The sequence below is a fragment of the Hemicordylus capensis genome, chromosome 5 (genome assembly GCF_027244095.1).
Source record: "Hemicordylus capensis ecotype Gifberg chromosome 5, rHemCap1.1.pri, whole genome shotgun sequence".
Lineage (NCBI taxonomy): Eukaryota > Metazoa > Chordata > Lepidosauria > Squamata > Cordylidae > Hemicordylus > Hemicordylus capensis.
In genome coordinates, this window is record NC_069661.1 from 156673715 (window position 1) to 156817893 (window position 144179).

Consider the following 144179-nt stretch of genomic DNA (forward strand, 5'->3'; position numbering starts at 1 on the left):
TCCTTTTCCTTTGCACTTAACAACTGTATGCAGGCTGCTTCACCTAATTCCAGTCCATATTTCCTTCCTTCCTTAGGTTGCTGCCACTAGCCAGTCAAGGCTGCACATGGCTTTCTGCTATGAGGGACATGAAGAATTGTATCCAACATGGTAGTTTTTTTTTTTTAAAATTATATTTATAGCCAATCCTTTCTCCATAAGAAAATGGCTCCTCCCATTTTATCCTCACAACAAACCTGTGAGGTAGGTTAGGCTGAGTGTGTGTGATAGGCCCAGGATCACCCAGTGAACTTCATGGCAGAGCAAGACGTGGCCTTTCTTGTAGCACACTAAAGTGCCCTGACAGAAAGAAATCACTGGGTTAAAATCTGAATCTCTGTGAAGACACGTGAAGGACCGAAAAGAATTGTACACATTATTACCAGTTGAGAGTAATTTCTGTTCTATGTTCTCAACTCTTTCTTTAAACCAGTGAGGAAGGTGTTAGTACAGTGGTCCCTCTACTTACGAAATTAATCCGTTCCGAATGCACATTTGTAAGTCGAAAAATTCGTAAGTCGAAAAGCGGTTTCCCATAGGAATGCATTGGGAACGGATTAATGCGTTTCGGAGCCTAGAAAAAAGACCCAGACCCCCAGTAAGGCTTGCAAACTGCACAGGAACATTTCTTTTCAAGAATAAACAGGCAGTAAACAGGCAGGCAAGTCAAGGAAACCGCATGTAAAATTCGTAAGTCGAGGAAACCCCATCTAAAAATTTGTAAGTCGAGGAAACCCCATCTAAAAATTTGTAAGTCGAAAAAACCGCATCTAAAACCGGATCTAAAACTGCCGTTTGTAACTCGAAAAATACTTATGTCGAGTAGTTTGTAAGTCGAGGGACCACTGTAGTGGTCTTTGTTAGCAACTTATCTGCAATGATAGGTCTGCACAGTGACAAAATGGAGGATGTAGTTAGCTCTGTTTGTTAACAACTGGCTTGAGAAAGTGTGGAATGTTGCCCTAATAACAACATTATAAAAGGGCCATAGAGGGGCCTGGTCAACACAAATTCATGGGGAAACTGAGCTTGTTCAAAGGACACTGGGATATCATCCCTGAAGATGAGGAAATTTTTTATCTCTGGTTTTTCTTTCTTTAAAGAGACTAGAGAAGATGAGGCATTCTGAATATATTAACTTTTTAATGTTATTTTGCTTTTGTTTTATATTTGTAGAATTGAAGAGTTGTGTATGTTGCATAGACATTTTTTCTTTTTCTTTTTTGAAAACAAAACAAAGCAGTGACAGAGACTTAAAACTCTTGACTGGATCAGCTCCTACTCTTCATATTGCAAATTCAGTTATGGTAACATCATAGAATTACCAGACTTTCCCCAATAGGTGTACAAGGTCTGGAGGAAGGGATTTCAGAAAAAGGACTGACAATAGTGGATGGCTCTCTCCTTGGGGACAGAGGCAGCTAGTTGTTGTCAAGGCCTGAACTCCTAATATGGTTAAGTTTACTAGGATCCTGAGTATAAGACTTAATAGATTATACTCATTAGTCTCTTTGATCTTCTTTATTCTTAATTCTTGTGGGCAGCAATGCTACTGTGAGATATGATGCCAAGTGAGTAAAAGGTGACGAGAAGGGAGAGCTAATGATAATCTTCTCATTATTTCCTGACATGCCTGACTGGGGGCAGGCACTCTTTGAGGTCAATACCTGACCTATGGTTCAATTTTGACTTAAAAATAAGGTGGTGGTTCATGGTAAAATAGGACTACTGGTGACAGATGTAATTTACCATGCAAAATGTAAAAGAATATCAAGGGAGAGGAGGAAATCTCCTTCCTTTAAAAAAATAAAATAAAGTAAAAGCATGGAAGGCTGAGATCAGAGATACTTTGGTTTATGATATTCTGTGTTGAAGCAAGGTGGTTGGATATGTAATAAGGGTTTGGTTTACCCTGCCTTCTTTGTTTGTTTTGTTTGTTTGTTATATGTGTGTCGCAGTGGGGAAATGCTTGACTAACAAGCAGAAGGTTGCCGGTATGAATCCCCGCTGGTACTATATTGGGCAGCAGTGATATAGGAAGTTGCTGAAAGGCATCATCTCATACTCTGTGGGAGGACGCAATGGTAAACCCCTCCTGTATTCTGCCAAAGAAAACCACAGGCTCTGTGGGTGCCAGGACTTGAAATTGACTTGACAGCACACTTTATCTTACCTTACATTGCCCCAAACTTCTGTCTCTGGAAGGTTTACAGCAACATAAACGTATTAAAACAGAAATTAAAACCTTAAAACAATTTAAAATCACAAGCTCGGGTGAATAATTGTGTCATTAGAGACTTCTTAAAAGTTGTCAGAGATGGGGAGGCTCTTATTTCAGCAGTCCAAAGTCTTGGGGTGGTGACAGAGAAGACCTGTCCTTGTAGAGCCACCAGACGAGCTGGTGGCAACTGCAGATGAACCTGTCCAGATGATCTCAATGGGTGAAGGAACTCATAATGAAGAAGATGTTCACTTAAATAGCATGGGTGGGCCTAAGCTGTTTAGGGCTTTATAGGTTATAACCAGCACCTTGTATTTTGTCCAAAAACTTATTTGTAGCCAGTGTAGTTCTTTTAAACTAGGACTAATGAGATGTCTCTGAGATGACCCAGAGTCCAACCTGGCTGCCACATTCTGTACCAACTGCAGTTTCCAGACTACATACAGAACAGAAATTTCATAAATGTATATACATTCTTGAGTTCAGGGGCTGGATTTCTATCCAATTTCTGGAACAGTGTCTCATTATTCAGTGGTAGTTAGGTCTCTACTACTTTGCCATTTCAGATTTGATTAAGTCCAATGTACCAAGGACATAGGTTTAGTGGGAAACAAATCAAATTTGCATGATATTTTAACCTAATAAAGAAACAGAATGTTCAACAAGGAAGCAACACTGATTGTAAGTCAATAGGCTGCAGAACATTATTCTTATATGGGGGAATGTGTATTTAATATGCCATGGATAATTTGTATAATTAAAAAACTGAAAGCTGTATTTCTAATGTAATTAAGAATGCAATATTGAATTTGATCAGTGATATCTCATTAATATACTGTAAAATGAATGCAGTTATAAAAGCCTAGAAATTCCAGAGGGAATTTGTGGTGCATAGTTCTTGTCTCTTTTGCATCGGAGTTCCTTATCAGCTCTCTCACAAACCTTTTGGCCAACTGTAGCAAACTGCTGTTTAGCATCTTCCTTAACTGACACACAGCTCCTGAAGTTATGTACTGTTGCGGTGGCACATGGAGGGAAGGGTACCGACAACAGCCTGTGGGAAGCTTGTGGAGCAGATCTGTTCAGCAAGTTCCATATTACCTGCAGCTGCTCTGTCTTCAAGCTGCTGGGGCTTACTGCCCCAAATTATACATAATTGTGCAGTTCATAATGACAAAATGGAGGATGTAGTTAGCTCTTTTTGTTAACAATGTTGCCCTAATGAAACATTATAAAAGGGTAGCAGAGGGGCTTGCCCAGTGCAAATTCATTGGGAAATTGATCTTGTTCAAAGGACTGTACCTGCATACAGATCTGTAGCTCTGTATGGGGATGTGCATGAGCTGCTTGGCAGCCATGGATGGGGGTGGGATCGGTTCTTTTAAAAAGCCGTTGTAGGGCTAAAATGCCTTTAGATAAGAATGAGTGATATCTGGAACAGATTTTGTAATAAATAAATCCACACACAGCCCATGAGTAGATTTCTCTAGTTTCTGGAACTCATTCAGGATTCTGGTTAAAACCGTAAGCCCTATTCAGACAGTGAGAAGGGCTCCAGAACATTACACCTCATTAACTGTACCTGAATACAGATCTGTACCTCTGTATGGCGATGTGCATGAGCCACTTGGCAGCAGTGGATGGGGCAGGGATTGATTCTGAGAACACATGTACTGTTTTCAATGAACAGATGTAGAGGATGGAAGTGCCAGTTCTGCGCTTTCACCCTGAGGTGCTGAACCGGTTTGGGCACATCCCTACCCGTGTATACTGTCCCAGATTGTACAAGTGTCTTTAACATAATGTGTGAAGTGCAATGTTTTAGAATTACTACACCTTTGCCAAGGATCCTGAAAATAATTCCCATGTACAGCATACCCCTGGATGCAGTCTGTATGCAAGGAAGGATTCATGGCCCTTGCAGGATGGCAGTGAAGGCCAGATCCACTTTCTGTACTTGTTGTTATGGTCTCTATTTGTCTTTGACTTGGGATCAAAATCAGTTAATCTCCCAAAAACTGTGTGGTGAGCCCTAACATCTAAGCAGTATTCACCCTTGGTCAGAATTGGAGGAGTAAGTTCACTGTCCATAAGTAAGTAGCAGCTGCAGTTGTTCTATATCTGCTCCCACAATGTATAGAGGCCCTATCTAATTATAGAAAATGTGAAGAACAGAGTTTTAATGGCATGTTATCAGTTTGAAGCCTACTCTGAGAAGAGCAGAAAAAGATTCAGGGAGGTAAGCAAGCTTTTCTATACGAAACAACAAGCATTTTTCCTTCAACCAAATTAACAGGGGGGGGGGAGATTTTGAGGGGCTGGTTTCTCTTTAAAGGAGAAGTCCCAGTGTGTGAGTCTGTGTTTGTTGTTTGCCAGGGCTTGCTTTGGGGGCTCTGGTGCATTTAGTTGTTGTTTCTCTCTGTCTGGAGGGGTAAAGAGGGAGGAGTCAGCTAGGGCTGTAGTGAGTCACACTTGGTGGGAGGGGCCACATTCCTGTGATTCTACATTCCTGTCTCAGTTTGAAGCCTACTCTCTATATAAGAGGTGAAGGCCCAAGAGATTAGCAAACAGGTATAGCAAACCAGGGCATTGGAGTTTTGAAAGGACTTTAGCAGGGAAGTGTGCGGGGGAGCCTGAAACAAGTATCCTTGATCACAAGGAGCCCAGTGGAAAGAGAAGGTAAGAACTACTCCCTCCTTCATATTTTTGAGAAAGGACATTCGAACAGTAAATAGCTTACCAATACAGCTAAGGCTTATTTGTTTATTACATCTTTGTAATAAACAATTTCTAAATATCATAAACAGCCAACAAAACCATTTATGAAGATAGAAAGCCATCAGGGGAAGGGGCACTTCCCAATGTATTGCATAGAGTGTTGCATGTATGATTATTTGTTCCATGGGCAGAAGTCATGAGTGTGTGCTTGGTGCAAGGAGCTCCTGGTTCTCAGGGAACAAGTCTGTTCCCTCAAGACTAAGGTGGTGGATCTGGAGGAGTTCAGAGAGACAGAGAGGCATGCAGATGAAGCCTTCAGGGATGCGGTCGAGGCATCCCTCTCTAAGGCTGGTAGTTCCCCTGCTGTCAGGGAGAATAGAGGTATCAGGGAAGGAGGACATCAGCAGGGATGTGAGAACTGGTTTGGGTGGTTTGGGCAGTCGGTTTGGGGGTTCTGGGTCAAACCGAACCCTCCCTGGTTCCGTCCGGACAGGAAACAAACCCCCGCACCAGTTCGTGATCTTTTAATTTATTTTTTTAAAATAGTACTTCCTAGCCACTTTGGGGGGAGTGTTCCTAGAGGCCGTGGGGTGTGTGTGTGTCCATTAAGGTTCCCCCTTCCCTTCGCCGGCCTCGTTTATCACCTCTGCAGTCTGTAAAATAATCCTTTTTGGCCCGTTTGGGCCTCTGTTATTTGGCACTGTGGCCGTTTTGCCTGCTGCCGTGCATGCTCAAATGGCCTCTGTGAGGCCTGCGGGGGGGGGGGCTCCTTGTAGTGGGCAATTCAGTCATTAGAGGTATAGAGAGATGGGTCTGTGACCTGTGTGTAGACCTCATGCTGACTTGCCTTCCTGGTGTGATGGGCGGATATCACGTGGCATCTAGATAGGCTGTTAGGCAGTGCTGTACTGGGACCGGTGCTTTTTAATTGATTCATAAATGATCTAGAAGTTGGGTAAGCAGTGAGGTGGCTAGATTTGCAGATGATACCAAACTCTTTCGGGTAGTGAAATCCAAAATGGATTGTGAGGAACTCCAAAAGGATCTCTCCAAACTGGGTGAGTGGGCGATAAAATGGCAAATGTGGTTCAGTGTTGGCAAGTGTAAAGTGATGCACATTGGAACGAAAAAGCCCAACTTCAAGTATACATTGATGGGATCTGAGCTGTTGGTGACTGACCAGGAGAGGGATCTTGGGGTCATGATGAACAGCTCGTTGATAGTGTTGACTCGATGTGCGGCAGCTGTGAAAAAGGCCAATTCCATGCTAGGGATCATTAGGAAGGGGATTGAAAATAAAACGGCTAATATTATGCTGCTTTTATACAAAACTATGGTGCAGCCACACTTGGAGTACTGCATACAATTATGGTCATAACACTCTAATAAGAACATTGTGTAGAACTGGAAAGGTTGCAGAAGAGGGCCACCAAGATGATCAAGAGCCTAGAGCACCTTCCTTATGAGGCAAAGCTACAAAACCTGGGGCTTTTTAGTTAGAAAAAAGATGACTGCGGGGAGACATGATAGAGGTCTATAAAATCATGCATGGTGTGGAGAAAGTGGATAGAAAGAAATTCTTCTCCCTCTCACATAATACTAGAGCTACGGGTCATCCCGTGAAATTGATTGCCATGAAATTTAGGACACACACAGGGAAGTAGTTTTTCACACAATGCATAATCTACTTGTGGAATTCTCTGCCACAAGATGTGGTGACAGCCAACAACCTGTATGACTTTAAGAGGGGTCTGGATAACTTCATGGAGGAGAGGTCTATCAATAGCTACTAGCTGGAGTAGCTATAGGCCACTTCCAAGCTCAGAGGTGGGATGCCTCTGAATATCAATTGCAGGGTAGTAACAGCAGGAGAACGGGCATGCCCTCAACTCCTGCCTTTGGGCTTCCGACAGCATCTGATAGGCCACTGAATGAAACAAGAAGCTGTACTAGATGGATCTTGGGCCTGATCCAGCATGGCTGTTCTTAATGTTTTTATGTTCTTATCCCAGATATGTTTGGTCTCAGATATGTGCTTTTGTACATGTTTTTTCCATTGACCATCTCCTTTATGCATGAATATCTATCTATCTATCTATCTATCTGTTGGAAGTGAAGGACTTTGTGCTGTCTCTTGTCTCAAAGACAGTGGAGGACCGACTAGTGAGTCAGAGGGCTAGAGGGTCACTGGTCATCCCTTCTCTACTGCTCTGACACTATCCCTTTGGAATGTAGATTGCTACTCTTAGAACTAACTTCCTTCCTTCCTGCTTTGCACTTCCCCTTCCCCTTCTCTTCCTGTTCCTTCTACCTTGCAACATGCAAGCTCCTCTCCCTGCAACATGTGTGTAGAGATGCAGAATCCATCTCTATCCAGGTAGCTAGCTAGACTAGAGATCCTAACTCCTCAATTTCCTGTCTAGAATGGAGTTCTCTAATAAATACCATATATATTGACTTGAAACTAAACTGGCTCCAAGTAACTTTACTCTCAGCATACACGAAATTCCACTGTGTTGTGCCTGTGTGCACTCTGCTATAATGAAAAAGGGGTTCTCCTACCAGAGAGAATTCCCAACACTATCTATTTATCATTTGTACCCCACCCCAAACTTTAATCTCTCGGCAGTTTACAACGATAGTAAACAAGTTAAAACAGAGAAGATAAAATCCTTAAAACAATTTTAACCACAGTTAAATTAAAACACTTGGGTGAAGAGACCAGTGTTTAAGTACTTTTAAAAAGTTGTCAAAGATGAGGAGGTTCTTTTTTCAGCATGGAGCGCATTCCAGAGTCTCAGGGCAGCAACAGAGAAGGCCTGTCCCTGTGTGGCCACCAGTTGCTGGTGGCAACTGCAGATGAACCTCTCCAGATGATCTCAATGGGCGGTGGGGCTCATGGTGAAGACGACATAAAACATGAAAAGCAATGTTCCTTTTCCCACTTCCCCACTGGTGTACAATATGGGTAAATGCTTTTGCCCCCTTTTGAACTTCCTTGAAGAATGGCTGAAAATGATACATTTTATGGGAAGAGGCAAACATGTTGACGAGTGTTGCTCCTCTGTTTTGGCCAGGCCCTAGCCTTGTGCCATCCTATTTCCTCTGATGCCAAGTTATCCTAATGACATCTGCCAATTAAAGATAGACAGCTGCAGGATGTGATGAAAGTGGGCGCCCACCCTCATCTTTCTCAAGTACAAACCAAACGATGAGAGGCTTCAGCTGAACTGAGCTGAACAAAACAGAACAGTGCTTCATCATGTACAATATTCCATTGAGTGTCACTCTGAGACCTCTAAAAAGCTTTAAACCTGGAATGATCCTGAGAGTGTTTTACAATGCAATTGGCATTTAATTAGCCTTGCCAAATGCCCAAAGGGTGTATTTAAGTCATTTTTTCAAACCAGAGAGATACTATATCTCAAAGTGTGCATATTACTGTTTATATCACCATCCCACTTTAGTAGTTCATGTAGAATAATACTATATAAGGAAGACAGCTTGACGGTAATAAACTGCAAGGCACTCAGAGGTGAGTGCTCATTGAAGATGTCATTTAAGGACAGTTATTCAGAATAGCAAGAATAGACTGCCGAATATGATTCTTCCACAATGATTCTGATACTAATCATTTTGTGTTGGTACCACATTATATGAACATCTGGGGCAGAGCAGGATAAAAATTCAAGTAAAAATATTAGAAATGTCTTTTCTATGTCTATGCTGGAAATGTCACTACCTTGTTATTATTTGTGGTTTTGGTACATGAAAAATTAGAATTGGGACTATTCCTACAACTTCAGATAAGATTTTATATGAGTTACAGTATATATACACATCAGAGATCTTTGTATTGTAAGGCTTCTTTTGGACCTTTACAAACTTACAAATATGGTAAATGTTGGTCTCTTTACCAGTAAATGACAGAAATTAGGAATTCATTTCATCATTCACTGAGCTGGGCATCAGATTTTACTTGTAAATATCAGAATTTCCCATTTGCCTCCTAAAAACTTGAAGAGTTGCCAGTAAATGTCAACATTCACCATATGTCTGATATTGATATGTACAAAACATTTATCCTTTATGCTATCATTACTAACGCCAAGAATAGTTTTCTTTGTTATTCAGAAACATGTAATACAATATTCTATAAGCATAAACAATACACATATAACAAAAGATTCAATCATTTTGCCCAGCTATGTATTTCATCCTGTTATGATAGTAATGAAAGCTAAAATTATTTTGTGTGCAAATGAACTCTTCTCTAGAGCATTAATGTTTCATGTTCCAGAACGTCAATGTTGTTTCCATGTCCCAGCAATGGAGATGTGTGTGTGGAAGTGAATTTCTCCTTATGGATTGTTCTTTGTATTTTGAGTTCACATACCTGGGTTATATAAGGATAATATTTTCCATTACACCTCAGGTTTGCTTCTGAACTTCTGTTGTCTGTCGAGTCGGTGCTGTCGAGTTGTGCTGTCGAGTCGGTGTCGACTCCTGGTGACCACAGAGCCAGGTGGTTTTCTTTGGTAGAATACAGGAAGGGTATACCATTGCCGTCTCCCACGCAATCTGAGATGATGCCTTTCAGCATCTTCCTATATTTCTGCTGCCTGATATAGGTGTTTCCTGTTTATACCTATGAACAAATGATAACCATTGACCTCTCTAACAGTTCTGATCACCTATTTGAGGTGTCAGATAGCATGAACAAATCCAGCCACTTTGTTCTCTTTTCAGCATATGATCTGTATTATCAGAGCTAGCAATGTTAGTCACCTGTTTGGTGAGAGAAGTGTGGAAAGCTATCTGAGTGTATCGTTGGGTGAATTTAGTCTCAAGATTGACAATCCCAAAAAGTAGCTCATTTTTTTCTTGACTCTATTCCAAAAATTTGAAATCCCATTCTATTCCCATTGATATCACTGGAAGTGTGATGGGCCAGCATGCCCTACCGAATGACCACAAACTTCGTCTTTTTTATTATTATTATTATTATTATTATTATTATTATTATTATTTCTTGTTTACACAGTCAGACAGGTGTTATTGACTGGTTTGTTTTATCCAGACATCGAGTCCTTCCCAAGGACCTGGGATGGCTGAATTTTATTGTCAATTGTTATAGATATCGTCGCAGAATATGGGCTGTTCCCAGTAAAGCTGCTTTTTGTAATTGGCTGATGGTGATTTCTGTGGCCCCGATGGTGTTGAGGTGCTCTTCAAGGACTTTTGGAACTGCACCCAGGGCGCCAATTACCACTGGGATTATTTTGGTCTTTTTCTGCCACAGCCTTTCAATTTCAATTTGTAGATCTTTGTATTTTGTCATTTTTTCTATTTCTTTTTCTTCTATTCTGCTATCCCCTGGTATTGCTATGTCGATTATTTTGACTTTTCTTTCTTTCTTCTCGACTACAGTTATATCTGGTGTATTGTGTGGCAGATGTTTGTCTGTTTGTAGTCGGAAGTCCCATAATATTTTTACATCTTCATTTTCGACAACTTTTTCAATTTTATGGTCCCACCAATGTTTGGCTACAGGTAGCTTGTATTTTTTGCAGATGTTCCAGTGTATCATCCCTGCTACCTTGTCATGCCTTTGTTTGTAGTCAGTCTGTGCGATCTTTTCACAACAGCTGATTAGGTGGTCCACGGTTTCATCTGCTTCTTAACAAAGGCGGCACTTGCTGCTTGTGGTGGATTTTTCGACTTTTGCTCTTATTGCATTTGTTCTTAGTGCCTGTTCTTGTGCAGCCAGTATTAAAACCTCTGTTTCTTTCTTCAAGTTGCCATTCTTAAGCCATTGCCAGGTCTTGGTGATGTCTGATTTTCCACTTATATTGTGCAAATATTGACCATGCAGTGGCTTATTTTTCCATTTTTCTGCTCGGTTCTTGACTTCTTCTTTCTTGTAGGCCTGCTTTCTTTCATTGGTGTTGAATAGTTTCGCATTACTGATCATTTGAAGTGCATCTTCTTCACTGTCCTTGATATATTCTTCAAGGCCTCTTTTCTCCTCTACTGTTTGATGAACTTGCAGCATTCCTCTTCCACCTGAGCTGCAAGGGAGGTATAGCCTATCGACATCACTGCGGGGGTGCAGAGCATGATTGATGGTCATGATTTTCCTGGTCTTACGATCTAGCGTCTCTAGCTCTGCCTGGGTCCAGTCTATTATTCCTGCAGTGTATCCGATAAAAGGTATAGCCCAGGTGTTTATGGCTTGTATGGTGTTCCCGCCATTGAGTTTGGACTTGAGGATTTTTCTAACTCTCCTGATGTATTCACTCCCCATTTTTCTTTTAACTTCAGTGTGTGTGATGTTATCAGCCTGGAGAATGCCCAAGTATTTGTAAGGTTCTTTCTCTTCCAGGTTCTTGATCTTGCTTCCATTGGGCAGTTCTGTTCCTTCTGTTTTTCTTATTTTCCCTCTGTTCATTATTAATGCAGCACACTTGTCTAGTCCAAACTCCATTGCTATATCGCTACTGAATATACGGACAGTGTTTAGCAGTGATTCGATTTCTGACTGGGACTTTCCATACATCTTCTGATTGTCCATGTACAGCAGATGGTTGATTTGACTTGATGTTTTAGATGTTTGGTATCCGAGGCCGGTTTTGTTGAGTATTTGTGAAAGTGGGGTCATGGCGATTACAAATAACAGAGGGGATAGTGAGTCCCCTTGGAAAATGCCTCTTCAAATGCTAACCTGTCCAAGTGTCTCGCCATTGATTGTTAACTGTGTACTCCACATGCTCATTGCTTTTTAAATAAATATCTGAATGTTTTTGCTGACACCAGTTGTTTCTAAACATTTTAGTATCCATGTGTGAGGCAATGAATCAAAGGCTTTCTTGCATGCATCCATGCAACACTTAGACTGGTTTTTCTTCTCTTGAAATTTTCTAAAATCATTTTGTCAATCAGCAGCTGGTCTTTTGTGCCTCTGGTGTTCGGGCAACTTCTTTTCTGTTCAACTGGAAGGTGTTTGTTAGTTAATAAGTGTTGCATCACTTCATCTGCTATTATTCCAGTTAATAATTTGAACATGGTTGGCAGACAGGTTATCGGTCTATAATTACTTGGAACTGCACCTTTTGCTGGGTCTTTCATGATGAGATGAGTTTTCCCAGTTGTTAGCCATTGTTCAATATCACCGCCTTGCAAAATGTGATTGAACTGTTTTGATAGTTGTTTATGAAGGCTTGTTAGGTGTTTAAGCCAAAAGCCATGCAGTTCATCGTCGCCTGGAGCAGTCCAATTTATAATTTTCTTTGCTCTTTCACTTATTAATTCTGGTGTTGTTATTAGATCTTGCATTTGTTGGTTACATTTTTTGACCTCTTTCATCCAGCCTGCTTTTTTATTATAATCTATTGGATTGTCCCATAATTTCCCCCAGAATTGCACTGTTTCTTCTTTATTTGGTGTTTCTAGGTTTCTTGCAGTTTCTCCTTCTATGCTTTGGTAGAAACGTCTCTGATTCGACTGGAATTGGAGATTCTGCCTGTGTTGTGTAGTTCTGGCTTCATATCTGCTAATCTTCACTGCTGTTATTTGCTGCTTTATTATTTCCAGGACTTCTCTAATTTTCCTTGAATCTAGGTGGTATTTTTGGATCAGATACTGTTTGGTGTTTTCATTCTTCAGCTTCTTGTCTTTCATATCTTTCAATTTACTAGCATCTGATCTAAGCCTGGAGATTTTATTTTCTAATCTAATCTTCCATTTAGGTAATGTACTATTATCTTTTTTTGACAGGTCCATCGATCTTATATCCGAGCTCTTGTGTTGTTGTTGTTGCTGCACTGTACATTAGTTGGTTTGTTTCTTGCAAATTCTTGGTTGTTATTTCTGCAAGTGCAGCATTGACATCTTTTAATACCTGAGCAAGTTATTTTTTGGCAACTGTTTTTAGAGCTGGAAGTCAAACCCTGGTGATTGTTTGGTTCATGTGCTCAATTATTTTTTGCTTTAGTTCTTGTTGCTTTTCTGTTAAATGGCATTTGGGTTTTTGAGGTGAAGGCAAAGGGGCGGTTGCCTGGTTTTGATTTTGAAACAGTTCAGCAACAGTGGTATCCCCTATTTCCAACACCTCCTCCACCTGCGCCTGAGCAACTGCTTCAGTTGGTGGTAATTCTTCTTCCATATCTTGAGCCTGTGTTGCTCTTTGCAGTTCAACTCCAGCTCAACTCCTGTGAATACTTTATTTCTTATTATGAATCTTCTCTGGTCTGCTAGCCTTTGTTCTGTGATTTCTGTATCTGGATGCTTCTCTTTCCAAATTTGGTACATTCTTTTTAAATAACCTCTTCTTGTTGGACTAGACTTATAATAGCAGATCATTATTTCCTTGTTGGCATTTTTCGTATATTTTTTTCGGTTAAGCAACGTTTCTTCCAGTAACTTTGCTATCTTCAGCCCTGGTTGCTCAAGTGAAGATCCTGAGTCCTGTTGCCCACTTACCACCAGATGTCCAGGGACTATGGCACCTGGCGTGGTCCTTGTTGACCCGGGCAATGACCGATCCGGTACAGATTTATTAAAGTTATGTCTCACCATATTGTTGATGTGAGAGGCACTCTTTGCCTGGCTCCTCTGGTGAGACCTGTCCAGTATGGTTGGACCTCTGGCATAGCTCTTAACTTCCTCAGAGCACGCAAGCCCCACAACCACGCCAAGGTAGTGCCTCACTGGGGGTATTATTATTATTATTATTATTATTATTATTATTATTATTTTATTTTGATTTCTATACCGCCCTTCCAAAAATGGCTCAGGGCGGTTTACACAGAGAAATAACAAGCAAATAAGATGGATCCCTGTCCCCAAAGGGCTCACATTCTAAAAAGAAACATAAGATAGATACCAGCAACAGCCACTGGAAGTATTGTGCTGGGGGTGGATAGGGCCAGTTACTCTCCCCCTGCTAAATAAAGAGAATCACCACGGTAAAGGGTGCCTTTTTGCCCAGTTAGCATGAGATTCAAACTCACTCACAAGTCCCTGAGCTGTGCCACAGTGTGCCTCACAGCTCCCAAACCCAGGTAGAAGACAGTTTTTGATTATATGAATGACCTTAGTATTTCTGGATTGGGACTAATTTGATTATAGGGCTTTCAGACTCTATTCTCACACTATCAGGAATAAATTGTAGAACTTGGAAATGATACAAAAATTGCTGTATCCAGTTATGGCAGATTTAATGAATAAATGGATATTGTTCCATACTGTCAACTTTAGTCAGTTTTCTTTAGTTATTGCTTTGTGGTTATGACAACAGAATTTAGACTAAGATAAGTTATTTCTTTGATTCCCTACCCCCCATTAATTTATGGCAAATATTCATCAGAAAGAAGGACTTTGTTTTTAAATATTTAAGAGTAATATGCCATGACTTTCAACAAGAATTAAACTATGTGGGATAAAAGAGACCTGCCATCTCTGTGGTGCCTTGGTTTTGAATGATAAGGATAGTATGCCAAATTTGACTAAATTAACTAGGCACATTGCATTTCACTCTCAATGTATCATTGCAGAAACTCAGTATAGACTCATGGCATATGGAGATATTGCGAAAGTATATTTATTTATTTTTCAATTTTGTAGGTCATTTTTGTCCAAAAATGAATAACATGACTCAAGTTCCTTACATAATCATAAGAATATGTAATGATCATAATATGAGAATAAAAGGCAGTTATAATGTAAAAATAGCATAAAAGCAAGATTATCCATGTTGAAGAAAGAACCACCTATCTCATCTTTAACCAAAGGACTGATGGGTATATCTTTAGTGCCTGCTTGAAGGCTGGGAGTGATGGGGCTGCATAAATCTCTTGAGGGAGAGAACTGGAGAAGGCCCTGTTCTGCATACACACCAGCCAAACTTTAGATATTGTTAACACGAGGTACAGTGCCTTCCTCCAGTGGCCCTAAGGGATAAGAACATAAGAACATGAGAGCAGCCCTGCTGGATCAGGCCCAAGGCCCATCTAGTCCAGCATCCTGTTTCACACAGTGGCCCACCAGATGCCACTGGAAGCCACAGGCAGGAGTTGAGGGCATGACCACTCTCCTGCTCTTACTCCCCTGCAACTGGTACTCAGAGGCATCCTGCCTTTGAGGATGGAGGTGGCCTATAGCCCTCCGACTAGTAGCGGATGGCTAGCCTTGCATGCAAACAGGTGGCCCTTAAGGTATCTGGGGCCCAAGCCATTTAGGTCCTTAACTGTTATAATGAACACCCTGAATTGTGCCTGGAAACATACTGGGAGCCAATGAAATTCATACAATATAAGGATGATATATACCATCTAAAAGGCAATCTGACTGCAGCATTTTGCAGGAGTTTCTGAATATTTTCAAGGGCAGATCCGCACAGAGAGTACTGCAATAATCCAAACTACAACAAACTGACCCAGCATAGAGCATCTGCACCCTTAGTTCTTTGTGTCTCCCCCCGCCCCCTGCCACCGATCCAGCTTCCTGCTTCATCTTCATTTTGTCCCCGTGCCTTCGGCCAGTTCGGTCTCCCCCGCCCCCCGTGCCTTCGGCCAGTTCGGTCTCCCCCGCCCCCCGTGCCTTCGGCCAGTTCGGTCTCCCCCGCCCCCCGTGCCTTTGGCCAGTTCGGTCTCCCCCGCCCCCCGTGCCTTTGGCCAGTTCGGTCTCCCCCGCCCCCCGTGCCTTTGGCCAGTTCGGTCTCCCCCGCCCCCCGTGCCTTTGGCCAGTTCGGTCTCCCCCGCCCCCCGTGCCTTTGGCCAGTTCGGTCTCCCCCGCCCCCCGTGCCTTTGGCCAGTTCGGTCTCCCCCGCCCCCCGTGCCTTTGGCCAGTTCGGTCTCCCCCGCCCCCCGTGCCTTCGGCCAGTTCGGTCTCCCCCGCCCCCCGTGCCTTCGGCCAGTTCGGTCTCCCCCGCCCCCCGTGCCTTCGGCCAGTTCGGTCTCCCCCGCCCCCCGTGCCTTCGGCCAGTTCGGTCTCACCCCCATTCCTTCAGCCCTGGTTTCACCACCTGTGCTGCCACCTGCTTAGCCGTCGTCCTCGTGAGGACGAAGGTGGTTGGAGCCGACGTGCACTCTCCCACTGGCTCGCAGTGGCGGCATCTCCTCCTCCTTCTCCCCGACCTCCCTCTCTCCTCGACAGGCCTGCTCGGAGAGAGACTCCCCCTGCTGTGTTCTGCTCTGTTCTGCCCTGCAAGGAAATCTCGAGAGAGCTGCCACGCATGGGATTACCAACGGGATAATTTATCTGGCAAATAAATAAATAAATAAATAAATACTCATCACTGCCTCCAGGCAGTGGTCAGAACACCCACTATCTACCTTGGATCAGATAGATATCTGCATATGGTCACATAGCCCAAATTTCTAGACAACCTCCCCAAGCCATTTTTTTTGCAGATGTTAATATAGTAATATATATTCTATAACCAGCACAATAATTTTATGAAAGTTATTATTTACTATATTTATATCCCTCTCTTCTTAGAGAGTGGGATGTGGAGGGTTTTAGTGCCCAATGGGTGCAAGGAAGCTACCACCCATATTTCAAAGGAATTGGGCAAGGGGGTGATTTTTAAATGATTTTTTGGAGTCTTTAAGCTTTTCCCCGTAGGGAATAATGGGGGTTTCAGAAGCCTTAGTTAGAACTCCCCAGGGGGGGTGACACCATGGTGGCCCAGGGCGGGTTGTGGTGGGTGGTAGTGCCCAATGGGTGCAAGGAAGCTACCACCTAGATTTCGAAGAAATTGGGCTAAGGGCTGATTTTTAAAGCATTTTTTAAGTTGCCATGTCTTTGGGGCAGATTTGGGGCAGAAAGGGGGTTTGGGGGGCAGAAGAGTAGGTCAGGCGGTAGTGCTCCAATGGATGCCTGCTACCACCCAGATTTGAAAGGAATTGGGCTGATTTTTAAAGAATTTGTGAAGTTTGCACGTCTTTAAGCTTTCCCCCCATAGGGAATAATGGGAGTTTCAGCAGCCCCATAACTCCACTTGAGGGGCACCGAGGTGGCCCACAGTGAGTGGTGGTGTAGTGCACATAGGGTGTCAACCACCCCCATACCCACAAGCCCATGGGGTACTGGGCTTTGTAGTTTCTGAGGTGCTCTGAGTGTAGATTCTCTGGTAGCAAATGAGAGTAGATTCATTTTCAATAACAAACAATGAACCCACTCTCATTTCTACCATAGAATCTACACAAAATGGAGACTACATGGAGATCGCCACAAAATGGAGGTTCGAAATAACAAAACTTTCAGATACGAAATTCGGGCCATTTGTTTTGTGCACAAATCTTTTGGGACTTGCAATCAGGCAATTTATTTTGTGCATGAATTGCCCGAAAAGGTTTTGCGCACAAATCGCCCAAAATATTTAGCATATCCCTCCCTACATGAAATAAACCATAGGCAGGTGCAAATAGTTTGAAAACTATCTAGGTTGCATAGGTTCCTTTCCTAGCAGTTAAGATATTGTATTTATAGATGCACATTGCCATCCAGGCAGAGGGAAATGAATGGAAAAGCGAGATGAGAAAATAGCAAAGTATCAGGAACTGTGTCTTCAAGTAGAATAATCACGGAAAAGATGAAAGACAATTCTAATGATGATTGGACTACTTGGTGTCTTCTATGAAAGCGTGAATGAGCAGTTCAAGGATGTGTCTGAAGTGCAAGACATCATGATCAATAACCATCAAAAGACTGTGCTCTTAAGGCACTGTGAGACTGCTAGAAAAATCTGAAAGCAAATAAATGAAATTGAAACACATCCTGGCTGCCTTAACCTACACTACTGTTGTTGGGTTTTTTTAACCTAAAATTGTTTTCACTGTTTCTTTCATTTTTCAAAATATAGTTAATTTTATTTTTAGAAAGAAAACAATAGTTCTACTAATAATGCAAAAGAAGTTAAGCTTCCTCTGCTTATGTGAATCTTCCTAGAACTTTTCTGGTGGTCTATATCCATCTTCAAAATAAGAAAGAAGGAGCAGCCTTAGCTCCAGTTATACGTGACCCTAGACAAGGGTCTTATGACCCTTATGAGCCACTGATTCTGCCTATGCAATTGAAGGTTTGTCTCAGCTCTCTCAAATTTAATATGATGTTTGGGGCTGGTAGTTCAACTGCGTAGTTGCTGTCAGCATCAGTCGTAATGAGCTGGGCCATCCCCAGTACTGTCTTCCCTTGCTGGAGGTCTACTCCAGCCTGGAAATAAACGGAGAGAACTGACATTGTAGTGTGGCAGAGCTTAAAAAGTCCTCCCCATGATGAACTTCTGGTGGCTGCCATGTGTTTTTCTCCACATTGCGCCAGACCGATGCAACATCAGGAGTGTTGTGGGGAGAAAAAACCATGGTGGCCACTAGGAAGTAGTCTCCAGGAGGAGAGCTCTGATGCCCCTTTTACACAACAGTTTAAAAAACTGAAAAAGAAAAAGCCCATGGCTCTGCCGTGTGCTGAAAGGTAAGCCTGCACCCCTTGGCTGTGAAAATGAATGGGCCTGAGTGAACAGCATGGCCCATATGCCCTTCAGCTCATTTGGCATTTGTTTGGTTATAAATGATAATTGAACCAAATAGACCTGGTTCAGTCCAATGTTTCCTTTGTTCTTAAATTAATATACACTTATGTGAATCACATCACTTCTTGGATCTGCATAGCTTCATAACACTCCTAATTCAAGATTTTGTACCATAAACAACCCTTCCGTATGATCCCCATCACACGTTGAGGTCATCTGGAGAGGTCTATCTCTAGTTACCACCAGTACGTCTGGTGGCGGCTCAGACCAAGCCTCCTCTCCAGCACATTCCTGGCCTATGCAATGTACTCTCAGCAGATATCCACAGTTTAGACTCACTGTTGGCCTTTAAGAGAGCCCCCAAAAACGTACGTGTTTTTAATTGGTTTTAAATGCTAGAAGCCCTGCAGCATTGGGAGAGACCACCAGCTTCCCAGACAACTCCCCAGGGTGAGAGACTGGTGTGGGCTGTCTGTTGTTGCTGCTGCTGCATTGAACAACTGCCTGCAAGAAAGGGAGAGAGAGAAGGTGAGCCCACCTGTCGAACCCTGCCTTACCTGTAGAACTGTGGCCTTTGGTAGTGGCTGCTTTGCGGATCGGGGCCAGGAGTGAGTCAGCAGTTCCTGCCAGTCAGCTGTCCAGAGGGGCTCTCTCTGGCCCTATATAGGAGCGCTGCCTGTGGCAGTGGGCCCACCACCGGCAGGGTCACCACCGAAGGTGCTACACCAAAGGGGGTCACCCCTTTGGGGGAGCCAGTTTGGGGGACAGCGAGGGCAAGGGCCAGGCCTCTTGGTCCACGTATTTGTATGTGGGAGGCATTTAATAATGGGGCTTCTATTTTAACTAGTCCTGGGTGAGGATCTTTTAGAATGTGTCTGGGTTTACCTGGAGATGGGGAGACAGGGGGCGTGTCCACTGACTGTGGGGCAGACATTCCAGTGGTGGTGGGGAACAGAAGAAGTAACATTGGCAGGTCAGCAGGCCATTACAGGGGAAGGGAACATGGAAATCTACTAGCTGTTTCCCCTTCTGGCTGTCCTGCCAGTTCTTTGACCTTGGGGAGCAGTGCCGACCACCCTTGGAACCTCACCTTGCTCCTCTTTAATTCCAGGTCCAGAACAAATCAGAAACCATCCATGATTTGATTCTGCATGAAGGTGCCGACCTGGTATGTATTACAGAGACCTGGCTAGGGAAGGCTGGGGGCCCAGTGTGGTCCCAGCTTCTTCCTCCAGGGTACCCTGTTGAGGAGCAGGTGAGGGACCGCGGGCGGGGAGGTAGCGTGGCTGTGTTCTACAAGAATAATATCTCCCTTACCAGGATCCCTGTTAGAGTGTCAGACCATATTGAATGTGTGTACTTAAGTTTGGGGACCAGGGATAGACTGGGGCTTCTGTTGGTGTACTGATTGCCCCACTGCTCAACAGAGTCCCTAAATGAGCTGGTGGACTTGGTCTTGGGTTTGGTGTTGGAGTCACCCAGGCTTGTGGTGCTGGGGGACTTCAATGTTAATTTCGGGACCAATTTGTCTGGGGCGGCTCAGGAGTTCATAGTGGCGATGACAACTATGGGCCTATTTCAGGTGGTCTCGGGACAAACACACATTGCAGGTCACGTGATTGATTTGGTCTTTCATTCTGATCAGGGTGGTGTTCTGTGGGTTGGGACTCCTGTGATTTCCCCATTGACATGGACGGACCACCATCTGGTTAAGGTTGGACACACAGTCACACCCCACGTTTGTAGGGGCGAGGGACCTATTAGGATGGTCCACCCGAGAAGGTTATTGGATCCCATAGGATTTCAAGAAGCCTTGGAGGGATACAGTGTTGGTTCTGCCAGTGATCCTGTTGATGATCTGGTGGAGAATTGGAACAGCAAACTCATCGGGTCAGTAGACATGATCGCTCCTAAGCGTCCTCTCCAACCCGCTTCAAAACTGGCTCCTTGGTATACGGAAGAACTATGGGGGCTGGAGCGGCGAGGTAGACAACTGGAGCACAAGTGGAGATAGACTCGGCTTGAATCTGACAGATTGCAGCATAGAGATCATTTGAAGTCCTATGCTCAGGCGATATGTGCAGCAAATAAGCAATTCATTTCTGCATGTATTACATCCGCATGTTCACGTCCAGTGGAATTGTTAAGGGTTGTGAGAGGGCTAGTATGTGCCCCTCCTCCCATGAATCAGAATTTGGAACAATCGATTACCCACTGAGATATGTTTAATGAATTCTTTGTGGGGAAAATCTCTCATATTCGGGCCGACTTAGATTCCATCTCCACAATTACTTCAGTGTCTGATGTGGAGGTATCCAGCAACTCCTCTTATGTGGTTAGGTTGGATCAGTTCCAGTTTGTGACTCCTGAGGATGTGGACAAGCTTATTGGAATGGTGTGGCCCACCACATGTTCTCTTGACCCTTGCCCAATATGGCTTATACTATCTGGCAGAGGGGTTGCTGTAGAAGGCCTGGTAGAGATTATAAATGTGTCTCTGAGGGAAGGTAGGATATCTCCTAGTCTTAAGGAGGCAATTATTAGACCACTTCTAAAGAAGCCTACCTTGGATCCCTCAGAGCTGAGTAAATACATGCCTGTCTCCAACCTTCCGTGGTTGGGCAAGTAATTGAGAGGGTGGTGGCCTCCCAGCTCCAGACAGTTTTGGAGGAAACTGATTATCTTGACCCATTTCAAACTGGCTTTCGGGCTGGCTATGAGGTGGAGACTGCCTTGGTCAGCCTGATGGATGATCTCCAACTGGGAATTGAAAGAGGAAGTGTGACTCTGTTGGTCCTTTTGGACTTTTCAGTGGCTTTTGATACTATCGACCATAGTATCCTTCTGGAGCATCTGAGGGGGGTGGGGGTGCGAAGCACTGCTCTGCAGCGGTTCCGCTCCTACCTCTCGGGCAGGTTCCAGATGGTGTCCCTTGGAGATTGCTGTTCCTCAAAACCTAGGCTCCATATTGTCTCCAATGTTGTTTAACATCTACATGAAACCGCTGTGAGAGATCATCGCGAGATTTGGTGCAGGGTGCTATCAGTATGCCGATGACACCCAAACCTATTTCTCCATGTCAGCATCACCGGGAGAGGGCATAACCTCCCTAAATGCCTGCCTGAGGCAGTAATGGGCTTGATGAGGGATAACAAACTGAGACTGAATCCAGTACTCATTGTGCGGGGTTGAAACTCTGGAGACTATTTTGATCTGCCTGTTCTGGATGGGGTCTCACTTCCCCAGAAGGAACAGGTACACAGTCTACGGGTGCTTCAGGATCCAAGTCTCTCCATGGTGTCCCAGGTTGAGGCAGTAGACAGAAGTGCCTTTTATCAGTTTTGGCTGATACGCCAGCTGTGTTCGTTTCTTGAAATAGACAACCTCAAAACAGTAGTACATCTGCTGGTAACCTCCGGACTGGATTACTACAATGCACCCTATGTGGGGCTGCCATTTATGTAGTCCGGAAACTACTGTTGGTCCAGAATGCGGCAGCAAGGCTGGGCTCTGGGTCATCTAGGAGACCATATTACTCACATATTGAAGGAGTTACACTGGCTGCCAATATGTTTCTGGGCAAAATACAAGGTGTTGGTCATAACCTATAAAGCCCTAAACAGCTTCGGCCCTGGGTATTTAAGAGAATGTCTTCTTCATCATGAACCCCACCACCCATTGAGATCATCAGGAAAGGTCGGTCTGCATTTGCCACCAGCTCGTCTGGTGGCTACTCAGGGTCGGGCCTTCTTTGTTGCTGCCCTGAGGCTTTGGAATGTGCTCCCTAGTGAAATAAGAGCCTCCCCATCTCTGACAACTTTTTAAGAGTCTTTATAGAAGCATCTGTTAACCCAGGCTTTTAACTGATATTGTTTTGATTGTTTTAATGTTGTTTTTAGAATATTATTTTAAAATTTTAAATTGTTGTGTTTTAAATTTCTTGTTTTTGTTTTTAATTAATGTTTTACTTTTGTTTTTATCTTGTTGTAAACCGCCCAGAGACATAAGTTTTGGGTGGTATTAAAATTTTTTTTTGAATTATTGTAAATTGTTTTCATATTGTTTTAAGCAGTATGTTTTAAACGGTGTTTGCTTTTATGTCTTTTTAAACTTGTTGTGCACTGCCGAGAGCCTTTGGATGGGGCAGTCTATAAATGTAATAAGTAATAAATAAATAAACTTGCTATACTATATGTACTTGACCATTGAAATAAATACATTAAAATCTCACATTTTAAGCTATTAACTTGAATTGTTCTCCTAAGGTTTAGAAGCAATAATTTGTGAGACAGTCAGGTACAGTACATAGCCCTCTCATTTCTTACGTAGCATAAACAGTTCACTCCCAGTAACACATTTCTTACATTTTCCCAAGACCTGTGCAGATGGAGGTCAAATAAACTACTTGAAAGAAAATCCAAGCAATATGAAGTCATATTCACAGAGGTTACCTTTGAAGATCCTTATCTTGCAATCAAGCCCCTACTGATACCAACAGGCTAGCTCGAAAGCAATGGCAACTTTGAAGAATGAAGATAAGATGCCTTCAAGATCAGATCATGTAGAGCAGCAGAAGGGCAAGACTACCATCTTCCATTGATAGAGTACTTACTTATTTCATTTTCTAAGGAATGATTCTTGACTTCCCTTTTATGCTTATGGAAATGTGATTTCAAGGTTTTATCATACCAAAGAGGGACAGTTTGTCCCAGCAGCTATTAAGTTGTTCCAAGCCAATTCAATGGCTCAACTTTTTGGTAGGGATGTGTGGACCGGTCAGGTGGTTTGGAGGTTCAGGCGGTTGGGATTGAACCGAACTCCCCTGGTTCCATCCAGACTGTAATGGAACCTCTGGACACGTCTGTTATTTTTTTTAAAAAAAAGTTAAAGCCCCATTGAACACCCCCCCACACACACACACCGGTCTAATCCAGGTCTGGACATGTTCGCAATTTTTTAAATAAAATAAAAATAAAATAAATTTAAAGAACCTTTAGCCCCTTTGCGGGGGTTTCCTGTATGCCATGGGCTATGTGTCCGTGAGGGTTCCCCTTCCCCTGCCGGCCTCTGAAGTCACCGTAGCGGCCCGGGAAATTGATCATTTTGGGCCCTGTAATGCATGGTGGCCATTTTGGCTGCCACCGTGCATATATAAATGACCCCTGCGACCTCTGGCATGACCCATGCATGCACAAATGACCTCTGTGAGGCCCTAGTTCATGCCAGGGCTTGCAGGGGTCATTTACGCATGCACACCGGTGGCCAAAATGGCTGCTGCCACGCACTGCAGAGGCCCGAATGAGCCAAAAATGATCAATTTCCTGGGCCGTGGCAGTGACTTCAGAGGCTGGTGGGGGGAAGGGGAACCCTTGTGCCCCCACTCCCTGTAGCATACAGGAAGCCCCCCGAAGGGGCTAAAGGTACTTAATTAAAAAAAAATTGCTAACGTGTCCAGACCTGGACTGGGGTGGGGGGCGTGTTCAATGGGGGCTGGACCGAACTTGGCCAGTCTGGTTCGAGTCCGGTCTGGACTCGAACCAAACTGGGCCAGCCAGTTCCATGCACACCCCTACTTTTTGGAGCCCCGTCCATATTTGAATTTTACCCCCGTAGAGGTAGTTCAAATGAAATTTCTAAGAGCAGTTCTTCAAGTGCCCAAAGGAGTATCTGACTTGGTGTTAAGGCTGGAGGCAGGGGTGGATAAGATAGAAACCAGGGTGTGGTAAATACTGCCTAAAGTTAAATTTTCATCCAAGAGGTTCAAAATTTCATCCTAGTTTTGGAGGTTCAAATTTATTCTAGTGGTTATCAAAGTTAATTGGAAAAGTTTGAATGGTTGGACTCTCTTCTGAATCTTTAATTGCTGTGGTGTTCAAACAAGCTAATAGAATCCTGGAACAAGGTATTTTAGATATTAAATCACAAGAAGAGAGAAGTAAACTCTCTAACTGTGTATTAAGAACAGGTGGGCTACCTCGACTTCAACTCCGGCGAGCTATTTTTATAATCTGACATGTCCAACACATCGGAAAGCTTTCACCTTAGTTCATTATAATATTTTTCCATAGGCTTGGTTGGAGGGGAGATATAAAAATACACCCTATAATTTGTGCAGGTGTTCTTGTGGATCAGATGTAACTGAAAATTCGGCTCATATTTTACTTTATTGTAATTTTATAGCATTCTGCATAGGAAACTGATTTTACCCCCTTTTAGAGGGTTTACAGGGAAGATCAATGGATTTTTAATGGGAGGAGAGCTGATCTTGTGGTAGCAAACACAAGTTGTCCCCTTTGCTAAGCACGACAAAGGCTTCCACTTAGGTAAGGATGTGTTTCTGGTTTGGGCAAACTTCTTTTAACTAAACGTAACTCTGACTATTGAGACTGAGTGTACTGAATATATTGAGTGCAAATATCAGACTATAGTGATGTAATCTGGTCAAGTGCCTTAATTAAGATCTTTGAGTTTGTGCTTATGGAAGTCTGTACAGTAGACAGAAAAGATCATTTCAACTGTTCAGCATATTTCCCTTCAAGTGTTAACCAGACACATTTCTAACCACAATTAAAACACTTGAATGAATAGCATCATCTGACATTTTCCTGATATAGGTCTGCAGTAATCAAAGACCATTTTTGACAGCACGCCTAAAGGGCAATGGGCAGAGGAAAAACCCAGCTGCATGGCTAGAGTCAGTTGGTTTTCATGATATGTAGCTAAATGATTAGAAGCAGAAAAATAGAATCTCCCTTATATCTAAACATATCCCTGAATATTCTGGTTTAATATCATCAGAGCAAACTGTCTCCACTTATTTAACTTTAGGGAAGTCCTTTTCATAGTTTTCTGGTGGTCAGTTTTAATGTTAGGGGCCTTGATTGTAGAAATTTTCCAAAGAACGTCAGCTTTCTTTGCCAAAATCATTGGTCTGATGCTCCCATGTTCAAAAAAGAGCCTTTCTGAAATGAAGGCATTAGGGATGTGCAAACAGGTTTGATTCTGAACCTATTCGAAGTTGAACCCGTTCAGTTGACAGCTCAATGTTGAGCTGAACCCCACCCCCTGTTCAGCTCAACATCTGACCAAAGCAGGCACACCTGGCTGTTTGGGGGGATTCGAGAATAGTTTGTTTTTTTAAAAAAAATTTACCTACCCACTCTGGGGGGCTTCTCTGAGGCCACAGGGTGTGTGTGTGTGTGTGTGTGTGTGTGTGCGCGTGCAGATGTTACCCCTACCCGCCTTACTTACGTATAAAAGCACCTGGTTCAGTTGAACTTGAGTCCTTTCCGGGCCTTGGCCCTGCCGTGGTGGTCATTTTGAAGGCCACTGCGCATGCTCAATGGGCCCTGTGTGGCTAGGTCATGACTGAGGCCACACAGGGGGCCCCCATTGTGCAGGTGCAGTGGTCTACAAAATTTATTTTTATTTATTTAAAATATTTCTATACCACCTGAAAACTTGGCCACTGCAGTAGGGGCAAGGCCTGGAAAGGGCTGAAGATCACCTGAAGGGCATTTTTATACATAAGGAAGGATGCAGGGGAGGGGGAACATCTGCAGACACACACCATCCTGCGGCCTTGGAGAAGCCCCTCAGAGGGGATAAGTACAATAAAATAAAATAAAATAAAATGATTTTAAAAAATAAAAAAAATAAAAAATCTACAATCACCCTGAGCCGAACCAAACCGGGGGGGGGGGGGGGTTCCGAGGGGAGCAAAACCAAACTGGCCCAGTCCGGTTCAAGAGCAGTGCAGCCTGAAATCAAACCAGGCCAGCCAGTTTTGTGCACACTCCTAGAAGACATTCAAGAACTGCAGAAATATCTACATCTATCTATAGCCCGTTAATGTATTCAGAAATGTGTTCAACTGCCTGTGGGGATTGTTGATGATTCTATTTGAAGGTTAAGAAAGGATTGCTGAAGAGACTATTTGAAGAGTGTAAGAACAGCCCTGCTGGATCAGGCCCAAGGCCTGTCTTGTCCATCATTCTGTTTCCCACAGTGGCCCACCAGATGTCTCTGAGAAGCCCACAGGCAAGAGGAGAGGCATGCTCCCTCCCGTGCTGTTGCTCTCCTGCAACTGGTATTTAGAGATACCTGTTGCTCCCCTGCAACATTGCCAAAGATTGCTCTCCAGACTCGCACAATTACTCCATAGCAATACCGGTACTCTTTTCACCATAGAACATAAAAACAGCCTTGCTAGATCAGGCTCAAGGCATCCCGTTTTCCACAGCATCCCGTTTTCCACAGTGGACCACAGGATCCCCTGACTTCATTTAGAAGGTAGAATGTGCAGAGTCAGACAACCAGTTCATAGCATGCTCGGTCGCTGCAAGGATGTCATGGAGCAAATCTCACACTGAAAATCAAGAGCAGACAGAGATTTTGCCACAACACCAGACTGAACCTCAAGTCTCAGGAAGGAAAGAAGGCAAGCTTGGCAAGGCAAACAAGTTCTTCTGCCTTTGTCCATTTGAGATCCAGCAAAAGCAAGCAGAATTGAAGTGTGTGTGTGTGTGTGTGTGTGTGTGTGCGTGCGTGTGTGTGCGCGTGTGTATGAGCACATGCTGAGATTGGTTGTGGGATTTGGCTTCAGGTAGGGCTGGGTCCTGGCTGACAGCCTGCAGGCTGACACATGCCAGGAACCAGGCTAGACTCATCATGGTCCAGTATGTGTGTGTTTGTGCGTGCACATGTGCACGCATGTTTGGCTGTGCTGCAGGAGCAAATCTGAGTGTGGATTCTATGATAGCTAATGAGATTTTCAATGAAACACCATGAATCCACTCTAATTTGCTATCATAGAATCCACACTCGGAATACCTCTGAAACAACAGAACCCTGTACCCCATGGGTTAGAAACCCATGGGGGTGGTTGGCACCCTATGTGCACTACACTACCACTCGCTCTGGGCCACCCCAGCACCCCCCAAGTGCACTTATGGGGCTGCTGAAAGCTCCATGTATACCCTATGAGGAAAAAACTTAAAGACGCGTAAAGTTTAACAATTCCCCCAAAATCAGCCCTCTGCCCACATCCTTTGAAAAAAATCAGGTAGCTTCCTTGACCCTACCTGGAACTACCACCAACCCCACACTGCTCTAGGCCACCCCTTTGCCCCCCGCGTGAAGCTATACATTTGCTGACACCTCAATGCTTCTCTATGGGGAAAAACCTTAAAGACGCGTAAACTTCAACAATTCCCCAAAAATCAGCCCTCTGGCCAATCACTCTGAAATTGGGGTGGTAGCCTCCACACATTAGGCACTATCACCCCACCCCACTCTTTTTGCCCAGATCCCACGCTATGCCCCCGAACTGCCCCAAAGACACGAAAACTTCAAAATTTCCCCAAAAATCAGTCCTTTGCCCAATTCCCCTGAAATTTGGGTGGTAGCCTCCATCTATTAGGCACTACCACCCCACCCCACTATTTTCCCCCTGGGACCCAAAATTCGAGCTGACGTCACATCAGACTTTTTTGCATTCAAAACAATGGAGGCAAAAAGGCGGGAAATTCAAAGAGACGTCATCCCGAATCACCCGAATTTTTCGGGCACGAATCAGGGGTGATTCAGCTTGGCCCCAAAAAATATCAGGGGACATCGGGGTGATTTGGTTCGGACCCAAATCACCCAAAATTGCTCATTTTGGGCACAGATCGATCTGTGCCCGAAATTTTTTGCACATCCCTACTAACCAACCAAAGCAACCAACACAATTGAAAGCCAGGAAGCAAAAAAACAAACAAACAAAAACCCCACACACAAACAAAAACAAAACCCCCTATGCTGTACCATGACCTCCAATGGGGGCTGGCCTTGGGGCATCAGTTCATCATCACAAACTTGGTAATGCCAACACAATTAGACACCAGCATCAAGCAAAGAAAAAACACCCGCCAATGCTCCATCACAGCCTCTGATGGGTGCTGGCCTAGGAGCACCAGTCCATTATAACAAGCCTGGTGGTGCCAACAAACCCCAACACCACCTATGCTCCACCACGGCCACTGTTGCGTGCAGGCCCTGGGTCACCAGTCCATCAACAAGTAGGAAGCTGCCATATACTGAGTCAGATCATTAGTCTATCTAGCTCAGTATTGTCTTCACATACTGGCAGCAGCTTCTCCAAGGTTGAAGGCAGGAATCTCTCTCAGCCCTATCTTGGAGAACCTTCTGCTCTTCCCAGAGTGGCTCCATCCCCTGAGGGGAATATCTTGCAGTGCTCACACTTCTAGTCTCCTTTTCATATGCAGCCAGGGTGGACCCTGCTTAGCTAGGGGGACTAGTCATGCTTGCTACCACAAGACCAGCTCTCCTTTCACCAGATGCTGGTGGTGGTGTGTGTGCATGTCTACGTGTGTCAGCAGCACTAATTGGCAGTCTGAGACACATTCAGATTGGCCAAGGTGAGCTGGTGTTGCAGTGGGTGGGGGGTGACCATGAGAAAACATCCTCTCACTTAGGACACTGGTTGGTGGGCAGGAGAGGAGCAGTTTGGCAGCCGTTAGTGCTGTCAGGGACACCATGCTGCAAGACTGGGAAGCAGTGCTGCTGCTGGGCGTGGACTGCACACTCAAAGTAGGCACTCCAGGTTCTGACTCAACCTCTTCGTCTCTGCCTGCTTCACCTCTTGAACCAGGATGGCCCTCCACTTGGTCAGTGCATCAGGAACAACCACATTGCCCTTCATGGCTGGGTCACACAGGCACACCAAAATATGCTCTGTCATTTGACCCAGTGTGGTGCTGAGCCACTTCACAACTCAAGTTCTTGGCTGACCTGCCAGGGCATGTGCTTCCCCCAGTGGTCAGAGTGGTCTGGAGCTTGCCCATCTTCTCCAGGAAAAGAGCAGTGAGCAAAGCCCAGCTCAGAATTGCTGTTTCAGCACATAAGCTGCTCATTGCAAGGAGGAATTGCTCGAGTGTCATGACCAGCTTGAAAATGAGCTTTCAGTCTGCTGTGGACAGGTCAAACACTCCCAAGCTGCAGGTCCTCACCAGGACATGGATGGTCACCTTTTGCTCACCTTTTGCTCTTGTAGGTGCAAACGTTTTCCACTTTTTTTGGTGGAAAAAAGACACTCTTGTGGTATCTTTTTACCACAAGAGAAAAGTGGAGTTCCACCGCATCTTAACATCCTCAAGTATGATGTGAGAAGGTAGGCCGAGCTCATGCTTCCTTTCCCAGAGCATCTGCCTACCCTTCTGGCTGTGGTGGAGATAGGCAGTGATCTTGTGGCACTTAAGAACATAGGAAGCTGCCATATACTGAGTCAGACCATTGGTCTATCTAGCTCAGTATTGTCTTCACAGACTGACAGTGGCTTCTCCAAGGTTGCAGGCAGGAGTTTCTCTCAGCCCTATCTTGGAGAAGCCAGAGAGGGAACTTGAAACTTTCTGCTCTTCCCAGAGTCGCTCCATCCCGTGAGGGAAATTATGTTACAGTGCTCATACTTCTAGTCTCCTGTCCACAGGAGTATTAGTGGCAGCCGCAGCCTCTGAAGGAGGAAGTCCCTGACACTCCCTCACACTCCCCTCCTTGATGCCAAGTGCATCCATCACATCTTGGTGCAGACTTTGTGCCATACAGTGTATGGACATAAAGTGCAGTTGACATGCCACCCTTAGTACTTTGGCACTATTGTTGGTGACCATGAAGCCACCCGGACAGCCATTCATCCACCTGGCGCTCGATGACTATCGACAACTCATCTGCTGCATGGTCAGTGTCTAGCGGCTCCACATGCAGCAGAGCCCACCTGGACTTTGCTGTCTAGTAGGATGTGCTGGCCATGCCGGCAGCAGCAGATGTTGTCCCCCCTCTCTCCAGTCCACACTAGTGTGTAGTGAGGGACAAGAAAGCAGCCTGTACTCCACTACAGCTGTTGCACACATCTGTATTGAAGTGCAAGCTGGTCTTGGGCTCTGCTATCTCCAGCAGCCCTGTCTCCAGCAGCATGCCCCATACAAGGAGGGCACCACCGTCCTACTGAAGGTGAAGCGTGAGGGGATGTGGTACCCGGGGGCAAACAGCTGGAGCAGTTGGCGGAAACCTGCATTCTCCGCCATCTGAAAGAGCTGGCCATCCAGAGCCATCATGTCTCCAATGGCCTGGATAATGACGAGACATGCCTCTGGGTGACCAGACTGCTTGCCCACTGGATGCGCTCACTGATGACAGGCAACATGTGCTGCTTAAGAGCAGGAGCAGGAGCAACTTCCTTGCCACAGCTAGTCAAGGGCACAGTAGGTAGCCTAGCACTGCCAGCAGGAGCAAGGATGCCGGAAGATACTGTTTGATGTGCCTTCACATCAATGATATCCCCAGATGCTTGGCATCCTTTCCCCTGCTGTCCTGTGCCCTGCAGTGGATGCAGATAGCACGTGTAAGCTCACTTGGGCAGTGCTCAAAGTGGCCTCACACAGTGCTGCCAACAGTCTTGGACAGCTTGGGTGCTGGCGATACTACTGGGCCTGCAGGTTGGCCACCACCAGCACCCCCACCACTCTCCGCTGTCCGTGATAGTGCTGGTACTACTGGGCCTACTGGTTGGCCACCACCAGCTCCCCCAACTGCCCTCCGCTGTCGGGTGCAGGTCCAACCAGGCAGGTGGGGATCAGCAGATCAGAGAAGTGGGAAGGGGGGTTTGCAGGGGATCCACAGAGCAGCAGACCAAGCTACAGAGGGATCCTCCAAAAATCCAGCAGCTGGCCCTGGAGTACAGCCAAAATTCTTCTCGAAAAGCAGAAGAGTAAAGCCAGGCATGCACTGCCTTGCTTTAAATCTTTTCAAACATCTTCCTTTTTGCTCCCCTCTCATCTCTCCCTGCCCCTTGTCCCTCCCCACCCACCCCCGGCTAATGGGGGTAGAGTTGCCCAGACAACAGAATGCTTTTAATAGCAAGCCAACCAGAGCAATGGAGATCACTAAGCATTAAGTAGGCAGAGGCCGAAAAGCAATCAGGAGGGCAGAAAATGGTCAACAAACCTCTGTAATGGCGGCTACCATGTTCGAACCAGAAAACAGTTTTGAGCTGGTTCCATTCGAACTGGGCTCGTCTCAGTTCAAACTCAGACCAGCCCTCTCTTTGGGGGGTCTGGTCCAAACTCAAACTGGTGAAACCAAGCTGGTTCGAGTTGAACCCGGTTTGATTTGAACCAGTTTTGCACACTGACTGGGTTTCTGAGAAAGTGCCTGGTTTAGACTTCCATTTAAAAGTTTAAGGAATACCTTGCAACAAAATAAAGTGAAATCTTGTAACACCAACAAGTACAATACCCTGCAGCCTTGTACAGATAAACAATACCTCAGAAACATTTGTAAAAAAATAAACTTTGTTCTTATTTGTTTTGAACCTCTGGTCTGTGTGAATTCTCTTGGAAGTGTGAATTGTCACTTCCCTACTTGCACTAAGCAAAGCTACATTTATCAACACAATGAGAGACTGAAAAGAGTCTGAAGTATTATGGAGGCTCTGTGGGTTATTTTTCCTGGTGGCAGCATGTATAAAAGTTCATATAGCCTTAGAAACTTCTGCAAGTTAAATTATCCTCAAAATGCAGGGTACTAGAGTGGACTATAACTCTATAACTGCCCCCCCGCACTGGAACCCCTTACTATACCAAGAACATTGGTCCTGGGAAATCACCAGCCCCATAAGTTTGCTCGAGTGCTGCACAACTTCAGCCCTCCTGCAGGTGTTGGACTGCAACTCTATAACTGGTAAGCCAAAGTTGTGCAGCCCTGCTCTAGTGGTTGTGATCATGGGGTCCATGTACAACAATTCTTCAAAGAGGCAGTTCACACACAGATTCATCACATAAACCAGTGGGCAGAAATGGAAAAGGAAAGATTGTGTCATCGAGTCGGTGTTGACTCTTGGCGATCACAGAGCCATGTGGTTTTCTTGGTAGAATACAGGAGTGTAGAAGGGGATGGCAAAGTGATGGGTGAAATGTATCCATCACTTTTGGCTCGTTCCCTTCTATCAACTGTCCACTGACAAATTACAGTACTGATGAATGTTAAGAATTCATGAGTTTATATGTATTTATGTATTTTAAAAACCATGGGCCTTCAGTGATATATTCTTAGGGCAACTAAATATATACGAAGGATAATTAAAATAAGAAAAGTATCAAAATAACAAACACATACAGCCAAGGCAATAAAAGCCTAAGAGCATCATAAAGGCAGCAACATTCCAGGTGACATATTAAAAGCCAGAGAAAATGAATAGGTGTTTGCCGGGTTCCACAAAGATGTGTGAGTTGGAGCCAGGCAAGTCTTCCTGGGGGAAAGGTTCCAAAGACAGACCACCAAAGCTGAGAAGGCCTTTTGCCAGTCACCAACCACCGAACTTCAAATTATGGTGGCGCCAGCACAGAATATCCCACTGGTTTGAATATTTTGCAAATGCACCCTAGAGACTACTTAGTCTTTGAGTGCTGCAAACTTCTCAAGTAATTCTCACGATGGTGTGTGTCTCAAATCTGAGATGCATTCTCTAGTTGTATACAATGAGATTATTTGAGAAGGCCATGAACCAATGAGACCTTCTAAAGCTAGTGAGAAAATGGGTGCAACTTCAAAACAAAAGCAAATGCAGGCAGTTCCTCAAAATAAAGTTCATTATGAGGTATGTTTTCATGAAAAAGTAACCACTGATTTTGTGGGATCAGGACTGCATCCCTTTCTCACTGTTCTTCCTGTAAGGCATGTTTTGTTATAGGAACTATAATTGATTTACATCAGGAACAAACTTCCTTATGAAGCCTGCTGGAGAATTTACTGTATCCTTTCTAGAGTGACAGAATAGTATTTTCAGTTTCATTCAAAATTAATTTGTTCGCTTTGCTGTTGAACACTATAAATCTACTTTATTAATAATTAGTACGTCCCCATTAAGACACATACCCTGCAGTGCAAAATATATTTCCTTTGAAGTCTGACTGTGGTAGAAAACAACCATTCTAATTCAATATATTGATGCTGTTTCCCACAGCCATATTTTGTGTCTTATGAAGAAAATATATTTTCTCTTCCCACCTTGACTGGAATATACCTTTTTCAGGCTAAGTATTACCTGATTGAGCTTCACAAAGGAAGGCTCACTTCTCATTAATGGAGGTCTCAGCAGGATTGATCCTTTGCTCTGTCATTCTTTTCTATCTTCTATTTTCAGCAACTATTTTTTCTCTTTCATGTCATAACTTTGCTGCTGCTTTCTTCATCTGCCACTCTTCAGTCTGACACCTGCATCATCACCATCTCCACCAGTTTGTCTGTCGCTAGAGACACTGCTGAAAGTGGTGCTTTGCTGTATTACAAAACCTCTTAATCTTGATCAGGTGTTCAGTGAACATTTTGCAGGGTGATCAGGATTATGTCTGCTGTCCCTTCTGCCAACCTCAATGTGTTCACTGGAAGATCTGAACAAAGCCTATGTGCATCTAACTGGAAATATGATTGAGAACCCTGCCTTTTTCAGGGTTCCTGATTATATAAGAACATGAGAGCAGCCCTGCTGGATCAGGCCCAAGGCCCATCTAGTTCAGCATCCTGTTCCACACAGTGGCCCACCAGATGCCACTGGAAGCCTACAGGCAGGAATGAGGGCATGCCCTCTGTCCTGCTGTTACTCCCCTGCAACTGGTACTCAGAGGCATCCTGCCTTTGAGGCCAGAGGTGGCCTATAGCCCTCCAACTAGTAGCCGATGATATACCTCTTCTCCATGAGGTTATCCAAACCCCTCTTAAAGCTATCCAGGTTGTTGGCTGATTACACACAGAGAGCTTACTTGAGTACAATTTGTATGCACATTACTTCTGTTGAATGGAATAGATGTTGGGAGCAGGGACAGAAGGGATCCCAATTCTTGCCCCCCCCCTATATTCATTGAAATTCTGAACTGGTTGACTGGTTACTGCTGTGTGGGGGTGGGGGAAGCACAGCTACTGTCAGCAGGGGCACACCAAAGTAATCTGGGCACCCAGACTACCTAGCCATGAGGCCCCCCCAAATCTCCTTTTTGGGGGCCTGCCCCGCCAAAGCTCCACTTTTTAATGTTTACTGTGATTGAGGCGTGGCCATGGGTAGGGGTTAGTTGTTCTCCCTCCCCCTTATCCCCACGGCGGCAACCAGGAGAGACACTGGATCCATCCATTTGGGCCAGCGTCTTTAAGAAACTGTGAGGTGCACCTGCACAGTTTAGAGATCATCACAAGCCCATGATGTCACGGGCTTGCAATGATCTCCTCTGCACAGCCGTACCTTGCAGTTTCTTAAAGACGCTGGCCCGTATGGATGCAGCCAGCATCTCTCCTGGTTGCCACAGTAAGCATTTTTTTTTAAGCGGAGCTTTGGCAGGCACGAGGTGGTGTGCCTCTGGCTATCGGACCTCCATTATGCTGACAGCTTGGCTAACGTGTTTCCAAGAGCCACCTAGCAACTAAAGGAACAATCCCTAAAGTTGTTCTTTTTCTGTGACACTTCCTTTCAGAATTGGGGCTTTTGTAGAAGGAGTAGAAAGAGCATTTTGAGAACAGAACTAGCATGGGGAATAGGTCTGTCTACAGCTATTAACCCATGTTGGGGTAATGGCCTTACCAGCGTGAGGGGAGCTTTGATGATGACCTGTGAAGTCCTGCCTTGCCTCTCTGGGCAGGAGATAAACACAAATAAGCACCAAGCAAAAGAGTTGCTGGATGGAGCAGGAGCAGGCTGAGGAGGTACTGACACTGAGATTCTGCTGGGATTGGGCAGGGCAGAAAGACACGATGAATTTCCCAGGGCAATATTGCTCTCCCACAGAAACCCATTGTGAGACTGTTTGTAGCATGCAGAGCACTTTATATCAGTCAGGGATGGCACCAAAGAGGAAGAAGATCTTCAGGTGAAGCTGGATCTCCTGGGTGAGAAGCTAGCTATTCAGGAAGATGACCCTGTAGAAGGAGGACATGGGTGTACAGTACCCTTTCCCATCTGTAACTGGTGTGCTTGAGGAGAGGAAAAACCATGGCAGACTCCTCCAGTCCTGACACCATGGTATCTTAATGGAACTTCCATGTTCAGAAGCATATATGTGTTGAGCACAAGATTCTGGGAACAAAAACACAGGAGTTGGTCATCACCTTCATTTCCTGCTTGTGAATTTCTGCTTGATCCCACAAATCTGGAGTCTACTCAACAGTTTTAGACCAATTAGATCCATGATACCAGAAGGAACCAGTAATCTGACTGTAAAGATTTCTCCACAAACTTCAGAACAGGCAACATATCCTAACAATCTTAATGTCATAATTATTTGATGGATATTTATAGGCCTATTTCCAACCTCTCTTGAGTGGGCACAGTAATTGAAAGGGAGGTAGCTGATCAACTCCAGGCAGTTTTGGAAGATACTGATTATCTAACTCCATTTCAAAGTGGCTTTAGAGTGGGCTATAGGGTGGAGACAGCCTTCAGGTCAGCCTGATGGATGATCTCTACCAAGGAATGGACAGAGGGAGTGTGACTTTGTTGGTTCTTTTGGATCTTTATGTGGCTTTCGATACTATCAGCCATGGTATCCTTCTGGATTGTTTGGGGGATTTGGGAATAAGTGGCAAACCTACCTCTCTGGTAGATTGCAGATGGTCAGAGATAGTTGCTCTCTGAAATGAGAGCTATTGTATGGTGTCCCTCAGGGTTCCTTCCTATCTCCGATGCTTTTTAACATTAACATGAAACCACTAGGTGGGATCATCATGAGGTTTGGAGCAGGGTGTTATCAATATGTTGATGACACCCAAATTTAATTCTCCATGACATCATCATCAAGAAATGGCATAACCATCCCCCACCCCAGATGCCTGTCTAGAGGAAGTAATAGATGGATAAAGGATAATAAATTGAAACTGAATCCAAGCAAGACAGAGGTACTCATGGTAAGGGATCATATTTAAAGGGATGTGATAGATCTTCCTGTTCTGGATGGGATTGCACTACACCCAAAGGAACAAATATGTAGCTTGGGAGTGCTTCTGGACCCAGGCCCCTCTCTGGTTTCTTAGGCTGAGGCTATGGCCAGGGCTCTTTCTATCAATTTTGGTTGATACAACAGCTGCGACTATTACTTGAAAATAATGATCTAGGCTTGATCTAGTCAAACCTCTAGGCTTGACTACTACAGTGTGCTCTATGTGGGGCTGCCTTTCTATATAGTTTGGAAATTTCAGTTGGTCCAAAATGCAGTGGCTAGATTGGTCTCCAGCGTTTCTCAGAGATATCACATTATGACTGTTTTAAAACAACTGTATTGGCTACCAATAGGTTTCCAAGCAGAATAAAAAATGCTGGTAACTACTGCTAGGATTCCTAGTCTGATTAACAGTGGCACCCCCAGAGATTGGCTGACAACTTTGCTCATGAAGGCTATGATTTGTGAAATCATATCCTTATTACCACCACAAGGACATCTATATTCTGTTCCCTGCATTCCCCCACCTCATAATGAGATAGGACTTTATGCAGCAAGAATGGTTGCCACATGCCCAACCCCACCCACCCATGTTTGGAATGGCAAATGTCATAGAGTGTGAGGACACACTCTAGTGAATCACAGCCAATTGTGGTTCCCCAGTGCATATCTTTATGTGTTGATTTGCATATGCTGTATTTATCCACAGTTTATTGATCTTCAGTTGTCTGGTGACAACTTGGATTTTTATTTACTTACTTACTTATTTATTTGACATATTTCTATAGCACCCAAAACGTGTGTATTGATGCAATCTTGCATCAGGATGATATTGCCTTTCTATAATATATAACTTTACACACACACCTTATGTTTCATATAAATTCTGAAATATTTTTCTATTCAGTCAATTGGAATTGTATTTGTCCAATGCACATATATATTTTTAAAAAATGTTCTAAAGTGTAAAGTATTTTTCCATTGTTAATTCTGGGGAAAAACAAAACACAATGCCAAGCAGTTCAACAGGATACCATACCTGTTTTCTGCATTCAGTAATTCTGCGTGAATGGGAGGTGTTGGTTTATTACACATTTTGGCATACACTTTCAATCTGAAGCCCAATTCTGAACATTCTCCAGTTACCTATTTGAGTAATAAACCCCACCCTTGGAAGATTAACAATTCAGGATTTCCTCGAAATAATCAGCTGTACATTCCAGGAGTCTGAGGATGGAGCTCCGTGCTCCATGTGTGCATTCAGAACCTTTCAGTTGCTTATCTCCAGGCAAAATCTGGACTCAGAGGACATGATTTGCATTGCAGGATGATGATGATGATAATTAACCCTTCCCCTCCCTCAGTAATCTATGCACGTGTTTACAAACATACATTGCTGCTCCTAGCACTGGCATATATGTGGCCAACAGCCTGCTCTGTTGAACGTAAAATGACTGTAAGTTACCTGGTAGCCATCTTCCAAATCATCTTCTTCCCATTCATCTTCTCCATCACATTACCCCTGAATTGGACCTGCTTATTCCCTTGGGGCTGCTGTTTAGGTTGAGATAGGTTTATGACTCTTCTGTATTGCTTCTTGTTTTGGTTTTGTATACTTCTTCTAAAACTGAAATGGAAACTGAGGGAAGAAGTGATGCATTTGTTATGCTGCATTTGCAAATACATTATAGGAGGCTTATTAAAAATGGAAGGCAGCTGTCATCACACTTCATCTTTTCCATCTGTTCGTTCATCCACTTTAACAAAGCTTTCTAAAGAGAGTGGGAAGAGCAATTTTGGAAACTAGTCTGATAGCGAGCCGGCTAATGAAACAGGCAGAGCAGTATGGATTTCCTTTTATCCTTTATACTAACACAGGTGCAATTTAGTTTCTGGAGTGATTTATGTAGGCCTAATTAGAGGTAGGTGTGTGTGTGTGTGTGTGTGGTGGGAAGGGGAACAGCATGCCGTGGTATAATACTTTGGAGCTGGAAGTTAACTTGCTGTCAGATTAAACGTGAGTGACCACTGACAAGGTGTTCAGTAAAAAAAGAAAGAAAGAAAAAAGGCCAGCTACAAAGTAGATGTAAGGCACACCACGAAATGTTGCCATCTTTTTATTAGCTCCACACCTGGGTCCTTAGCAACACCCTGACACAGAGAAAAATGCATGAGATGAAGCTTTTCTCATTGTTTGTTTGTTTGTTTATTCATTCATTCAATTTCTATACTGCCCTTCCAAAAATGGCTCAGGGCAGTTTACACAGAGGAATAATGAATAAATAATATGGATCCCTGTCCCCAAAGGGCTTACAATCTAAAAAAAAGAAACATAAGATAGACACCAGCAACAGTCACTGGAGATACTGTGCTGGGGTGGATATGACCAGTTACTCTCCCCCAGCTAAATAAAAAGAATCACCACATTAAAAGGTGCCTCTTTGCCAAGTTAGCAGGGGTTAGCAGGAAAGCATTCACCACTACATTTCTTTGGCGTCCTGTTAGAAGAGCTGGCTCAGTTAAAAAGAAAAGTAGCAAACTTATGAACAGGTGTGCTTAGCATCACAGATGAAGCCAGGTAAGGATTACAAAGCACTTGTTATTCTGAAGAGTGCCAGAAAAATTAATAATAATAATAATAATAAATACCCATTCCTTCTTCTAACTTCTGTAAATCTAAATTATTTATTCATTCTATAATTTTCATCCAAAATCAGTGCAAACAGTAGAAAAATTGAGCTATTTATTCATTAGAATGTTTCTTAGGGGTGTACTGATGATAGGGAAGCAGACACAGTGTGTTGGTCTCATGGTAACCATAGTTACTCTGAACCGGGGAAGCTACCCTGATCATTTATCATGTATTCAGCCAATAAGGATCTCTTCTGACCCTTTTGTAAAACTACCTAACAAAGGCATGGAACGTGATAGGCCAATTGCATGTCTCCTCAGTAGATGATTGCTATCCCTTTAGACTGAATGCATAAATTCACCAGCAACCTTTTAATAAACAGCTCTGATGGTTATTCTACTATTGGAAGTGTTACTTTGAAACATGACAAAATGCAAACAACTTCTAGACACATTAAAAATAGAATACAAGAACATTCTGCATTTAGATGCTCCACTAGTAATGAGTGTAGAAAAAGTATAGGACGACCCAAAGGTTTTTGGTTTTTTGTTTAAAGAAAAGAATGAAAGACAGGTTTGTTCACATAGAACAAGAATTACAAATAAAATGTATTAAGATGACCAGATCTTAATCTGGAAGCTAGGCTTCTTCTTCCTTTACAAGGTTGCCTAGAAATGAGTGGATTTTGGGCAATTCCGCTTATCATGGAAGGGTGAAATAAGTTGTTGAGGCTGAAATTCCCTCTCCATTCAATTATGAAAGGTGTAGAAGTCTTATGTAATAATGTAAGATGTAACTTGTGAGAAATAAGATCAGGTTAATCTGTTGCCATTCCAATAACTACTGTATTCAGTTCTAATATAAACTATCAAAATGTCACAAAATTTGTACACCACATTTACAGGAATCAAATAGTGATTCTAAAATAAACAACAGTGCAAATACTAAGCAGTTTCATTATGGTCAATGGGGCTCACTCCCAAGTGCATAGGACTGCAACCTAAACCATTTACTCCATCACATCAGTAAAATAGCATTAAGTAGAACTGACACCTTTCTGAATGTGTCCATTACTGGTCTGGATGTTATACAGAAGTCCTATAATGTAGAAATGTCACGTATGTGTGTGTGAGATGTGTGTGTGCGTGCATGTGTGTGTGTGTGTGTGTGTGTGTGTATATATACACACACACACACACACAAACACACACTATCTATCTATCTATCTATCTATCTACACACACACATATGTATGTGTATATAAATACATATACGTATGTATATATACACACACTATATATGTGTGTGTGTGTGTGTGTGTGTGTGTGTGTGTGTCTATCTATCTATCTATCTATCTATCTATCTATCTATCTATCTATCAGTGGTACATATTGAAACATACCTTAAAACATATGTGGTATGTATGCTGGTAACCTCCAGACTTGACAACTGTAATGTGTTCTATGTGGGGCTGCCTTTGTATGTAGACCAGAAACTACAATTGGTACACAATGCAGTAGCAAGATTGGTCTCTGGGATAACACAAAGGGACTATATAACACCAGTTTTGAAAGAACTACACTGATTGCTGGTATGTTTCCGGGTGAAATACAAATCCTGGTTATTATAACGTATAAAGCCCTCAACGGCTTGGGTTCAAGCTATTTAAGAGAGCGCCTCCTTTGTCATGAACCCTCCCACCTTTTACGATCTTCTGGAGAGTCCAGTTACGGTTGCCACTAGCTCATCTGGTGGTGACTCAGGAACAGGCTTTCTCTGTGGCTTCCCAGGGTTTTGGTATATGATCCCTGCTGAAATAAGAGCATTTCCTTCTCTGTTTGTTTTCAGGAAGACCCTCTAGACTTTCCTTTCCTCGTAAGCTTTTAATTAGAATTTTAATAATTTTAATCATTTGTTTTATATTGTTTTTATTGTATTTTAAAATATTACTATATATAGTAATAATTGCTTGGCAGATATACTGATATGCTGACCCAGTGCAGAAGCCCACAGAAATCCTATTTGTGGAAACCTTCCTATTCTCCAGTCATATAAAGAAAGAGACAACATGAATCTCCTGTCTCCTGTCTGTATCTGTTATCTATCCATTTGCTTGTGTTGCTTGAGCAACCTGAAATATACACCTTGGCATGTTGCCCAGCATGTAGGACCTTGAATTGCAGTTCCTATACAAGACTTTTTGACAGCTTCCATCTGGGGAAGGGGAGGGAACACATGTGCAAGGAATCCTTTTATTCATAGCACACCTGATCAAGGTCAGCTGCCCAGCAAGGCATCCTTTCTAAGGTGTTGTGTGTGGAAGCTGGTTAGTCAGCAGGGCATTGATTTTCCTGGATGACTGGACAGTGCCTGTATAACTAAAGTTCCCATGGACTGTGCTGCTCCTGCCATTTGTACTGCTCCTGCCATTTGTATAGAGTGTGCTGCTCCTGCCATTTGTATAGAGTGGTCGCCTAAACAGTGCTGTAGCGAATAGTGGATTTAAGCCCAGCCTTTGTCTCAAGGCAAGCCCATGTGGGGAAAAGAAAAATGCTGATCCATTCCCTCCATGTTTACTCAACAAAGGCTGTTCCTTTAAAACATAAATTGGTAGAAAACATGCTGCCACCACACCCTAATTATTAAAGAAGTGTCCCACCCCCCACTCCCCGGATTTGAGTGAATGTCCAGGGGACTCTCTCCTTCTCATTTACCAATGAAAAAATATTAAAACCCCTCCACATGCAGCTTCCATGTGGTGGGAAAACTTGGTAGGTTGATGAACAATTAACATTGAGGCATGCTTGCAACAGAGTAAAAACCCCTTTTCCTGAGTTAAAAATCCACTCAGAGGCAGGTAAAATGCAAAGAACAACAACAACAACAAAAAGGTGGGGGGGACTTGATTCAAAATACTTCAGTCTGAGGCTTTCTCAGCTTCTAGTTACAGGTAAAAGGAAATACTCAGTATTTTACAAGATTACTTCCAAATATAACTCCAGCTGGTGTTTGGAGTGGCACACTTCAAAATCATCATTACCTAGTTCCAAAGATAATTCAAAAAGCACCCCCAGTTGCAAGGAACTGTTAAAAGCACCTTTACAGGGTATCGAGATTTCTACAGAGCCCCGGTTGGATAAAAGGGCTCTGTAGAAGTCTTGGTACCCTGTAAAGGTGCTTTTAACAGTTCCTTGCAACTGGGGGTGCTTTTTGAATTATCTTTGGAACTAGGTAATCATGATTTTAAAGTGTGTCACTCCAAACACCAGCTGGAGCTATATTTGGAAGTAATCTTGTAAAATACTGAGTATTTTCTTAGTTACGTTACAGATAAAAACACTATAGACCAATTGTAAGGATTTGCAAAAGCACAAAATAATAATTTAAAAAATCTAATGCTCTCTCCCTAACACATGGTTTCCTGGCTAAACCTTTCCCTGAAGCCAAAGCCCTTGGCTTGCTTTTGCCTTGAACTCGCCCCAAACTCCAGGAGATAGTTCAAGTTTCCTGCAATCCTGTCTCTCAAGGATCTGCAGATGTCCTTCCCTGGGAGAAGTCTCCAGGCTGGCTGTTGGCCATGAGGCGGCCAGACTTCATGGCTGGTGCTCACAAAGCCTGCTCCCCATCTTCTCTCATCGCCCTCCTGGCTCCTTCTGAGAACAAAGGCCCCATGTGCTGAGTGGCTGGTCCTTAGAGGTCACTGACTGACAGACTGGACAGGGTCCATTTCCAGTTCACTCTTTGGGGGAGGGGAGGATGATCACCACAACTGCATATATATGTTTGTGTATCCAAATATTCATCATTGGCCCTTCAGCTTGTAGGTGCCCTAGACTGGTGTGGCACCATGCACACCGGCAAAGGAAAGTCTATCATCAAAAGGACAACCTGAAGTTTAGGTTGAAACATAGCTCCTAGAATTATTTTCTGTTCTATTTTTGTGTACTAGGTTGTAGGGGAAGGGAGCCTCAGCCCCTTTCCCTGGGGTGCAAGTATGCAGTCTTGGCTGAAACTCATATGATGAACAATCCTTTGTTACACCTGGATGATGTTTACAGGGACAGGCTCAAAAGCACTGGCTGATGATAACACATGCAATAGATGTATGTTTCTTCTCTCAAGGACTGTTCTTTCATGAGAGTGGCAGCCCATAGAAACATACATGGGGGCTGGAGGGCTATTGCCACCCTCCCCAGTTGGGGACCCAGCAACACCTTTCCAAGTCTTGGTGACTGCCATAAAACAGAAGTCCAAGTACGCTGTCTGACAGTCTGATCTCCTTGCAACACATACCAATGTTGTTTAGGATTTTTGTCTTGCATGGTCACCTGGTTTTCCAGAGATACTCTAATCCAGGCGTCCCCAAACTGCGGCCCTCCAGATGTTGCTGAACTACAACTCCCAGCATACCCACCCAGAAAAAATTGTGTCTAGGGATGCTGGGAGTTGTAGTTCAGCAACATCTGGAGGGCCGCAGTTTGGGGATGCCTGCTCTAATCTGCTGGTGCCCTGCTCCAGGATACCTAGCAGCAGGTGATCTACATATGCTGCAACATGTTTGAATGCTGACTATGATGTTTCCCTACTCTGTTTCTATACTCTGCCCACCAGTGTTCTCTCTGATTTTTTTCATCTGTGTGCAGAATGAGTTTTGTTCTGGAATGAGTTTTTGTGTGCGGAATGAGTTTTGTGTGCGGAATGAGTTTTGTTCAGCAGTATCAAGGCAGTGTGTGCACACCTGCATTCAGAATGGGGCCTTCCTGATTCAACCTGAGTGGGATCTAAAATTAACTGAGTGGACATAAAAACACTTGTGAGTGCAGGCATGTGCTCATGCCTTGGAGAGAACACTGCTGCCCAACCAAGACTACACAGACACATAGAGCAGAGCAGACTCCTTGGGAGTCTGGAAGGGTTAAGTGGAGATAGGAAGCTCCAGAGTATCAGTTTTGTTATTAACCAGAGATAGCAGGTGGCACACATCAGCGGGGCCCCCAAGAGTTGGATGGCTTACATCATACAGTGCAGTCTGACTCAGACCCAAAATGCAGTCCGACTGAGACCCAAAGCTCATGGTACCTCTGGTCCTCCCCCGTGACTCATGAGAGGGCTAATCCCTGGGCAGCAAGCCGTCATGGGGACAGGAGTGTGCTTGAGCTTTCTGGATTGCTTTTCATGGGTCTACCATTCCAAGAGCATCCTTTGTCACAGTGAAACAAACTCCAGGATCCTTTTCCTGCTCTTATATGCATATTCACACCAGGAAGTCATCATGATCCCTTCCCAGAGTAACAGGAAACTGGTGCCCCTCTGTACCCCACCCCCCACCAGTAGTTGTGCTGCAGGGCCCTTGAAAGAGGACAGGGAACCATCTTATTTATTTGTTATTTCTCTGTGTACTGCCCATAGGCAGGCATTAAGGGAATGAATGCAATTTCATGATGATGATGATGATGATGATGATGATGATGATGATGATGATGATAAGGAGAAATAGATTTGGATGTCATCAGCATACTGATAACACCCTGCACCAAATCTCCTGATGACTTCACCCAGCGGTTTCAAGTAGATGCTAAAAAGTGTTGGTGACAGAATGGAGCCCTGAGGGACTCCATATAATAGCTCCCATTTCAAAGAGCAACTGTCACCAAGCTCCACCATCTGGAATCTTCCTGAGAGATAGGAGCAGAACCACTGCAAAGCACTGCCTCTTATCCCCAACTCCTCCAGGTGAACCAGAAGGATACCATGGTCAATGGTATTGAATGCCGCTGAGAGATCTAGAAGAATCAACAGAGTCACACTCCCTCTGCCAATTCCCTGGTAAAGGTCATCCATCAGGCTGACCAAGGCCATCTCAACCCCATAGCCTGCTCTAAAGCCAGTTTGAAATGGGTGTAGATAATCGGTTTTCCCCAAATCTCCCTAGAGCTGGTTAGCCACTACTCTCTCAGTCACCTTGCCCAACCATGGGAGATTGGAGACTGGCCTATAACTATCCATGACTGAAGGATCTAGGGAAGACTTCTTAAGAAGTGGTCTAATCATTGCCTCCTTCAAATAAGGAGGCATCCTACTCTCCCTTAGCGATGAGTTAATGTTATTAACTAAGCCATCTCCAACAATTTTCTTGCTAGATAGAAGCAACCAATTCAGGCCAGGATCCAAAGAATAAGTGGGTGTCATGGCCCAGACCTCTGAGTCAGAAGAGTCAGAAGAGGAGCGGGAGGATTTGGTTGGGAGAGCAGGATCAGAAGCTGATCAGAAGACTGATCAGGAGGAATCTGGAATTTCACCTGTGTTAAGAAGATGTCTCAAGAGAAAGGCTCAGTGGGAGACACACAGGTGTAAGATCTCGTGGGAGAGGGAATAGAAATGCTGAGTCAGGACAGCCTGATTGGCTGCCGGTTATCTCGAGCCCTATATGAAGCAAATGCTGTTCCCGAGACAGTACTGTCAGCAATGTTGCCTACCACAGACAGTGTTCTTTGTGCTTATAATTGTTCAACCTTTCTTGTTTCAGCCTGTCCTTGTTCTGTTCCTTCCTTGCTCCTTTATTTCAGTTATTGCTCAGATATCGTAGAGGGGGGTACCTAGTTTAGTTTCAAGGGGACTTTATTTTGTTTCTATTACTTTATTTCTGAGAGTCATCCTTCACTTTCATCCGTGCAGCTAAGCTGCTACTTTCTTATCTACAGAATTTCTATCTTGACTCACAGAACTGGATCTGGAGAGGCCATAAATCCTGTCGGGTCAGCCGTGCCAAAATATTTACAACAGTGGTAGGCCACACAGCCCCAAGCAGTTTGTCCATCTCCCCAGGCTCACAGATTGAAACACCACCTTAATAGACTCTGTAAAAATAGTGGAGTTTTAATAGACTCTGCAAAAACCAGTCGGCCCAAATTCAAGAGATTTTGTCCACAAAGAACCCATTAATGGCATCACAGCAGAACATAGTCTCTAGGGACTGGTTCGAACTGGAAGGAGCCTAAATCAAACTCCTCACAACCTGGGACAACTCTGCTGAATGAGAACCTGCAGAAGCAATGTGCGCAGACCAAAAGTTTGGGGTTTTTTTTTGCTGCACACACCACTTCCACATAAATCTTCAAAGGGGCTCTATGCTGTGTCCTGTCAAATTCAAGCCGGGTTCCAAGTTCATCAACTCCTCCACTTGCATTCCAGTCGCCTACCTTTCTGCTTCAGATCCCACAACTCCTCCGTATACCAAGGGGCCACTTTTAAAGCAGGTCAGAAAGATCACTTAAGAGTGATCGTGTCTACTGCCCTGATGAATTCCCTTTTCCAGGTTCCCACCAGGAAATTGACAGAATCACCGGCAGCATCAACATTGACATCCTCAAAGGCTTTTTGGAATCCTACTAGATCCAGCAGCCTTCTCAGGTGGACCATCTTAATAGGTCCACCATCTCTGCAGGGCTGGATTGTGGCCGTGAAACCAAACTTAACCAGGTGGTGATCCACCCATGACAATGAGGAAACCACAAGATCCTCCACCCATGGAACACCCCCCTGATCTGAACAAAAGAGCAAATCGAGTGTGTGACCGGCAACATGAGTTGATCCTGAAACTAATTGGGATGTGCAAATTGGCTCAACGTCAAACCAGTTCAATGTCAAGCTGGTTTCGTTAGACGGTTTGGGGTCGAACTGAAACATGCCCTGTTGAGTCTGGCCCCGGACCCAACAACCCCCAAATGTTCAGGAGGTTCATGGACCTTTTTTTTGTTAAAAAAAATACCTTATCCTCTTTGAGGGAGTTCCTGGAGGTGGGGAGGTGTCCGTGGGTTTCCCCTCCCCCCGCTGGCTTTCTATATACGGCTGGTTTTCAGCCTTCCTTGCTTGGCACAACGGCCATTTTGGAGGTCGCACACCTGTGTGATTGGCCTCTGAATGGCCTGGGCCTCCAAAATAGCTGCCATACCGAGCAGGGAAGGCTAAAAATTGGCTGAAGAGCGGCTGAACCAGCCAGAGGGGGGCATATAGAAAGGCTTTGGGGGGAGGGGGAACCTCCATGGACCCTCCCTGCTGCCTCCAGGAATTCTCCTGAGGGTGGTAAGGTAAAAAGAAAAAGAAAAAAGATCCGCAAACCTCCCTGTGGTGTGTGTGTGTGTGTGTGTGTGTGTGTGTGTGTGTGTGTGTGTGTGTTCAAGGGGGTGCTGGACTGAACTGGACCAGTCGGGTTCGAGTCTGGTCTGGACTTGAACTGAACTGGGCCAGCCAGTTCCATGCACATCCCTAATTGGGATAGGCCCATAGTTGTCATGGCCTCTATGAACTCATGAGCTGCACCAGACAATATACTCTTCTTGGTTGTGCAGTTAGGATGATGGAGGTAGGAATTCAACTTTATTCTGTATACAAATAATGAACTTGGTGTTTGTTTTGTTTTTCCTTGTTTGTTCATTTTATCCTCAACTGGAGAGCTGAGTTTCAAATATGTTTGGCTCATTTACACCTTTGGGGGTATTTTGAACTGCTATGTAAGCTGGAGAACATCTAAGTTAGATCACCATAGTACTTGTAGAACTGTGCAGTTGGATTGGTCTGAGAGGCATGTTGGACCCGATATGCCTATGTTGGGCATTATCGGAATGCGTTCCGCAATGAAAGGAGTGAGCTCCAACAGCTGGAACTTTGACAAAATCCCCTCCTATCACTGTGTAACTGACAGAGTTCCAACATGCCTGTTAGGTCTCTCTGCCACTGCCCTTTCCTTGTTCCTCTTCCTTCCCCTGACCTCTTTCCATTGCCTCCTTTACCTGAACCCAAGGACAACAATCTGATGTCCTCTTCTGGAGCCTGTCTGCTTGCCCTTTGCCACGCTTCTGTTTTAAAAACTTCATTTGTTTTTTCTTTAAGGATTTTAGAACCCCAACCAATGTGGCAGATTGTCAGAATCATAGTTCTTTTAATGGATGCAGCCATTAAATACACTCCACTCACTATCATTGTGATCTTTCATAAGTGCTTTCTCTGCTGTTATATGGAATATGCAGGTAGACCTCTAGTCAAATGAGATATTCCTGGCCTATAACTATCCATGACTGAAGGATAACATTAACTCATCGCTAAGGGAGAGTAGGATGCCTCCTTATTTGAAGGAGGCAATGATTAGACCACTTCTTAAGAAGTCTTCCCTAGATCCTTCAGTCATGGATAGTTATAGGCCAGTTGTAAATGTGGAAAATAGCATATGGAATTGAGCCTCGTGTATATTTTCTCTCACAGACTGAGAACTGCTTACTTATTTGAATCCATTAAAAGAACTACAAATCCCACAATCCCTCATGCTGGCCATGGTCTGAAAGATCTTAAAGTGGGGAGTCTTTTCAAACAGAAGCTGTTGCCAGGAGGCTGGCTCCAGCTTCCAGAAGAGGACATCTCACTTCTCTCCTCAGGTCCAGATAAGTAGATGGAATGGGGAGAAGGGAGGAAGAAAGGTCCAACAAAATGTCATGGAAATGTCAGGTCCAATCTGATTGACTCTGACAATTTTAGGGCTGGATAGGATCCAAATTTTTTTGCCATGCACAGGCCTAGTACTTTACCTTCCACCGTGCTTTTTAAGAAGGTAGACCAAACAATTTCAATACCTAGTCCTCCTTGTTTCCTGGGATATCTGCAACTTACATGAGCTTAACATGAATGCCTCCAACCTTTTTCTGATCTTAATAAGTAGGCAGTCCTCAGTTTCTATGAGAAAACATGCATGACACTCAAGTTTATATGCTATTTCCCACTTAGTAATACAAGGAACAGCTTATATGATTAGAGGTCTTCTTGCATATGCAGTGTAATGGCAGAGGAGGAACTCACTGAACATCACATCAACTTTAGTGAGGAGGATGCACTAAGAAACGAAATTCTTGAAGGAGGGATGGATGATTCACTGCTGTGTTCTTGGTCGTTTTTTCACAGTCCAAGGAAACAATGGCTAGGAACCTTTCTTGAGCACTGCCATCTATGCAACAAATGTGTTGTAAGCCTAATCATTATTGTTCAAGTCCTTACATATCTACATATAGCCAGTGACTCATGGGTTTGGGAATGGTAAGAATAAGGCTGGTGCATTTTACCCTTGCTCATGTGTTTTGCTTCACAAAAGCCCTTGTCAGTGGGGTGTTGGTAGTCTGGTGGTGCTTTTGTGACTGAAAAATTGCCATATTTTGTGAGATCAAGAATTTGGGGATACTTGCTCAGCACCCACTGAACAAGTGGATAACAACACTACTTGCTTCTGTACACATCTGCTGCCAGCTATATCCTTATGTTTATATTCAGTCTATGGATGTTGGGATGAATTTAGCAATGGATTGAAATGGAAATGACTGCGACTAAACTCGGCTTGAGGTTTTGCAGGATGCTGTTCAAAGCCATGAGACTAATTGAAGCACTAGGTGGCACATCAAACTCAATTTCACACATGGCATTGCTGTACTGCAGTAATCTCCTTATAGGAAACACTTTTTATTGTATTTATTTTAAAATGTCTACACTTTTATTCCAAATATGATGTCCAAAGTGTGCATATCATCATGTGAGAAGAAATTGTGTAAATTTATTTTGCCATGATTATACATGTATGCCATGATTAAACAATAACACGCACAGTTGCTGCCTTCTTGCACATTTATCCCACTTGATGGTGCTTAAGTCCTTCCAACATGGAGGTCACTTACATTTAGGAATACTGTGTGAAGATGCAATTCTTTCGCATTGAAATCCAACATTTCTGGCAGCTATGATCCTTTCCCCTTAAGTCTGTGTGATCATGTTAATATCTGGAAGAAAGAAAAACTATTTTTCTTGTGAATAAACTCTTTTCCATAGTTCTGGGTTATTAATATATCCATGTTTATCAAATGTTCAGAACTAGTGTGTTTCTGAAGACATGAAATGAATCAAATACACTACTTTTTAAAAAGCACATTATCTTTCTGTGCTGTCTTATGATCATAATACAATCTTGATCTAATTTTCTACCAGCCTCTAATATCTAGGTCAGATGAGACTTGATTTGCATAGCTTTCAGGACACCAAAGTTAGACAACTGCAAGTTAAACAAGGACACCAAAGACAATTGCATTTCAGTGGTCCTTGAGCAAAGACATGTTTAAGCTGGATAACTTTAAACATTAGCTAAGAAGTAATAACTAAAGAATGATGGGGATTGTCTTCTAAGCTAGTGGTTGACAGAAGTAATGAAAGTTCACTAAAATTAAATACGATGTTCAGTTCTATACATGAACAAATATTAAGCTTATATAACTATGTACTCTTCATTCACAAGAGTGGGGGGAAGAGAGCTAAGAAAAAATATACACAACTTCTGAGTTTTCTTAACTGCATAACTAATCTGAATTCCACCACTGGAATTACTACAACATGGCTTTGTTTTATCAAAATGCTATTAACAAGACTATTAATTATTTTGAGTTAAAATAAACCAGCCAATGTTACACAGAATACTACAAACCGTTTTGAACCACTCATGCTGCTGTGAGCTCCTAAGGACCTGCTGGTGGCCTTGCACTTTTGCACAGGAGCACAGATTCCTAAAGTCGTGCACCCACACTTCAGGAGTGCTACTAAATTAGAAGCATTCTAACGTTTTCTTGGAGCTTTATTGATCTTTTATTCAGTTTTTCTGGTTTTGCTGTCTTGGTACTCTAATTTTTAAATGTGATCTTTTTTATGTTTTTATATTTTGCAAGCTGTCTTAGACCTTTTATAGAAAGGTAACGTAAAAATCTATTAAATAAACAAACCCATTATTAGAATACTATTAAATATTTAATAGGTTATATCTTAAATATGAATGTTGATTCGCAATATTGTAGGGAATTTTTCTCTGTGCAGATCAGTTATCTTTTCATTATTAAATTCAGACTTCACCTGGGGAAGTCTGGAATCCCAAGATGACTCAAGTCTGGAATCCCTAGACAATCTGGAATGAAGTCTGGAATCACAAGGCAATCTATTAGTAATTGCTCTTCATTGCTATTCCCCATCTGCATCTTTTACTCTTCTAAGTAACTCTTGGTGCCTAAACAATGTCAAATATGTCTGTCTAAACCAAGACAAATCATTCTGCAATTGCTGAAGAACAAGATTGATGATCATAGCATCAAATTGTAATATTGCATTGATCTTTTAACTATATTTCAGGAATACTGGCAATGCTGATATTAGAAAAACAGAGCACCAGAATATGAGAAGAGTTGTAAAAAGGAAAATCTGTGTAATTTGACCAGATTGAGGAAATAAGCCTTTGAAGATGACTTCGAGATATGTGGGAAACTGGTCTTTGAAGAGGAAGGTCTTGATACATATGAGAGGGTGATGCACAAGGAGCAGAGATTTCCTGAATGAGCCATGGAAGAAGGATGGGTATCTCTGTTTGTACACATTTTATTATGGGTGCAGGACCTATGTGCAAAGCTTGAGAACCTCACCAGAACTGAAAGGAGACACTGCCACATCTTGTACAAACATGCCAGCCCAAACTTTCCTATGATGCCTTGGTGATCTTTTCACTTGTGTAAGGGGTAAGAGAGGCAGCATCTATGCTCTGCAGAATACACTCAGATGTTCAGCTTTCCAATCGACAAGAGAAGGAAATTGTCCCAGGCAGCCTATATGAGAACTAAAACAACTTTTTAATATATTACATTTATTTTGTTGAGGGGGGTGAGCAGAATTGATACAGATTCCCATTGCCACTTCATGCATTCAATGAAACATGAAAAGAACTGAAGTAGCACCAAATAGTGGAGAAAAAGGAGCTTCAGTGTGAAACTGCACTAACTCCATGAGTTCCCTCCCTCCATCTAGACTTTTACACCTCTCTTGGCTCTTGTTTAGGCCACTACAGGATGCATTCTCATCTCTTTATACCTGTAGTCTACTGTGAATAGAGCAAAACAGAGAGAACATTTATTAGGGATGTGCATGAATCAATTTTTGTGATTTGATTCAAGCTTGAATCTGCTGTGTCGAATCTGGGGTCAATTTGAATTTGATCTAATTATAATTCAAATTGATTTGGCCTAATTGTTAAGGACTAGGGGGCACCAAAATGGTTTGTGTGGTAGGGCTCCATGGGTGCCAACTACCACCCAATCCCCAAAGGAATTGGGCAAAGATGTGAATTTGTAGGAATTTTTATGTGTTGTTGATTCTTGGTTGTGAAATAACTTGTTCTTAGGGAATACCCATGAAGAAGTTATTTCAAACCAAGAAGCAAGGGAGATCACCAGCCAATTGTGAAATAATGCAACCAGAATAGCAGAGAAGCTTGGAGGGCTTGCATTGCAGGGACAAAATGGTGCTGCGAATTGCCAAATTGATTGAGCTTAAATCTGGTCAGTGCTCCTAAAGGTGATTTGATCTGATCTCTAACTTTTATATCATCTAGTATAATCTCAGGTATAATGCTTCTCAGGGGAATCCATTCATACATTTTGCTGCTGGCCATCAGTGTTGAGTAATCATTAACCCCTATTCAGATATTATATTACACCTCTGTTCATGTCTGTACACACATTCATTTTTTATGTGAATGAGTCTACCTGCGTTGATTTTAAAAGTGAACCTGGGTCCCTCAAATGCATGGAATGAATAGGAAGTGTACTGCTGCACCTACATTCAATGAATTGTGAGAATAACTCCTACTGCATACTCCATACCTGCATACAGATCTGTACCTGTACACATAGATTGTATGAGTGTTGAACATGATGTGTGAAAAGGACATATGAGAAATTAAGTTATGTAAATTAATGTATGAATTGGCCCTAAAGCTTTCCTGTTCCTTTGTAAAGACTGGGCTGTAGCTACTTCTATTTCTGAGAAGACTGAAGAGAATTTTTTTTTTAAAAAAAAGTCTCTCATAAAGGGATAATGGGAAGACAATTTTAAAGAAAATGTCTATCATAAAGGGAGGAAGAATCTACAATAAATTATTGGTCAAAATCAATCTGGTTAACAAAATTACAGTTGGCAGAGATTATATAACTATGAGACATGGAGTTCAGAAAATAATTGGGAGGGATAGCTTGGCGGAAGAGGTTTCTATGTATGCCACAAATCCAAATTGTCTCAAAGCAGAAGCCCATAATGCTAATGGAACATAACATGTTATTACTTCCAATGATACATTATGAATGAATGGAATGGTGAAATAACAAGTGAAATGAAAACAATGCAAAGGAAACGCATAAACAATGCTCCCATTCTGGCTGGTTAATAATTATATCACCAGCAGCCCATTCCAATAAAGGATGTTTTTAATGTAGCAGTACAAATTATGGTCTGACTTAATATTCCTTAAGTGAACTGTGCTTAGGAAAGGCAACAGAGCCATCCAGTTCTGCTCCACCTTCAAGGCAGCATTTATTACTTCTGCTACCTGGTGCAGGGGAGAAGGAACTTGCCTAGGGAGCAAGAGGTTGCTGCTAGTATTCAAATCTCCACTGGTATCTCCCCCAGACTAAACTCCTATATTGGGCAGCAGCGATATAGGCAGGTGCTGAAAGGCATCATCTCATACTGCATGGGAGATGGCAATGGCAAACCCCTCCTATATTCTACCACTCTCTCATGAGAGTGGCCCTGGAGACCAGAGAACTGCCCCCCCCCCAATTGCTAGTTCCATCAAGCCTTGGGGAAGAGTACTCCAGCAACACCTTTCCTGGTCCCAGTGACTGCCATGAAGCAGGAGTCCAAGTGCCCCCCTCTAACAATCTGGTCTCCCTGCAACACGTTTCTATGGGTGTTTTGTTTTTGTTTTTTTGCCCTGCACGACCACCTGGCTTGCCAGGGATTGTTCAAATCTATGGGTATCCTGCCCCGGGGTGCCCTGTTGTTGCCAATTTACATACGTCGCAATGCCAGCCCCTGTCTGGCCCATTTGGCTGTGGACACAGGATCCATCCTTGTTCTTTCCTAACACTGCCCACCCAAAACCACTCAGACACATGGAACAGACTGGAGTGCTTGGGCATCTGAAAAGTTGAGTGGAGGGGGGAAGATACGGAAAATGGGTTTGATTACCAACCAGAGATAGGTTAAAAGGGCAAGACTACATTTTCCCTTTGAGGAGTCCGTACCAGATTAACCTTTATGTCAAACCGGCTGAAGAGGCAGCTTGGCTTGACTCGCCCTTGGACTGACAACACTCCGTTTGGTTCGAGGGCAAGCCTTCAAACCAAGCCAGCTCAAGTGTAAGCCGGTTCAATTCTAAGCTGGTTCACACATCCCTAGTCAGGAGTCCTGCCCTGGCATGTCACTCTTCCCCTCCACCTTGCTGCTCTTATCTATCTATCTATCTATCTATCTGATTTCTGTACTTTCCTTCCAAAAATAGAAATCAAACAAACAACAAACAAAAATGGCTCAAGGCAGTTCACATAGAGAAATAACAAATAAATAAACAAATAAGATGGATCCCTATCCCCAAAGGGCTCACAATCTGAAAAGAACCATAAAATAGACCAGCAACAGTCACTGGAGGTACTGTGCTGGTGAGTGGATAGGGCCAGTTACTCTCCCCCTGCTAGGGATGTGCATAAAACCGGTTCTCCCGGTTCGGTTCGGGTCCGAACCGGGTCCGGACCGGACCGGGGTGGTTCGGTTTTGGTTTTGCCAGACCACCCCCCGGTCCGGTTCGGTTTCGAACCGATTCGGATCCGAACCGAACCGGTTAGGATCACAAAAAGTGGCTGGTTTTGAAGGGGACATTGTGTTCTACCTGCCACCCAAATTTCAAGTCGATTGGACCTTCCTCTGATTTTTTACAATTTTTTTTCAAAAAATAAATTTTTGCCCATAACTCACAATGTGGAGCCCTTAGGGGCAAAAAAGCTGGGGTGGGTGGTAGCCACCCATGGGTGTCCTCCACTCCAAAAATCCCAAGGCAATTGGTGGCTCCTAGTATTATTGGTGAATTTCTGAAGAAAATTTTTTTTTCATTGGCTAGAATGGGGGTTTGGGGCTGCCCCAGACCCACCTCTGTGGGGTGGCAGCACCCCCAAAGTGGGTCCGGGGCCATGGCAAAAATGCCCTCAGTCCCTCCCAGCAATCCCCGTAGAGATAGGAGTGATGGTTCTGTTGTTTTTCTGAGGTATTCTGAGTGTAGATTCTATGATAGCTTATGAGATTTCCAATGAGACAGCATGAATCCACTCTCATTTGCTATCACAGAATCCACACTCACTCAGAACACCTCAGAAAAACAACAGAACCATCACTCCTATCTCTACGGGGATTGCTGGGAGGGACTGAGGGCATTTTTGCCATGGCCCCGGACCCACTTTGGCGGTGCTGCCACCCCACAGAGGCGGGTCTGGGGCAGCCCCGAACCCCCATTCTAGCCAATGGAAAAAAAAATTTTCTTCAGAAATTCACCAATGATACTAGGAGCAACCCAACAATTGCCACCCCATCTTTTTGGCGCCTCTCTCTGGGCGCCCTAACACGTAACACCTAGTCAGTCCATCTTAATGCCTACCTACTACCACCACTCCTATCCAAGCAAGTAAGAGGAGGACACTCAGAGAGACAACACCCACTCTCTGATCTAACAAAAAGGCCACTGCTGTGCTGCCTGCCAGCACAGCAGCAGCAGCGGAGCAGCACACTAAGCACAAGAGCAGCACACACAGAGAAGAAGCAGGAGGCGGAGCAGCAGAGCAGCAGACCTGCCGCTCTGCATGATGGGTGACGTGATGCCCAAAGAAACCACCGCCTCACTCAGTGCCTGCCACTGACTAGGCCCGACAGACAGAAGCCAGCCAACCTGCTCTGCTCTGCTCTGATGTTCCGCATGGATGATGCACACACACCCTACATCTGCATCCCAATGACCAGACCAGACCAGACCAAGTGCGCAGAGTCAGCACAGGCCAGCAGCCACCAGCCCAGCAACAACAACAGCTACTACTGCTACCACCACAACCAGTGTTGCCGCTACAATAACATTCCCAGTCCAGTCACGCGCGCCACAGCCTGAGCCTAGCACACAGCCAACAGCTGCTGCCAGCCAGTGCCTGGCAAGCCCAGCCAACATGAGGAGGAGAGAGCTAAGTAGACGGCGCACGCACATCACCAACCCATCACGACGGCGCAACTGCAAGGGGAGAGGGCACAATTACGGGCAGCAGGAGGAGGAGGAGGCAAGGCAATCCTAGCACAGATTTGAAAGTTTAAAATCCACCAGGACATCTTCTAGAATCTAGACTTCTGTTTTTTCTACCACCAGCTGTAGTGTCTAGTTAGTCAGTGTGCTGTGCAGCTGAGCTGCGTGTGAGGAAGGATGATTGTAGCTAGTTCTTTAGTTTCAGCAGACTGAGCATTGAGCATGGGCAGTGGCCTTGGGAAGCAACACAATTACACGACACTCACCTGCTGCTGCTGGTTCTAGAAGTTGCCTCTTCTCGTCTTTTCACCTCTTCGTGTGTGTGTGTGTGTGTGTGTGTGTGTGTGTGTGTGTGTGTGCAGTGAGTGCATGCCTTTTGCCTTGCTGGAAAGAAATGCTTCTCTGGTCCACCACCACATATCTGCTCAAGGACACAGAGGCCCAAGGCAGAGGTGGTGGCACCAGTGTGAGTGCATGTGTGCTGGTGGTGTTTGCCACCACAGGTGTTTTGTGTGTGTATGTGTGCGCTGCTAGCTAGGAGGGGGGAGGGAGGGAGGCAGGGAGGCAGGGGGGAGGAAAGGGGAGGGGGAGAGGGATGTAGAGGGGATTGAAGGGGGTAGGGTCCGGCTCAGACTTGGTCAGCCACATATTTGTGCACACACATGCTCACGTGTGTGCTTCGGTGGGAGAGACCAGACTCTCATCATCTGCCAGACCGGGGTTAGGGGCAGGTGAGGCGGTGGTGGGCTGGAAGGGAGGGAGGATGGAAGGTGGTGAAGAGGAAGGGGAGAGGATGAGAGGGGAAGGATGGAAGGAGGCATGGGGGGGAGGGAGTTGGGGGGGGGAGGAAAAAAAACATGTAGACAGACACACACCACACTACACACAGAAAGCATCCACACACAGAGACAGTGCTAGGCATCCATTCACACAGACAGACAGACAGACAGACACACAACAGGAAGAGACAGACTGAGCCTGCACCACACACACACACACAGACCCAATTCCCCCCCTGCACAGTTATCAATCAATATGTTGTGTTGGCAGCCAGTTCATTGCTATTCTGATGGTTTGGGTTTTTTTGCCATCAGCCAACATCAACAGTGACCACAATCAAGATGAACATAAGATGATAATAATTCATTCGTTTCATTTGAAAAAATCACCCAATCATTTTCTCCATGTAAACCAAGCCCCCCACACATGATTTCTGGCAACATTTTCAATAAAATCAATTCATTTGGCATTCATCATTTTGTTCTCCCTTTGTCACCTTTTTTTCTTTCTTTTGCATAATTTTGAGGCTTGATTTTAACATGGGGTTTTAAAAGAAAAATTTATTTACATGTTTATTTACATACAGTATTTACATATCTACACTGCATTTTAGAACGTATACCCGCCGCTGCCGCTAAGTCTAGTACTCTGTGGGCTGTGCTACTTTGGGGGGGGGTGTGCCGTGCCCACGCCAGGTCCCCAAATGCTGACAGGTGGATAGATAAAGGGCCTGTGCTGGTCAGCATTGGGTTTCTTTTTAGGTGGGCGTGGGCATTGTAAACATCTGGCCAGTCGCAGCACTACAACTACTACAACAACTGCATCTCTGTGTGGGCACACTACACGCTGCGACTGGCTGGCACGGCTCAGCATCTGTCACGTCAGCTCAGCTAGAGGTGGAAGGGGGGAGGGTAGGGATAAGCACAGAGGTCGAGCCAGGCAGGTGACCAACCATGGGGCAACCCACGGTAATCACTCGCCCGGCTCAAACTCCAGCTTGGGGTAGCCCAACAGGGGGAGGTTCACCTTAAGGAAGACCAGCTGCTCCACCAGACCAGGGTCCAAGCGGGAGCGAGAGGGTGTCACCACGTCCCCGGCACGTGAAAACACCCGCTCGCTCTGGACACTGGTTGGGGGGCAGGAGAGGAGGCGCACAGCCACCACCGCCAGGTCCGGCCAGACTTGGCGGCGGCTCGCCCAGAACTGTGCGCAGTCCACGCCGTCTCCCTCCACAGGCTCCTCCAAGTACTGCGCAACGCATTGCTCAGCACTGGAGGGGGGCCTGGCAGGTCGAGCCTCCCGCATACCAGGCATGGCGCCATAGCAGAACCGCTGAAACCACTGGGCGGATCTCGAGTCGGTAGCAAATGGCTGCTGCGATGGCGCCGCCTGGGATGCCGCGCTGCTCGACTGGGAAGAGGGAGGGGAAGGGGAAGCTGACGCCGGCTGGCCGCCCATGCTGCTGCTGGGTGCGGGTTGGGCCGCGAGGGCTGCCCCCGCACCACCACCAACACCCTGGTCTCTGCGGGCCCTAGCGGCCTCCTCCTCCCTAACCTTCTCGACCAGGATGCCCTTCCACCTGGGCAAGTCGTCAGCACTCACGGCATTGCCCTTGAGGGCTGGGTGACAGAGACAAGCGAGGACATACTCCTCCCTGTCTCCCAGCACATCAACGAGCCGCTTGTCAACCCCAGACCTCAGCCTCCCAGCCAGAGCACGACCCTCTGGCGTGGTCAGAGAGATATGGAGTCCACCCATCAGCTTCTCGAGACCAACAGCTGTGGGCAGCGCCTGGCTCAAGGGAGTGGTGTCGCCACACAAGCCCTTCGTGGCAAGCTGGAAGGGCTCGAGTGCCGACACCGCCTCGGACATCTGCTTCCACTCTGCGTTCGAGAAGTCGCAGACATCCAAGGACTCGTCCCTCGCCAGGGCGACAAGGGCTCTCTCCTGCTCCAACAGGCGCTGGAACAGGAGGAAGGTGGAGTTCCACCGCGTCTCCACATCCGTAGGGATGAGATGGCGAGGAAGGCCAAGGTCATCCTGCTTCTGGCGAAGCAGTCTCCTGGACTTCTCGCTGCGGTGGAAGTGGGCAGCCAGCTTGCGGGACTTATCCACAAGCGTGGCCGTGGCAGCAACAGCAGCTGCGATGGGGCGGGCCCCCTTCTCCTGGGACGCCTTCAGCTCCTTAAGGCCAAGGGCGTCCCTGACGGTCAGATGGAGCGTGTGTGCCATACACCGTATGTTCACACAGTCCATGACTGTCTCGACAGCGGCGGTAACGTTGGCTCCATTGTCGGTGACAATGAAGCCGCGGGAGAGGTGTGGACACCCGCCAATCCACTCCTCTATCTGGCGGTCGAGTACGGCCGCCACCTCCTCCGCGGTGTGCCTCGTGTCCATCGTCTCCACGTGCAGGACGGCCCACCTGTGCCGTAGTGCAGCGGGAGCCGCGCCAGACCCGGAAGCATCGCCCGCGGAGGTCCCCTCACTCTCCGGGCCCCACCAGTGGGCAGTGAGGGCCAGGAAAGAAGCGTGCATCCCACTGACACTGGTCCAAAGGTCAGTCGTGAAATGCACGCTTGTCCCGGCCGGAGCTGCACGCAGCTCGGCCGACACGAGTTCCCTGCACCGGCGGTACAGGGAGGGGACCACGTTCCGGCTGAACGTGGTCCTTGAGGGAATGACGTATTCGGGAGCCAGGTATTGGAGAATCCGGCGGAAGCCGTTGTTCTCGACCACCTGAAACGGCTGGTCATCGGTGGAAATCATCTCCCCTATGAGGCGGGTGAGGTGATGATGCTCCACGCGAACAATACGCTGGCTGCCCAAGGACTGTGTCCACCGCTGGACGGGCAGTGTAGCCTGCCTGCTGGCTGGCACACTGCCGCTGCCCGCCCTAGTGGCAGATGCACAAGGCGCACTAGCGCTGCCAGCCTGTCCCCTGAGACCTGGGTGGTGACGCTCTATGTGTCTCCACATAGGCGTCGTACCCAGGTGCGCAGGGTCCCTTCCACGGCTGACAAGCATCCTGCAGTGGACACAGCGGGCGTGGAATGGGTCATCTTGAGGGACCTCAAAATGCACCCATGCACCACTGCCCTTGGCCTCCTGCGCCCTGGGCGCCGTCCTAGGCCGTTTCTCGCAGGGTGGCTGCAGTCCTGGGGGGGGGGGGCAGCCGCCGCTGCCTGCCCACTGCTGCCACCCAACCTGCCCCTTCCGCCCTCCACAGCGGAGGAAGGGCCCGGCTGAACTGGCATCGGAGAGGCAGGCTCTCCTCCACCACCTCGCCAGACCGCTCCCCACCAGAGTGTCGGGCTTCACGAGGGGGGGGGCCCACTGAGCGGCGAAAGGATAGGGGGAAGGGGCCCCAGAGGGAGGGAGAACCTGGCTGCATCGCTGCCAGCCGCACGGTCCTCACCGCCCTCTACCTGCTCTTCCAACTCCACAGTCTCCTCCACCTCAACAACTGGCGGTAGCTCAGCAGCACCTGGTGCCGCCGGCGAGGAGGGACCCGCCACAGCCCTAACGGTGCCTCTGCCTCTGCCGCGATTGGCGGCAGCAGGCGTGGGGAACTGAATCCTGCGCACCAAAGATGGGGCCGGAGCAAAGAATTCTCCAATGGGGAGAACTGGGGTGTCCTCAGGCTCCCCGCGTCCTCTCCCTCCCCGTGCCGCAGGCGCACCCTGCACCTGGCCTCTCCCACCTCTGCCTGCCAGCCTTGAGTGAGCCCTGCCCGCCACACGGCGCTCAGACATGCTGCTAGGTCAGAAGGAGGGAGACTTTAGGAGGAAGGCCAGAGACAGGGTCAAAAAAATAATTTGGAGGGGCTTAGGGGCCAAAAAAAAAGGCAGCTGATTTGGAGACGGCGGGGGGGGGGGGAGTTTGTTTTTAAAAAAGGAAGCCAATTGGGGGGAAAGGAAGACTTTTTGATGGGGGGGGAAGCCAATTGAAGTGAGGGGGAGGGTGTCCTTTTAGAATTTGGGACTCGGGAGTCAACCAAGCCAATTGGGGAGATGGGTCTGGGAGGGTTTTTTTTTAAAAAATAGGGGGTTAAAGGGTGGACCCCTGGTGTGGGTGGCACGGGCAGTTGGGTGGAGTAGTTGTGGTGTGGGTGGCAAGTTTTTAACTTTTTTTGGGGGGGAGTGGATGGGGGGAGGGCACAGCACCTACCGGGGGTGGGGGAGGGACGCAGTCAACGCTTGGGAACCTGCAGATCAAAGGAGGAAAGCCTTATTTAGTGAACTGGAACACAAAGTGTGGGTTCTGGGGGGTGGTTCTCAAGTAATGCTCCTGTGGGGGGAGCATCAAACTCAATGCAGCCTATTTAGTGACTCTAAATTGCACACAACCAAAACCAGAACCCAGTCACACCTAAACAGAGGTTGAACCCACCCACTCTGTGACTCTGCCCGCCCAATGCCATGGCAAGCAAGCAGCAGCAAACACTTGATGGCAGCATCATGGATTGAACATCATCATCATATGTGTGTATTGGCCCAGCATGTAGTGGCAGCATCAGAACCCAGGACCCCACTCAGACTGCCCCAGAGGCAAGGAAGCACTCTGACATGGCATTGGCCCAGCATGTAGTGGCAGCATCCGATCCCCTGACCCCACTCAGACTGCCCCAGAGGCAAGGAAGCACTCTGGCATGGCATTGGCCCAGCATGTAGTGGCAGCATCCGATCCCCTGACCCCACTCAGACTGCCCCAGAGGCAAGGAAACACTCTGGAAGAAGGCACCTGTTCAAAAACCACCTGCAAGACGCATGCAATGCAACGCAACACACAGCAGCAGCAATTTCTTTATTGGGCATGAAGACACAAGTTACAACGGTACATCTCCTCTCCCTCCTCCCCACACCCAAATGCATTTCAAGATAGGGGTGTCCCTATTTAAAACCGCCAGCTAGGGAGAGAAAGGGGGCAACAAAAGGTGCACAATTGCACACGCACTAACCCCTCTTCTTCTGGTCCTTCTCCTGCCGCTCACTGCTGGTCACGGATGCGCCGCCAACAGCCAACCCCCTGGGCTGGGACACAACAGGGCGGCCGCACGAGGCACAGGCAACCGGGGTAGTTCAACGATGGAGGGGCAGAAGTGAGGAGACCACACTATTTATGTGTTGTTGCTCAACTCACCCCCAAGCAGAGACAAATGAAATAAAACAACTTTCAAAAGAAAAATAACCGATGGCGGGGACCTCCAGGTGAGGTCGGAGGTAGGATACTGTGTGGCTGCAGCTGTGGGAGGAAGAAGAAGTGAAGGGATGAGGAGAGAGAAAGAGAGAGAGAGAGGAAGAAGAGAGGAGGAGCTGTAATGTAGCAGCAGGGAGGGGGATTCGGGTGTGGGAGGAGGACAGCAGCAGCAGCGGTGACGGTCCCAAGAGGGGGAGAGACCAACAGAGGGTGTTTGGGGGGTGGAGTGTGTTTCAGGGGGTCTGGGGTATGTAGCGGGGAGTCGGGGGGCAAGAGGGGGAGAGACCAACAGAGGGTGTTTGGGAGGTGGAGTGTGTTTCAGGGGGTCTGGGGTATGTAGCGGGGAGTTGGGGGGCAAGAGGGGGAGAGACCAACAGAGGGTGTTTGGGGGGTGGAGTGTGTTTCAGGGGGTCTGGGGTATGTAGCGGGGAGTCGGGGGCAAGAGGGGGAGAGACCAACAGAGGGTGTTTGGGAGGTGGAGTGTGTTTCAGGGGGTCTGGGGTATGTAGCGGGGAGTTGGGGGGCAAGAGGGGGAGAGACCAGAGGGCAGGGTGTGTCTTGGGGGGATTAGTATGCGTCAAGGGGGATGAATCTGGGTGGGAGGGGGCAGGCAGGGCAGGAGTGGAGGAGGAGGAGGTGGCAGTGGGGGGAGTGGGTTTCTGGAGGGGAGGGAGGGGGGAAGCTGGGAGCAGAGGGCCACACAGAGAGGGGAACAATCAATGAATCAATCAAAGCAAACCAAACAATATGAAAAAAAGTCCAAAAAACAACAACACCTGGGAACAATGGGCAGAAAGTCTGGGGGGGGGGGAGGAACCAACAACAACCAGCAGGGAGGAATGGGACACACACACAGCAAAACCAGAACCAAAAGAAGCTAATTGATTTCACACAAAAAACCAAAGTAACTAAGACAGGACACAACAGGCAGCAGCAGCAGCACCAGGGAGGATGGGGAACAACACTCAGTCTGGGTGGGAGGGGGCAGGCAGGGCAGGAGTGGAGGAGGAGGAGGTGGCAGTGGGGGGAGTGGGTTTCTGGAGGGGAGGGAGGGGGTAAGCTAGGAGCAGGACCACACAGGGGAACAATCAAATTTGAATCAAAACAATCTATACACAAAGTAAAAAAAAGAAAACCAAAGGGCAGCCAGAAAATCTCAGGGCGGGGGGGGGGGGTAACAACTACCAGGGGGAGGGACTGGGGGAGTGGGTGGGACACACACAGGGAGCAAAACCAAAACCAGAACCTAATTCCACAAAGAAATCCAAAGAATGCAAGGCTCAACAGGCAGCAGCACAGGAGGGAAACAATCTTATCTGGGTGGGAGGGAGGGAGGGGGGGAAGCTAGGAGCAGGGCCAGAGGGGAACAAATTAACAATCAAAATCAGAACACAAGGAATCAAATTGCAGCAATAATATAAACTAAATCCTCAGAAACACAACTCAGACAGGCAGCCAGCAATAACAATAGCAGAAGTTATTAATTAAAAACCAAAATCAGCAAATATATAAATTTACACAGAAGCAATAATTGAATGAAACTCAAAAAGTGGAACAAAAGTCAGGCAAGGCACAAAAACAGGAAAGCAATGCAGAAGATGGGGGTGGGGGGGGGGGGAGGAGGGAAAGCCAAAACTTTGGGAGAAGGGTTGAGAGAGAAAGGGTGAAGAGAACAGAAAACACAACAGGAAAAGTTGGAAGAAGTTGAGGGGAAAGTATTAAAGAGGTTTGGACAGAGACAGACAGAGGGCAGATGGACAAGGTGGCACACAACAACACACAGAGAGAGCAGAGAGACAGACACACACTAATGTGACACACAGTCAGCAGGGACTCACAGCAGACACCAGCAGCAAAAGAGCAAGCAAGGTCTCAGAGATGATCCCACAACTGCAGCCAAGAGAAGTTTTCAGAGAAGAGGCTTGGGTTTATATAGGTTTGAAATTCCCTCCTTTGGGAGCCCCCACCTTTGCACTCCCCCCACGGCCAACAGGGTGCCAGCTCTCAACAGTGCAACAGCCAAGCAGCCTACCAGACCAAAGGACTCATTCTGGCCAATCAAAGGATCAATAGCGCAGCCAATACAATGCCTGAAAATAGCATCACAAAATGGATGCTAGGAGCAAAAGTTTCAGGAATGAGCCACAAAATGGAGGACACACTTCAAACTTTAAAGGGACACTCCACTGACTCCAGAGACTCAATTGAACTCCCGAACCGGTTCGGGAAACCCGAGCCGGTTCGGAGCCGAGCCGACTCGGATTCGGTCCGGATCGGTCCCAGAAGGGCCCGATTCGGTCCGGGATTGAACCGCCGGATCCGGACCGGTTCGGGACGAACCGGTCCGGATCCGGACCAAACTGCACATCACTACCCCCTGCTAAATAAAGAGAATCACCACGGTAAAAGGTGCCTCTTTGCCAAATTAGCAGCATTTTCTGAAGAGGGGAATGCTATCACTGTAATGGGAGGTGCTTCCATGTGCTTCAGCAGCCTGGGTGCTTCCTGTGATTGGCACACAAATGCTGCTGTAACCAGAGGTGGAATGGGTAAGGGACACGCTGGGTGGGACTTCCAACCTGTTTCTGTGGAAGCGTGTTCAGAGGCTTGTGATTTGAACATCCACATAGGGCTACTGTCTCTGTCAATTCTGGATTGTCTCCCTCTGACAGCACCACTGAGTAGACTGAGTGGGGAAAGCGAAGGGTTTTTGCAAGAAAGCAGAGAAGAGAGGGGCACATCTGCATCGCTTTAAACTAGATCAGATGTGAAGAACAGCTGATGTATCAGCTGAGGCTGCACTGCCTGAGCTGAGAAGGGGAAATTGCTGAAGACTACGGTAGCTGTGGTTTTCTAAGAAAATGGTAGAAAAGTGGTTTTTGGTGCTGTTGTGTATGAGAGACAAGGGAGAGCTCTAGTAGACAAATCCTGGAGTGCTGAGACTTCAGGTCAAGGATGCCAGACTAGGTGGCTACACTAGTCAGCTAGTTACCAACCCTATTCACCAACAAATCTGAGGTTAACACGATTTTAGTAGCTGAATAAAAATCTGATTCATGTAAAGACCTGAGTGATATCTATCTCAGTTACCTGATTATATAAAATAGCAGTTTCAATCATGATGACAGTTTCTTAAAGTTTTGGGAGGCTATGAAAGCAAAGGTGGGCATATTATTTTTACGTATCAAGAATATCAGAGCCAGAATTTTGCTCTCTTGACACTTCCATAATAGCATATTGGAGGAAGAGCACAGTTGGAATGAAGGGGACTTTAATTCAAAGCCTCAAAATATCTCAGTTTTCCTTCTGATCAAATAAAAAGAAAGGTCAGCTAACAGCCCAAAGAACTGCAGAAGGCAATTAAAGACAAAGAAGTATAATTTCCACTTTCCTCTCCCTCTACAGGAAATTGCTTCTTTACAAAAGAGTGATAAACCAGAGAATGGTTTACCTTGTAAGATGTTCTCACTAAAGCTGTGTCTTTATGTCAGCAAATAGGATGCACTTTTGGATAGATCTATGCACCTTTCAAAACTTGATCATCAAAGTGTCTTTGAAAACCCTTTAAAATGTTCTTTATGCACACACTACAGGTTTCTCAATGGTTTCTTTCTTCTAAACAAAGTCCCCCAGTTTTGATGGACATATCAAAACCTTTGGAGAATAAAATGCAGCCTTTGATCAATGTCTGCCCCACATACAGCAAAATGCAAAAGAATGCTAGAAATGATGTGTGTAAAAGGTTTTATGTATTTCTAATTGTTATTGCTTTGTTATAATTTTCCCTCTGCTTATGATAGCTTTGAAAACTGGCTAAGAAATCTTGGCTCAAATTAAGTCTTACATAAATCATTGTTCTCTTTCTTCATGTGCCTTCTCCGATTAGGAGATTGGTTTCCAGCAAAAGCCATAGATCACGGTCCCTAGAATCGTGGATGATATCTTCTGTGTCCATTTCTAGCCATTCTTTCAGGTCATCCATATATCCCTTTCTCCTTCTTCCTCTTGATCTTGTTTTCCTGCTTGCTATCCTTCTAGTGTTACTTGTGATATTTGATATTTTATTCCTCTGAGGATATGTTCAAAATACTCCAGTTTACATCTCTTACTTTTTCAAATGCACACATAAGAAACTACCCATCTCTTTTGGAAGGAGAGAGCACAATTGTACCTTTACTTTGGGAGCTGTCATGTGGCTGAATGTGATTATGACCTGTGCCAGGTGCTTTAGAGACAGAGTGGGGGAGTGGGGAAAGAACATAGGAACATAGGAAGCTGCCCATATACTGAGTCAGACCATAGGTCTATCTCGCTCAGTATTGTCTACACAGACTGGCAGCAGCTTCTCCAAGGTTGCAGGCAGGAATCTCTCTCAGCCCTATCTTGGAGATGCCAGGGAAGGAACTTGGAGCCTAGATGCTCTTCCCAGAGCGGCATATCTTACAGTGCTCACACTTTGAGTCTCCCTTCCATATGCAACCTGGGCAGATCCTGCTTAGCTTAAGGGGACAAGTCATGCTTGCTACCACAAGACCAGAAATATGTGGGATAAGAATATTGGGGGTGATGCTTAACTTGCAGTGTGGGGTGGGGGCTCCAGCAAGTGGGGAGCCTCCAAAGGCCTTTTGGTCCAGGTGCAAAAATTACCTAAGTACACCTCTGATCATAGCACGTGGCAATGCTTGCTGTAAAGGATCCATCAAACTGGGACATGGGGTTTTAGGCACTACTCAGAGTGTGTCTGAGCCATCAGAATGTGTCCCAGGGGCCAAAAGAGTGTTAAACAGATTGATGCCGAATCTTCTGGCCACTTGATTTCCTTCCCAGTACTTACTGTAATTCCTGGAAAACAGCCTGCCCACCCCATATGACTGTTTAAAGAAGAACAAAACAAAACACTGAGCAAGCACAATAGTAATGCAGAGTCCTAAGAATGCTTCAAGCCAACCCCTATAATGAGAGAGTTATTCTGCTCCTATAATGAGACAGTTAAAAACTGTGTAGAATAGCCACAGCCCTAATACATTAAAATATAACCCCATAACAGTTGCTATATTACAATATGACCCCTAAAAGTTGTCATAATGTTTCAGCAACACAGATAGATCCTAAGTGGATGAAACTGTAGGCCAATGTGCTTTGATTTGGTCCCACCGCTCTGCTGTGTCAGTACTTTACTTCTGGCCAGTGGAATTTGAAACTGGTCAAAGTGGACCAAACCCTACCTATCTATCTATCTATCTATCTATCTATCTATCTATCTATCTATCTATCTATCCATCCATTCAAATTTTCTTATATACCACCTCCTCCAAAAACTCTAGGGGGTGGATATGCTGAATAGGCTCCTGAAGCTTTGTACAGCCATAACATTCAATGCACTTAGAATGTTTACAGTATATGCACATACAGATCTGTGTGCGTGTATGGGCATGCATACAATGGCTGCATTCTCATGAAACATGGAACTGGAATTTCAGGGGGCAGAGGTTTTCTTACAGCTACATCTGAATGCACACAACTCAGATTCAGTGTGGCAACCAACTGGAGGTTCTGTTTTTTAACTCCAGTTTGAACTCTTGGATTGTTGTGAGTTTTGTCACCACAACCCGAGGTTAGATGCAGCCTGCATTGCATATGATTTTGGAACCAAAAGCTGCGTCCCCTGCAACTGGAGTTGAGGAAGGAAGCTCCTCCCTTAACGCTGGCTGTGATTGGCTGTGCCTGCACAGGAAGTCCACACAGCCAGTTCCTCCTCCTCTCTGCAGTCTTGCTGAGACTGCAGAGAGAGTGCTCTCTATGACGTCCGAATCTGGACAGTAGAGCAGGGGTGGGGTGGGGAGTGAAACCACAGGACCATTGGACCCACAGTTCCACGTTACGTGTGAATGCAGCCATTATGTTCAATGCTTGTACAGCAGAACACTTCCTGTCTGCACCCTGCATTTGAGAGTGCTTGTGCCCAGGTTTGCTTTTCAATGAACACATGTACAGTTATTCACACAAAAACTTGTGCATGTGTATAGACACCTGCATGCATGCATGCACTACGTAATGTTTGAATTAGTTACAAGGGTAACTAAAAATAGATCAGTTATGCTTATCTTTGAACTATATAAAATAATTATTGAATTAATTTAAACAATATATTGAATGAACATATTCAATATTTTCAGAATGAGCCTGTGTGGATTCACTTCTGTGCTAATACTGTAGATATCTATATTCTTGGGTAGTGTATCTTATTTGATTTGATTATTAGTATAGTATTTTATTTTATTCTATTTTAGCAGTTATATATTTTATATATTATTCACAACCCAACAGAGTCAGGTAAACTTAGCTTTGTGTCAGATTGTGGCCACTACCTTGTATGCTCTCTACTGATCTTTACTAATAAGAGACCATTATAATTTGGCCATAAACTTCTTTTCCAGATTTCACCAATCCAAGCATCAAAAAGAACAAGGACTCATTTACACTCTTTGACACACACACACACACACACACACACACACACACACACACACACACACACCAGCCAATTTAAAAATATTGGTTCATCAATCAGTAACCCCCCTGCGGCCAGTTGCAACAGTTATATAAATCCATCTTTAGAACACCGTAATGTGTTATCATTATACCACAACATGGTTAGTTTGACAGGTTAATTTGAGCAATAATTTACCAAGCAGCTAGTCATATTTGTCAAGTAAATAATTTAAAATTCTCTGTGTGTGTTTAGAAAGAAGATGTTTATAACTTTGGGGAAATTGCTGAGCTTTTTTCTGGAGTGGAAAGTTGTTTTGGCGTGCACCTAAATACTTAATGTGTTTTAGAAACTGGGCATCAGGGTAAGAAGAACAATTCAAAAATATACCACAAAGGTGGGTTCCTTGTTGGTTTTGGTGGTACTTATTGGATTCTTTGTCGTACCCCTGCTGACTAAGCAAAGAAACACCTTTTAAAGTGGTGATTCTCTTATATTTAGCGGTGGCGGTGGGAATTGGCCCTATCCAACTCCATCATAGCATCCTTCCAGTGGCTGGTGGTGGTGTCTACCTTATGTTTCTTTTTAGATTGTGAGCCCTTTGGGGACAGAGGACCGTCTTATTTATGTCTTATTTATTTTTCTTTGTAAACCGAGTGGTATATAAATATTCATAGTAGTAGTAGTAGTAGTAGCAGTAGCAGCAGTAGTACCAATTATTTCAGTTAGTGGACTGCCAATTATTTACCATTTGCCAACCTTTTCAGTCTTCTGTATTTATTAGGGATGTGCACGAACCTGTTTGGAGGCCCTTCTGTAGTAGGGACACTCCTTCCTGACAGAGAATGGAGAGAATGGCGAATCCCGCACCTTCTTTGCATGATAACTGCTGCTGAGCTTCAGAAGCTCTCAGGAGTGAGGGTGCTTCACTCACAAATGCCCAGTTAGTGAGGATATTGGCCAGTGCACTAGTGGAGTCACCATAGTGCACAAGAGTCAGAATAAGATGGGCCGCCACACTTCAGGGACCGCACCTTCTGCTCCAGCCGAGCTCCCAAGTCAGATGTTGGGTGTGGTTTGCTTGCAAACGGGGCCGCGCCCCCATTTGCAAGTAAAATCCAGCCAGCGCCACATTCACGGAGAGGCCAGAGCGGCTCTCCCTGACTAAAAGGTAGGGAGTGTTGCTCCAGCTATGCTGTGAATGTGGCACTGGCCAGATTTTACTTGCAAATGGGGTACGTGGCCCCATTTGCAAACAAACCATGCCCCCTGTGTCTGATGTCAGACACTGACAAGATGTATGGGGTTTGCCTAGGAGGGTCGCGGCAGTGAGCAATACCCGGGCTGCCGCTGGCCACTGGCCTCCCTCTGCACCTGGGCCAGTGAGACTCAGGCTAGGTGGCCAGATTTGGCTTTTAAAAAGCCAAATTCTGGCTTATGGCCCATTTGACTCATGAGTATACCCCTTAGGTTCTGGCAACCCTCAGGTTGCAATCCTAGGCATGCTTACATGGAAGTAAACCCCATTTAAGTGGGACTTACTTCTAAGTAAACATTGTGCTGTTCGAAATGACGAACTTTGGCTGGTTCACACCCATAATTTATGTGACTGGTCTTTAAATATTACTGAAGTAAATGACTACTTAGATGTGTTGGTAAGGTAGTATTTTTTCTTTTAGAGCTCTGCATTGTATCTGTTGGTTATTAATCATCTCTTATTTAGATGACAACCATTTCAAGGCTCTCCAGAGGAGTTTTCATGAAAGGCAAATATTTAATTCACTTCATCTTTCCTTAGACTTCAGCATGAGACTTAAGTAATGAAAAACAACAAAGTACAGGTTATGGAGTAATAATTTACACCTTGTGCATTGTTAGGTGTGTGGATGTATACAGTGTTGTAAAATGCACAAGGTGTGGATTATTGCCCTATTATTCAACACCCAGCTGTGTCTTAATGTGGTTATAAAACTGTTTTAAAGGGAGAAAAATATAATTGGAACAAGGCAATGTGAGGACTTCAGGGGAAACCCTTCCATTCCATTGTAAATAAATGTATTCACTGTAAAATTGGGTCAAAGAGTAAATCCTAGAAATAAATAGAGGTTTTTGCTGGCTTTCACAGAATTCAGAGAGGATTGTTTGTATTCTGCCTGTGCAGGTGGCATTCTGAATGATATATGATGCACTTTCTTTCTGCTGCTTCTCAGTTCTTGTGGAGGTAGGTTGCTTGTAGTTTCAAGAATGGTAGGGGGTCATGAAGGTATCACAATACCAAAATACTTTGAGATTAAGCAGGGAAACAGAAGAGTGTTTCTAATTTCTAAATTCTGAAATATTCAAAGTGAATTAGGCTGTTTTGCAGTTGTCTTGTGGTAAAGGGTCTGAAAGGTACATTTGGGAACTTTAAACTGTGAAGAGGCTTATTAGCTTCTGACAATATGGCACTGCTGTACCTCTTGCCCAGGCACTCCACAGAACAATACCGATGAAACTGTATAATCCACCAAGGATGAAGGAAAATAAATAAATAAATAAATATTTAATCCGGGCCTTGACCTGAGCTGGTAGTAATGTTTACAACCAGCTATAATTGTGGGACTCAGGCCACTGTGGGTTATATCCAACCAGCTAAAACTTTCCAGTTGGTCTTCAGCTTTCCTCTTGAGAATTGCTGGATATGTATACCTGGCCTCAGTGTTCCAGAGATTGTATTACCTTTTCTCACTCCCCAGATCTTTCTATCTATAAGAGATAGACTCATATAGAATGTCACTCAGTATTCAGAGACATTCAGGGCTGGGGGGAGGGGTGCTCTCACAAATGGAACCAATGTTTCTCCAAAAGTGAATTCAAAAGAGAATGACATTGGTCCTTCAGGAAGAAATTAAAGTTTAAAGGAGGGTTTCAGCCCCACTCCAAGAAGAAACTGAAATTTGAAGAGAATTGCAGGATCCCTCCCAAAGAGAAGTTCTCACAAGGAGAATTTTGAAGATCTCAGTTTCTCCACATCCCTGCTCACATGGGGCTGGATTGGATGACATATTCCCACTCCATTCTGGTGCATCCTGTGGAAGGGAGTGTATGAGATTGCCTGCCCTCCCTGCCCACCAGTCCTGACTGCCCACCAGTCTAGTCAAGGGATGGCATCTATGCAGGGATACTGCTTTTTCCCAGACAAGCTTAAAGTGTCCAGTCAATTACTTTTTCTTTTTTTTTAGGGATCAACCTTGAAATTTTGGGCTATGAGTGTTATAGTTTACTTTACATGTATATATACCATATTCAGATATGCCATCCCAAATGGGTACGCAGGATGGCAGGGGCAGTGCTGACATGCTAGGTAAGTGGAAAAGGCATGTATGCTGGCACTTTCCTTCATGATATTAGCTGGACTGAGAGACAGGTACCATCTAGTCCAACCCACGAAAAATGTTCAGCTGTCACTTCCACTTTTTCCACCATTTAAGTTCTAAAACTTAAATTAGTTCCATATGTTACTCCATGTGGCTATATTGTAAGGTAAGGTGGTTGTCTTTGGTAGAATACTGGAGGGGTTTACCATTGCCACTTCCCATGCAGTATGAGATGATGCCTTTCAGCATCTTCCTATATTGCTGCTGCCCGTTAGAGGTGTTTCCCTATATAAAATAAATTATAAGTATATTTTCTATACTTCCCATAGTCTGGGAAACATACCAGCAGGGATTCAAACCAGCAACCTCTGGCTTGCTAGTCAAGTCATTTTTCCGGCGACACCATTAGGTGGCTGGCTATAATGCAGGGGACAAGAAAGAGAAGACTATCACCATCCTTCCCCTATACTTATTTATTTTTCAGTTTGCATATTGCATTTTGTCTAGAGTTCTCAAAGCAGTTGATGGAAATTAAAAAAAATTAAAAATGCAAAATACAGCGGGCAACATCCATACTAGTTAGTCATAACTAAACACCATCGAAATATATGAGACAAGTTAGTTATGACTAACTGAAATCCCATTAATTTTAGTGGGACTTAGTCTGGGTGCCTCCATCTTGTCTGAATTAAGCTTTAGGGTTTTTTCTTCTTCCCTATATCAAAACCACCATTGGCTGAATTAACACGTAACACGGTTCTGCTCCCCAGCCCCAGCCTGTTCTCTGTCTGAATTTGGACATCACGGAGAAATTTCTCTCTTTAGTCAACAAGACTGCATAGAGGAGGGGGAATTGGTTGTCTGGGTTTCCTTCCTGCATGGACAGCCCACACAGCCAATCATGCCCAGAGAGGAGGAGGGGCTTCCTTCCTCAACCCCATTTGAAGGGAATGCAGCCTGCAGTTCCAAATTTGGACACAATGCAGGCTGCATTGAACCTCGGGTTGGGGCAATAAAACTCACTACAACTCAAGCGTCCACATTGTAGTTCCAAAGAGAAAATCACATTGTAGTTCCAAAGAGAACCGGGTTGCTCATGTTGCAGAGCTGGAGTTGCCGGTTAGACAACCTGGCCCCTTAAACTCTGGTTCTGCATTACATGTGAATGTGACCACTGTCTCCAAACACTATAACATGAGAAGTTCAGAGAACATAATAAGATAGCTGGATTTCCCCATAGATTGGGATGCTGTAGTCCAAATCTCTGGACAAATTCCCTTAGAATCTTCAAGCAGATGTTAAATCTGCAAGATTGCAAGATACCAGAAGCCAATGGCCAAGTAATCTCTGAGTGGGATTGGGAGCAGCACAAAACAGTGTCCTCCTTGCTCAGACCAGAGAGGTGGTTCAGCTCCTGTGGTTAATAGTACTGAAAACTGCTGAGAGGTCAAGCAGTACCAATAGGGATACACTCCCTGAAACTAGTTCCCAGTGTATGTCACCCACTAGGTGACCAAGGAAGTTTCCGTTCCACCTTTCCTATCAGTAATTGAATAAGAACAAGGCTTCATCTGTTTTCAGTGTCAGGACTGCACCCTGAAACACATGAAGTAAATATACATGAAATTGGCTCTGAGCAGAAGCAAAATGTCTTTTCCTCACAATGTTAAAAAAAAAAAAGGTGTATTTTCTAAAGTGTATCTTACTCCAACAAAATAGTTACAATTTTTTTTCCACACAGCAGGTATAAGGAAGAAAGCCCTTCTAGATGAGTAGGTAGTAGTTCCAGAGACCTAAAACCTAGCATCTTTCTTCTAGACATTTAAGCAAAAAATCAAAACATTTACTAAAATCAATAGACCACTTCTGATTAAACATCAGCCTAGTGATACAAAGGTTTCCCTTAATACTTGGAGAATTGCCAAATTGCTTTGTTCTTTCAACACCTTGGTATAGATTTTTATTGAAGCCTGTCACATATATAATTCTGTTTCTGTGTAGTAGGAAAAATATATGTTGCAAGGTCACACAGGCTGTTCTTAGAATGACTAGTCCTACCCAAAGTATTTTCCCCAATGGCTGTGAAAGCCTCTTATAGTAAAATACCTGTAAACAGCAAGGGCTTGGGTCAATTACAAGTCTTCAGTTTGGATACAAACACCACAAGGTCAAGTGAAGAGTTGTTCTATTTATTTTCACATCCTTCAGAGTGAACAAAGGTTGAAAAAGCTATATTTCATGTAAGGTATTTGAAAAGAGATTTGTCAGTTCAGCATCTTGATCTTTTAATACTAGTACATAGTATTTATTTAGTACTTCAGTACTGAGTATTTTAAAAAACTATTAATAAAGTGGGTGTCCCGGGAGGGGGATGGGAGCAACCATAGATTGACCCAGTTCAGACATAATGCCCACCCCCCAACCGCATTCAGACAACAGGGCGATCTGCCTCTTTACAATCAGCAAGACTGCAGAGAGGTGACAGGACAGCCCGCACAGCCAATCAGGCAGGAGTGAGGGAGGAGCTTCCTCCCTCAACTCCAGTTCCATAGGGCCCAATCTGCAGAGCCATGGGGCCAAAACTGCTGGCACCAGAAAACTGGGGTTATGGATGGTGAAACATGGCGAGGGAAACCACAGGTCCCTTTTTACTCTTAACTCCGGTTTGCCGAATTTGGATGAGCAGCTTCGGAAACCGGAGGTGAAGGGACTTTGGGTTTCCTATTTCCTCTGAATTCAGCCATTGTGAGGGCTTTCCTGCATGTTAGAGCATCTCTAAGGTATGTAGGATAATTTAGGTTTTAAAAACCATGGCTGCCACTCACAACCTTCCAGAATGTGCAGGGACGGAGGGCTATTCAGGGCTGACCCCTTCATGAGGCGAGGTGCAGTGGTCAATTCAGGCACCAGATTATTGGGGTACTAGCAAGGCAACTAGATAGCCTCTTGTTCTCCTGCTATAAAAAGGAAAAGGGCAGGGGGAAGGAGGGTGCATGTGGATGGGAGTTGCATTTGGCTCCCTGCCTCAGGCACACACAGGTCTTAAGCTGCCACTGGGACTAGGCATATGTATTGCCCACATGCTGCCTGTGATAGCTGGCCACAAAAATCTGGCAGGGGCTGGCAGTCTGGTGAAAGGGAAAAAAGCAGCCCACTGATTGGTTCTATTTAAACTGGGACCCAAATGGGACCATGGAGAACAATCATCCATATTGAATACCTCTCTGCCCATAGAAACCATTCAGACTGCCTCTTTAGGGTATACAAAATGGATATTCACTACAGTTGCATAGTCTCTGCCAATATGCTCCACTGAACTACAAGGCAAGTGAAGTCTGCATCTCTGTCAGCCATGTTCTGATGTCCTGGGACTAGACTGCTGCTGCCTCTTGCACTACCAGGCAAGAAAAACCATTGCCAGGCTGTAGCTCTATCTAAAGAGTGGCTGACACCTGATCTCTTTTCTCCTAGCTGACTGGACCTCTGGGCAAGCAAAGAGTCATACAGGTGGCAGCCAATCCTGTAAAGTGCAAACAGGACTACCCCTTCAGAGCATAAAAGACACTAGGGAGGGAACTGGTTTTGGAGGATACATAGTCTTAGGTGCTCCTTCTCCCCGTAAGAACTTTCATGCTGGAGGTAGACTGCTCTTTTGCAGTTTTAGAACAGAGCAGGAACTGTTTGTTTAGCCTATTCTGACACTTCCCCCCCAGCTCTACACCTGTATGCTCTAAGTAATCACAGTGTTTAAGAGGCTTCACTTCAGATGCTGTATTACAGTATATTTTGCATCTATCACACTTGATCGAGAAGTGCATGTGGGCATTGAGGTAATGTTCATATATATCAAGTTTCATTGTAATTTCTCAACCCTCATGGGAGATATCAAATGACTATAGGTCAGGGCTGGCTTGTTGCTTTTCACCCCTTGAGGCAAAGGCAATGTACAACCCTGCCCCATCTTCCCCCCCCCCCACTGGCTTGCCCCCACCTCACCAGCCCTGATGCTGCCTCTTTCCCCCCTGTGCTAGCCTCACCTTCCAGGTGCCCTCTGCTTTCCAGTTTTCACAACCAGTTGGCAACTGCAGTGTCTTGCTGGTCTCTACTCTGCTCTGCGCAGCACTCTTTGGTGCTGAAGAGACAGAGAAACTTGGTGCTCAAAAGTCAGCAGGAGAAAAACCAAGTGCTGGCACTGGGACAATTGTGTCAGGGAGGAGAGCTGTCAGCTGGATCTGAAAACAGTGGCACAGGCCAGAGGACAGAGTGCATCCAGAAGGTGAGGCTGGGGCAGGGGGAAGAGGGGTGGTGTTGGGCCTGGTGAGGTGGTGAGTCGGCCAGCAAGGGGGAAAACAATAGCAGCAATGGCTCAAGGTGAGTCAGCATGGGGGATGGGTGGTTGGACAGGCAACAACAATTCCAAGCAAGGCCTAGGGGAAAAGCACAGAAAGGGTGGCAGCAGCAGAGAGAATGCTGAGGCAGTGGCAGCCCCTATCAGGTGGTGGAAGGGGCAGGATGCTGGTTTTGCTGCCTTATGATGCATTTGCCACCTGAGGCTTTTGCCACACCTTGCTTCATGAGGGAACATTCCCTGCTATAGGCTTTATGTCTTTGTTTTTGTGCTGCATGGAAATGTTTGTGTGAGTTGAGCTTGAGTTTATGCTTGAATCATGGCTTATGTCCAGAATTTCATTCTGATATCTCAATTTTCAAGATATAGTATGTATTTTGCATTTTTTTCCTCACTTGAAAACAGTTACACTGAGTAGGGTAATTTAACATTGCATAATTTCTCCCCTCTAACTAAATGAGAACTTTAAACTGAATTGTAGTATAAAAATCCCTTTTATTTAGATAGGGAGAAATTACACTTAATTAAACTTGAAATGTAACTAGTGTCTTGAACATGCATATCCAATTTTGTTCCAATATTCCAGTGTTCACAGAAGAGCTCGTGTTACAAACGAACAGATAATGCCAAACAGGGAAAGTAAACCAAAGGCGTCACTTCACTCACTAAATGAATGTTTGAATCCACCTTTTCATTTCATATATTTATGAAAATGAATGTATTGTACAGCATGCAAATTATTTCTACCTTACACATGAAAAGAGAGAAACAGCTTGCTTTCCCCCCCACAGTAAGCCAAAATTCTTAAGCTAGGAATGAATATATGTGTATGTATGTGTGTGTGTGTGTGTGTGTGTGTGTATATATATATATATATATATATATATATATATATATATATATATATATATATATCTGAATGATGTTGAGCAGGTAATACATACTTTTGAAATAGACAGTAAACAGCCTTTCATGGCTCAAGACTTCACTCCATTACACCTTTTTATGCCTGCCCAATTCCATTGACTTAAAAGTTGTGTAAAAGCATCATGAACCAGAGCCTTAATCATTAAAGGAGCCTGCAAATTGGCAAATGATAAATTTGCAACAGTGTGTTAACACAATGCCATTGCTAATGCAATGAACTTGATTAAAGGAGGGGGCGGGGGAGAGAATTGATATAAGCACAGCATTTATATCCCAGCAGTAGTGTTACAACTGGACTTTAATACCATAGATCAGTATACTGCATTCCTAAACAGATGGGTATAATAGAAGTGAGATGTAATTGTTGAATTTATAATTTAGTTTGAAAGTCTCTTTTACTTAGATAGGGAGAAATTACACATCATTAATTTCCTCCGAGCAGAATAATAAAACTCTTAAGAAGTCTGGCTTATTAAACTTTTGGAAGCAAAAAATGTTTTTTTTCCAAAGTCAAAAAGGTCAGTTTCTTCCCAGTTGCGTACTTCTTCTTCTTTTGTACAGAGTATTCAGGAAAGATATATTCTCGGCCCAACCATATGGCTGTATCCTGTCTGTTATTAGCTTATTCTAGCTACAGCAGTGAACATAGGAGTGCAAAGCATTCCTATGAGCTAAGGTAAGGTGCCTTATGAATATCATCCTTTAGCAAAAGATAAAGACCAAGTTTAATTTCTTCCAGTGCATGTGCCCCACTCCCTTCAAATAGCAGATTGATCTGATATGAGCACTATTCTCAAGTGCAATTAAAGTGCATATTAAAGCATTAGTTATACACATACTTCAATGGGAGTTTTTAGAATGATAGATTTTGAAGAGTTTAAAAAGCCATGCTCTCCTGCTCCAAAAAGGGCAATCCACCTACAGATCCTATGAAAGTGTGCCAAAGAGAAGCTATATTGCAAGGAATGTGTACAGAGCAACAGTTCCAGATGAATTAACCAAGTGATCATTTAACATTTTGCAGAAGGAAGCAAAAGGGGGAGGGGAACTAGTCAGTTTGGCTTAAAGCAATATTCTCAGTCTAAAATATGGTTATTCCACAGAATCAACAAGCCACAAGGGGGCCAGTTCAGACAAACCATGGAACTGCAGGTGAAACCGCGGTTCCATGCTCCCCCTCCTCCTTGCTTTCCCCTCTGCGTTCAGACCTACTGCAGTCTCACTTTGGGATGTATACAAACCAGTTCAGAGGCCCTTTTATGGGCTTCCTAACCGGTTCAATAGACCAGTGGTTCCACCAGTTCTAAGATGGGGGGGATAGCTTTAAGGATGGGGGGAGGGTGCACTTTCCCACCACCACCACACTTCCCCCTCTGGCACTCTTTGTAAAACAGTCTGGTGGGGCGGAAGCATACCTCCTTACCACCTCGTTAATCTCCCGAACAGAAGTGGCCAGATGTGCCCGGCACGTGTGTGCACACCTCACAGACATTTGGGTGACATGCGTGTCCCCACCCGCGACATGCGCACGCTTCCAGCCACTTCCGGTCAGGGGATCAATGGGGCAGCAAGAAGGTATGCTGTCATCCTGTGCCAGAGTGGGAAGTGAGGTGTGTGTGTGGGGGTGGGGGGATGCACCCTCTCTCATCCTCAAAGCTCAAAGGGTGCTGGTTCTGTATACACCACTAGTCTAATTGACCTGCAGTCAGCAAGACTGCAGAAAGGCAGGGGAGCTAGCTATTCAGGCTTCCTTCTTTTCTGAAGGACAGCCCGCATAGCCAATAGGAGCTAGAGCAAGAGAGGAGTTTCCTCCTTCAACTCCAGTTGGAGGAAAAGGCAAACTGTGCTTCCGGATCGGATATAATTATGGTGCCGCCATAATGCAGTTATCAGTGCTGTAAATCATTACAAACCAAAGGTAACAGATTAAAACAATAATAATACAAGATTACGTATTTCATATGACCAATAGCAAAATGACTCCATCTAAACACTGGAAATGTATATCTACTGAACTGACAAATTTCATATGCCCTACCTGATTTTAGTTAAACAGTGTAAGAGATGGGGTCTGCAGTGACCCTATAGTAGTTGATTGAATGTAAAATAGAGGAACTATTTTAGCAGAAATTTATTTCAGGTTAAAGCTAGACACATGTCCTCCACAGAGTCTCTAAGCCCATCAATCATACACCTAAAATTTTATGGGAAAGGTTAATGTTTGATGCAGTCCACCAGTGGTCCATAACAACAGTCATTCGCAGTACACTGATAGACCTGGTTTGCTAGAACTGCATCTGGAATCTGAGAACAGTCCTGCAGCATCATATTATAAGAGTTTTGGAAGGAGTTGATCCATCTTGTTCCTGTAGGAATTCTTCCAACACTACTCGAGCCATCAGTGATAGGGCAAAATCCACCTCATTGGCCAGTTCCAATAATACAGGAGAAGCTGCATTCTTTATCATTCCATTCAGGTACATTTGATAGTAAGCTTCAGTTGTCTCTGGAGTGTGATGTTTGGCATGTGTTTTGTTTGTTTGTTTCTGGTACATCTGGGAGAAGATGCTCAGCAGAGTGGAATCTGTCCTTCAGTTTCCTCAGACTCTGCCAAGTTGGGGGCACTTGGGCCAGGGACTGAGGAATTTTGCCATACTGGACTTCATGCTTCCTACAAACTCTCAGGGAAGGAGGAGGAAGGAAGAGAGCAGGATAAGGAGTTGTGCTCTGCCTCGAGCATAGGGGGAGCCACCGCCGCTGGGGACAAGATGCAACTTTGCTACGCTTAACCCCTGCAGTGTGACACAATAAAAGAAAACACAAAAAAGCCTCTGCCCTGACCCCCTCCGATTGGCACCTGTGGCTGGGAAACAGGTGCACATGCGTAGCTCCTGCAGCTCCGCCCCAAAGGTAACAAATGGAGTTAGGGGAGTGAGATCATGGATCCATTTTTTCTTTTACTAAAGTTTCCCAAGTTTGGACGTTCGGCTAGCAAATTCGAAGGTGAATGGACCAAGAAAGAAGTACCAGAAATCTAACTGTAGGCACAACTCCAAATCTTCCACCATCTTTTTCCCAGCTGTGATACCGATACTTCAGTAGTTAACAGAAAGAACTAAATAGACGTTCAATATTAGAAGAATACAGACCAATAATAGTTAAAAACATGAAGATCTAGGATAACCAATGGAATTATCTTTTTAAAAAACAAACTGCTGATGTGTGGTTATCAATATCTTTGAAACATGATTATTGTTATTTAAAATGATTCTTTCTCCAATAAAATATGACTTTTCTCTGCTAGAAAAAAGGCAAACAATAAATTTAAAGGTCAAGAACAAATATCAGATAAAATGAAACTATTGTATCATGTTTATCATGTTGTGTCTGCACTCACCATATTGTAGCTACTGTCAAAGGAGGTTATGGAAGTTCATAGTGATCCCCTCTCCAGGCTCTTTCTAAATATCACATCCCTGTCCTACTGCTGTAGTAATGCTAGCTGTTGAGAGGATATTTCCCCATACTCACATGCTTAAAGAGGGCAGGGCAGGGCAGGGATAACCTTCCTGTGAAAAGGAAGTCTCTGTCTTTTTTAATGGTAGAAGTCATATGCTCTAGAAGGGTTTCCAAGCTTTCAGGTCTGGCCTGGAGTCTCCAGGAATTGATATCAATCTTCAGGAGACTACTGAAAGCAATCCTGGAGATTGTAATGGCTCGATATTGTGAAAAATATTGGGGGTGAGTGGGTGGCAAAATCTCCAGCAATAGGTTCAGTCAGAGTTCTCAACTCCAGTTCTAGCACTGAGAAGAGAAGCCACATAGCCTCTAAGCAGAAAATGAGAAAGGAAGAAACTTTGGGGAAACTTTGAACCAGTTCTCACTCAAACTGGTCCAATTCAAATGCTTGACCTCAGACCGAACTGGGTCCTGGTCAAACCAAACCTCTCAGTCTGGTTTGGGCCTGGTTCAAGGGTGGTGGTGTGGTATTGAAGTTGGTTTTAAAAAGTAATGACTTACTGCCACCAACGTCTGCTGCAGCCTTGCGGGCGTGTGTACTGTGGTGGCCATGGGGGGGCCCTCCAGTGGCTCCCCCTCTTCCTTGGATTTCCTGGGCCAGTTTGGCCTGTTTTAACCATGCAACATAGTCACACAAATGGCCCGTGTGCATGCATCATGGGCCAAAATGCACTCCCCCCGAAATGGGCTGGACTGAACCAGGGAGACATGGGAGGGAGGCTGGTGAGGAGAGGGGGAACTGCCAGATATTCACCCCTGACTGCCACAACACCCCTTCTCCCAGCCCTCAGTGGCAGCCCTCGGTGGCAGTAAGTCATTGCTTTTTAAAACCAATTTTAATATCCCCACCACCCTTGAACTGGACCAGGACAACTTCTAATCTGAACCAGACTGGGCCTGGCTAGAGGGGTGCCAAAACTGAACATTTCTGGTCTGGTTTGCATCTGTTTTGGATTTGATCCAAACTGGGCAAAGCAGCTTTGTGCACATCCCTACCTCCCCAAGTACCATGCAAGAGATTCCTTTTTACCCTGGTCCAGGTTTTGACAGGGCTACCAATATCTTTTTGTAGAAAGATAAAAGGTGCACCAGAACCTAACTGGGAGATCTGTTCTAAAATAATTTTGTATATTAGTAAGTGTATCAAAACAAATTTAGAAGTAAGGAAATTCAAGCAATAATGTATTTTAGTCATTTGTTTGGGCAATTTTGTTTCATCTGTTTTAGATAATAATGTACAATTTTCTACATGATGGAAATATATTTGGGTAAAATAATAATGATGATGGTTTTACAAAGCAGCTTAAAATGTCATGAGAACATTTCGTGCTAGATTGACCTGAGATTGTTATATACGAAATGCATTTTAGGAATGTGAGTAATGTTGTCTTTGGAATAAAGACTTCAAGAAATATACTTAAAGATGGATCAGTGAAACCAGTTTTGTGCCTATTTTCAGTGGGCTTGGGTTGGATGATGCTATTCCCTTTGTTCATAACAAATGAGGAAATGAGATGCGTTTTGGGTGGTATACAAATATGTTAAATAAATAAACAAACAAACAAACAAATAATGGCTCAGCATTTAAGCTCTTTGTATTCACTTTATATTCGTCTATACAGGATTTGTACATTATAATTGGTAGCCTTTCCTCTCCCTGTTTATCTCAATGCTCACCAGAGAACAAGATGACCAAAGAGTTAGAAAAATACATACATGACAATGGGTAATCACTATTTATTTATTTGCACACTTATAGACCACCAAAAACAAGTGTCTCCTGGTGGTTTACAATTCATTTATAACATCTATAAACATTAAAATTAATTAAAATAATAATACAAATAAAAATCAAATTTAAAACCAACTAAAGCTTGACTAAACACATGCATCTTCAATACTCTTCTGAAGGCCATCAGATATGGCTCAGGTCTAATCTCAACAGGAAGTGTGTTCCACAGCCCATTGGCAAGGAAAAGGCATGCAGCTGAGTCACCAGCAGATGAGTGTGTAACTGCAGACAAACCTCTTGTGAAGAGAGGAGAGCTGGTTTTGTGGTGGCAAGCATGACTTGTCTCCTTAGCTAAGCAGGTTCTGCCCTGGTTCGACAATGGATCTCAGGGACTCCATCCGAAAGCTGCATTTTCGTACAAAGCGGTTCAGGTGTTTTAAGTCCAACACGGTCTGCAGGGAACCGTCCTCCTTTGGTACAGTGAATATTACAGAGTAAACCCCTGAGCCTTGCTGGTGTAGTGGGATGGGTTCCACAGCTCCTATTGCCAGATGGCGGCAAATCGCCTCCTCTAGACCTTGATGTTTTTACTGATGTCGGGAGGTCAGGGTGGGTAAGAATCTATGAGGAGGTTGGCTGGTCAACTCTATGGAGTAGCCCTCCTTGACAGTGGAGAGCACCCACTGGTCTGATGTGGTGGACTTCCAGATGTGCCAGTGAGAGGAGAGGCAACCACCGAGGGGCACCTCTCCTTCCCTGTCATGCCTGTTGTTTGGACTGCTTGTTTTGGGCAGTGGCCCTATTTCCGAAGGCCTGCCTGGATGTTCTAGACCTACCCCAGTAGGGATGCTGGGATCTGAAGCCCCTGTCTCAGCCTCCAAAGGGGGAGTGAAAGGACTGAAAGGAACGCCCTCCTTGAGGATGGTCCTGTTTTTGGTTTTGGTTTTGTTTTATGCAGCAGACATGGGTTTCTTTTTATCTTTAGACTCCACCAAGATGTCTTTTACGGCCACATCACCAACAGCTTTTGACCATCATAACGAACTGTGGCTAGGTTGGTCTTTGATGCAGCATCTACTTGCCAGTACTTCAGCCACAAATTGTGGCAGCCTACCACTGAGGATGTGGCTGCTCTAGATGCAAAATGCAGGCAGTCAAGAGTAGCGTCTGATATGTTTGCGCTTTGTGCAGCTTTAATAGGGTTTGGCACAGTCTGGCTGGGTCTGAGTGTGGATCCTGGATTAAGTCATCCAGCAGGATTAGAGACGCTGTCGCCACCATAGAAGCGGCTGCCAAGGCCCTCACTGACAAAGCTGTTGATTCATTTGTACATTTGAGGGCCCCTTCCAAGTGATTGTCTGTGGGGTCCTTAAGGGCTGACTCCCTGTTCCTGGCCAGAATTGAGCCAGAAATAAGTTGGACGATCAGGGCATCTGTAGGGGGTGTAGTGAAGATTTCACTCCCCTCTTACTGGAAGGTATAAAGCCTATTAGCCACCACACTAGCCCTTTTTGAGGAGGTGAACAGGGACCATTCTGTTTCAACGACTTCCACAAACTTTTTGGGGAGCAGAAGAGACATTTTAGAGGTCATTTGCCCCAGGAAACACCAGGACACTTTTCCCGGTTGGTTGAGCCTCTTGAGCAGGCTAAGACCTAGGGTGTGTATGGTCTTGGACATGAGGGGCGCCAAGTTTACCATTTGGAAAATTCTGATAGGTGCTTCTGAGTAGGGTTGTGCATTTTGTTTCCCCCCCCCTGTTTTGTTTTTGGCCTGAATCCAAAACATCCCCATTTTGTTCTTTGTTCGAAATCAGCCAATCCGAAACACCCCAATTTTGTTCTTTGTTTGAAATTGCAAAATCCGAATCCGAAATGTTTTGGATTTTAAAAAATGGCCCCAGGGAAAAACTAGTGGGCAGGGGTGGTAGTGCCCAATGGGTGGAAATTACCACCCAGATTTCAGAGGAATTGGGCAAAGAGCTGGTTTTTGGTGAATTTTTGAAGTATAGGATTTTTCCCATAGGGAAGAATGGAGTTTTAAGCAAAAGTATAGCTTCATGTTGGGGGGAAAGGTGTGGCCCAGAGCAGAGTAGGGTGGGTGGTAGTGCTCAGTGGGGGCAAGGAAGCTGCCAGAATTATTTCAAAGGAATTGGGCAGAAGGCTGATTTTTAAAGATGTAATGGAGTTTGCACGTCTGTAAAGTTCTTCCCCATAGAGAATGATGGACCTCCATAATTCCTGACCCATAACTGTACTTGGGGGGCACCAGGGTGGCCCAGAGCGAGTGTTGGTGTAGAGCACATAGGGTGCCAACCACCCCCATGGGCCACTAACCCATGGGATACTGGGTTCTGTTTTTTCTGAGATGTTTTGAGTGTAGATTCAGATTCTCTGGTAGCATATGAGAGTGGATTCATGGTTTGTCATTGGAAATCGCATATGTTACCAGAGAATCTACACTCAGAACACCTCAGAAACAACAGAACCCAGCACTCCATGGGTTAGCAACCCATGAGGGTGGTTGGCACCCTATGTGCACTACACCACCACTCACTCCTGGCCACCCCAGTGCCTCCCAGGTGGAGTTATGGGTCTGCTGAAACCTCCATTATTCCCTGGGGGGGCAAACTTCAAGAAGCATAAACTTCAACAATTCCTCAACAATTCCAAAATAAAGAAATCAGGCCTTTGCCCTATTCCTTTGGAATCTGGTTTGTGGCAGGCACCCCTTGGGGCACTGCCACCCAATCCACTGTTTTGCCCCTCGGGCCCCCTTTCTGCCCCGAATCTGCCCCAAAGACATGGCAACTTCAGAAATTCTTTAAAAATCAGTCCTTTTCCCAATTTCTTTGGAATCCGGGTGGCAGCAGGCACCCTTTGGGTCACTACCACCTGAACCACTCTTCTGCCCCTAAAGCCCCCTTTTTGCCCCCAATCCACCCCAAATAACATCAACATCACACATCAACAACAGCAGGGCTTAGGAAAAAATCAGGCAGATTTCCAAAGGCCATGCACATCCACATCCCCCCGACCCGAAATGCAATTGATCTACACACAACAGTGTGAAACAACTGAAATGCACACTGCCCCACTAACCAATGAGGGTAAAATTTCCCCTTAAATTTGCTTAAAAGGAATAAGGAGGCAATTGCCAACAGATCAGCCCATGCTTTCACTGGCCAATCTGCGGGCTGGAAGGGCTGGAAATTCAAACAGATGTCAAAACTCAAAATGGAGACTGAAGGGGAAAGACTTTTTGCGATTGCAAAATGGAGTTCCAAAAGAGCCGAAACAACAAAACATTTTGTATCCAAAACAGGGACGTTTTGTTTTGGCTACAAAATTTTCTGTTTTGATTATTGGGTGTTTTGTTTTGGCTACAAAACAGCCGAAATGGCCTGTTTTGTGCACAAAACATTTTGTATCCGAAATGAAATGCACATCCCTACTTCTAAGATCTCTGGCTCTTGGCTATCAGACCATTTGCCCTCACATCTTGGTTGCTCAGGATCTCCCCCACCCAGTGGGGTCATCCTCTATAGGAATGACTGGAATGAGCTCAAGAAGAGTTCCTTGTGGGGTATCTTGAGGAATTTTGGTGGATATAGTCCCCATACCCCTTGGGGTTGGTACTCTCAAAGGAACTTGCCAATAAGTCCTCAAACCATGACCTCCAGGTAGGTGACATATCCGCAGGCATTTGAGTTAAAGTCTGGGTTGTGGTTAAATTTGGGGACAGACTAGATGACCTTGAGGGGTACAGGGTGGGGGGAGCAGCAGATTCAGTAGGCCCATCATGGGCTGAGCTCACCAATTCAGATGTGCCAGTTGTAGCCGGGATCCTGGTCACCAGCATGCCGGGGGTGGGGGCAGGGATTGCTTCGTAAGAGAAGTGCCTGCTGCCATGGTCTCAGGTGCTGTCCCCACCTTACTTTGCATGTTGTTGGGGGCCTTCTGGCTGGAAGACACCATTGCCAGTGAGATTGGGCCTGTGATGCCTTCCACGTGCCCCATGAGGCCTCGAGCGTGTGGGGGTAGCAGGAATGCTGCTGCTGCTGGCGGTCAGCAGGTAGGGCTGGAAGGAAGTGGCAATGGAGTAGATGCTTGGGCCGGTGCCCTGCCTTCTGCAATGGCCGCTGGCCCGGTTTGCAGCTCCAGAACACCACCAAACAGCCGATTGGTGGTGGTGGGACATTCTGAAGCATTGCGGCTGACAACGGAGGCTGCCGATGAAGTCTGCCCTGTAGGGGGCCTTGCAGCACCTCCTAAAACCGAGAGATGGTCTGAAATTTTCTTCCCCCTCAGTACTCTAGTATGGATTACCCTGTCGGTCCTTCCCATGCAATATAAAGAGGAAGGGAGAAGGACAGAAAAGGGTGGAGGGGAAGGCTGAGAAGTGAAGGCCTAATTAGCAGGAAGGAGAAAAAAACTCAGGAGAGCTGGGAAGGAGCTGCCTGGAGTCTTGCAGGACTAAAAGAACTGAGGTGAGTTAGCTCCTCCCAGCCTCAAAAGTGAAACTAATTAACTTAGTCCTGCCTCTGGAGTAACATGGGATTGCATAACCCACATGTGAGATGCCCTTGGACTCCAGCAGCAGAGAACTGGGAACTGCTGTTTGTGCTGAAAATTGGCTATGTTTAATGGCATTGCTTGAAGGAGTCCATGGAAACCTGGAGCCAATCTTGGCTGGTATCTTCTCTTTGAAAGCTGCACATTATTCCAGAATGCATTTCATTCATTAACATGGTATTTTTCCTTTGTTACAAAATTACTTTTTGTTTTGGCAGTGACTGCTGCTTATATAGATGTACAGTATACACAAATTGCATTATAAACTGACATTATGAACTAATCCCTCTTAGCACTTGATTAAAGAACACAGTTCATGCATTCATTTACAGAAAATATGTGTATTGTAGAAAAATGACTCCAGTTCCTATTACAAATGGCTTATCTGCTTCCTATAAAATTGCCTTATGCGCAGACCACTGATCCTTCCATCTCAGTATTGTCTCAGTATTGTCTACCTTGGGTTAGTTCATACCAGAACTGCTCTGAATGCAATACTATATTATAATATGTGATGTAATACATTACAGAATGGGATGTAATACTATATCACAATATATAATCAATGTTAATAATCAACCCCCACATGCTTACTGGCACCAGAACAGTGTGCCAGGTGTGCTCAGTCATGTCCCTGATACATACCGATGGACCTATTTTGGACATATCATCCCCCACACCACTGACTGGCAGTGGCTTTCCAGGGTTTCAGACTGGGGCCTTTCCCAGCCCTACTGCAAAATGCCAGAGATGGACCCTGAGACCTTCTACATGTAACCCAGATGCTCTTTCCCTGAGCTAGGTGGTCAGATGGTGATATCAAAATTATGCATCTGCTACAGAAGCAGTTGAAAAACAATATGCCAATACTGCTGGTGTTTTAAAATGTGTGCACCACCTAAAGATGTTTGTATCAGGTGGTATAGAAATATAATTAATCAATAATTAAAGCTATGGGTACCGTTAGTCCAACTAATGTTGCTTATTTTCATAGATTACACTGAGTTCATAACAACAGTACTCTTTCCTTCTCAAAATAAAAGTTAATGAAATTTAACCAATTTCAGATGCAATCCTCCATTCAATATACATCAAATGGAGAACTTGAGGATACAAACTAAATCCTCTACAGAATGCACACAAGACTGCACAAGCAATACAATCTTTCCACCATTCTCAGGGTGCTCAATTCACTCCCTCCACAATAAAACTTTTTTCTGCAAAAGTACTAGCACAGCTCCTATATGGAGCTCAACTTGGCATGTATTCTAACTTTTCTAAGGTGGAATCCATGCAATCCAATTTCCTGAGGAACATCTTTCAAGTAGCCCCGGTGCATGCTTAGTGCTGTTCTTCACAGGCGTTGAGTTAGCTGAATGTTGGCCTGGGTCCGGCCCTGCCTGGCAGCCCCTCAAGCAATGTCCTGTGCGTGTGACACCACATGCATGGGGCACGGCTCAGGTCCATATGAGCCCTGAGGGAACTCCCCTTCCCCCCGGGCTCTGGTGAGCGCCGAGCCAGCTCTGGCCTTTCATTTCAGGCAGCGTTTGTGCCTGAAAGCCGCTATTTCCCTTTCTCTCCCTCCATCAAGGGAGAGAAAGGGAAACAACTGTTTCCAGGCAGCAAGCGCTGCCTGAAATGACAGGGTAGAGCTTGCTTGGGCTCCCGGAGCTGCCTGAAATGACAGGCTAGAGCTTGCTTGGGCTCCCTGGAGCTTGAGGCCTTGCCCCATTTTCAGGTGATGTCATACAGAAAGGGGCATGGCCTTGAGCTCTGGGGAGCCTGAGCAAGCTCTACCCTGTCATTTCAGGCAGTGCTTGCTGCCTGGAGGCACCTATTTTCCTTTCTCTCCCTTGATGGAGAGAAAGGAGGGAGAAATGAAATGAGAGGGCATTTATTTATAGTCCCTGAAATGACAGGGCAGAGCTGGCTTGGGCCCTGCCGGAGCCCAGGTGGTGGGAGTTCACTCGGGGCTCTTACGAAGCCTGAGCCCCTCCCCATGGGCTTTGGCAGCCCTTCCCATTGGTGGCCTGGGTTCTTTGAACCCATTCGCACAATGGTAGCTCCACCTCTGGTTCTCCATCTGGAAGCAGGATTGCTTAAAATGGAGGTCAGAGTATGGATTAACATCTTTGAATTCTGGCTAAATCTGGTTTTACATCCCATAGGTTTAGTTCCATCTGTGCTATTAGACACCTACTATTTGAGATGGAAAAGAGAGTTAGAGGATAGACTGCATTACTCTGTTTCCCCCACCCCCTGCATTGATAACTCTGGGGGATGGAAATGTCAGGGTCAACCTCAGACAAAGAATATATGATATGGAGTGTCAAATTGACCAGGGCTCTCTTCCTGTTGGTGTCCATTTGGGCAACCAAGTTCTGGGTTTTCATCCTGCTAAATATCTAAATTTGATAGCAGTACCAAAATACTGCAGAGTTTGATGTAGGAATGATGTAATGCCTTACAAACAGCAGTTCTGGATAGAAGATATTAAAAAATCCCCTATTAAAAATGTACTTGTCACTGTAATTTGGGAGATATTGAAATGACGGCACACAGATTTACCTTTACTGTAAATTTTATTGAGATATTCGGCATAAATATATAACTCCTTTTATTATCTGTCATCCAGGTTGTACAGATTTATATTATATTATATTATATTATATTATATTATATTATATTATATTATATTATATTATATTATATTATATTTTGCCCCACCGCCCATTGAGGTCATCTGAGGAGGTCTGTCTCCAGTTGCCGCCAACTCGTTTGGTGGCTACACAGAGACGGGCCTTCTCGGCTGCTGCCCCAAGATTGTGGAATGCACTCCCTAATAAGATATGAGCCTCCCCATCTCTGGCAATTTTTAAGAAACTACTGAAAACTGATGTCTTTAACCAAGCTTTCTCAGCTTTTTAAAACTTGTTTTAAAATTGTTTTGTCTATTTAATTGGTGTTTTATGATGTTTTAATTGTTAATTATTATTTTATGTAGTTTATAATTTTTGTTTTGTTAATTGATTTTAATGGTGTTTTAATGTAAACCGCCCTGAGCCTTTTGGAAGGGTGGTATAAATTTTTAATAATAATAATAATAATAATAATTTGTGGCTAAATTCTGTTTACCAATACAGTTCATCAGGAGCTCATTAAGAACCCAATCTAGATTATCCATGTTGATGATTGACTATTGTATTACAATCTTGATGGTTTATTTTGTTGGGTGTCTGTATGGAAGTATTATTCTTGTACTGGTCTGTGACTATAATAAAGTATTGATTGACTGAACTAAACCCCCTCCATTGTATCTTCTTGAAGATACAGCAGTAGAGGAAATCTGCACTGGTGAGCCTCGAGGCTTATACCGAGAAGGTAAGGTGACCTCCCACTATCTCACTTGTACAGTTCTTTTGATTCATATTACACTGGGAGGCTAGTACAAATATTTTACAGCAATAGTGGATAGTATAGCGTTGGAAGGAACCCAAATTTATCTGAAATGAAATCTGAAAGAGATTTTCAGGGTTCTTCTCAAAGAGAAATACTTGGAGCATTTTCTCAGATGCTTTCTCCACATCGCTAATATGAATTTAGGTGGGGGAAAGGCATTAGAAATTCTGGAATCACATGAACCTGCACAATGTGTGACCAACCATGCTGAATCCTGCCGATGAATTGAGTGGCTAGACTACTTTGTTTGGTTTTGCAGTTCCAAGTAGTTTGCATAAGCAGATGGTTTACTGAGCCCATGGTTGGTTACCGTGGTAGCTGCATGAGGGTAATGATAACATTGTCCAGGCATGCATTTGGGAATCCTTAGGAGTTCCTAGTGTCTCTCAACTTAATTCTTAAGGGCAGTTCTTAAGGGCATTCTGTATGTCACAAGACTAAATGGAGATTTTTTGTTAACCATGAGCACATTTTGAGCATGAATAAAATAGGAATGTGCATGAATTGAATTTTGAAAATTCATTTCAAATTCAAATTAAATTTGATTCAATTAAAAAAATTCAAATTCAAAAATTCATTTCAAATCCAAAGTGAATTTGAATCAATTTGAGCCTGTTCTGGTGCCTTTGTAAACCAACCATGGGGGCAGAATGGTTTTTAAAAGTGCCAAATAGCCCTTGAAATGAATTTGAATCAAATTTCAAAAATTTGATTCAAATTTTAATCTAATTGCTGTTTTGAGGGATAATTTGATTCAAATTTGAATTGCCCAGATTTGAGTTGAATAAATTCAAATTCAAATCAATTTGCACATCCCTAGAATAAAATCAACCATTGCCCATTTAGACTTGCAACTCATAAACAGAGAAAGTTCACGTGAATTACCCTTAAGAGTTTGGTCAATTGGTTATTTATTTATTTGTTACATTTATATCCCACTCTTCCCAAAAGGTTCAGAGCAGCTTACAGTATTCCTTAGAATTGATAATTATGTAGGTCATGAGCACTGAATGTGGTTTTGTGTGTTACATGGGGAAGGGTTTTGGTTATATAATGCAACAATATGGTCTGCACATAGAAGAAATGGCAATAAGCACATTTTGAACTGGAATAGGAAATGAACAGTCTCTAAGCAGGCTTGTCATGAATAGAAGGGACCACTTTGTTTCTGATCTCTCCAGTAAGTTCCATCCATCTTTTTCTGTATGTCTTCTAGGGCCTTTAAGCTGAACTCATTTGTCAATTTGGAGGTATGAAATGCTGATGAAATAAGGAAAGCACAAATATTTCATCAATACGAAATTAATGAAATTGTCTGAATGAAATTGTCAGTCTTGAGACAGGACTGTGGGTGGGAATACAATTTTTGAATGCTCCTAAGTTTAAAAAACTAAACCTTTCAGCAAACAGAAAACAAATGCAGAAGGAGGAATGCTTTAATCTAGTGCCTTTCTCACTGTGCTAGTTTTCAACTTGCAGGGGAAATAGCATTGCTGGATCAGGGCCAAGGCCCATCTAGTCCAGCATCCTGTTTCATACAGTGGCCCACCAGATGCCGCTGTGAAACCCACAGTCAGGAGCTGAGGGAATACCCTCTTTCCTGCTGTTACTCCACTGCAAGTGGTACTCAAAGGTATCCTGCCTCTGAGGCTGGAGGTGGCTCTCTGACTAGTAGTCATTGATAGAACTCTCCTCCATGAAGTTATCCAAACCCCTCTTAAAGCCATCCAGGTTGTTGGCTGTCACCACATCTTGTGGCAGAGAATTCCAAAGGTGATTATGCGTTGTGTGAAAAAAATACTTCTTTTTGTTGGTCCTAAATTTCTTGACAGTCAATTTCATGGGATGACCCCTGGCTCTAGTGTTATACAAGAGAGAGTATAACTAACTTATCTCTATCAACTTTCTCCACACCATGCATGATTTTGTAGACCTCTATCATGACTCCCCACAGTCATCTCTTTTCTAAACTAAAAAGCCCCAGGTGTTGTAGCCTTGCCTCATAAGGAAGGTGCTCTAGGCCCCTGATCATCTTGGTTATGCTCTTCAGCACCTTTTCCGGTTCTACAATGTCTTTCTTTAGGTATGGTGACCAGAATTGCATTCACTACTCCAAGTGTGGCCGCACCATAGTTTTATATAAGGGCGTTATAATATTAACAGTTTTATTTTCAATCCCTTTCCTAATGATCCCTAGCATGGAACTGGCCTTTTTCACAGCTGGTGCACATTAAGTTGACACTTTCAATGAGCTGTCCACCACAACCTCAAGATCCCTTTTCTGGTGAGTCACTGGCAGCTCAGATCCCATCAGTGTATATGTTAAGTTGGAGGTTTTTTTGTCCCAATGTGCATTATTTTACACTTGCCAGCATTGAACTGCATTTGCCATTTTGTTGCCCACTCCCCCAGATTGGAGAGAGCCTTTTGGTACTCATCACAATCTAATTTGGATTCCACTAACCGAAACAGTTTGGTAAAATCTGCAAATTTGGCCACCTTCCTGCTTATCCCTACTTCTAGATTATTAATGAATCAATTAAAAAGCACTGGTCCCAGTACAGATCCCTGGGGGACCCCACTTCTTACTTCCCTCCATTGTGAAAACTCTCCATTTATGCCTACCCTCTGTTTCCTGTCGTTCAACCAGTTAGCAATCCACACATGTACTTGTCCCATTATCCCATGACTGCTAAGTTTCCTCAGGAGTCCTTGATGAAGAACTTTGTTGAAAGCTTTTTGGAAGTCCAAGTATACAATGTCAACTGGATAACCTTGATCCACACACCTGTTGACACTTTCAAAGAACTCCAAAAGGTTCTTGTTAGTGAGGCACAAATCAATCCAGAATTTTCACTTGAGGCACAAATGACCAGGCTCAAACTATAATATTTTGGACACATTATGCAATGATCCAGCTCCCTTGAGAAATCCACATTACTGGAAAAGGTTGAAGGAAACAGAAGAAGAGGACGAACAGCAGCAAGGTGGATGGACTCAATTAAGACAGCACTGAATGCACCACTGAGGGACCTTAAAGGCCAAATTGAAGACAGATAACCCTGGATAGAATCTATCTATGTGGTCGCTAAGAGTCAACACCAACTTGACAGCACTTAATCAATCAATCAAGTGAGGCAAGTTCTACCTTTCCAGAAGCCATGCTGCTTCTCCCCCAGCAGGACCTGTTCTATGTGCTTAACAATTTTATCCTTGAGAATGCTTTCCATCTATTTGCCTGGAACAGACATTAAGCTAACTGGCCTATAATTTCCCAGATCACCCCTGGATCCCTTTTTGAAAATCGGTGTTACATTGGCTACTTTCCAGTCTTCCTGTACAGAGCCTGATTGTAGGGATACATTATATATTCTTGCTAGGAGACAGGCAATTTTACATTTGAGTTATTTAAGGATTGTTGGATGGATGCTGTCTGGCCCTGATGATTTGCTAGTTTTTAATTTTTCCAGACAGGTCATCATCTCTTATCACCTCTATCTGACTCAGTTCTTTAGCCTCTGTCCCTGAGAAGCCTGGTTCAGGAATATGTATACACTTGGTATCCACCGCCATGGAGACAGATGCGAAAAACTCATTTAGTTTCTCTGTAACCTCCATAGCCTCCTTAATAATCCCTTTCACTCCCTCATTGTCCAACTGCCTCCATGGTCCATGATCCAACTGCCTCCCTGGCAGGTTTCCTGCTTCTGATGTATTTAAGGAAGTCTTTGTTTATCCCCTTTACACTTCTAGCTATATGCTCCGCAAACTCTCTTTTTGCCTCCCTTATTGTCACCTTGCAGTTCCTTTGACAGAATTTGGACCGGGTCTCACAATCAGTGAGAACTGAGCGGGCAGGGAGCCCTGGGCGGCCGTACTGGGGAGACCCCCGAGCTACTCTGCTACATTTGTGCAGGTCTCTCTCCCCCACCCCCAACTTGCCTCATAAGAACCACATTACAAAAGCTCTGCACTCAATAAAAATCTTTAAAGTTGCATGTAACCTATTCTATAAATCATTGTGATTTGAGATAACAATCATATCGTTATTCTAATCCTTTCTGAAAGTGGTCCAAACTGTTGCTTCAATGCTTGAAAAAGATAAATTACAAATGTATTCCTGAATACATTTCAAACTATTTTTATCATATGAGAAATGACTGTGGAATGGTGAAAAACATAAGTTGTAAAACCTGGGAGTGGGAGGAGAGAAGGGAAAGCCTGGTGGATGCTTTTGCTTATATATTCATCTTAATCTTGTAAAGCCATTCATTTAATACATTTAATTCCTGTAGCTAAGACAAATCATATGGGCACATGGTCTTTTCTATGAAGCCGCTCTGCTTATTTTTCCACAAAGACTTAGGCCGGATTAACTTTATAACTCCTTATCTTCAAATTTGAATTAAGCAATAAGAAATTTGCATTTTTGAAAATTGTTTTGATGGGGGTTGACTTTAAGTCACATTTATTAAAGCAAATATAAGTTCTGTTCATTTCAGCAGCTTTCCACAAGCTCACAAGACAGGATCAGGAAGGTTAACAGACAAAAATAATACAAAATGCTTCTAACACAGGAAACGGACGTTTCATTTATCTTTTGCTTAGACAGTTGGAAGGAAGACAAATATAGCTGCTGATGGGTTAAGCAGGCCACAACTTTGTTAATGAAACTTGAAAATAGGTGGTGCGGTGTTATGAAGCAGAGGTGTTGTTTAGGGAGGAGGGGGCACTTGCCCTCTCTGTGTTCCAGCCCACCTATGCTTATTTCTCAGAAGCTCCTATACCCCTGCTTATTATATGAAATATTAAAAAGTATCAAGAACGAATGATCTTGATATTTTGGAATGTTGCTGTGAATCATACTTTCCACCCTGAAATGTCTTTACTAACCCAACCATGCCCCCAGATAACATTGCGAAAGCTTGCTTGCTTGCTTATTTATTTATTTATTTTACTTACTTACTTACGTATTCAGTTTCTATACCACCCTTCCAAAAATGGCCCAGGGCGGTTTACAAAGAATAACAAAACAATTAAAATCAATTAACAGTTAAAAACAGAGACTATAAAACACCATAAATCCATTAACAGTTAAAGCATTGAAAACAGTCTAAAAACCCTGGAATACCCGGTTATAACTTAATAACATTTACAACCATTTAAAAACCCTGGAAGGCCAGGCCAGAGTTCAAATAACGGATTTCTGCAGGGAGTGCATTCCACAGCCCAGGAGCAGCTACGGAGAAGGCTCGCGTCTGAGTCGCCACCAGACGTAGTAACTGAAGACGGAACTCCTCAAATGACCTTAACATGCGGTGGGGATCATGCAGAAGAAGGCACTCTCTATGATAACCTGGACCTAAGACCTAATTTCTCTGTGTCTGAAATGAATGTGTAAGATAGGCTCCCTTCTCTTTCACACACACCCTGCCCTTGAAAAGCTTAATCAGTTCTAAAAATTTAGACTGTCCTTTAACTTTTAATCAGGGTCCTTTAACTTTTCCTCCTCCTGTTTAAGCTTCTTAATTCCAGCTGCCTGGTTTGTATCGACAGCCAAACATCACAGCATGGCATAATATATGTGTTAATTATGCAGAGGTGACAAATGCTCTTTCGAGTGAGACAATGTTCCCTCTCTCTGGGATCTAGTAGCCATTCTGCTGTGCACCCTGGGGACCAGAGGTCCAATGGATTTACTCACATAAGTCCAAGAACATGAAAACCAGCAGTACTGACTCCCACTGTCACAGTGTTGCTAGACTTGCTACTACTTAAGCACGTGGCCCTCCCTCCTGCTGTCATTTGGATGCCTTGCCCTGTTCCTGCCAGTGCACAGGAATTGGAAATTGCAGAAGGAGCTAAGGAACCCTGACTTGTAGTTCCTGAGTGAGTATACTTCCATGGGCATAACCAGGGGGAGGCAGGCAGGGCACGTGCCCTGGGCGCCACTCGAGGGGGGTGCAAAAACGCCACTGCCCCCCCACCCCACCCCCCACAAAATTCTTGCTTCGGTTGGGTCGGGCGCCCTCTGTGGCCGCGGCGAACACTCGGATCCTCCGGGCGCCACGCTGTCTGCTGCAGCTGGATGGACCTTCTGGCACTCCACCTCGCACTCGTGCTGGAGTGACGTGCTCTCAAGCCGCTATTATCGTGTGAGTCACATGCACTTCATGGCATGCTCTGAGTCTCAAGGCTGCTGGCGAGGTGAGGCGAGAACATCTGTTTGTTTGCTGCTCCTCTCTACACCATCGCTTCTAATCCATAAAGTCACTGTGTGTGCAGTGCAGCATCCAAGGTGTGTGTGTGTTTTCTTAAAGCTTATTTTCTTTGTATTTACCGAGGGGTGGGTTGAGGAAAACGGTTGGGTGGGGCGTGCTTATTTGAGGCTTCTTGTTCTTGGGGTGTCTCTGGGGCTGGTGGCAGGTGGTGACCTCCTCACCCTTTCCCCCTAGCCTAAGCCAGGTGTGGGTGTTGTTTTTAAAGTTTCTTTTCTTTACATTTACCCAAGCTTCTTCTTGTTCTTGGAGCTCAGGGGGGTGTCTTGGGGGGCAGCAGCTGGTGGCAGTTGACCTCCCCAGAGTGTCCCCACCCCGACAGTAAGAGACGGTGGCGGCAGAGAGCCTGCCTTTCCCCACTAGCCTGAGCGGCAAAACCTGGGCTGGCCCCTGCCCTGGCGAGAGAAAGAGGAGCTTGGACGCATGCGTCACACAGGTGGGACCTCTGAGGGAAGGGCAGATTTCCGGGCTGAGTGTGCCGCTGCTACGGCAAATAAGTTCCCCTGCTCTCTTGCCCCGAGAGGAAGCCGTTGCGCCCATCTCGTCATCACTGTGCCGTCCATGCAGCCTCTCCTCTCCTCCTCCCCAATGTCAGCCCCCTGATTAAAAAGCTAGCCCAGTGCCCATTCAGTGTCTGTTGAGGGGTGGCATGGTGGGGGGGAGGGCCTGTGGGTGACCCCATCACCCGCTCCCGACAAACAGCATGGCCTGGAAGAGGCGGCAGCAGCATGGCAGCATGGCAGCAGCATTCGGCAGGGACAGAGAGAGAGAACTGAGACTGAGGCGTTCCCAATCCTTAGAGAAGCGTGTGCGCAGGTTCGCTATCACGGCGCGCCCCTGGTACAGCAGGATTCGGAAGAGAGAGAGAGGTTCTTCTCCTTCTCTTGGCTCATTCAGAGCTGAAGCCCGTTGAGGGAGGGGCACAGGGGTGTGGTGAGGAAGCTCTCCCCACCCCCCCAAGAGAGTCACCTTGCCCAAGACAAGAAGCTCCAACCGGCCATCTCAACACACCCACCCTAACCCCCACCTCCTGCCAGCTTCTCCCCAGCCACGACCCACCTGCTGCAGCTTTTTAAATTAATGAGTCTTTGGCACCCATATTTTTTAAAAAGAGTGGAAATCTCTCCAGGGCTGGAGCAGATGGATGTGAAGGGAAATTCAGTGTTGAGTGTGTGTGTGTGTGTGTGTGTGTGTGTGTGAGAGAGAGAGAGAGAGAGAGAGAGAGAGAGAAACAGTAGCCAGGTGAGCCTCCTCTCCTTTCCCTGTCTGCTCAGAATCTACATCTCCCAGCATATAGAGGCTTAGATCACTTTAACAGAAGATTAGACAAATGAGCAGGACTGGTTGGTTGGTGCCTATTAGCTGTGGTAGCTAAATTGAGCCTCCATGTTTTGAATACCAATTTCTCAGGTTGGGGGGTTTCTCAGGTTCACTGGCTACTGCTGGAAACAAGATGCCAGACTATCTGGACCCTTGACCTGATCTTGCAGGCTGCTCCTTATGTTCTTAAGATCATTTCTAGACCTCTAGACTTCTAGAAAGCACCTGTGCCATAGGCAGAGGCGTATCTAGGGAAAATAGTGCCTAGGGCAAGCACTGAAATTGTGCCCCCCACCTCCCAAATATCTGACACCCATCTTTCAGATAACTTCACCATAAAATCAGCTCAAAAATACAAGTCAAGCTTGTTAAGCTTTTAATTAACAAACCATGGCACGACCTGAAAATTATAACTTGTTCTTGTTCTTGAAGAGAGCTGGTCTTGTGGTAGCAAGCATGACTTGTCCCCTTAAGCTAAGCAGGATCCACCCTGGTTGCATATGAAAGGGAGACTAGGACTGTGAGCGCTTTAAGAGATTTCCCTTAGGGGATGGAGCCACTCTGGAAAGAACATCTAGGCTCCAAGTTCCCTCACTGGCATCTCCAAGATAGGGCTGAGAGAGATTCCTGCCTGCAACCTTGGAGAAGCCACTGCCAGTCTGTGTAGACAATACTGAGCAATACTGAGCAAGATGGACCTATGGTCTGAGCAATATTGAGCGAGATGGACCTATGGTCTGACTCAGTATATGGCAGCTTTCTATCTTCCCATGTTAACTGCACCTTACTTTCTTTCACTGATGCAAATTGCTGAGGCAGCACAGATACAGCCTTCTTCAGAAAGCAGGAATCACACCTATCAGCTATTCAGAGAGGTACTGGAGACTGGATGTAGTCCTAACATTCCCTGATTAGCAAGTTTCTTGCATTCCAAATCCAGCAGTGTGTATTAGCAACCCCCTGCCCCCTCCCCACCAGCTGCTATCTGCCAGCAAGCAGCAACATTTACGTTTTTTATATCCCGCTCTTCCTCCAAGGAGCCCAGAGCAGTGTACATACTTAAGTTTCTCCTCACAACAACCCTGTGGAGTAGGTTAGGGAGAGAGAGAGAAGTGACTGGCCCAGAGTCACCCAGCAAGTCTCACGGCTGAATGGGGATTTGAACTCAGGTCTCCCTGGTCCTGGTCCAGCACTTCAGCTGCCAAACTATCTCTCTCCAGCCCACCCCTGAGCATGTGGGCTGTCAGGACCTAGTAACTACAAGTCCTCAATGCTAAATTATGCAGCTATCTTCTAGCCACTGGTGCCTATTAAGGAAGTATCACTAGCATCACTAGCTATTAGCTTTTTTTTTTTTTTAAAGGCACAGATGTGGAGGGTGCTGTGGTCAGTAGAAAATGCTCTACCTTTGTCTGCTAAGGCAATCCTGCACTCCACTGTTGCGCGGGGTGGGGGTGGGACAAAGGCAATCACAATCAAGCCAGCCCTTCTTATAGCTAGAGTTCCATGTGGGAGGGAGAGGGAAGCACTCCAGGCAGGGGTGGGGGAATCTCACCGAGTGCGCCAAGCAACCTTTGTCCTTGTCTTCACCTCTCCTGAGCAGGGGAAACATACACATACACGTACACACAACACTTGGTTTGTTTTTTTAACAGTACAGTAGCACGTGCACCTCATGGGCGCTACTTCTGGCAAGTTCCGCCGAATGACCCCCTCCCCCCCCCTCACGCTCAGGCTACTAGAGGCCTCCACGAGTGAGCACTGACTTGCCGATCGTTTGCTACCTGAAAGCCTCTATTCCCCTTTCTCTCCCTCCAGAGAGGAAGAGAAAGGGAGAAAAGATGCTTTCAGACAGCAAGCCTGCCCTGCAATGAGACTGAAGAGCTCGCTCAGGCTTTTTAGAGCTCAAGGTCATGTCCCCTTTGCATGTGATGTGTCACATGATGGCATCACATGCAAAGGGGGTGTGGCCTCAAGCTCTAAAGAGCCCGAGCGAGCTCTTCGGTCTCATTTCAGGGCAGGCTTGCTGCCTGAAAGCATCTCTTCTCCCTTTCTCTTTCTCTCCAGAGGGAGAGAAAGGGGAATAGATGCTTTCAGGCAGCAAATGCTCTCTGATAATAATTGGCAAGTCAGTGCTCGGGGAGGCTCCTAGTCTGTGCGGGGTGCCGCGCACGCTCGCCAATGGGAGAGTGCCCACCTGGACACAAATCTTTGTCACGCGACTCATGAGTCGTGCCTGTGTGAGTGGGGGCGGCAGCAGTGAGCAGCAGCGGCGGCCACCCAGCGGCGGGTGGTGGTGGTGGTGGATTAAAATAATAATAATTAAATGTGGTGGTTGGGGGCGGGGCAGGGCATGGCAGGCACTGTGCGCTCCCCTGCAACTGGCTCTTAGGGCACGTGCCCTGCCTGCCCCACCTTGATTATGCATCTGGCCATAGATTGCCTACCCCTGTGCCATAGCCTCTCTCAATGTGCCCTTTGCCTACACTTACATTCTGGTGTTTTGTTTTAAAGCTGAACTTAAGCTGAACCTTGCTTGTTACTATCTAAATCAAACTGAAATTAAAACTTACAAATAGGAAGGCAAGGACCCAGAATTGAGGTACAATACAAAAGTACAAACCTTTGAATGACAGAGGCTTTGAGGCAATTTAGGTTTGGTATAGTACTGGGGACAGATCTTCATAATCAAAGCAACTATGACTGGTCTGTGCAGCTTTTCTGTACCAGGTGTATGAATAGAATTTTATGTAGTCCAGAGTGGTGTACATTGTTGCGTTTTTCTTCACAACTCTGTGAGGTAGGTGAGCCTGAGAAATAACTGACTGGCTTAGAATCACCCAGTGGGTTTCATGGCTGAGTGAGGATTTCAACTTGGGTCTCCCCAGTCCTGATCCAACTTTCTAACCACGTCTGCAATAGTTAGCTGCTGAAATGCTTTTGAAAGTGAGAAATACATGAGTACAGAAATCACTAGGGGATAGGGGAGCGAACCTTATTATTTACTGTTCTATATGTAGGTACCTGGAAAATATTTAATAAAATAATTGAGAAAAACAAAGGAAAGGGGGATGATTTCTGAGAGCACAGGGATTGTAACATAGTACTTGTTTCCTTGTTTTCTATAATTTTAATTACTAACTAAATTGAGAATTGATTGACACACTGGCTTCATCATTTCTTCTCTAAGTGTTCAGCTTACATTACTGACTTTGATCATCTCATAGACTAATTTGCATCAGTGAAAGCAAGGAAGGTGCAGTTATAGTTTTCAGGTAGTGCCATAAATTGTAAATTAAAAGATTTGTTAATTAACGAGCTTGACTTGTATTTTTGAGCTGATATTATGGTAAATTTATCTGAAAGATGGGTGTCAGATGTTTGGATGGGGGGCGAGCACAATTTCAGTGCTTGCCCTAGACACTATTTTCCCTAGATATCTTTGTACACTTCTCCTAGAGTTTGTAGAGTTTACTGTACAAGTGGTACAAGTGGTCTCTTTTTCTGGGCTCGGGCCAGGAGCTCACTGTTCAGAATGCTGTTCACATGGCTTCAGTCAGTCTCTCAAGTCCTGGACATCCCATATTGATACAAGGAAATACGTTTTCATAACATCCTGAAACATGTTTTACAATTTAACTGTATGGTAATGGGCTTCATGGTAATGGTCAGGCCTCCTTGGACCTATGGGCCCAGATAAAGTGTCCTGCTCTCTCCCCATGTTTTCCTGGCCATTGAAATACAAAATTGTGCCCCTGTTACAAAAAGCAGTATTGGGGTGGGTCTAGATCTAGATGTGAGTCCTTTCCAAGCAGACTGTCATTTGCATGAAAGATGACAGAAATCTATTTCTCCCTGTAACAGATTTAGGCCCCCTTTGGACACAACAGCGGTTTGTCTCCATCACTGCCATGCACTCCCAGATAGGGGTGTGCACGGAACCGTGGAGCTGCGGTCCGGCACTGGGGTGGGGGGTTCCAACAAGAAATGGGGGGGCGTTACTCACCCCAGAGACAACCACACCGTAATTCACTGAGCAATCGGGCGGCAGGATATCTCCCTGCCGCCCGCTTCATTCCCCGCTCGGCGGCTCTGTCCTCATGTACTGTAAAGAATCGTCCTCCTTAAGCATTTAAACGCTTCAAAGCCCCGCTGGCGCTCGGCTGGCGGGCGCTCGGCTGGCGGCCGCCCCAAGAGGACCCCTGCCGCCCCCAAGAGGACCCCTGCCACCCCCATCCTTAAGAAATAACCTCCCATTGAAAGGGGACGGCAGGAGAGCTGCCTGCCGTCCCCTTCCGCTTTGCCGGTCTGGCTGCAAAGGGCTTCTAAGAAGCCTTTCGCGCACGCGCGCAAAGGGCTTCTTAGAAGCCCTTTGCAGCCAGACCGGCAAAGCGGACGGTAGGGAGTTCTTCTCCCGCCGCCCGACTTAAAAATCGGGCGGCGGGAGAAGAACTCCCTACCGTCCGCTTTGCCGGTCTGGCTGCAAAGGGCTTCTAAGAAGCCCTTTGCGCGCGTGCGCGAAAGGCTTCTTAGAAGCCCTTTGCAGCCAGACCGGCAAAGCGGAAGGGGACGGCAGGCAGCTCTCCTGCCGTCCCCTTTCAATGGGAGGTTATTTCTTAAGGATGGGGGTGGCAGGGGTCCTCTTGGGGGTGGCAGGGGTCCTCTTGGGGCGGCCGCCAGCCGAGCGCCCGCCAGCCGAGCGCCAGCGGGGCTTTGAAGCGTTTAAATGCTTAAGGAGGACAATTCTTTACAGTACATGAGGACGGAGCCGCCGAGCGGGGAATGAAGCGGGCGGCAGGGAGATATCCTGCCGCCCGATTGCTCAGTGAATTACGGTGTGGTTGTCTCTGGGGTGAGTAACGCCCCCCCATTTCTTGTTGGAACCCCCCACCCCATCCTCCCGAACCAAAACCACCCCGTGTCCGGACCGGTCTGGAGGCCTTTAGAATGGCCTCCGAACCGGTCCGTGCACATGACTACTCCCAGACGATCAGAAACTGAAATCTGGGAGCTGGCAAAAGGGGAGGGACTGGCTGCGTGGGCTTCCTCCAACCCTGGAGGGACAGCCTGTGCCAGCCAATAGTCTGGCAGCCCATGGGAGGAGGTTCCTCTCTTACCAATTCTCCCAATTTGAATGAAACCGAGGAGGCAACAGACCCTCCGTTGATTAAAGGTGATGAGTTTGAATGGTATAACTCTCACCAAGACAAAAAAGTTTCCAACATCCTATCCATTGTTATATACTTATGTTAACGCATCATTAGTGTTTCAAAACCTGCCTAGAATACACACTTAAATTTACTCCTCTTAATCTGAAGGAACTTTTGATTTAAAAAAGATTCTACCTCAAATACCTCAGTTACTAAAACATTGAGGTATATAACAAAAGCAATATGTTGGCCACACAATAAGCTGGTTTACATGACTATTAAAACCAGGGTAGGAGCTGGACTGTGCTGAAACTCACTACAAACCAGGGGTTCATTCCCAGGTTTTGGCACAAAATTGAAACTGTGGTTGGATCCTGGAACCATGATTTTGATAATTCAGACATCACGGGGGCAAACTGGAGGTGAGTTCGCCTCTGGTTTGGCATGATGTCTGAAGGCAGCCATAGAAATCCCTGATGGAGCGCCTTTGGGTCTAGAAATACATTGAATTAGTTCAAGGTGCCTTGTGATTGGATGTTGCATATTAAAGATTAGCTTTGGGATGTTCCCTTTTGTTTGTTGTAGTATTCCATTCTGCCTGAAGGACCCAATAATGTCTCTCTCTCAGAGTTTTTTTCTTTAAAAAGGAGGGTTTTTCAGCCACTTATCTAATACTGAGAAAGGGAACAAAAATTTCCATATCAAAATGCTTTTCGAAACATGAAAAGACACTTTGGACACACTATATATAGGACAGAGGCTTACATCTTGTAGATTCATGTATTATTAGAAGATTCCCTGAACAAATTCTGAAAGAGCAGTGTTGTCAACACTACTCTGTAATGGAGAATGACAGGCTTGTCACTCAGCACATGAAAAGCTGCACATAAACAGATTAGATGTGAAGACCTACCAAACGGAGACAACAAGGAAATTGCAATGTTGATGAATAGCACTTATGTTCTCAAAGCAGGCTACTCTTGATGGTACAGATGGCAGTGGCAGGCACTGTGAGAGAAACCGTCCTTAGGACTGAATACCCTGAATTAATAGGTTTCATTTGGAAAATGGGGCTAAGGGGGATTTTTAACATATTAATGAAGTTGGGGATGATGTATTTGTTTGTTCATGATTTATATTTACAACCCAGTTCCTGGCCAAACACGGCCCCCAAAGTGACATACAAGTAGATAGAAGCACATGCGGATATCGTATATGAGGGGATATACTCAAGATCAGCTATCTCTTTACATATCATTGACAGGACAGTCAAAAGAATGGAGTGGATTTTATTTTATTTACTCTGCTTGCCATTTGACTGCATATGAGTAAGGAGAAAATCACCTGCTAACTGGGCAAAGAGGCACCTTTTAAAGCAGTGGCTATCGTATTTAGGAGGAGGAGAGCAACTCTCCCTATTTAACCGAGCACAGTATGTTTCCATAGCTGTCAGTGTGAACCTTATATTTCTTTTTCAACTGTGAGCCCTTTAGGGACAGATAACCATTTTATTCTTTTTTCTATGCAAACCACTCTCAGAACTTTTTTGTTGTTGAACAGAGGTCTATAAATATTCTTAATAATAATAAATTTGATTCCACACTACTGCTTGTCAATAAAGATGGATATTGTGAGTTCTATATAGAATAATATAAGGTAGCATCCACAGTTGTCCTTAGACTGGAACAGCAATGTTTGCTCCTGAGTGAGGATTCCTGTGCCAGACTAACAACTTCTGTCCAAGAGCCAAGAACTGTAGGTGCTAATCCACAGAGCCTAATCCAGCTAAAGTTAAGTACTTTTATCTATTTGTTGCAATGAGAAATATCTAAGGATGCACTTAATTATGTTGCTAAAATCAACAACGCTTGCTTTCCCAATCCCAGGATGCTTTTCAGCAGCTTTCCACAAGATCATAGAACAGGAGACACTAACATTTATACCAAGCATAGCTACTTTCACTGTAGGAAACAGAGCCAAGAAGTTTTGGCTCTACAAATTATTTCAATAATGTAGTCATAATAAGGTGTGCATGCAGGGAGAAGTGGGGTCGCATTGAATGTTCTTGCTTTTAAAAGCCCTCATGAACTGTGTGAATTGCCTTTCTCAATGGCCTTTACAGAAGTATTTAGCTCACCTGAACATCTGCCACAACTGAAAGAAATAAGTTACCTCTGCTGGAAAACTGATAAACTTAACATGCATTGATAATATATCAAGTTTAGATTCGAAAGTACATATGACACATAGCTGTATATAATTTTCTCCCAACTTTTTATATAATTTAATTGTTGTGAGCCACGCTGAGCAGTATTGCACTGGGGAAGGGGGGCAGGACCCCTGCTCACTGGGCAAAGAGGCCTTTTACCGTGGTGATTCTCTTTATTTAGCAGGGGGAGAGTAACTGGCCCTATCCACCCCCAGCATAGTACTTCCGGTGACTGTTGCTGGTGTGTGTCTTATGTTTCTTTTTAGAATGTGAGCCCTTTGGGGACAGGGAACCATCTTATTTGTTATTTCGCTTTGTAAACCGCCCTGAGCCATTTTTGGAAGGGCGGTATAGAAATCGAATTATTGTTATTATTTATTATTATTAGGCTATTCACAGGTGTGGAGGAAACCGCCTGTTTCCCCCTGTGCATGTGAACTGCTGGGAGCTGCATGGCTCCCTGTGGTTAGCCCGCTTGATTGCCCCCTCTTGAACAAGGTTAGCGGAGTGAGTGCTCTGCTAACCCCATTTTGGCGATTGTGAGTGGCTCCATGCCGCAGTGACTTGCGATTAGACCCCTGACCAGGAGGCTGTAGCAAGCCTCCTGGCCTCAGGGCTCTCCCCAGAATGCCCTGCACACCTGCACAGGGCATCCTGGGGCTTTTCTGGGGCCGGGCGGCCCCTGATTCCTGCTCTCCCTACCAGCTCTGTGACGGAGCCCGTAATCGTGTGAGTAGCCGATCCGGCTGCCCAGGGCTAACCTGCTGATCGTCTGCGGGGAGAGTGGGCTTGACCTGCCCTACACACTGAGCATGTGTAGAGCCTCAATGATGGAATAAAATTAAACAAACTTTCTTCTATTGGAAAGCAGCCACTGGAAGTTGTAATGGAAACCTGGCAGAAGAGAAGAAGGTTCTTAGCTCTTTTCCATTGGCCCATGTTCACCTCAGATTTATCCCTGGGTGTTTTTCTCTCTTCAGGGATCTGTACCTATCTCTCAGAAAGAAAAGCAATGGGAATTGTGGAATACTGAGTAGATAAATGGTCAAGGGGAAAGTGTTAAACATCTCCCCACCACCCATCTGTCTCCCAAAGCTGCTTTTCATCAAGAAAATCCCAACATTTAGAAAAGACCCATGGCAAAATTATACATAGGATCTTAGGAAGCTATCTTATACTGAGTCAGACCCTTGGTCCATCTAGCTCAGTATTATCTACACTGACTGGCAGCAGCTCTCCAACATTTCAGGAATCTTTCCCAGCCCTACCTGTAGATCCCAGGGATTGAACCTGGGACCTTCTGAATGCAAAGCAGATAACCATTGAGCTGCAACTCTACTCCCTGTGGTCTGTATATGATGTGTAACTTGACTATATAGCTGTGAAGAAGGCAGATGCAGTGATATTTAGATTTCAAGGGGTGGACAGCCGCTCAGTGGTAACTTTCCAACCTTTCAGCCATTTACATGCTCTTGCTGCACAGATGTCTATCAAGCATAACAACAGGGCTCCAGTGAACTGGAAATAGTTTCATATGCTTTGTGGACAGTTATTGATCTGGCTCTGCTTGACAGAAAGGCTAAAGTGGCCAGAGATATTTCATGTTCACCAGCACCATATTTCCAATTTTCTTTTATTTATTTATTTATTTATTTATTTGGTCAATGAAGGATCTTGTGATGGGCAAGGTAGTATGCTCAGTGGAATACATATGGGTCTAACTTCTGTTTCTCTTTTTGTGTATTATATTTCCAGCCAACTCCATATAGATAGGAGGAAATTGATTATTTTGGACAGATCAAAGCAAGCATTGGAGGTTTCTGCTCCTAGATGTCTCGATATATGAAATGAAAAGAAATTCAGTTGACACTGTGAAGGCATATGATATGTCCCTCTTTAATAGCTACTGGACTAAGGCATCTCAGCACTGCCAAACTCGCTTAGATTTTCTGCTCAACATGTTCAGACCTTTCATTTTAACAAGAACATTGACATAGATTTCTGAATGATTAACAATCTGGGGTCAAAGTTTTATTATCCTGTATTGTGCACAAACTGAAATTCATAGACTGTGTGGTTTTTCACTGTAATCTTGCACATGCAGCATGAATATATACTTTTTATTAATGCACGAGCTGAGAGTGCATCCTGGCAAAGAATGCTGAGTGAGCATCAAGTTCCTGTTCACATCTCACCTCATGAGATCATTAGATGGTTTTCAGCAAGCTAATGGTCTGCTAGTCTTGGCTCAACATAGTATATGTTGGAGATAATCAACGTGGTATATATATGGAGATAATCAATTTTAAAAATAAAATAAAAATCATTTTTATTTCACCCTTCCTCCAAATAGGCGAGGATGGCATACAGAATATGGTTCTCCCTCTCATTTTACATTCATAACAGACAGAGGTGAGGTTAGGATATGAGATAGCTTGCCAGTTAGGACAATTATATTTATGATTCAGCCCATTCTTTATCAGAGGGAATGCTCTTAGGATATGTATGCATAGGGAACATTCAGAGACATTAAAGAGAATGAGGTCCCTATGCTACAGCAGAGTTCTTTGTGGACATAATGGGTCATGCCCATTCTGTGCACACTAAGGGAAATCTTGAAGAACCTGGCATATCTTATCAGAGTAAACTTCTAAATTAGAAACATCAAGAGCATGAGGAAGATCATTGTGCAAATTAGCTACTATTTGCTAAATTAATAATTGAATCTAATACTTTATTAGGTTTTTAAAATATATATAACTTTAAACAGCCCCTAAATCTGATGGATTTTAAACATTAAAACTGCTTGGCAAGTCAATGGCAAGTGAAGCTTTTCAATGTGGCGGGGGGGGAGTACAATTTCCTCCCTTAACTAGAGCCCAATGCACATGTCACCATGTGCAATATGGTTGCTGCTACCACTTCCATGGTTGATTTATGCCAGATAACATGTAAACCTTCCTCCAATGTGCCAAGGGAGGATTGTGCACTTACTGTTTTTATGGCCCGTTTTCTAAGGCATGGGCAGCTGCCAGACAGGTCCAATCCTAATTAGCTGCCTTTGTGAGCTCTTCTTCATTCTGGAGTAGCAGAAGTCTCACCTTGATCTTGCAGCCTGTTGGCATCTCTCTTGAAGTGAACATTGTGATGCTGTCCGCATCAAATCCTAAACCAATAGAAAGTGCTTCATATGAAGGGTCTTATATTGCATTCAAGTTGCCAAATCATCTAGAGGTATAAGCTGTGACACAGGCGTTTGCAGAAGAAGTAGAAAAAGCATTGGTCCATGGAGTTGACGGGAATGTTACAAAAAGATACCATATCATTTTTGTGTAGTTCTCCCTCTTTCTCCCCAGCTGCTGCTTAGTAACAGATTGTTCATAGAGTGAAAGTCAGTTTATGCGGTACTACAGAATGAACCATTCTAATGTGTTTTTGTTGTGGATAAGTCCCCTTTCATGGATGCCTCAATGTTGGAGATGTGGGGTTTGCAACACACCCAGTTCTTCCTCGTTCCTGCAGGCATGCATCTTTCAGCTGCCTAAGGACTCAACCATGCTGACAGTTCGCTCTATCTCTTCCTCAGCTTCTTCCCATTCCCTTCTTGATATACCTCCCTGTTCCTGCAGTCCCACAAGAGTTGACTCCCTTCCTGCTCTAGTGAGACTCACCTCTTCCCTCCCTGTATCCTGGATGGTTGCCCTGACAACACAGCTGATTGGGTATCGCTGCAAGGCTTCCACAGTCCTCAGTGCCTCACCCTCTTTGAAGCCAGCAGATGCATGTTCTGCAGCACATGGGGATGAGTTGGTGGCATTTATGAGCAAAGGGGACATGGGTTGTCTGTGAAGCCCAACAATAATTACCAACTAAATACGTTGGGGCACAATCCAGTCATACATAATTACTTTTATGTCCCTTGTAGTCTAACAGGAAGAATGCTTTTCCTGTTACTTTACAAAAAAATGACTTTCATGCATATGCTTTACTTTTTCACTGAAAATGGATTAGACTTAAATGTGCCAATATTTGACTAGGTCAAACAATGGTCTTGTACTAGTGCAACATTTTTGTTTAAGGAGTTTGTTAATCTGAATGTCAGCCAATGTATTTATGTGGCACATTTTTATTCTATTCTTCCTCCAAGAAGTAAAGGTTGGCATTTTGATCTATCTATCTATCTATCTATCTATCTATCTATCTATCTATCTATCTATCTATCTGTCTGTCTATCTACCTATCCTCTCAACAACCCTGTGAGGCAAGTTAGAAAAATGAGGGGAGATTATAACTAGCCCAAAATTGCCCAGTGAACGTCATCATAGCTGAATGGTGGTTAAAAATCCAGGTCTTCCAGTCAAACGCAACTCTAGCCAATTTGCTGTAATTGTTATTAGTAATATCCACATTATAGAGTGATTTAGGCACCAACAGCTTGAACACCAGCAGACATGTGAAAACATCCTTAGTAGTTTCCTTAAGGAATAATGGAATAGAGTTATTTATTCAATGATATTTTAAAGAGAAACCTCATAAACGTTCTGTCCTCAGGATACCCATTCACATCAATGTGAATTTTCCAGTATTGTCACTGATGCCATGTTACCTAATTCTTTTCCCTCATGTAGAAGATGGGGATTTAAAGCTTGTTTCTTTCCTGATCATTTAATGTGCAACAGAATAAATGAGAGAAAATTAAAGAGGTTTTTAAAAATAATTTAAATGAAATACTATCTAGAGTGCCTATTAACTCTCACTAAGTGTGACCTAGAAGACTGACAGCTGTAAGGATGGTTATGAAGTACTTTAATAAAGATGGTGATTGACCTGAAATCTGTGCAGACTCCAGCTGTAAATATAACAACAGCTTCTTCTCATTCTGATTTGTATTCCAGTGCCATGAGCAAGCAATCAGCATTGCTTTTTCACCTACCCTGTGTTGGTGCCTTGGATTTTGCCCCCTCCTGGTAGCAAGCATTATCATAAGCTGCTTCAGGAGCTACTAGTATTGCAGCTACAATGAGGATTACAGATACTATTGGTCATATATTCTGAATATATTTAGGTTATGCCTGAGGAATGTGCATATGTAAACATCTGCAGTTGTGTATATTTACATGGTGGCATAGGAAATGTGCACAAATGGACTGTGTTAACAGGGGATTTTGCACATTGTCTGGTCAATATGGCATAATCACCAGTTCATGTCAGACAATGCAAATCAATCAAATTCTGTATGTGTGGTTACCACATGGATAATGTGTACATTGTTTAATCTTTCTCTTTACTATGAAGTTGATCATCAGTATTTGTTTAAGACTATCTATCTATCTATCTATCTATCTATCTAATTTCTATACCACCCCATCCAGAGGCTCTGGGTGGTATACAATAAGCAAAAAACAAAGGCAAACCCCATTTAAAACAAGCTACTTAAAACAACGTAAAAACAAATTTAAAGCATTTCAGAATCATTTAAAACCAATTAGAATACTGAAAAATAATTTAAAAACCTTGAAAGGCCAGGCCAAACAAGTAAGTCTTTAGGGCTCTCTTGAAAGCCAACAACGAGTCCAAACTATGGATATCTGTTGGGAGTGCTTTCCACAGACCAGGAGCAGCTACTGAGAAGGCCTAGTTCCAAGCTGCCACAAAACATGCCAGTTGCAACTGGAGATGGACCTCAGCATATGATGGGGATCATACAAAATAAGGTGTTCTCAAAGGTAACCTGAACCTAAGCTGTCCAGGGCTTTAAAGGTAATAACCAGCACTTTGTATTTTGCCCAGAAACATATTGGCAGCTAAAGCAGCTGCTTGAGAACAGGCATAATATGGTCTCTCTGAGTTACCCGAGAGACCAGTCTGGCTGCTGCATTTTGGACTAACTGAAGTTTCTGAACTTCATACAAAGGCAGTCCCATACAAATTACATTTGTATTGTAGACAACATGCCACTTACAATTGCAAAAAACACACACAAGTATTTGAACTTTTTCTTTTTCATATACTTAAGCAAGCAAGGATTTGTGGGTGGGCACAGCCACTTAATGGCACAGCGGGGAAGTAACTTGCCTAGGGAGCAAGAGGTTGCCGGTTCGAATCCCCACTGGAATGTTTCCCAGACTATGGGAAACAGCTATATCGGGCAGCAGTGATATAGGAAGGTGCTGAAAGGCATCATCTCATACTGCACGGGAGGAGGCAATAGTACAATTCTCCTGTACTCTACCAAAGAAAACCACATGGCTCTGTGGTTGCCAGGAGTTGACACTGACTCGATGGCACACCTTTACCTTTACTTTGTATGCACAGAAAGGGGATTGACCCATTACCCTCCCAGTGACCTACAGTATTCTTTTCAAATAAATTGAACATATCTATATCTTCTGTGGAGCAAGCTAATCCAAGCTCTGAGATTGCCACCATTGTTCAGTCACGTTTAATCAGTTATTGTCAGGCCACTTGTGCTTCTTCGTCTCGATTAGATCCACTGCTGTTCACCCTCAGGGGCCATAAAGACCCAGTTTAATGATCTTCCTTCTTTGCCTTTGTCAAATGCATTAATGTACACCATATTCTAAATGACATAATCATTCATTGTAGCTGCAGTTCATTAATTTGTTTAAGTACTTGGTTACAAGCAGATTTTGATGTTTGAAGTGCTGTCTATGTATTAAAAAGTCTTGAGGGGAGAAATATGTCGTCTATATAGTTCTTGGACATGAGACACACAAGAGGACACACCTATTGTAACGACGGATGAATCATTCTGCACCCATTTCATTCACCAAATTAGCCATTGTTATTTTTAAACTCCTGATGCCATGGGAATATATAGAACAGGATCCAAAGCACTGTACTTTTGGCTCTGTGCATCCAATGAAATGTTACACCAGTTTCTCAAATGCAAACTACTCTTGTTATATAGCAGGCCAGTTTACACTGGAAAAAAAGCATTATGATTAATATATTTTAAAATTAAAGATAAATATAAAACTTCCAGACTTTCTTGCATACCTTGTGCAGCCCCTTGTGTGTAATAATTCATTCTGAGGTCCCTCAGTGTAGTCAGAGGGCACAGGATACAGCCACCTTTCTGAAGTTAAGCAGGTATAGTTCTGGACAGTGCATGGATAAATGAGTACTTGGGAACTTCATCGCCCACATGCTGTGCAGCATGTCACTGATCCAAAAGAGAAGAGAATGCATTGCTTGCAATCCATTCCACAACCCTCCCATGCTACTTCTGAAGGCAGGGCTGCTCAATGCCTACTAGGGAGTGTGCCATCACAGTTGTAACACTGTTCTCATACTTCAGTGGAAATACAGTGGAAATACACTCTCATACAGTGGAAATAGGAATTGCAATGATGCACTCTTTAGAAGGCATGGTATTAGTATGACCTGACATTGGCTCGGCTGGATGTGCTGCCCTCTGCAGTACTAGAGGGTAGGTATAGGAGAGTTCCTTATTAGGAGAGACTGTGCCCTTGTGGAAGTGGGAATATTGAGATGGTTGGCCATGTGCTCCTGTATTTTTCTTTCTATCGCGAGCTGCATTCCAAATATATTGCTCTTCTCTTTCTTAGATAACCTGACAATTTGGATGAACTTTATATAAACTTATTTCTTTCTGATAAACACACTTATTTCTTACATTCAGTAGCCAAATTCTGTACAACTGCGATTAAAATTCGCTCATGGTGTGTCAGAAACGGACAATCATCCCTCCTTTTTTGTTTTATCTTATATATATATATTATGTCAATCTTCTATGTAACTGATTTTTATATGTATATGCATGTATGTGTTTATATTGATATATTATGTTATATTAATATCTACCAGTGTAGATTTATTTGACCTGTATTTGATCAAAGATCACAATAAACTGAACTGAACTAAATACAAACACAGCCAAATACAAGATTGAGGAACCTGTTTCATGCCTTCACATAGGTGAATAGGTCTAAAAATCATATAACACTAGATGTAGTAATGACTACTAGCTTAAATAGCTTTAAAAATGGATTAATCAATTTGTGGGCTACAAGTCCATCCATGCTTATTAGTCATGATGGCTAGGTGGTGCCTCCTCTGCAAAAAGAGAAACACAATCACAACGTGCATCTGAGTTCATAGAGGAATTTGGCTGGTGACGGTTGTGAAATATTTTCTGGTCTAGATGGTACCAGGGCTTTTCTTATCTCCTTGTATTTTAGTGTTCCATGTCATGAAGTCTCCAAATGATTGCCTGTGAAAATAAAATGAGAGAAACAAAAGAGTTTGACAAAACAACAGATTTTATTATGGTTATAAAATTTTAGTAGTTGTACAGCTCATGCAATCTTGCTGTTTAAGAATGTGCATTTTTGTATTTAAATGTGGATTTTATTGCAAAATATTATTAACCTCTTCGACTGTAACTCCAGAAGAAAGGCAACAATATCTTTTTCTAAATCAATGGATGAGAAATTAAATATGATTTCTAGGTCTTGCTTGGCCTTATAGCTAATGAAACTATAAAAGATTGATTAATTATAATGGTGGTTTAGAAAGGTTAATTAGTTTGTATTTTTAATTGTCTATTGAGATCATTTAGAAGAATTGAAAAATAGCACCAGTGGGTGTACTGCGATTTCCCTCAAGATTCTCATTTTTGGAGTAGAGTTATGTGTAATGACTATGTGCAAAGAACAGTTTTTCTTCCTGAATTTATTACAAATGCTCTATCTCAAAAGTTGTTTGTAGAGTTGAGTAAAATATTGACAGTGAAGTTAATAGCTGTTGAATTTAGCCCAGAATTTTATTATCAGCCCTAACTGAAATAATTGCCAAATGAAGTGGGTGAACTTAAATCAGTTTTATGAGGTGATAGGCATGGGCTGCCATGTTGCAATCAGCTTCAAGGAACAAACCTGAAACATGGGGAAATGATATGAGTTCCTTAGCTTCCTGAATTGAATATAAATAATTTCTCAGATTATTCAAAACTGCTTACATGAATTGCAAACTGAAAAATGCCATGTTCTGGTTTCTGTCATGGGCCATGTATTTAGGGCCATGTAATTGAGGCTTCATGAGAAAATACTTTATTTTAGTCCAGGGGTGAGCAACTTACTTTAATAAGCAGACCATGTTCCCTGATTTTCTTTAGAATTGCCAGACTGCAAGCTAGGGACCCATGCTGAACCTTTACATTCCATGATCATGACCTTCATTCCCACTGGTTCTAATAAGCTGGATTCCCATGTTCTTCCCAATAAGCAGTTGGGAGAGGGTGAAAAATAGGACCAGGGGAGGAACATGGAATAGAAGGGACTAGCTGTGATCGCCTTGTTTATAGGAAATTTAAAGACATAGCATGGATCTCTGGCTTGCAGTGTGGCAACATTACATCTGTTCCTTTCGTGTTCTGAATGGTACATCTCCAATCATTTTTATTAGAGTTTGCTTCACCCAAAAGAAAGCTCTCAGCCTCCTTTTCACAGAATACTTATATCTTGGTGCGTGGACAAAGTTATCTCACAAGCACAGATAAGGGGAATAAATGATGATACTAGTGGTATCTTCTATAGGCCACCAGAAATATGATCTCCACAGGTTGTACACAATGGATTACTTAGTACTCAATAATGGGTTAGCAATAACATGGTCTATATTGCAAATCACTCCATTAATTCTGTTAAATTTGTCCTATTATGTTCGTTAGGCTGCAATTAATGTATGTTTATATCCAGAGATGGCGGTAAGGTGTCATCTGTTGTATTCCAGGCCTCCTAGGCAGACTGCACATGTTCTGCAGCATAAGCACCAGGAGTCTGGCACAGCCTCACTCAGCTTCCATATTTGTGTTGGCTATTGCAGAGAGCAATGCACGAAACACACACCAAGTTCCTTTAGGCTTTTATTTCGAATAAAAAGGGGAAAGTGATTATGGTAAGTAAGCAAGTAAGCAATCAAGCAAGCAAGTCTAGCTACCCAGAACTAGGATGGAGGAAACTCTATTTATTCGATATGATGGCGACGGTGGTGGGGAGGAAGGACAAACGAGGATAGATATGAGCAGAGTTAGTTTTGTGGAGCATACCGGAGCAGGTGGCGGCTGTCAATTTGGTTGAAGCTTGAGTATGTACTTCCAAAGTAAGGGAATGGGCACTCTCCAAAGCTCATGGCTTGGCAAAAAATGAGGAGACTAACACTTCCTCTGGATCTCCAGATGTTGTCTGATCTTCCCTACTTCCCAGTGACTCCCCTTTAGTATCATTTTTCTTCTTTGAACATGTTATAATTAATTGATAAAATTGCTGTAGTGGGATGCTCCCACAGCCCGGATTCTACAGTCTCATCAGTTACACAGGCAGCAATTATCACAAACACAGGGGCGTAACTATAATAGGGCAAGGGAAGACAGTTGTCTGGGGGCTCACTGCCTTGGGGGGGGCCCAGAGGCAAGTCACATGACTGACTCCCCTAGCTGCGCACCCGCCCGGGCTTCCTCCAGTTGTATTCATCCTCCGAAATTGATGTGAGTGTTAAGACCTAGAGCTACCAGAACAGCATGTCTTTCTCTAGTACCATTAAATGACTTGCATTGTCCACAATTTACAAAACCTTTTAAAAATAATTTAGGATGATGTTCTATTGTGGCACATAGGTTTATATATATATATATATAAGAGCCAGCATAGTGTAGTAGTTAGAGTGCTGGACTAGGACCGGGGAGACCCGAGTTCAAATCCCCATTCAGCCATGAAACTAGCTGGGTGACTCTGGGCCAGTCACGCATCTCTCAGCCTAACCTACTTCACAGGGTTGTTGCTCAAGTATGTAGTACACCGCTCTGGGCTCCTTGGAGGAAGAGCGGGATATAAATGTAAAAATAATAATTATTTATATATATATACACACACACATACACATACACACACACACACTGTGCTTTTTGTTACCACTATTCAGCCTCATGTAAGATTTCTTTACTTCATGAGCTAAGCTTCAGTGGGGGGGGGGCATTTTAAAATCTTGTCTCTGGGCTCATTCCAACCTTGCTATGCCCCTGCACAACCAGCAGATTTTTTTTTTTGCTAATGAAACATATGGTGTTGTTGTTTTGCTGTAAGATTTTTAGCCTCAAAGTGCAAATTGCAATGTCCTTCAAAACAGCCCTCTTTCATGATCATTTCAGAGTGATCTTTGAGCAATTAAGGGGGAGAAAGAGTGGGAGAGAGGGAAGTGGATTCTGAGGAGCTAGGGAGGCCAACAAGGCTATTCTGATACACATAGAAGGGCGATAAACATAACAAAGAGGAGAAAATAGCCAGAAGGCCCAGAAGCAATTAGGCAGTCAAATAAGTATTTGCAACAATTGTCAGCTTTCTCAGCCTATCTATCTCCCACAATCCCCCCAAAATCCCAAGAATCTGTGTTGAGCCTTAGCCATAGTTCAAAGATGGTTCTGTTCACTTTTGGATTAAAATGGTTGAAACAGTTTGAGGGCCCAGACAGGTTCTAACACATCAATGACACCTAACTCTCTTTCTCTTGTTCATCAGATGAGACAGTGAATGTAAAAAAAAATAAATTGTGCTATGGGCAAGAGCAATGCTACACAAACAAGAAAGGTCTTCTTGGTGGCAGCTCCCACCTGGTGAAAATCCCTTCTCCAGGAGAGCCAACTGACTCCATCCTTGCCAGTGTTTTGCTCTCTCTCTCTCTCTCTCTCTCTCTCTTTGCCTCTACTGATCTTTCCCCTTTCCCTTTAGTTGTGGCTTCTGTTGTTTCGGCTTTTAAAAAAAAGGCTTTTTGTAGGATGCCTTAAATTTTATTTTAGAAGGCAGGATATACATTTTAAAGTAAAATAAAAATAGATATCTGCAATCAGTAAGGGGATGGAGGAAGAGTAATAAAGTGAAGCTTAGTGCAGTTAAGAGGAGGGTACTGTTGGAGGTCACTCCAGCAGGGAGATATTGCCCAACCTGTTCTGGATAGTATAGCATTCCCCTTGAAGCACAGCTTCATAGTCTGGAGGCATTGTTGGATCCAGTTTTGACAATAGCTACTTGAGTGGCGTCTGTGGCATGAAGCACCTTTCACAGAATTTGACAGGTTATTCAGTTTTTCTTGGAAAAGGATGATCTCACCTGAATGAATTCTTTGGTGAGATCCAGGATATATTATCTGTGAGAGTGATTTTGAAAAACTCCAGCTGGTTCAGAATATGGCAGCAAGGTTACTTACAGGGACCTGCTCTAATAAGCATATTTCAACATTCTAAGCTGCCAGTATTTATATTAATAGAACCTTTAGTTCTGAAACAGACTGCAGATGAATAACCTGCAGCAATCCAGAGATATTGGTCCATTGTAGCAATTTACTATTCACAGATCCATTTTAAGAGTTTTGATCACCAACAAAACCCACAAAAGTCAAATAAATCTATGGAGCAGTGCTTCATATTTTAATATTGCAACAAATATTAAAGTAAATCTGATCTATGTTTCAATTTAGGAAAATATATATAGTTTCCTTGGGTTTAGAATGTATTTGAGCAAAGCTGCCTTTCTTCCCTCTAATGCATTTTTGATAAGAGAGAGATCTTAAAACATCCATTCCTCAGTCCTGTAGAGCACTTCCCAGAAATATAGATTTTTTGGTTTTCCTGCCTTGCTACCATTAGCAACATCTCCTAGTGTCAGATTAATTAATTGGAGGCTCTTTATTTTCCTGTTCACCCTCTCTATTTCTTCACACTGCCATTTCTAGCCTTCTCAGTTAAGAGTATTGTTGTTTCCATCTATCATTGTCTGGATGTCTTCCTTAAGTCCTCAGCACTCTAGAAGCCAAACCTTCCAAATACTGCAAATCATTGTTGTTGGAATTGCACCCAGCCATTTACTCCTATCTGTCAATTTTTATCCCAAGTCTGATGTAGCTTGGCAACTGTAATCTGAACAGTGGAGGGGAAAAACCATTTTCTCTTCAACCTGGATCTAGCAGAAGCTTCAACATCAATGACGTTCCAAAACATAAACATGTTTAGTTGTGCAACATGCCCTTAGCTCAGGTTTAGAATTCTTTCCTCGGTTAGATAAATCATCAAAACAATGGTGAAGCCAGAAAGGATCACTGAGCATCAGATAGTAATTTTGTGAATGCATTGTGAGCAAGGAAGTCCTTGTTTTAAAGTCCTTGAGCTCTCTAGGCCACTTTCAACAGCCCACTTGATTTCAGTTTTACTTCTCCATATGTGTATGTGGACAATAATACTGATCTACTTTAATACAGGGCTTTTATGAGGATTACTGCTATGGTGTAAGTATAGTGCTTTGGGTGCACTTCAAAGCACTATTGCTTATAGAAGCATAGAGGCTGTTTTTCAGAAACAAGCAGAACAAATCCTATCTTCAGTTTATGCTGGCTAGATGAGAAAGGTCAGGACTTGATTCCCCCCCCCCCATCTGTTTACCTTCTTCTGAACTTCAAGCAGGTTTATCTATTTAATTACTACATCTATTTTCTGCTCTTCCTCCATGGATCCCAAAGCACTATAATATATGGTTATTTTTGTTCCCACAACAACCCTTTGATGTAGGTTGGGATAAGAGATAAGTGACTGGTTCAGAGTCATCTAATGAGTTTCATGGCTCAACAGGGATTTGAACAGGGGTAGAGCAAGCATCCCCCCACACCTCTTTCTGGGTACAGCCCTGAAGGTAGTATGGTGTTCCCAAGCCCCAACCCAAAGAGGCAGCCCAGAAGGACATTTAGTTTTTATAGACCTGACATTTAGTAGCACAAGTTTCAGGCAAGGTGGGCTGCTGGGGGTCCCCTTGGAAGAGAGAAGGACCAGAAGCTGTGATGGCTTTTACACAGCCTACCCGCCTTCTCCTCACCTGACATCTCCCACCACCATACCACCCTCTGCCAAGGACAACCTTGATTAGTAGGATGCCTCCTCCCAGACACATCCTGTGGAAAACAGCACCTCACAAACAAACAAACCGAAACAAAACAAAACAAAACAAAACAAAACAAAACAAGAAGCTCCCTCCCTGTAAAAAGAAGCAATATTCTGACTAGACCCCACTCCTGGAATCCCAGGCCAAAGCCAATAGTACAAGTCCCCCTGCCCTGGGACAGGGCTGACCAGTATGTGAGCTGTTGTGGCAGGGTTGTTTTGTTTTTCCCTTCTACTGCCGGGTCTCAATGAATCAGTATAAGCAATGAGAAGAAATCCCCACTGGTTCTTGCAGATCCCATCAGTAATGTCTATTTCCCATCAATAATGTCTGTTTCTTCACTAGGCATTCATACCTGGCCACTGGCTGTTCTTGTTGGCTGAGAGCCCTTGTGCTCTCACCCTCAGGCTCGTGCTCCTGGATCTGGCAGATCTTAAACACCCCCACACAAGGACTGCTGTTACCTGCAGAGGGAACAAAGCAGATGCAGACACTCAGACTAACAAGTGCAGTTGCCAGTCTTTTCCCTTTCAACAAATCCTGGCTCTGGCAGTTCTTAAATTCTCACACACAAGGCCATGCCCAGTAAAAACTGAAGTCTTGCAATATTTATATGATTTCTATACCACCATTCCAAAAATGGCTCAGGGCAGTTTACACAGAGAAATAATAAATAAATAAGATGGATCTCTGTCCCCAAAGGGCTCACAGTCTAAAAGAAACATAATATTATGTGCTAAGTGGGCAATAGTTTTATGTGCTTAGTGGGCGATAGTTGGCCCACTAAGCACATACACAGCTTGCCAGACCAGCGTCATAGACTGGAGAGAAGCAGCTGACACACAGAGCTTCCTCCTATTATTTTTTCCATTTAAAAACTTTCTATCTTGTTTTTCACCTGGTAAATTCCAAAAGTAGCTTATAACAAAATATAAAACCAGTTCACAATAAAATACAACAAAATCACAGTATTAAAAAAGCACCAAACGCAAGACATACTTTTTTTAAAATTTCAGAAAATAATTTCTCAAGTCAAGAACATCAAATGAAGACAGCATTTTAAAAAGAATACAATTAAATTAAACTGCATTTAGTTTTCCAAATCTCCGCACTGTATATGTTATATGTACACACCCTACCCCACCAACTGCATACATTTTAATAAAATAAAACTGAACGAATCTCAGCCTAAAAATGTGGTTTTTTCCAACTTGGGAATTCAGCTAACTTTAGAGAGCTTGTGTTAAATTAGTTCAGAATATTCATATAAATATTAAATTTTATCTCCCCCTGCTAACTTGGCAAAGAGGCATCTTTTAACGTGGCGATTCTCTTTATGTAGCAGGGGGAGAGTAATTGGCCCTATTCAGCCCCAGCACAGGACCTCCAGTGACTGTTGCTGGTGTCTATCTAATGTTTCTTTTTAGATTGTGAGCCCTTTGGGGATAGGGAGCCATATTATCTATTTGGGGATAGGGAGCCATCTTATTATTTCTCCGTGTAAACCTGGAAGGGTGGTATAGAAATCTAAATAATAATAATAATAATAATAATAATAATAATAATACCCCCAGTGAGGCACTACCTTGGCGTGGTTGTGGGGCTTCTGTGCTCTGAGGAAGGTGAGAGCTATGCCAGAGGTCCAACCATACTGGGCAGGTCTCACCAGAGGAGCCAGACAAAGAGTGCCTCTCTCATCAACAATATGGTGAGACATAACTTTAATAAATCTATACCGAATCAGTCATCGCCCGGGTCAACAAGGACCGCGCCAGGTGCTATAGTCCCTGAACATCTGGTGGCAAGTGGGCAGCAGGACTCAGGATCTTCAGCTGAGCAACCAGGGCTGGAGACTGCAAGGTTACTGGAAGAAACGTTGCTTAACCGAAAAAAATATACGAAAAATGCCAACAAGGAAATAATGATCTGCTATTACAAGTCTAGTCCAACTAGAAGAGGTTATTTAAAAAGAATGTACCAAATTTGGAAAGAGAAGCATCCAGATACAGAAATAACAGAACAAAGGCTAGCAGACCAGAGAAGATACATAATAAGAAATAAAGTCTTCACAGGAGTTGAGCTGGAAGAACTGCAAAGAGCAACACAGGCTCAAGATATGGAAGAAGAATAACCACCAATTGAAGAAGTTGCTCAGGCGCAGGTGGAGGAGGTGTTGGAAATAGAGGATGCCACTGTTACTGAACTGTTTCAAAATCAAAACCAGGCAACCTCCCCTTTACCTTCACCTCAAAAACCCAAATGCCGTTTAACAGAAAAGTAACAAGAACTAAAGCAAAAAATAACTGAGCAATGAACCAAACAACCACCAGGGTTCGACTTCCAGCTCTAAAAACAGTTGCCAAAAAACAACTCACTCAGGCATTAAAAGATGTCAATGCTGCACTTGCAGAAATAACAACCAAGAATTTGCAAGAAACAAACCAACTAATGTACAGTGCAGCAACAATAACAACACAAGAGCTCGGATATAAGATCAGTGGACCTGTAAAAAAAGAAAGTAGAACTTCACCTAAATGGAAGATTAGATTAGAAAATAAAATCTCCAGGCTTAGATCAGATGCTAGTAAATTGAAAGATATGAAAGACAAGAAGCTGAAGAATGAAAACACCAAACAGTATCTGATCCAAAAATACCACCTAGATTCAAGGAAAATTAGAGAAGTCCTGGAAATAATAAAGCAGCAAATAACAGCAGTGTCAAAGAAGATTAGCAGATACAAAGCCAGAATTACACAACACAGGCAGAATCCCCAATTCCAGTCGAATCAGAGACGTTTCTACCAAAGCATAGAAGGAGAAACTTCAAGAAACAGAGAAACACCGAATAAAGAAGAAACAGTGCAATTCTGGGGGAAATTATGGGACAATCCAATAGATTATAATAAAAAAGCAGGCTGGATGAAAGAGGTCAAAAAATGTAACCAACAAATGCAAGATCTAATAAAAACACCAGAATTAATCAGTGAAAGAGCAAAGAAAATTAAAAATTGGACTGCACCAGGCGACGATGAACTGCATGGCTTTTGGCTTAAACACCTAACAAGCCTTCATAAACAACGATCAAAACAGTTCAATCACATTTTGCAAGGCGGTGATATTGAACAATGGCTAACAACTGGGAAAACTCATCTCATCATGAAAGACCCAGCAAAAGGTGCAGTTCCAAGTAATTATAGACCGATCACCTGCCTGCCAACCATGTTCAAATTATTAACTGGAATAACAGGAGATGAAGTGATGCAACACTTATTAACTAACAAACAGCTTCCAGTTGAACAGAAAGGAAATTGCCTGAACACCAGAGGCACAAAAGACCAGCTGCTGATTGACAAAATGATTTTAGAAAATTGCAAGAGAAGAAAAACCAATCTAAGTGTTGCATGGATTGACTACAAGAAAGCCTTCGATTCATTGCCTCACACATGGATACTAAAATGTTTAGAAACAACTGGTGTCAGCAAAAACATTCAGATATTTATTTTAAAAAGCAATGAGCATGTGGAATACACAGTTAACAATCAATGGCGAGACACTTGGACAGGTTAGCATTAGAAGAGGTATTTTCCAAGGGGACTCACTATCCCCTCTGTTGTTTGTAATCGCCATGAACCCACTTTCACAAATACTAAACAAAACAGGCCTCGGATACCAAACAACTAAAACATCAAGTCAAATCAACCATCTGCTGTACATGGACGATCTGAAGTTGTATGGAAAGTCCCAGTCAGAAATCGAATCACTGCTAAACACTGTCTGTATATTCAGTAGCGATATAGCAATGGAGTTTGGACTAGACAAGTGTGCTGCATTAATAATGAACAAGGGAAAATACCAAAAACAGAAGGAATAGAACTGCCCAATGGAAGCAAGATCAAGAACCTGGAAGAGAAAGATCATTACAAATACTTGGGCATTCTCCAGGCTGATAACATCACACACACTGAAGTTAAAAGAAAAATTGGAAGTGAATACATCAGGAGAGTTCGAAAAATCCTCAAGTCCAAACTCAATGGCGGGAACACCATACAAGCCATAAACACCTGGGCTATACCTCTTATCAGATACACTGCAGGGATAATAGACTGGACCCAGGCACAGCTAGAGACGCTGGATCGTAAGACCAGGAAAATCATGACCATCAATCATGCTCTGCACCCCCGCAGTGATGTCGATAGGCTATACCTCCCTCGCAGCTCAGGTGGAAGAGGAATGCTGCAAGTCCATCAAACAGTTGAGGAGGAGAAAAGAGGCCTTGAAGAATATATCAAGGACAGTGAAGAAGATGCACTTCAAATGGTCAATAACGTGAAACTATTCAACACCAATGAAACAAAGCAGGCCTACAAGAAAGAACAAGTCAAGAACCGAGCAGAAAAATGGAAAAATAAGCCCCTGCATGGTCAATATTTGCACAATATAAGTGGAAAATCAGACATCACCAAGACCTGGCAATGGCTTAAGAATGGCAACTTGAAGAAAGAAACAGAGGGTTTAATACTGGCTGCACAAGAACAGGCTCTAAGAACAAATGCAATAAGAGCCAAAGTCAAAAAATCCACAACAAGCAGCAAGTTCCACCTTTGTAAAGAAGCAGATGAAACAGTGGACCACCTAATCAGCTGTTGTAAAAAGATTGCACAGACTGACTACAAACAAAGGCATGACAGGGTAGCAGGGATGATACATTGGAACATCTGCAAAAAAAACAAGCTACCTGTAGCCAAGAATTGGTGGGACCATAAAATTGAAAAAGTTGTCTGGATAAAACAAACCAGTGTCTGGATAAAATAAACCAGTCAATAATACTTGTCTGACTGTGTAAACAAAAATAATAAATATTATTAATTAATTAAATAAATAATTTATTTATTTAATAATAAATAAAGCGCTCTAGGTGCAATTCCAAAACAACTTGAAGAGCACCTCTACACCATAGGGGCCACAGAAATCACCATCAGCCAATTACAAAAAGCAGCTTTACTGGGAGGAGCCTATATTCTGCGACGATATCTATAACAGCAACAACATTGATAATAAAATTCAGCCATCCCAGGTCCTTGGGAAGGATTCGATGTCTGGATAAAACAAGCCAGTCAATAACACCTGTCTGACTGTGTAAACAACAACAACAATAATAAATGCAGTCTTCTATCCTTTCAACTTCTCCTCACCCTAGCCAGAAAACATGGATGCCAAAACATGCACTTGTGGCATGCAGGCAAGACAAGAGGGAAAGTGGCAGCACATTGGCAAGAGGAGAGGGAAAGAGGAGGAGGCTTGACAGGGAGAGGAGAGGTGGCAGCGAGTGAGCAGGAACAGGTGGAGGCAAGTGGGCAGCGGAGGCAACAGGAGCAGTAAGATGACGAGAGGGAGGGAGGAGGCATTAGGGTGGATGGACCTGTGTTGAAGGGATACCCATGAACACTGGTAGCACTGCCTCTAATTCTCACCCAGTGTGTCATTCCACCAAAGCATAAACATGTGTGTATGTGTGTGTGTGGGGGGGGAGAATACAACATCTCAATGGCTCTTCCTCACATGATTTAGATACTGGTTTAAATTAGTATTTAGGTCATGTGTGAGACGTGGATCAGACTTCTGCCTCCATGATTATACTGTAGGTAGTCAGTACATGGGGTGGAGGTGAGCTGTGTGCAAACATGCTTTTCTGTGTGTAACTTGACTGGCTGGTTAGTATCATTCAAATTTGCCCAGGTGACATATCGTTGGGCCCATGCTGGTTACAATGGGGTGGTTCAGATGAACGCTGGCCATTGCATTGCATACAATAAGGATGGGGACGTGCCAAGAACATACCCATCCTGAGGTCATTGGAGGATGTCCTGATGCTTTTTAATCATGTGAGCAAGGTGTTCATCTTAATGATGCAAACCAGGATTTTGGACCACGTGTAAAGGGGTGATTCTGATGAATGTCCCTCTGAAATGATTAAAGGATGTCCTGACAGTCTTTTAGTGACATCAGGATTGGCATGCTCATCTGAACCAATCCAATGACTATCTGTTTCCTGGCACTTCGTACATTAAATCTGCACTTAAATAGTTGGCAGTGTAGATTATACATCCAAATGCACCGTTCCCACTTCAGCACTGGTTCCTCATCAGGCTGACAGAAAAAGGTTTATAACAAATATTTACAATTTTGTTTGTAATATTCCCTGATCTCTTCATTGTAATTTAATTGTGAGAGACTGTATTTATTGGTCACTTCTAAAAATGGTACCATTTAATTCAGTACCTATAACAGCAGAGTGCAAGACAACGTTTCCAAAGCCATCTGGGAATTTTTATATTCTGTTCCCTCTGGAAGTGAATCTTGGCTGATTTAAAGCAGTCTACTAAATTGCACACATCGTTCTTTTAGTTTCTGAAAATATATTTTGCACATTATTTATACTTTTGAAGTGTAAATACAGCAATGTGAGTACCATGCCTTATTTTTATATTGTGATGATACCCTGCCATTTTTGTTCTAGGCAAATTGAATTAGGTTTTTTAAAAAAAAATCCATCTCCTCTCTTTTTGCTGTAACTTGGTTAGATTTTATGTGGTTTGTGTTTATTGATCGGATTTGTTGAGCTGATTTATCACTTTAAGAGCACAACTTTTAACATAGTTACCTTACCTTTTGTTCTTACCAAAAAAAAAATGAGTGCATGAAAGTTTAATTCTTAGAAACAATAGTATTTCTATTTAGAAATACTAAGACTTTTGGAAGGATAAATTTCTTAGATTTTACTTAGCCCTTAAATATATTTAAAGAGATGAAACCCATTGTCTACATTCATGAGGAAATATAATCAAAATGTGGCATATTCAGAGCTGCACCTAACCCCTCAATATGTAGGTATTTGTTAGGGCTCTGACTCTCTCTTACTTCGTTGAGGTGGATAGGAGCATTTGATAATGTTTTTTGTTGAAAAGCAGCATATCAATCTTCTCAATAATTAATAATCATCATTTCCCCTTTAAAAAGATGGAACCAAGCTTTATGAAACATGATAAAATGTAAGTTGTTTGGAGTTTGAGAAAGAAAAGACTAATTTAGCTGCCTAAAGAAGAACTTCTTTGAGGCTGCAGTCCTAGTCATCCTTGGATTTAAGTTATGTGCTTTCAGTAGGTCTTAGTTCTGAAAAAAAAAGATAATTAGAATCACATTAAGCCTCCTGTTTCAAAACAGGGGATCTGGCTCAAATCATATTATTTCAAAAGTAATTCTTACTGAAAGTACATAACTTTAGAGCCTATATATTACTTTGTTGAGCTATCCATAGCATATTCATGCATTGTGACACATAACTGAATTAAGGTAGGATTTGGTTAGTAATTGAAATGGCAAATGTCTGTGGTGTGAGTATAAAATGTAGTCTTAAAATATGTGGCATATTTATGGATTGCCCAGGTGATTATTATCCTATGCTCATGCTCTAGTCTACCTTAAAACAAAACACTGGTCTCTGCAAAGTAATTACATTTAGTCCTTCTACTTGAAGGTTTATGACTTCAGGTAGAACTAAAGAACAACCCATAGCAACCAAATGAAGCAAGTATTTTAGCTGCTTCTCAATTTTTAGTTACAACAACGTAGTGAAGAGGACATTACATTGAATATCATAACCTGAAAGAAGACTGCATTGCTCATTTGAGCATTGTACATGTGTTTAGATGTCAATACACACGTACATACTTTTTTGTTAATGAGTGTACATGTTTATTTTTATTATTTAAAAATAATAATCCAGGTATAGCCCCACTAAGGATACAGACAGGAAGTGTACTACTGTATGTGCATTGAGCATAATAGCCTGATGCAGACATTATGTTGCATGGGTGTACAGATGCCTGTATACCCATACACATGTTTGTTTGAATGACTGAGTCTGTGTTCTTTTGTAAAGTAAACCTGGATACAGGCCCTTCAAATGCACAGTGCACTTCTGTGCCTGCATTCAGCATAGCATGTGAATGACTATATCTGTGTAGAGATATGTACCTGTGTACACTGTACACTCATATGCATGTTGAACATAACTAGTAAATGGGCCTACTGTGTGAATAATTGTATGTGTGTAGAGATCTGCACATGCATACACTGTACATAGATTGCATGTGTTTTGAAGATACAATATGAATAGGGTTTTGACTAGGAGTATTCATGGACTATTTTATTTGGTTTGGTCTTATTCAAACCAAATTTGGACTGAACCATGGGTCCGTGAACTGCATTGGTTGAACTGGACCGGCTGGTTTGACAGTTTGTGCTGCGATGTAAAGGGGAATCTGTTGAGGATTGCTAAGTACCGCCACTGGTAAGCACCTTAGCATTTACTTTTACAGGTCCCCAAACCAGCACTGCCCTCACCTTTTAAAAGGATTCCCCTTTACAAGCAAAGGGGAATCTGTTGAGGATTCCCCTTTGCTTGTAAAGGGGAATCCTTTTAAAAGGTGAGGGCAGTGCTGGTTTGGGGACCTGTAAAAATAAATGCTAAGGTGCTTACCAGTGGCGGTACTTAGCAGAGGCCCATGCAAATGGTCTATGTACATGAGCAGAGACAAGGTGAGTATGGAGCCATGTTGCCACGTGGGCTGGTGGCTGGGTGGAGTGCCGTTGCTCGGTACTGCTGCTGGTAAGCACCCTAGCATTTACTTTTACAGGTGCCTCTCACTGCCTTCCAGGCACTACTTGCCCACAAGTCCTTTTAAAAACACATCATCTGTTTGCACCGCTTGTGAGTCACAATGCTCAGGCACAGGGAAGAGGCTTGCCTGCTTCAGGCCCGGCCAGGCCCAGGCAGTGACTTACCCACTGTGGAAGCAGGCAGCTTCAGGCTAGCTACAGGCAGGCCTACATGGCCTTCAGCTACCCCCGGCCATGCACGGCTGGAAATCAGCAGGCAAGCCACAAGTGGGCTGGCCACAGCCACCCTCAAAGTCGCGTGCTTGGGTGGGCCGCAACCACCTTCAGTGTAGCACTCTCAGCCATTTTGTGTTGGGACGGTGGCACAGTCACCTCAACCCCAGCAACATCTGCCACCACCATCACCCCGTGTGGAGGACCAGACTTCCACCTGGTAGTCCAGCCCAAAAGGCACCTCTGAGTGCACAAAGTTATGCCCAAAGAATGTTATGCACAAAGACATGTCAACGTGACTTAGGCACATGCAGCCGGATTGTTGCCTATTTAAATGTCTGAATTGTCAAGGCAAATATCTTACATAGGACTCAGAGAAGTGGGGAAAGGCAGCAATCAGTTATAGATTAATTCAGTAAGAGTGGAATCGGTGCCAACTCTATTTCAAGTACCACTATCACTATCACCAGTAGAATAAAACACAACCAATGCTGACATTTGAAGCCATGTTTTTGGAATACAAAAAACAGTGGCTGACATTCAGACTATAGTTTTTCAATAGTTCAGTTAGGAGTTACTACAAAGGACAACTGCATTTCAATAGGACTTTATATGGAAAATTTTAGTTAGGATGTCAGCAACTATTGTGGAACCTTGAAGACTACCATATTTATTATGGTAAAAATGTTTGTGGACTATACACCATGCCTGATCAAGATGCATGCTTGTGAGCAGATGTTATTGTCATCTAAAGATATCATGCATCTAAAAGAATGGGTTCTATTCCACAAAATTTCATACCACAACAAAATGGTTAGTCTTTAAGGTCTCACAAGACTCTTCTTCTAAACACAAATATATATAGAGAGAGGTATATATAGAAAGAAAGGATTTGACAGAATCTTTGCACTGTATTCCACCTGAGAAACTGGAAATTCTTGAAGGATGTGAGGATTCCCCACAAAATATTCACTTTCATAGAAACATATGGCAAATGTGGGGTTATTATTAATTTATTTCTAAACGCCTGCCAGTTGAAAGGATTTGCTGGTGAAACATGTTTACAATTCACCCAGCATAGCTTTTCAGAGCTGAAATGCAGCTGCCCCATGGGGATGAGGATCATGATGAAAAGTGACTATTCACAGCACCAGGGAAGGGGCAAAAGCTTATAAATCAAAGTGAAAGGCATATATTCTTTTTAGTTGTATATTAATCATTTATTGTATGAAACATCCTCTTCTTATTTCATGAGCTGTGCTCCTGTCTTGTGTTCCAAATTGTTAAGCATATTGCTACGTTGTGTTATTATGAGCCAGCTTGATTTTACAATAAATGTGGCTTTCTTGCAAAGCTGCAATGGTGAAGCATAATTGGAGCTCCCATGAATTCTTCAGTCTCCAGGAGTGCAATGCAAATACTGAAAATAATAATATTCATCTGTGTGGGAGGGACAGTTTTGTTTGCATTCTACAATACCTGCTTTTTGTTGTTTACTTCTGGTTTAAAAAAAAATCTCTTGGTTAAAAATACTAGGTTAAATATCTGAACTGAATCTCACGTAGCTCTTACTATTTGAATGCATTTTATTTTACCAACATTAGGGGATACATGTGTCTCTATTTTGAACGAACTACATTCTATACCAAAGACAACAAAAGATTCTTCTGTATTTAATCTAAATTAGACATTTCTAGCTATTGTGTGATTTTTCAATTTGGTATAGATGTCTAATATTTGAGAAACAAGATAATAAATGAGTAGCTTAAGCAGCCAAGTTTAAATCTTTACTCATGCATTGATCATTTAAACAGGCAGACTTCCTAAATAAATGTTCATTAGATCAAGACCTTTTTTCTCCCTGAAAAGGAAATTCTATCTCCTTCAGCATTATCCAGACTATTCTTATCATCATTATGCTAACTGGGAAAAGCAACGCCTTTCAAAATGATCATTCTCTTTATATTTCACAGGGGGAGAGCAACTGTCCCTATTCTGTACCAGCACAGCATCCCTCCAGTGACTGTTGCTTTTGTTTCTTTTCTTTTTATTGTGAGCACTATGGGGACAGGGAAGCAACTTCTTATTGTTGTTCTTCTACATAAACCATGTTCAAAACTTTTAAATTGAAAATCATTATATTTACATAATCTTCTGCTTCCCCCTGTCCACACAATGGTGGTCACTTCAATTTTGCACTTGGGTACAAATACAGGCACCTTATTTTCAGAGTATGGGTTCATAAAATGTGGTGCAATTCCCTCTAAAATACTAGATGTGGTCAGAGGCACTTTTACCCTTGGACTTCCAGGCCAAAGTAGAATACTTCCAGGCCTCCAAATTCTCCTTAGTCTGTCCTGGGTGGCACTGGCTCACCACTGTGCTGGGCGGCTGAGCATGACCTCTGCTAGAGACAGAGGGGGGAGTGGGGAAAGAAATATGTGGGATGGGAATATGTCAGGTTGCGTGTTGAAATGTTTCTGCATATTTGCATATATATACTTGTTTTATATTCTTATGTGCTTGTGAGTTCAGTTGCTGTTTGTGCCCTCAAGAACCCACGTGTTAAAAACACTGTGTGTGTCACGATGTGTGTGGGGGGTGGGTGGGTTGGGGGCTCCAAAGGCCTTTAGGTCCAAATTCCAAAATTACCTAGGTGCACCTCTGGATTTGGTGACTATGAAATTGTCACATATCCCACTACAAGTTATGCACATATCACATGCATATCCCACCCTTCATTGAATGAGCTTAGAGTAGCGTACTTGGAAGTACATCTGTTTCTATAAAAAAGAATTTTATGAGGTAGTTTAGGCTGAAAGAGAAAGAATTACTAACTCAAGTGACCACTGAGTAATCCAGTGGACCTTCATTGCTGAATAGGGATTTCAGGTCTTTTTGGTCCAAGTTCAACACTCTGATCACTGCACCACAGCAGCCATTAAATAGTTACTCGCTGAATTTCGAATGAAGTGCAAGTACTTCAGAGACTGAAAGCATCAGTAATGTATCCTCAGGTATCTGTACTAGTGTACAACATGTAAAGCAAGTTTCCTATTGCTCCTAGAATATGCTTAGGTTGATAAGATTGTAGACATTAGGAAAGAGCTCACAGATTTGTAGTCATTGTCTTCTTCATTTTAGTGACCATTGAGTTCAGAAAACAAATATTATTCTGACTGTTATACAAATGTAATTGTGAGACTACAATTACAATTTACTTAAAGCCACTTGGTGAAGCAATAGCTGATATGGAGTTGAATCTTACATTTTACCAAATTGTTCTCCAGACCATACTAGTTCATGACATATTTCTTATCCAGGAATATGTTCCTGGCTAAAATATTAATACCTTTGTGTTTTTGTGTAAAGACCAAGTATATTCACTTTGAATAATTATTCAGTCACACCTGTATAACTAGTGCATCCATAACAGAAAATATAAAGTTCCCTATTAACTCCTAGTCTATAGCCCTGTTCAGATAGTTCAAAACCAGTTCATTTTGACATTGTCCATCTCAAGCTATATCAAGTCTTAATAGCATTCAGCATTACCTATGGCCAGCTTCTCATTCAAAACCTGTCCTGCTGGAACTATCTGGGATTATTTTGAAGATACTGATTGTTTTCCTTATGTGAATTCAGTGCTAGACACCACCACATATTGACACATTTTCCTTCCAAATATATAACATCATTTTTAATAGTCTTCTCATATTTTATGGATGCTTTATGACTCTATATAGCAACCTGTGTTTCCCCTCCAAAATTTTTATAATATGACTAGAGGCTTGATGAGGTTGGTTATCTCAAATCAACTTGAACATCAGTCTTTGTCACCTCTCTATCTCCTTAATGTCTTCTCATATATTTGCTTATTTTCCTGTCACAATTTCTCTTAACCCTCTGCCTTCCCCACTCTTCCTTTCCTGCATCCTTTGCTTCGTTCCTAAACTCACTGCTCTCTCAACAACTTGCTTTTTCTGATCCTGATCCCAGGCCTCTTGGTGAATGCAGAGCTGCTTAGCCTATTACTACCAGAGAGTTCATCATCATTACAGTATAGATCCAGGTGCCTATGTAAGCTGTTCATGTTGCCTTTAAACATATAAACTGACACAAACAGAAACTGGAAAGATAAAGTTATCAACTTCCAGATTTTGTATCTCTTCTGTATCAGTTAGAAGCAATAGTTGCATTTTCCTGTTAAAACAATTAAAAGCTCTGTGGGAGGAGAGGTGCATAATGCTCACAGATAAAAGGGCGGGGGGAGAAAAAACTTATAAAACATGGGTACCAGAAGCCAAATAGGCCACAGACCTAGAAAGGCAACTAGATGATTGCTAGAAGCAAATGATGAGGCAACAGGTAGAAGTGCCTTTTGGAAAACAGACAATTAGTCTATGATCACAACACGAGCTTCCTGGGTTACCTCAAGCAGCTCATGTTGCCGGGAGCAGGGGGAGCCTTCCACTCCCAGCTGCTTCAGTCCTGGCCATTTGCCTTTTCTAGCTGGCTTTTTACTGAGGTAGAACAAACAATTAGTTCATTCTAACTTGGCAGGTGATCATGTGTGAGATCACTGCTGGAGAGCTGGGATGGCCCCTGGTCTGCCACCATATGGGGCAGTGAGCTGTGCGGGGTGGGGAGAGAAATGGCTGCACAGAGTGGAGCCACTGCTTTACTGAGAGCAGTCACTCCGCTGCTCATGGGGGCACACTGGTATGCAGGAGAACTTCCTCCTCTCCCATCCCAGTTTGGTACTCTGTAATGGTGCTGCTCATGTGGGCATGCAGTGCAGCAAAGCCCGAGACGGCCACCGATCATCTGAGGAGAAGGCAGGCAAGCCCTTGCCTCCCCCTGCCCCAGACCTCCCCAGCCATGTGGCTAATGCTATGTGAACGACCTTAATGACAATTTCAGTTACAAGTTGGGTTCAGAAAAATGTGTGGATGAAATTGTTTCTAACATTCCTAAAATGCCTCATTTATGTGCATGCCTAAGAGATACTAGTGATGTACAATATATTTTACAATATAACCAGTTGTTCTGGTAAAAACTAATCTGTCTACTTTCCATTCACTCTAATCATAACCAGTAATTACCATCCTCGCAAATTAGCCCACTTCAGCTTTAAATGTTCACACATCTGCCATCTCGAATTGGAGTGGATAACTCCAATCCATGTTATAGTGGTTAGAGTGCTGGACTAGGACTGGGGAGACCTGAGTTCAAATCCCCATTCAACCATGAGACTTGCTGGGTGACTCTGGGCCAGTCACTTCTCTCTCAGCCTCACCTACTTCAAAGGGTTGTTATGAGGAGAAACGTAAGTATGTAGTGCACTGCTCTGGGCTCCTTGGAGGAAAAGCAGGATATAAAATGTAAACAACAACAACAACAACATCACAAACTACGCTGTTGAGGTGCTCTATATGTCCCAACAGCTGTAGGATATTTGGTTCACATGGGTTAGGCAGTTCACAAGTTGGTCCAACATTCACACTTCCATCATCTTAAGCTGGGGTAGATGACATCATCACAAATGTTCATGAGTCTGCCAACTTGAATGGGGTGGATGACATCATCACAGACTATGCCACTGAGGTGTCCCTATGTTTCACTCACTGCAACTGCTCCAAATTTCATTCAAATCGGTTAGACAGTTGCAACTCAAACACTCACACATTCACACTCGGATCACAGCAGCAGCAGCCAGGGGAAATGATGGACTTTCAAAAAAGTGAGTATTTCAACAGCTTTTTTTCTTTTCAGAACAAGTTTCTACCCTACCAAAATAGTTTCTCTTTATAAAGTTTCTTCCTTCTTTTGCTAGATACTTTTGCTGAAACTGGTTGAAAACCTGTGATTTAATGTGTCCTTTGAAAGACAAGCTTGATATAATAAAATAAAAGCAATCCTGAATTGGAATATTAATTATATTTTACTGAAATACATTACCTAATGTTTGGCCTATCAAAAATGCTTCAGCTTTCAAAGAGAAGATAAATTATAAACCATTAATGCGAGTTGTTGCTATTTGTAACTGGCATATTGCAGAGGTAGAATTAGTAACTTGATTGATTGCAATGTGCTTAAACAATAGAATTTCGAGCTGCTTTGTCTTTATTTTCCTTGAAACTATTGTGATTGGCTTCATAAACAGTTCTCCAGTGTAAATATACAAGTTTACTATTGATTTTATTTTGTTACCTTTTTCTTTAAAAACCAACACCCTATTGTTTTATATAGCGCTCTCTCTCTCTCTCTGTCTCTCTCTCTCTCTGTGTAAGAAACTTTTATAAATGTTGACTTCTGCTGTCCAGAAATTGTGGCTACATTTATAATCAGTTTCAGAATCTGAGGCAATTCAATATTCCACTGAGTATAGGTATTCAGTCAACTTGCTTAAATTAAGTATTGTGCATGCTTTAGGTTTCTTTCCCTGAAGTAATTTGACCTCCTTCACTGGCAAATCAGAATATTATATAGCAGCTGACAGGTTATGAACTTTATATGCTTTCTTTAAAAGAGCTATCAAAAGTGAAGCCAGCTGTATTTTAAATGAAAAGAGTCAATCACCATATTCAACCTCCTACATCATTTTTATTCAGTTGCGGCAGTGCCGACTGAGAACATGAGGTTTAATACTAAATAGGTTAGGGAAAATAAGGTTACAGCTCCATTGAACAATTTGGCTGATATCCCAATGCAAAAATTTGGAGAACAGATTCTAACAGTCCCTCTAAACTAACAAAATAACTAACAAAAGATCCAGCAAGAGAGATGCTCATGTTTAAGCAGCCTTCTATGTATGTTGCTGAGGTGCTTCTGGATGTTCATTTATTTATTGAATAGATATGTGTCTTGTCCTTCAATACATAAGTGTTGACTCATCAAATTTAGGAATAAGAATAAAAAACAATAAAAGTATCATAAGAACTAAGCAGGAGGAAGCTGCAATGGGAAAGAACAGCAAATTAAAATCAGATTTAAAGCTCCACAATTAAATCAGTCAAAAGGTGTGGGAAATAAAAGATTCGCCCCGCCACCAGTGCCAAAATGCCATCAGCATATCAGCACCAGGTGAGCCTCCCTGGAAACAGCCACAGGACAGCCTCCAACAATCCATCCAACAGTCCCTGGCAGTCCCCCAGGGACTGCCTCCAACAGTCCCTGGGGGGGCATGGGCGGGAGAGGTTGTCTATCTGGTACTTGTGTCTGAAGCTTTAATCAAATCAATCAATCAATCAATCAATCAATCACATTTCTATACTGCCCCATAGAAAAAGTTCCTGGGTGGTTCACGATCTAAACCACCTGCCCTATGATCTATGCAAGACTTTAAGCACCAGCTCTTTGAATTTTGCTCCAAAACAGACTAGGAGCTAATGGAGCTGTTTCAGCACTGGTAAGATAGAACTCCAGTGCCTGGCCCTAGTGACCAGGTTAACACCCGAATTCTCAACTCTCTGTGGCTTCCAAGCAGTCTTCAAAGGCAGTCCCATGTACAATGCGTGTAGTAATCTGCACTGGAAGTTACCAAAGCATAGATAATTGTGGCCAGGCTGCCTCTGCCCAGGAAGAACTACTGCTGGTAAATCAGTCTCATGCCACTTTAGATGAATGTATAGCCCTGTTTAGACATTCAAAGAGAATATCTGATAATCTGGCAAAGAGGCACCTTTTAACGCGGTGATTCTCTTTATTTAGCAGGGGGAGGGTAACTGGCACTATCCACCCCCAGCACAGTACCGCCAGTGACTGTGGCTGGTGTCTATCTTCTGTTTCTTTGAGATTGTGAGCCCTTTGGGGACAGGAATCCATCTTATTTATTTATTATTTCTCTGTGTAAACCGTCCTGAGCCATTTTTTGAAGGGTGGTATAAAAATCAAACAAACAAACAAAGAGAATGCCATCGGATCGGACATGCTTACTAGGCTGGGAATGAGTTGGAAGTCCTGCCATCTAGATGCCACTCCCTCCCGCCTACCAGGCACTCACAGGGTGCTGTTTGTCTGAAGGTGCTTCCCTAAGCAGCAATTTTGAGCAATCCAGGTTGCTGCTAACTGAAGCACCAGTCATCATAATTGTGGTGCTTTCCCATTCAGATGCGGGAGGGGAAGGCACATTCCTACGTTCTTCCTATGAGTCAAACGGAGGTGTCAGGAAGCCTCTAATACTGTAAACGGGGATCTGCATCTGTGTCTGCTATTTCTTTGTTGTCTTTGTCATACAAGGTATAACTCCTGTTTATTCTGCCTTGTAGGGGTAATGTAAAGTATATTCTTGACTTTCTTTGACTTGGGCATTTGTGGGGACAGCAAGCACACAGTTCCCACTTGCTCTTCCACTGACCCCAGTGTTGCTTTGACTTCCAGGACTTCAGTGTCACAATACCCAGAAAAGCAAATGGACTCAAAAGGAAGAATAGGGGGTGGGCAACTGACTGGCGGAGGCACTGGCATTTCCACATATCCATATTTCATCAGAGGCTTCATGCACCCTCCTCATGGCACCTGACCTGAACAAGGCTCGATTCATGTCATCTGCTGCTGATGCCCAGTCTCTCTCATGCATCACTGAGGTACCTGGTGTCATAGTTCTGGCCCCATTTGCTCCATCTCTTCTTGATGCTCTGTCAGAGTGGTCATCATCTAAAGTGGTGAAGGTATCTGCCCCACAACAATCCATTTTGGATGGTTGTTTTTCCTGATGTTCCAAATCTAGAACCCTTTCTGCAAATCTCAGTGATGCCCACTTTTAAATCTCTCTCCTCAGGATGGAGCAAGGAGCTATTTGACATGACTCTTTTCCTGGACCCTTGACTGAATTTCATTATGTAATTTGCCCCTCTGTTCCATACCATTCTCCATAAGAAATGGAACAACATATGCTGGCACTTCATCCTTTTTCCATTGACATTCTCTGGAGTACTTGATGGAATTTTTCTTTTGTTAGACAGATTGCTGGTTAATGACCCAAAATGGTTGACTGTTGGGAGCTAATCGTTAGGTGCTTTTTTGCCTTATGGAATAGGTATTCAAAATGCATCATTTCTTTCAGTGGAACAAACACATACAGACCACTTCCTTCTGAAAGTTGTTGTGTTTTGTTTGTTGATTGCTAGTATTGGGACAGCAATACCTTGTCCTCCCCCTGCGCTGCCATTTAGATGGTGGCACAAAGCACTTGTTACTCACTTGGCTATGAAAGAAAGTGAGTGATGGTGCAAGGAACAGTCCCTGCTACTTTGAATCACTTCACCTGCCTGCTGTCTCTGGGAAGTATGGTAAGGGCTTAGCCCATGGTGCTTCCTGGAGGCAAGTGAGCAAGTAGTAGGAATATGCCTGCACTAACCCTCTGGTGAGGCATGGTGATTCAGATCCTCCCTGTTACATATGACTGAAAGAGGGCACATGTAATGATGGCTCTCAAACAGTGATGATGGTTTTCCCTCTCCCTCCCCCTCCCCTCCCCCCTTCCTCTCTCCCCCCACCCCGCTCTCTTTGCCTCCACCTCAGTAAAGAAATGAAGCAACATTTCTTGGAAGTTAAGGGGCACAACCTTTTTAATTAGATGCCAATTCAATACTGTAGTTGGACTGGGCTTTCCACTCCCATTGCATTGTAGGAACCAAGTACTTCTGAGCTTAGTACTATTTGCTCCATGGGCAGAAGTCATGGGTGTGTGCTTTGTTCAAGGAGCTCCTGGCTCTCAGGGAACAAGTTCGTTCCCTTGAGACCAAGGTGGCGGATCTGGAGAACCTCAGAGACAGAGAAGCATGCGGACGAGACCTTCAGGGACGTGGTGTAGGCATCCCACTCCAGAGCTGATAGCTTCTCTGCTGTCAGAGAGAATGAAGGTCTCGGGGAAGGAGGACATCTGTCTGAGGAAGAGGGAAATGCTCCTTTAGAAGGGACCCCTTCCGTGGAAGATGAGCCCATATCCTCTCACACAGGGGATATTCCTCCGGAAGGTGGGGGCCTCCTTGTAGTGGGAGATTCAATCATTAGAGGTATAGAGAGATAGGTTTGTGACCCACATGTTGACTGCATGGTGACTTGCCTGCCTGGTGTGAAGGGATCATTAGGAAGAAGATGGAAAATAAAACTGCAAATATTATAATGCCCGTATACAAAACTATAGTGCAGCCACACTTGGAGTACTGCATACAATTCTGGTCTCCACATCTAAAAAAGGACTTTGTAGAACTGGAAAAGGTGCAGTAGAGGGCAACCAAGATGATCCAGGGCCTAGAGCACCTTTCTTATGAGGCAAGGCTACAACACCTGGGGATATTTACTTTAGAAAAAATATGACTGTTGGGAGACATGATGGAGGTCTATAAAATCATTCATGGTGTGGAGAAAGTGGATAGAAAGAAATTCTTCTCCCTCTCACATAACACTAGAACCAGGGGTCATCCCATGAAATTGATTGCCAGGAAATCTAGGACCAACAAATGGAAGTAATTTTTCACACAATGCATAATCAACTTGTGGAATTCTCTGCCACAAGATGTGGTGACAGCCAACAACCTGGATGGCTTTAAGAGGGGTTTGGATAACTTCATGGAGGAGAGGTCTATCATCAGCTACTAGTTGGAGGGCTATGGGCCACCTCCAGCTTCAAAGGCGGGATGCCTCTGAGTACCAGTTGCAGGGGAATAACAGCAGGAGAGAGAGCATGCCCTCAACTCCTGCCTGTAGTGACTCCAGCGGCATCTGGTGGGCCACTATATGAAACAGGATGCTAGACAAGATGGGCCTTGGGCCTGATCCAGCAGGGCTGTTCTTATGTTCTTATGAGATGTAATTCTGTATATCTAACACTTTATGAGAGATTACACCCTGCTTGAAAGCAGCTTTACAGTCCTAAAGCTGACCTATAAAGGGCCAAGATGTCAACACAAAGTATCCCTCTTCAAGCCATTCAGCTTTTAAAGATAGTGATGTCCCAATGCCATAGAAAAGCCCTCTCAAATTTTGCTAAGCTGTAAAATTGCTAGGGAATGACTTCTCATGCCAAACCTACATGCTGTAAGATTCTCGCCATTAAGCTGTCCTAAACATAAGCCAATACTATACCTGTCATTCTGACTATAGGGGGCCTAACTAACTATGGTGAACAATATGAGGTAGGCCAGTTGGATGATGGCCAAAAATTGATCAAATTCATTTAATCACTTGTCCCCAAAAGCACAACCAGCCAAAACCCACACTGTTCTCCATGAGGGAGGGAGAGAATCCTCACTCTAACACAAGAGAGAGCTTCAAAGGCTCTTTGGCTCCATCCACCAGAACCTTCCATTAGTCAAAACACTCTACCATCCTCATGCATTACTGAAGTCTTACTGGAGCAAAATCACCTCACCCAAGATGTGCTTCAGTGTGCATTGTCCCAGTTGTGTGACAGGGCCAAATCATCTTCACTTAGCCATTCAGAGAGAGATGGCAGTAGAGCAAGCAACAACAGCAGCAGCAGCAGCCATTCCTACAAAGAACAAACACTGCTTATCCTAATGTACTTGCTGAATGACTGGATGCAGTTCTCCCTGATGCACCACCCAGAGGCCAAGTGCAGATGGGCAAGCCGAGAGAGCACCTGCTCTTGTGAGGAGAGAGGCACCCTCTTGCTCTTCTCTGGATGGATCAATTGGATCCAGGGGTGGCCCAAGACATCTCACACCTGAGGCAGCATGGCAAATGCTGCCTCTACCCTTTTTTCAAGTGATGAAAGTGGGAGGCAAGGGAGGGCTTTGGTGCCCTGCTGGTGCCCCAAGAATCTGCTGCTTGAAACAATTGTTTCACCTCACCAAATGACTGAGGAATACAGGGGGAGAGTAAGCAGACAATGCTTCCTCTTGCTCATACATTCTAGGGCGAGTATCATGGGATGGTGCTGTCTGCGGCTGCTAAGGCCCCAGCTTCTCAGAAGGACCCACAGATACCTCTCCACTAGGGATGTGCAATTCAGATTTTTGGTGTTTTGATTCAGATCCGAACCGAAACACCCCTGCTCTGTTTTGTATCCGAATATTGCCCATCCGAATCACCCCTGATCCGATTCGGATCCGAATTAATTCAAATCTGACTCTGAATTGATTCGGATTTTAAAAACGGGTCCTGGGGCCAAAAGAGTGGGGTGGGGTGGTAGTGCCCAATGGGTGGAGGCTACCACCCAAATTGCAGAGGCTACCACCCAAAAAGCAGAGGGCTGCTTTTTGTTGAATTTCTGAGGTTTACGCGTTTTTAAGGTTTTCCCCCATTAGGTATAATGAAGGGTGTATCGCTTCACTTCAGGGGGAAAGGGGTGGCCTAGAGCGGTGTGGGGTTGATGGTAGTGCCGGGTAGGGGCAAGGAAGCTACCTGAATTTTTTCAAAGGATTTGGGCAGAGGGCTGATTTTTGGTGAATTGTTTAGGTTTACGCGTCTTTAAGGTTTTTCCTCATACGCTGGTATAATGGAGCTTTCAGCAGCCCCATAAATGCACTTGGGGGGTGCTGGGGTGGCCCAGAGTGAGTGGTGGTGTAGTTCACATAGGGTGCCAACCACCCCCATGGGTTTCTAACCCATGGGGTACAGGGTTCTGTTGTTTCTGAGGTATTCTGAGTGTGGATTCTATGATAGCAAATTAGAGTGGATTCATGGTGTCTCATTGAAAATCTCATTTCTCAGACCTTTTTGCATTGAAGTCAATGGGATGCAAAAAGGCGGGAAATTCAAACAGACGTCATTGCTCAAAATGTAGGGAGGGAAAGAAGGCCACAAAATGGAGCTCCGAAACATCCGAATATTTGAGATCCGAAACAGGGGTGATTCGTTTCGGATCCGAAATTATTTGGATTTCTTTGAGGGTGATTTGGTTTGGCTCCAAATCACCTGAAATTCGCTGTTTCGGGTACAGATCATTCTGTACCTGAAACGTTTCGCACATCCCTACTCTCCACTGACCAGCTGCAGCTGAGCTGCAGAGACCCTGAGAGTTCTGGGCCCCACTGAGTGAGTAGGTCTCCTTCTAAGCCATGCACAGAAACACCCCTTCCAACTTGGCCTTGGAGGAATGGTGGCACATGGCAATTGCTCTCCATGAATGGTTGTGAGTAATGCCTGCTGCTGCCTCCCACTGATCACCTGATAGAGTTTCTCAGGCCTTCCACTTTCAGTGATCTTCTGTGATTTAAATCTGAAGCTCTGAGTTGATCCCTCAATTGGGTTTAGGAACAAGATAGGGTGAAGCAGTAGATTAGTTTCACAACATCTGAGCTTTCAGGGGATTGTATGTATAGAAGTGAAGACCTTTTTCTCTGATAGTCCTATAGTTGCTTGTTCTCTCTGTTTTCATACAACAGGATGCCTGTCTTTCTGCTCATAGCCATGTTCCAAGTGAGTTGTTCTGCTCTGACATAGATCATTTTTTAATGTGAGTGTTGGGGAGGCTTTTCTTCATCTCTTTTGTTTCAGGGGGATGCCATGTTCTTTCACTCAGGCTATGCAATCCTGTGAGTAAGCTCCATTGAACACAGTAGGACCTCCTGAGGAAACGTGCATAGTGTTGCACTGTATGCACCACAATTTGTTCCTTCCCTCCTTATGGAATAAAGGAGAATAAAGCTGTGTTTTGACCAGAAAACCAAACAGCATTAACAGGTTCTCATAGAAAAGGGATGTGGATGCTTGCTTTCCAACGCATATAACCAAGCTCAGAGAAAAGATAGGAATGCATATGTACTGACCGTGTAATTTAAGTTGTAGAAGATATATGAGATATATGCAGTAATTCCCTACAGTGAGTGCACAGTATTGCAATTCTTGAATAAACTGCCTGTAGAAAAGGAAGCAAGGCAGAACAGGGCATCACAGAAGAAACACAGAGGAAGCAGTGAGGACTTATATATCTCTGTCCACATCATTTCTCTATAGCAGTGGGACCTTTGTACCTCTATGCATGAGGCAATTCTCAGATCTTGTTAAGGCTGAGAGGAGAAAGATGTGGAAGGAACTCATGCCCAGCCTTGGCAAGATTCTCTTTCTTTCCTTCTTCCAGCTATTCAGTCATACCAAGAAACTTCCAGTCCTGGGATATCTATATACAATTTCTGAAAAGGCTGAAACTGGGTCCTTATGTGGGAAATTGGGAGATAGCAGACCTTGGGTGACCCATCGATATGTTGGTGTTAAAATAATCTGAAGAAAAAACCAAAGGGGGCCAACCCTCACAACTGCTCTGATGTTAGTCAATGAGATAAAATGTTCATGAGCACAGATGGCGAGCAGACAAGCAGGTGAGCAGACCTAATGGAACTCTGTGACTATGTGGGGCAGGGGAGCAGGACTTGAAGGAGAAAAAAGCAGGAAATGAATCAGCTTGAAGAACACTCCCTCAAGACAGCCACAAGTCCCTCTGCTTCTCAGGAGGAAAGGTATCTGAAAATTTTATTTCCTTACCAGCCATTTCACAGCTTTGCGTTTCTGAGAGTGAAGGGGTTTGAAAAGGAGCTGGGACTGAGCACCAGTGGCCCTTCCCCCACAAAAACATAACACACAGAAAACGTTGCATAAAATAAGACCCAAGTTAGAGTGGGGACTTCTGCCTTTGTTGCAGACCTTGTTTTCACTAGGGATGTGCACAAAACCGGCTTGGCCTGTTTGGTTCAAATTCAAACCAGCTTCAAACTAGGGTGGATAAGTTTGGTGTTGGTTTTGCTCAAACCCCACCACCCAGTTCGGTTTGAATTCAAACCCAATTCAAACCGGTGCTAAAAGGTTCTACATAGGGTATAATGGGGACTCAAACTGGTCCATTATTTGCTATGCAGAGTACTTAGGGGCACAAACCAGGGTGGGTGATAGATACCCAGAGGTGACTACTACCCACTGAACCCCAAAGCAATTGGACACTCCTATGATATTTAATGGTATTTTGAAGATTTTTCTAATTTTTGCATTTCTCCCATAGTGAATAATGGGGATTTGAGGCAGCCCCATCCCCCCCTTTGTAGGGTGCCTGGGTACCCTAAAGTGGGTTTGGGGGCATGGCAGGTTGTGCCACAGCTCCCTTCAGGCAGCCCCAAGCCAGTAGGGTTTATGGTTGTTGTTTTCAGGAATTTTTTAGTTTCTGGCCTCTTAACAGTGAGTCTATCGCTATTAGAGTAGATTCTCTGGTTTTTTTATATATCTGCATGGAAACTTCTTCATAGGGATTCATTGAGACAACTCATACAGCAACCAAGAATCCACTTTGAGTTTGGACTGTAAGCTAAGGTAAGAGGAAATCCTGGGTAGAAGTGATTGAGTGAAAGCAAGGTAGGAGGAAAACCTGGGTAGCTTTCCACCTACCTTGCTCCCACACAATTACTTCCACCCAGGTGTTCATCTTACCTTGCTTCTACACAACAAAAAACTGGGAGTGCACAGTGCTCCCAAACCCAGGTAGAACACAGTTTTTGATTGTGTGAATGACCTCTTGTGTTTGGCAGCTGTGGAGGCTCTGCTGTGGTGGAAACGCCTCCCCTCCACACATCATAGAGAGGTAATTCACACAACAGAAAATTGGGTTTTGGATCAACATGTGCTCCCAATTTTTTTGTTGCATGGAAACAAACAGCTAGGTAGGATGAGGGAGAAGTGATTGTGTGGATTCAAGGTAGGAGGAAAATCTGGATAGGACAGTTTTTCCTCCTACCTTGGTCAAAT